Below are 144179 nucleotides of genomic sequence, written 5' to 3'. Positions count from 1 at the left end.
GAGGAGGTTCCCATTTATAACCAATTTCTAAGTATCCAATCCGGGGCAACCATCACTATGAGGAAAAGCCGTCTTAACACGATCAAGAAGTCCTTTTCTGGTATGTGCATCCACATGGACTCTAGCATAATCAAGAGGTCCATATTTCATCACATCTAACAAACCGTTGCTTTATCTAACATTAAAGGCTTATCGGTGGCACTAACAATTTGTCTGATATTACCACCGTTCCAAGCACACAATGGAAGATCCTTAATATTAACCCAAAAAGGAACCAAGCTCGCGTTCGTTTTAGATAGAAATGAATCCGGTTCCCATAATTGTAGAACTGAGGGAACATTATTAACCAACACAAGCTTAAAGGTATGCAATTGGAAACTTTTGTGGACAAACTAGACCGGCATAAATTGCCTCGAGACAAAGAGTTTAATTTTTGACATTCATGTACCATCTAATAAATAGATCTAAAAAGTTGAAAAAGAATCAATTCTAAGTTCTAACACAGCACAAGCTTAAAAGTGTGCAATTGAAAAGTTTTGTGGACAAATTATGCCGGCACAAATTGCCTCTTAGATAAAAAGTTAAAAGTTATACTTTGGTAATTTTGTAGGGCAGATTAATGCATGTGTTTGACACAACATTATATTAGGCTCGTACATCCTATATAATAAAATGGTACTCGTCTTACCATAAACCTTAATTAGATAATCTACTTCGTCCCACACAAAAACACCATTACCTGCCCGACCGTAGCTAAGAGGCAATTGAAGTGAGACAGCGATTGTCTTTTTTGTGGTCCTCGCCATCAATATGTCTCTCGATGCAAGGTTTGTCAGTGAGACAGTGGTACGTTGTCATTTTTTGTGGTCCTCGAAACACCAATAATCGAAAGCTCTTCTTGCATTCAACTTAAATATGATAGCATATTAAATGTTGTGGCTGAACCAAGTTCGTTTCACAATCTTGTTCTTGAATTAGCTGTCCTATTTTTAGAGGACATATGGTTTTTACGTGGTAATTATAATACAATTCACTTCTGAATAACTCATTATAATACAAACATGTTGGGATTGATTAATCTTTGTTACGGAAACAATTTTCACTGGGCATGCGCGGCCGAGAGCTATACATACCATTAACTGTATTTCTTAATAGTTCTAAATGTTGTCCGTTCATTTACATCATGTCTGAGTGTTAGATATGTTGAATCAATTTCAACATATGGTATCAATTATACACGTCCTAAATTAATCTACCACAAGTAATGAGTTGTAAAACTTACTTGATGGAGAAGATTCATTCCTTTGAGTGTTTGATGAAGATGAGGCCATGACGGTGATCTTGATTAAGAGTCTAATTGCCTTTTGATTATGATGGATTTGTTAGTGTAATCTTGCGTAAGTGCGGGGACCTAGTTGTCGTATTTACAAACCTAGGGGGGTTTTGAGTTAGTTTTTCTCCAATCTTGTCTAATAAGTAATTGTATGGTTATAAATATGGTTATTTGTAATCAAGTATTCACAATTTAATAATCAATACAATAAAGGTTTAGACTTGAATCTTATTGTCTTCAATTGGTATCGATCAGAGCCTAAATATCGATCAACAAGTTCCGGAGGCTCAAGGCATCTCCGATCGTAGGCGAGTCCGGCGAGGAAGGCAATCACATCGGGTTGCAAGACCTCTGTGACGGGTTCTAAGATCGATCGAAGATCAAGAGCGGCAACCAGAAAGAAATATTCGGTGTTCATCTATTTCCGTCGAGGTTGGCGTTACGTCTCCTGCGAACAGATAACACAGAGAGAAGGTGTGTTTCTACAAAACTGATAAGACTTCTTGAACGTGATCAAGGAGACAATTCAAGAAAAGGGATTCGGTTTCTTGAACGTTAACGGGTTGCGGCGAACTGGTTTGTTTTGCCGGCGCAAAGCAAAAGAAGTACCAGGAAACTTTTGTCTTCACTAATATTCACAAGTCGTAGGGTTCCTGTGGTGGGGACTTTTAATTGTTTAACTCCTTTTAAATGAGGGGAAAAAGAGGCTACGAAGAATAAGAATATTTTCTTATTAAACTTTTAGTTTGTTTCCTTTACAAACAGAAAAGTTTTTTTCCATAACAAAATTACAAGGTTTTGAACCGATCCAAGTTGGATTAAAGAAAATTGAATCAAGATTTTAATTTAAGTATCAACGAAGAAGGAAGATGGGAGACATGCCAAGTAATCAAGTCGAAGGGCCAAGTAATCAAGTTGGTTTTCCCAAAGAACCGAGTTCCATATCGATTCATTTTCTGATCCTTACGTCCACCAATTACATGATTTGGACGGTAAAAATCAAGGCCATCTTCAAGGTTCAAGGGTTGGAGGCTATCGAACCAAAATCGGAAATAGTGGTTGACTCGAAGATAGACGGGTTAGCGATTGTGTACCTTTATCAAGCCATGCCGGAGGCTTTGGTGATGCAAGTGGCTCACCTTTCCACCGTTAAAGAGATATGGGATACACTTAAGACTCGTTTCATTGGGGTTGATAGAATTCGAGAAGCACGCGTTGAGTCTCTTCAACATGAGTTCGATGTACTCATGATGAAAGAAACGGACACGATGGATGACTTCTTGACCAAGATAAGCCAAATAGCTTCCAAAGCAAGCAATCTTGGAGAACCGCTTGAAGAAAAGCCCCTTGTGAGAAAGCTTTTGAAGTCCGTTCTAAGAAAGAGGTATATAGCGATTGTCGTTACTATTGAACAATTTGCCAATATAAAGACCATGACGTTCCATGAAGCCGTTGGACACCTAAAAGCGTTTGAGGAACTATCTGGAGATAAAGACAAACCTGTGTCCGGTAAGCAAGAACAACTCCTATATACGTATGAAGAATGGAAAGCTAAAAACAATCAAGAAAGGCGTTACGGGAAAGGCAAGATAGAAACTGAATCAAGTCAAAAGAACAAGGGAAAGGGTAAGGTTGTGAATCGGGAAAAGAAAGAACCCCGAGTGAAGAAGGATCGGTCAAAGATTAAATGTTATCGGTGTGATGAACTAGGACACTTTGCCACGTCATGTCCTAACCGAAACAAGGAGAAGAACGATCAAAGTAGCCACGCTCAAGATGGCAGACCGGTTCTAAACATGATGTCGGTAGATCGGAGAAAGGAAGATGTTATTTTTCTAAAAAAAGACCGGGTTGATCCGAGGCAATATGCTTCAATCCCATGTGATAAAAACACATGGATATGGATTCTCGATAACGAGGCGAGTAACCACATGACGGGAAATCCAGATTGCTTTTCCAACATTGATCGCAACATGACTGGTAAAGTAAGTTTTGCTGTTGGTTCGTGTGTTGAAATCAAAGGTCGGGGCACAATAATAGTAGAAGGTCAATGGGAAGAACAACGAGCCTTGAGTGACACTTATTTTATTCCAACTCTCAAAAATAATACTATAAGTCTCGGACAATTAGAAGAAGGAGGATGCGATATCGGGATCCAAGACGATATCTTATGGGTATTTGAACAAGATGGAAGGCTTGTAATCAAGGTACCACGATCTTTTAAACGAGTTTATAAAATTAATTTAAAGGTTGTTTCTCCGGTTTGCTTACAAGTCAATTTGCATAGTGTTGCATGGATATGGCATGCTCTATTGGGGCATTTGAATTTCGATGCCCTTCGGGGTCTCTCGAAACTCGCGGATAGGGTGCCAAGAATCGAACACCCGATGCAAATTTGTGATGCATGTATGCTAGGCAAACAAACAACATCAGATATCCCGAAAGAATCCAATTATCGTGCAAAGGTACCGCTCGAGCTCATTTATGCCGACGTTTGTGGCGCGATTAATCCCGAGACACATGGTGGTAACCGATACTTTTTGCTTGTTGTTGATGATTACACCCGCTATGTGCTTGCGGGCTTACTCATTGATTTCGTGAAAAAAAGGTGGAAAATGAAATGGGCAAGAAACTCAAAACCATATAAACCGACAACAGGGGAGAGTTTACATCCCATGTGTTGGAAGATTACTTATCAAGTATAGGTGTGGCACATCAGTTTATGGCCCCGTACACCCAACATCAAAATGGGGTGGTTAAAAGAAGAAACCGAACCATACTTGGTATGACTCGAACTTTGTTAAAGGCGATGTCACTACCACAAGACTTATGGGGAGAAGCAGGTCATCAGTCGGTTTATTTACTAAACCGATCACCAACAAAATCCTTGGAGGATTCGACTCCGTACGAGCGTCTTAAAGGAAGAAAACCGAACCTTTCACACGTTAAAGTGTTTGGATGCACGGGGTATGTAAAAATCCTTGGTATCGGTCAAAAGAAATTAGACGACCGAAGCATTGTGAAGGTTCACTTAGGTACTCAATCTGGAACAAAAGCCTACCATATGTTTGATTCGATCAAAAGGCGAGTACACGATACACGGGATGTCAAGTTTGATGAGTGTAAAACGTACGCGTGGGCTGATCTTGATAAACAAGAGGGAAAAAAGGGTACTAAATGGACAGAGTTTATTGTTAGGTGCGATATTGAACCCGAATCGGAGCAAGTGACAACCAGGTTTGACACCGGGTCCGTAAACCGACATGATACCGGTGAGTTGGTTCGTATCAGAAACAGAAGTGAGTCGTCAAGTTCAGAAGGTGGCAGCCCACCCGTAAGCCCGACTAGGTCTAACACGGGCCTAAACGAAGAACCGTTACAAGTTATCCAGCCGCGTCGAACTACTCGAAAGACGACTTTACCCAAGAAATTTAGCGACTTCTAGTTGAAGGGATACCGACATCCGCCGAGCAAAACCTGACAACTGACGAGGTAAATTTCTATTATTATTCGATGATGAACTGGTAAATTTTTCGAGAAGCGAATAATGAAAAATATTGGAGAAAAGCAATGGAAGTGGAGATTGAGTTGATTGAAAGAAACAAGACATGGCGGTTAGTCGAAGCAGCACCCAAAGTAAACCGATAGGTTTAAAGTGGGTCTATAAAATCAAAATAGATGAAGCCGGAAAAATAGCCAAGTACAAGGCTCGACTCGTAGCTAAGGGATACGTTCAGAAATACGGGATTGATTTCGAAGAGGTGTTCGCACAAGTGGTGAAATCGAAACCATTCGAATTTTACTCGTGTTAGCAGCAAACCGAGGTCAGGAAGTTCATCACTTGGATGTAAAATCCGTGTTTCTTCATAGTGATTTGAAAGAAGAGGTGTGCATGTTTCAATCGGATGGGTTTGTTAAGAAAGGTCAAGAAAGAAAAGAGTACAAGTTGGCTAAAGCTTTATATGGTCTACGCCAAGCTCTAAGCTGCGTGGAATACTAAACTAGATGGGTCGTTAAAGGAACTCGGTTTCACTCGATAGAGTTTATGTGGATGATTTGATAGTTACGGGTACAAGTGTGCAAGAAATTTCAAATTTTAAAAGACAAATGGAGTCAAGGTCCGAGATGAGTGACCTCGGGTTGTTGCACTAATATCTCGGGATCGGAGTGAAGCAAAGCGATCGTGGGATAACGTTATTGCAAAGTGATTATGAAAGAAGACCCTAAAAGAAGCATATCTTTGGGAGTGCAACTCGACTCAATTTCCGATGAAACTGGGCTTAAAGTTGTGTAAAGAAGATGAGAATCCAAAGGTATATCCGACCGGTTATAGAAAGATAATCGGAAGTTTGCGGTATTTAACTCATACGAGACCCGATTTGAGATACTCGGTTGGTTATGCGAGTAGATTAATGCAATCACCAACTCAAGCTCATGCTCAAGCGGTTGAATATATTCTCCGATATCTAAGAGGTTCACTAGACTTTGGTATTACTTACTCGAGAGGCAGAAACAATATGTTGCATGTGTATAGTGATAGTAGTAATGCAGTGGATATGTATGATGGTCGGAGTACATCAGGTTTGATTTTCTACTATGGTACATCACCGATATCTTGGGTTTCTCAAAAACAAGGAACGATGACGTTATCATCATGTGAGGTTGAATTTATGCAGCTACATCGGCTGCATGTCAAGCATTATGGCTTCGGGGTTTATTGTCAAAGATGACCGGAGAAAAGGATGAGATCGTTACGTTGAAGGTGGATAATTCATTAGCTATTGCCTTGATGAAGAACCTCGTTTTTCACGGGAGAAGCAAGCACATTAACGCACGATACTATTTCATTCGGGAGTGCATCGAGAGAAAACAAATCAAGGTGGATCCTGTAAGTGGAGATTTACAAAGAGCAGACATCCTTACAAAAGCGTTGCCACAGTTGAAGTTTAACGAGATGCGAAGCTTCATCGGTGTCACAAGATTAGGGGGGTGATTGTTAGTGTAATCTTGCGTCAGTGCGGGGACCTAGTTGTCTTATTTACAAACTTAGGGGGTTTCTGAGTTAGGTTTTTTCTCCTATCTTGTCTAACAAGTAATTGTATGGTTATAAATAGAGTTATTTGCAATCATATTCACAACTTAACAATCAATACAATAAAGGTTTAAACTTGAATCTTATTGTCTTCATGATTGAGTTATGGTGTTAGAGAATTATATGATCGTGAGAATGAAGGAACGACCATTGTATTGTAACTGTTAATTAGGGAATGACTCAATAATATTTTAACCACCATATTTACAAGATAACCTCTTGCTTCCAAAGATAGATTTCAGATATTTATGCGCACATTTTATTTGTTTTGTGAGCTTGGCCCTTACCTGATTTGCCTACTAAGAGAACATAAGTTTGTTTTTTGGATGCATGAGTAGAGATTTCGAAGGAGGTGACCTATCATAAGACTGCTCACATACAAACACCAAGACCTTGTTGAACCAATAAAGAAAATAAAATTAAGCCAACTTGTTTTTATTTATTTTCTTCTTTTTAAGTAAAACTTGTCTTCATGAGCACCAAAAGGAATATCACCTCTTGACTTTTTACCAAAACAACTGATCATAGTAACTTGCTTGTTCTTCCGATAATTGCGCCTAACATAAAAGCACACCGTTGTCTTCCGATACCTAAATCTCAGCTCGCCAACCCTTGCCTCGATATTATCACACCCCGTTTGCACTTGGCTATAATTCCAATAATGACTTGACCGAATCCTCCTTGTCAATGTCAATTATAAGTTTGATTGATGTCTTGAGTACTCTTCAGTCTCCTCCTTATCGATCACGACTTTTGTCGATAAACTCCCAGAGTGTAACCACTTTGATACCAATTTAAGAAAGAATTGATATAACTCACCAAATCGTAAACGTACAAAAAATTAATACTTAATAACTCCCAATATATTATAGCTGAAATATAAATCAAAATATTACATAATTTTCTTGTTTTTTTAACGAACCGGTTGTATATCATGTGTTCTTATAATGTTTAACCATACCTCGGTTTATATAGAATAACACTAACTTGCTAGCCAAGACATTACCAGTTATAATTAGTATTACAAAACAATTAGGAAACACAACCAACTTTACCTACTTGTCAATATTTACCCCATCAAGTTCATAGATGTATGACTTGGGGTCCGAGATTACCAACAAAATACACTTAACTGTGAAGTTTCATCCCTTCCACAACTAATTTTTTCAAAAAGTGTACATTGATGATATTTGAGGTCTGCTAGTTCTTATGAGCCTAATATCTCTTTATTCCAACCCATAGGAGTTACAATGTTTGGACTCGTAATCCATATGAGTTTTGCCTTTCCATCATTAAAGATGTAATCCATATGAGTTTTGCCTTTCCATCATTAAAGATGTGGGATTGTCATAAGTTCGCACAAACACCTCTTGATATACTAATATCGGTCTATTTGCCAAACAAACAAACAAACAAATAAATAAATACCATGGATTGCCTTTTGTTTTCTAAATTGACACGTCCTAGGAATATAGGTTCCAAGAAGTAGTTAGATAATATGGGCTAGTATGATGTTACAAACAAATTAGTGTTTTCTATGTAACCTTCTACCTATCATGTTACTATTATAAAATAAATCATCCTGTTTCCCAAATTTCACTCCTAAATATTTAGATATGGAAATATAAAAACCGCAAAAACTCCATGCATATAGAACATATCTAATCTCTACACATTTTATAGTTAACTAGTTTTTATCCCTGTATTACGGGGGTTGTTTTATATTATTTGTTCTAATAATTATTTATTTTTTGAATTTATATCTTTTATATTGTATGAAAATTAATAATATACTTATGGTTTGATGATAAATTGTTTCACAAATAATGAGATGTTATAACCCGATTTAAAAACTATATGGTTTCGATGAGAGCCACGACCCGTTTATTCTTTTTACTATAAAATTTGTTTTTTAATTATAAATAATACTTATGAAAGTTAATAATATACTTATGGTTTGATGAGACCCAAGACCCGTTTATTTTTTTACTATCAAATTGGTTTTTTAATTTAAATAATATATATATCTTTTTTAAAATAAATACGATATTAATTTTTATTATATCCTATTTTATAGGATTTTTACATCAATAATTTAGTGAGAATCATTTTTAATTTAATGAGATGTTATAACCCGTTTAAGGAATATATGGGTTTGGTAAGACCCATACCCATAAATTCGGGTCAAATGAATGAAAAGTCTTCATTTAAAAATCAAGAAAATCTGGTGACTCTAAAAAAGGGGAGCGACCACATCGCGACACGTAGGATTTTTATGTCTTCGTTTATATATATTATAGATAAAGATTAGGTTGTTTTTAGAATATTTTATGTAAATATGAATATCGTATGTATTTTGTTTCGGTATATAAGTCGTCACACTCTTCAAAGAGTATAATCTTTTATTAAACAAGGTATTTGATCAGGTCTACTACTTTATTTTAACATAAAAAACTAGTTCACTATGTCAGTTGTCATCAATAAATCTTAAAGCATTTATTTTCTTTGATGAGATGGGAAGATGGTTAGTATACATAATAGGAGGTTAATCGTTTAATCCATTCATGTAGATTGAAAGTAGTAATCTATATTTCAAATAATTAAGTGCATAATCTTCAACATAAAACTTGTTTCATTTACTGACTGGGCATCACATAACACTTATCTCCGCAGTTTGTAGCCTCCCACTACACATAGCATTAAAACCCTATAAAACTTGACGATGAAAAGACAGTACACTCATGGAAAGTCGATACGACCTTTTTTCTAGCGACGCCACATATTCTTTCTTTAACACTTCCATCAACGACTTTGGCAAAATTGATTATTTGTACACATTTTCATTAATTAGTCTTTGTATACATGAATTGGGAATAACCTGGTAAAAAATTGTTTTATCAGGACATTATAATTGCTGGAACAGAAACATCATCAACATCAATAGAATGGGTGATGTCAAATATTATGCAAAATCGCAACATAATGAAAAAGGTTCAAGAAGAATTAGTGGAAATTGTAGGACTAAATAACATGGTCGAAGAATCTCATCTTCCAAAACTACAATACCTTGATGCAACTATTAAAGAAACATTACGTAGTATCCTATAGTGCCTTTCCTAATCCCACGATCACCAAGCAAGGTACGCATTGTAGGGGGGTATACCATTCCAGAAGGTTGTACTGTCTTTCTGAATGTTTGGTCAATCCATCGTGATTCTCGGTACTGGGATGATCCTTTGAAATTCAATCCCGAGAGGTTCTTGGCAAGCAAACGGGATTATAAGGGAAACAAATTGATGTTTTTCCCATTTGGATCAGGAAGAAGATTGTGTCCAGGTATTTCGTTGGCAGAAAAAATGTTAATGTTTATATTGGCTTCTCTCTTGCACTCATTTGATTGGAGCTTACCCGAGGGAGAAAATCATGACCAAGCTGAAATATTTAGCATTGCATTAAGGAAAAGAAAACCGCTTATTGCTATCCCGTCTCAAAGACTACCCGATGCAAGCCTCTATATGTAATCCTATCCTAAATTGGATGACTTATTGTGTTTTGAATAATCATTGTGTTGAACAATGAACCTGGTAGGAAAGAGACCCTCTTTCTTATTGGAAGATGTTAGTAACAATTATCTTTAGGACTATATGTATCATGTGTATTGTATTTGTTATGTAATCGTTTTGAGTTTAATGAGAAATATAAAGACATGTTTTAAACAATATATTATGTAGTATAATCATATATATATAATCAACAAAAAGTTGTAAGTTCTAGTATAAAAAACATGAAGTTGGTGCAAAAAGTGTAAACTGATACAATAATTCAATGGCGCGCTCAAAACGATATAACCCATCAAATAAGTGGTGGGTTTATGGAGACTTAATTGCCCCGGGTAAAAGACATTTTTGTGGTAGATTAATTAAATGAAAACTAGTGGTAGGCTTGGCCAATATTATTTAATTATGGCTCATTATTAGTTTTTTAGGGATTAAGTTGTAAACCATAATCTAGTATCTATATATATTTAGCCTTTAACTTGTAATTTCTCATCACGAGTGAGGCCGAAAACAATAATAAAAAGAATCATGGTTGCAGCCCGTGGACGTAGGTCAGCCGACCGAACCACGTAATCTCGCGTGTTCATCTTCATTTATTATTTCTCTTGCAGAGTATTTTGTGTTTGTGTGTGTTTTGCAATACCTGAATCCCTAACAATAAGTATATCTCCAAATAAGTACCCAACTGCACAATATCGTGAACTAGTGCTTTGCACACAACCTGCATGACATCGTGAAGCTTTACACAGAGCTTGCACAATATTTTGAACAGCTAGTGCTTTGTACAGAGCTGGCTCTAGCTAGCGTAAAATCAAGCTTGGGTTTTAGGACCTCACTTGAAAAATCAATATAATTATTTTTGTTAACCACTTGAGCTCAAGTGGCCAGCCAAATGATGGGTAAGAGCTTAATGCCGGTTGGCCTCTCAAGTTCGAATCTTGATGGCGATACGAGTTTTTTAATAGAGTGTCCCTTCCCAGAGAGCTTGCTCTTGTGGGCGGACAACTCCTGTCAAGTGGCAAGGAGCTCGAAATTTTCTCGTGGAACGCCTAGCCAAACTCGGATGCCAAGCGTGGGCCCGGTTAAGACAACATAGTCTTGGCCCGAGTGGGGCGGTTGGGGCTATTTCCGAGAGCTGTGACTGATTATTCAACCACTATGAAAGTCACCGTTCAAAAAAAAATATAATTATTTTTGTTATTTATTATTTTTATTAAAGTCTTTTATAATTGCTCGTAATAAATAAATGAATGGTTCATTTAAGTAAATAAGGATCTCATATTTTATAAATTAAAAAAATATATATATATATCATATCGACTACATGTTAAAAATAACTGGTAGAACTATTCTTTTAAATATGGTTTTGAATAATGAGAAACAATTACCATTATTTATATTTAAAATGAAATGATTCAAAAAACACTACCTTAAATTCAATACCTCTGATGTGGGACATTGCCTCACGATTTCTATAACTATTTAAACCAATTATTTTGCTACAATAATGTTGTTTTGTTTATAATGTGTTACTACAGTTATCGTTAAATTACTAATACACGTACACACATGTGTGTGTGTTTGAGTTAGTTTATATGTGGGGTCCAATTTTTTACTCGTTACAGGGTCTATAGTGACCTACGCATTCTCAGAAACGGCCCTGGAAACGGGCCAAACGATTACACAAATAGGACAAAATTGCCCCTTATGTGAATGGCACACTAATGAGTTTAAGGACTAGAGTTAACGGGGATAGTGGGGTCAGGTTTAATTACAAGTGAAAACTAGACAAAAACTGTAAACTTTAAAATATTGGACTAAAACCGCAGATTTGGTCAAGCCATAAAGGACGAAAACCGTCGTTCTCTCTTTTAACTATTTTGTAAGGGCATATATGATATTTTAAGTTTTGTGTTGGTATACATGAAATTACTAGTCAATTTTTTTTCAACTAATTAACTGCGTAATCTTCATCGTAGACAAGCTTACTTTTGTGTTTATAATGTTTGAAATAAGTTTGGCTATCCAGATTATTTGATAAACTTTAACAGTATGACATAACTAGTTCCTTATATTTATTTGATGGAAGTAAATATAAATATTAATAAGTTAAGTGGATACTAATGCAATTTCCTTTTAGATGTCTAACATTTTAGAGAAACAAGGAAGTATACAATCCTAATATATACAACCCTAATAGATCATAATAATCTCTCTAAAGAACACAAATAAAATCTCTCTCTAAAATCCTCCATCGATTGATTCGATTCAAGGCATCATGACTTCGAAAGTATCCATTTATACAAGCAAGTTTCACTAATTCTATCAACATGTTTATGTCCTATGATTTAACAAACATAATTACGGTTTTTAACCCATAATTTAAGATATAATCAACATTTAAAACCCCATAACGAAAAAGTTCAAGAAGAATAAATGGAAATTGTAGGACTCAAAAACATAGTCAAATATTCTATCTTCATAAACCACAATACCTTGATGCGACTACTAAAGAAACACTATCTATGTATCATGTACTCCCTATCCTACTCCCACAATCACCAAGAAAGACATGCATGGTATCTAGGTCAATACACCATTCCAAAAGGTTGTATAATCTTTTTGAATGTTGGGTTAATCCATCGTGATGGTGTTGGGTTAATAATTAAAGGAGGGTGTTTGTGTGTGTTTTTGAATGTGTATGTAGGTTAGAGGATAAGAATGATGGCTTTAGGGTTTTTCAAATGTATAAGGGGTTTGTATACCCTTATGTCCATGGACCTAAAGCCCGTCCCCATCCCTTATTCCATCTTTTAAATTCCCAAGTGTAACATCATGCTTTTGATAATATTAAATAAAAGAAATTCCTCTTACTTACGGGTGTGTTTATATTTAGTCAAGATTAAATAAAATATTAGAGTGTGAGCTTGGACCTTAACACCCTGTTCTTGAGTTTTTTAAAGTAGGAAAAGGAAAACTAATAATAGTTAAAAAATGAGTGTTCTTGAGTTCTTTTAGAATTGAAAGGAAAGGAGTAGGAGGAGTTAGGAAGGATTAAATTAATGTATTTTCCCAATAATCCTCCCAAAAATGGGATGATTACTAAGGATAACTATTTTTTAACATAGTTATCCTTTCATTTCCTTTAATTTCATTCAAACTCAAGAACACACCTAATTAAAAAAATTTTCCTTCCCTTCCCTTTCTTATCCTTCACTCTCCTTTCCTTGGTTAAAAAAATCAAGAACAAGGCGTAAAAGATGGAATAAGAGATGGTGATGGGCGTTGGTCCATGGGCTTAAGGGTATATAAACCCCTTAAACTTTCCTAAAACCCTAAACTTCCATTCTTATCATCTAGCCACCATAACACACTCAAAAATACACACAAACTCCCTCCTATATCTCGAACCAAGATCCGAAAGAAAAGACCCGAGCTGGTGGGCGTTAGAGCATCGTGGCGAGAAAAACCTACTTTAAGACTAGATCGCGTTTGTAAATCGATTCATTTAAAGGTACGTTTTATAACGAAACACTTGTACGGCTCGTTAAGTATTCGTAGATCTATACAAATGGTAAAAGAAAAACTAAAAGTGACGATTCTCGTTGAAATTCGTTAACGTTTGATTGGTTAATTGTTAGCTTATAGAACCATATGTGTATATCAATCAACCGCACCATTTAAACGTAATGTTTGGATGATTCATTGGCTTAGGGTTTGTAGGCACTTTAAATCCGAGTCAAACGATACCAAATTTGTGTTATTTCATCGCGATTTGAAGGTTTATTGCAGATCTAGTGTCTGTTGACTATTTTTTGTTCTTGATGATTTTGACTTTGACAACTAGAGTCAAAGATTGGATAAATATTGATATTCATTCGTTATGAATAGCGAATGACTGATCATTCGTTAAGCAGTCATAACTAATAAGATCCATTTGTGTGCTCTCATACAAATTTTCAAATCTGACTTGGCAGCTCGACCCCAACCAGGGGCGCTGCCCCGGACCCTCGTTCGTTGAGAGTTATGTTAAACTAGAAATACGATAAGGGTAGTGATAGTTAATTGATACATGTACTTTTTATACAGTTAGCCGCACCAAGTTAAAGAAAGGAGTTACCATTAACTCAGAAAGAAACCGAGCTCAGGTTAGTTTTCAGCCCCACTTCCTTGTTATGTTTTCGGGGCTGTGTGCATACTCGATATGATTAGTTAATATACTTACCTTAAGTGGTAAATGTATGCTATGTGAATGTTTATGAATGATGTATGTATGAAATATGAATGTCTATGAATGATGTATGTATGATATATGAATGATGTAGAAAAGATTAAGAGTATGTATGAAGGTATATAAATATAAAAGAAAAGAAAGGTATGTATGAATTGACGGTAAGAGGGTGGTAGACCCTAATAATATCTGTGAAGGAGGGTGGCAGACCCTAATAATATATGTGAAGGAGGGTGGCAGACCCTAATAATATCTGTGAAGGAGGGTTGCATACCCTAATAATATCTGTGAGGTTATAGGGCGAAAGACTCTTTAAGGGTGGCATAACCAAATAATATTTGTAATTTTATAACGCGAAAGGCTCTTTAAAACATATACGCATGTATACAAAGTAAGATAAATTATGAAAGTATGAATGAAAGAAAGAATGAAAGTAAGATTGAAGGTATATACTTATGTATGTACGAAAGAAAAGAATGAACAGGTTAAGTAAGTAATATGTATCTTTGGATACGTATAAGTAATACGTGAATGTATTATATGTTACCTGTTTTAGCTAGAATTCACTCAGCGTAGCTGACTTTTAGTATGCACGCGGATGAATAGATTGAAGCATTTGGCTTGAGAGGCAGACACATGGCATGACTTGAAGGGGCTGACATCCAGTGAAGATTTGTCATGATATTTTAATAAACTATTTTATGTTATTTGTTAAGGTCAAGTTTGAATGTTTTGTAACGAAGTTTTAATATTTCGCAAAATTTTTAATTAACTCTGATATTTAAAACTTTGTTTATGAGTAAATCTAACGGCAAAGTAAGGCACCGGGATCGGGGCCTTACACCAAGCCCACACTCTAATATTTTATTTTTCTAAACTAAATAATAACACATTATTAAATACACGAAATTTCTTTTATTATTATCAAAAATAGGACGTTACAAGTCTTCCCTCCTTAAAGAGGTTTCGTCCCCGAAACCTAACTATTACTTACAAAAATCTGGGTAAAACTTGCGCATCTCTTCTTCAACTTCTCAAGTGGCATCCGATCCCTTACGATGCTTCCATATCACCTTCACAAAAGGGATAACTTTATGATGAAGTTGCTTTTTTTTTTGCGGTCAACAATCCCTACTGGCTGTTCGATATAGTTTAATTGTTCATCAACCTCAATGTCTAGTAATGGCACATGTGACGTGTCATCAACTAGACATTTCTCAAATGAGAAACATGAATGGTATACTTAATTCCTTCTAACTCCTCGGGTAAATCCAACTTGTAAGCCACTTCACCCACGCTATCTACGATCTTAAATGGTCCAATGTACCTTGGACTCAACTTTCCTCTATTTCCGAAACGAATAATCCCCTTTCCAAGGCGAAACCTTGAGCATCACATTGTCACCAATGTTAAACTCAATCGATCGTTGTCGCTTATCAGCATAGGATTTCTAGCGATCATAAGCAGCTTTCATTCTTGCCTTGATCTGATCAAACCTTGAAGATGTTTCTTGCACAACTTCCAATCACTTCCCAACATGCAGGGGTTCCACGACGTCTACCATACAACATATCAAATGGTGGCGTACCAATACTCGAATGGTAGCTGTTGTTATAGGAAAACTCTGCCAGATGCAGATAATCATCCCAACTTCCTCAAAAATCTAAAACACAAGCACATAGCATATCCTCAAGGGTTTGGATCTTCCATTTGGACTGCCCATCTGTTTGAGGATTATACGCCGTACTGATGTACAGTCTTGTTCCCATAGCTTCGTGGAACTTCTTCCAGAATCTCGAAGTAAAGCGAGTATCACTATCAGACAAGATTGATAACAGCACTCCATGCTTAGCCACAACCTCTTTTATGAACATATTCGCTAACGTTTCTAACTCACGTATAGGCAGAAAGTGAACACTTTTCCTCAAACGGTCAACTATCACCCAAATGGTATCATGATGTTTAGCTATACGCGGTAGCTTAGTTATGAAATCCATGGTGATGTGTTTCCATTTCCATTTTAGTATGTCTAAAGTTTTCATTTTCCCATAAGGTTTCTGTGTTCTGCTCTGACTTGTAAGCAATTTAAGCACTTACTGACATACTATACCACATCATTCTTCATACTCGGCCACCATTAGTGTCTCTTCATATCCTGATACATCTTGGTGGATCCCGGATGAATCTATTATCTAGACTTATGAGCTTCATCTAGGATTCGACCTCTAAGATCCCCATGGTGTGGAATCCACATGCGGTCGAACCTAGTCCTAACACCATGAGTGTTATCCATCATCTCATCTTGTTGTTCGAAAATTCTTTCCTTCTTCATTAACCATTCATCTAAGAGCACCTCAAATTGTACCTTCATGACCTCTCCGAAGAGATCTGGGTTAACGATCAACTTATAATACTTCAATGTTGCAATGACATCTTCATTCTTACGGCTTAGTGCGTCGGCGACTACACTAGCCTTACCAGGATAGTATTTAATATCACAATCATAGTCCTTGATCAACTCCAGCCATCTCATCTATCTCATGTTCAACTCTTTCTGCTTGAATAAGTACTTTAAAATCTTATGATCTGTATAAATAGTACACTTAGTACCATACATATAATGTCTCCATATATTGAGAGCATGCACTACAGCTACAAGCTCCAAGTTATGTGTCGGGTAGGTACTCTCATGAACCTTCAACTGTCTAGACGCATAAGCTATCACATTTCATCATTGCATTAACACACAACCTAACCACGATGCGAAGCATCAGTACAAACAACCAAATCCTCGTCATCATCAGGTAGGGAAAGGATTGGAGCTTGTGTGAGTCTCTTTTTGAATTCATCAAAAGCTTCTTTCGGAAACTTACCTAAATTAAATACTACAGACTTTCGGGTCAATCCTGTTAACGGTGCGGCTATATTGGAGTAGCCTTCGATGAGTTTCCTATAATAGCCAACCAGCCCTAAGACTGTGTATATTAGTCGGGCTTTGCGAAGTCATTATCGCCTCAATCTTAGTTGGGTCCACGATAATTCCTTCAGGATTGATTACGTGACCTAGAAATTGTACCTCAAGTAACTAGAATGCGTATTTTGAAAACTTATCATTCAACTTCTCTTCCTTCAAAACCTGCAATAGTTATCTTATATGTTTAGCATGGTCAGACTCGTTCTTTGTATAAATCAATATATCGTCAATGAAAACGATAACGGATTTGTCTAACATCGGCCGACATACCCTATTCATCATGTCCATAAATGCTGCGGGATCATTCATTAGACCAACGATAACACGAGGAACTCGTAGTGTCAATACCGCGTCCGAAACGCTGTCTTAGGGATGTCTGCCTCTTTCACCTTCAGCTGATGATAACCCGATCTAAGGTCTATTCGTGAGAACCAATTCGAACCTTGTTGTTGATCAAACAAATCATCAATCTGTGGCAACGGATATCTGTTCTTCACTGTAAGCTTGTTCAACTCACGATAGTCTATACACATTCTCATACTTCCATCATTCTTCTTAACAAACAACATTGGTGCGTCCCACGGGGAAACACTCGGCCTTATAAAACCTTTGTCAAGGAGTTCTTGCAGTTGGGATATCAGGTATTTCATCTCTGACAGCGCCAGGCGGTAATGTGCTTTCGCGACGGGCTGTGCTCCTGGTATTAAGTCTTTCATGAATTCTACCTCTCTCTCCGGTGGCAACCCCGGAAGGTCCTCAGGGAACACTTATGGGTAGTCACACACAATAGGAACATCTTTCACTTCTTTCATCTCGGCTGTAGCTTTGACAACATACGCCAGGTAGGCACCGCACCCTCTTCATAACAAACCTTTGGCTTTTATCATTGAAGTGACATTAAGCCCTGAACTTTCCTTATCACCATTAAACCCTCACCGTACCACCATCCAAAGACTTTAAACTTATCAACCTAATCTTACACACTATCTGAAACTCTAACTCACATAGTCAATCCATTCCCAAAACCATATTAAACCCTCCTAAGGTCTTAACATACAGGGTAACAGGGAACTCACGTCCCTCTAACTCTATCTTACAATCCTTAAAAATTCTCATTATCCTAACCGAGGTTTCACTAGCGGTTTCTACGGTAAAGGTTTCAGGCACACGAAAACATTTCATCTTTGCTAACTTACTAAAGATCATAGCTACAAAACTTCTATTCGCACCTGAATCAAACAATACAGAAGCGGAAATACCGTTTACCAGAATCGTACATGTCACAAGATTGGGGATCGGCTTAGCCTGCTCTTGAGTCAACATGTAAGCTCCGGTCCTTGGCCTAGACTGATCGACATCTTTCCTTACACTTCCTCCAGCTTCACCATCAGTGCACTCCTTTTCCATATGACCCGTCTTCCCACATTTATATCACGCGGGCTTTTCATTGCATTCATTAGCATAGTGTCCCACTTTTCCACACTTGTAGCAAGCATTCGGACCAAGCTTGCACTCCCCAGCATGGATTCTCCTGCACTAGTGACACGTATCAGAACCAATACCCCACTTACACTCACAACTGTGCATCTTACCACATGTTTTACCGGGCTTTCTCACCCACACCTTATGCTTCTTATCTTTGGGATTCCGCATCTGAGTACCCAGTCGCTTAACGGGAGCAACCCATTTCTTCTATTTCTTCTATTCTACCACCACATCGTACACAGCTAGATCATCATAAACCATCTCTGCGAGTTCAACAGCAGAGTCAAAAGTGACATGTTTACTAGTCCGGACTAAGGTGCAGACATTCTGTGGTAGCCCTCTGATGTAACACTTGATTCGCTTTGCTTTAATGTTCTCCATGTCAGGAACCAACCTGGATATGTGGTTGAATTTCGTAGTATACTCTCGGTGTGTCAAATTACCAGGCCCAGATTTAGAAACTTCATCTAAGCCCTCTTAACCTTAGATTAGCGCAAAATACCTTCATCGCCAATTCATTCAGGTCATCCCACCTCATAGCCTTAATCTCTTCCCGGGTCTTTCTCTGTTCCACAGTTTCCCACCAAAACATAGCCTCATCACTAAACGACTAGGTAGCATAACCCACCGCTTGATCGAGACGACACTTGTTAATTCGGATAACCTTGTCCATTGTGGTTATCCACTGGAGAGTAGCGATTGCATCTTCTAAACCAGTCAGCTTCGGCGGGTCGCGACTTTCGAATGACTTGTAGTTACACCCACCTCGGCCCCTCTTCCTTTCATCAACTTTCAATGACCGAACTTTATTCGAGTCACCTCTCTCACCCTCATCACCATTTTTATCACTCTCCTCTAACTTATCAGCGGTCCTTGCATGGCTTTCAGCAGACTTATTAGTATGCGGAATTCTTCACTGCAGCTACAACTTGAGCAATGGCGGCTTGAATAGCAGGATCAAGTTGATACGCTTCATTGTTACTCTGGCCTGCCCAGTTGCACTTCCTTATTTTCTCGTGTTAGTAACGGTTCTTCAGAAGGTTCCCGAACAATAAGTGGCCTACCACGACGTCCAATACGACCTCCTTGACCAACAACCCTTCTTTCTCCAGCCATTCGTATTATATAAGGAAACACAAACGTCTTCACTAAAGGAACTATTTAGTACAAGGATAGTGAGGCTAACAGGTAATAACAGTGGCCAGCTGGGATTAGCTAATCACGTTACTCTCCGTTTCCTATACATTTCCCTTTGCGAGTCCACTTGTGCTATGTTCTACTTTTAAACAATTAATCAATCAATCGAACAATCTACAAACAATCAAATAATCCTATCTCTAGAAATTAAGCTAACTTTATTACATTACACATGAAAGTAATCATGTACCTTACCCTTTTTTAGCTTGCTTGAATGACACATGGCTTTCTTGAACTGGTATCTCCTTTCCTTTCTTACTTAAGTTCCATTATATGTTCGAGTCTAAGCATGTAAGATTCTTATTTCTCTCAAGATTATGCTCTGACACCAACTTATAAGGCCCCAGTCCTGTTGCCCTACTTTGGCGTTAGATTTACTCATAAACACAGTTCTAAATATAAGAGTTAATTAAAACGTTTCATGGAATATAAGTCAACCATATATTACATAACCTTTCAAATCTTGTCTTAACATCGTTCAAATTTGTCTTTCTAAATAGAAACATAAATAAATATGACAACGTAACATTCTTCTCCGGATGCCAGTATCTTCAGTTCAATGCCATGTGTCTTCGATCAAGCCAGCTGCCTTAGCCTATTCACCTGCGTGCATACTAAAAGTCAGCTTTATCAGGCAACATACAATACCTTCACATACTTAGTTATACGTATCCGAAAATACATATTAGTTACTTAACCTATTTATTTTTCTTTCGTACATACACAAGTGTATACCTTCATTCTTTGATATTTTAATCTTACTTTACATACATACTTATACGTTTTCAAGATAATTACGCCCTACTTTCTCGAGTATTATTAGGGCTCGGTTCCCTTTCTACCTCGAATATTATTAGGGCTTGGTTCCCTTTCTGCATTGGATATTATTAGGGTCCGGTTCCCTTCTTTCTCGAGTATTATTAGGGCCCGGTTCCCTTCTACCTCGGATATTATTAGGGTATGGTTCCCTTATTTCCATACAATCATACCATACATTTCTTTATATTTTATTCATAAACTTTCATACGTACTCCCAACCTTTACTATAGCATTCATATATCATAGATAAAACAATCACATGTCATACACTTATCACTTAAGGTAAGTGTATTAACCAATCACATCGAGTATGCATACAACCCCGAAAACATAACAAGAAAATGAGGCTAGAAACTCACCTGAATCCGATTACGTTCGGAACTAACAATAACTCATTTCCTTAATTGGGCACGGCTTACTGTTAAACACACACACACACATATATATATATATATATATATATATATATATACATGTCAAGTACCCGTATAATTAATTAAGTTTGTATTTTAGTTAACCAACGTACTTACTAAGTTAGGCTAATATCTTAAGAGGATATTAGTAAAACCAATCTTAACTAGATAAAAAACCCAAATTTTCATAAAATACTTAAATGATATTTTCATTTCTGGTTAACCATCATTCGCTATCTCATACGTTAGGATGAATGGTTCCATTCGTTATAGCGAATGGTTTGATCCGTGTCTTATCGAGACGAACGAATGAATAACGAATGAGTAAGTCATTCGTGACTTCTATGAGACGAATGAGGGGTTCATTCGTTACAAGAGCACACGTATGTATCTTATAACGAATGGTTTGATTCTTTGTCTCATCAAGACGAATGAGTAAGATCATTCGTGATTTCTGTGAGACGAATGAGAGGTTCATTCGTTATGAGAGCGCACAAATGTATCTTATTCGTTATGACGGATTCAACGAATGAACAGCCATTCCCTTATCATAACGAATAAGCATATGAAATTATCCAACTTTGAATCCAGTTGTCAAAGTCAAAATTGATAAGAACATAAATGGTCAACAGGCACCAGATTTGCGATTATACCATGAATCACGATGAAACAACACAAATTTGGCATCAATCGACTCGTATACTCAGAGCCTATGAATCCCAATCAACCAAACACTTAAACATTAAGTTTTAACGGTGTATTTGATCGATGTTATAACCGGTTCTTTGCTTGATTAACTAACCTATCAAGTGTTAACGAATTTCAACTAGAATCAGCACGTTTGATTTGTCTTTACCCAATGAATCTCAATCAATCAAAAGAAATTGATTTTAAGGGTTTCTTTTTGGTATAAATGAGGTGAACGAGCCCAACATAAACGAACTAGCATTTCATTATAAAACGTACCTTAGACGAATCGGTTTCACGAACACAATCTAGTCTTGGTGTATGTCTTGCTCGTCAAGATGCTCTAATGCCCACGAGCTCGGTTCTTTTCCTTCGGCTCTTGGTCCGAGATAAAGGAGGGTGTTTGTGTGTGTTTTTGAGAGTGTATGGAGGCTAGAAGATAAGAATGAGGGTTTTAGGGAGGTTTAAGGGTTTATATACCCTTAATCCCATGGACCTAAGGCCCATCACCATCCCTTATTCCATCTTTTAAATGTCCAAACCCACACTCTAATATTTTATTTTTCTAACATAAATAATAACACATTATTAAATAAACGAAATTTCTTTTATTACTATCAAAAGTAGGACGTTACATTTGAAGCATTGAATGCAACACTAAGGGTTAGAGCCATGATCAGTAAGTTGTTTGCGCACTCAGTCTTGATTAGACTAAGTGATTGTTGCCTTTGAACACGTTTAAACTGAACTATATATTCTGGCTAGCATCGACTTTAGTTTTTAATATATATTAATGATATCGGTTTATTCTTATATATGTTGTTTTAGTTTGAATCAATCGACACGAGGTTGTGTTGACTAAATATAATCTGAGTAAAAGTCAAGTCAACAGCGGGGATTCCCTGCAGTTTGGCATGGCATGATTGGAGGACGGCAAGTGCGAGATACATGTTGAGTACCTCTATTGCACCCACGAGTCTAATCCCCTTTCTTTGCTGATAAAACATATTTGAATCTCATTTTCTGAAAATCAGATTTTCTTTGTTCTGTAATGATTTTTCGGTATGAATTTATCATTTTACTTGACATATTCGTCTTTTATTTAGAGAACGGGGGACAAGCTTAGCCACGTGATACATTAGGTTGAATCGCCCCATTGTAATAAGAAATTTATTTTCACCCTTAAATTTTCAGTTTGCTAAACTATGCAATGGTATGAGCATACATGGTCCAAATTTTTTTAGCCTTCGGAGGCTTTTCATCCACTTGGGTTGGTGAAGAGGTAGGTCCCAGCAGAGCCCAGTTGGACCCGCAAGACTCACCTCAAAGAGGGACGTCTGCGCAGTTGAACCCGCAAGACTCACCTTCAATAGGGACGTCTGCGCAAAGGCTAAACTCTGCAAGACTCACCTTGAAGAGACGTCTGCGCAGAAAACAACTGGATCCGCAGGACCCACCATGCTCAGAGACGTGACGTCCTTACGCGCAGTACGCAAGCTGTCCCGCAGGAAAAGCCTCCCAATGGTCGACGTACTCCGCCTGTTCCCGCAGCAACGGATACTAGCCATCAGGGAAGGCTACCCGCGCAGCAAGGCTACACGCACAAGGCACTTAACTCTTAAATAATTCAGTAATGGCACCTGAAGAAGGAGTGAGCAAGCCGGGAACACTCCCGCACAAAGCCGGGAACACTCCCGCACAAAGCCGGGGACACTCCCGCACAAATGAGCCAGTCCGTACGATACTGGAGGATCTTTTGTACTGTACCTGACGAGGTATGGACAAAAGATCTGACCAAAGATACGACAGCTCACTGACAACAGTATGACGAGCAACACGCTCTTGTACTGTATGTCACTATCAGCCGCTGCCTACTCACCAACCTGTCGGAGGATGTGCGTAGCCTGCAGTTGGTGGAACAGGAATAGTACACAGCCGGCCTGGTCACTATCAGCCGCTGCCTACCCACCAACCACCAGCATGGCACGTGCGTAGCCCACAGTTGGCAGAACAGGAATACTATTCAGCCGGCTGTACCTTCTTGGAAACCTACCTTCGGCTATAAATACTCCAACACCTTGGAATGGTATGGACACATTACATTACATTATTTGATATCTCATTATCTTATCTTCTCTAGCAATCTCTTAATATACACTTACATTCAAGAGCAATCTAGTCTGATTCTCACGCCGGAGGGTGGTCACAAGGAGGTACCCCCCCTTCTCAGTGACGAGCTCACGGTGTCTGTTTTGCAGGTCATCAGAAGAACCATCTTTGCCGGACCTAACCCCTCGTGGGAAACATCTATTTAACCCCCAGATTATCCGTAATCTGCCCGGGGTCGATTAGTGTTTCTTCATTGGCGCCATTCGTGCATAAAAGCTAGAACTAATTCTCAGTTTTTTCAAAACCTCTGAAGATGGTTAACGTTACTCCGGTCCCCAGGCCAGGGAGTAACCAAGAAACCCCGGTAACCACAACCCCAGCTACTGGGGGGAACACCGGCGAATACACACATTTTACGAACACTACCCCGGTTACCCAAGCCGGGGCAAGTGCAGTAAATTATACGAACACTACCCCGGTTACCCGAGCCGGGGCAAGTGCAGTAAACAATCCTTCACTGGGATTCACCAATACCCAGTTGGAGAGACAACAGACGAGGCTCCCCCGCCAAACACTCGAACAAGTTAAAGCGTGGGCGGAAAAACGTCAAAGGGAATTCCAAGCTGAGTTGGATGAACGCTTACGTTCACTCCAACAGGCTGACGAATTCGGAAGCACTCGACAACAGCTCAACATGAGCAATGAGTGCGAGTACTTGGACGATGATTCGGAGGAATCCGACACCGACGTAAACCCTCGCCATAAGGCGAAAGGGAAGCGTAAGGAAACGAACTTCCAACCAAGAAGGAATTTTGGAGAAACCTTCAAACCAAAAAACGCGGGTAGAAACCCACGTGACTTCTCTAAAACCTTCAGACCAACCGCTGCAAATGCGGGAACCTCCAAGTTTGCAAGGGACATTGCGGAAGCAATCGCCCCAAGAAGTGCCAAACAGATGTCCAACATCGGCACCTATGATGGTATATCCGACCCAGACGATCATTTGAACAGATTCATAGCGGGGGCAACCGTCAGCAACTGGACGGAACCTACGTGGTGTTATAAGTTCCAGATGACGTTGGTTGGAGCAGCTAGAGCGTGGTTTGACCGTCTACCGGTCCACCACATCTATGATTGGGCAGACTTCCAACAGAAGTTTAGCCAACACTTCAGCCAACAAAGAAAGTATATCGAAGAGCAATGGACAATCCTCAATTGCATTCGAGAGGAAGATGAATCTTTGCTAGACTTCATCACTCGCTTCAACTCAAAGAAGCTAAGTCTGGGTAATATTAGCGAAGATCTTGTTCGCGCTGCTTTCATCCACGGCACAAAAGACCCAGAGCTCATCCGCACCTTAACGGGTAAAGATGGCATGCCATCCACATGGGATGCCATCATGACAGCAGCTAAACGCTTCGCGGAAACGGAAAAGCAACTGGGTAGAGATCTTCCCCAGAGCACAAACCTCTACACCCAGAAAACAAGAGAAAACAATGTCCTTACCGCCCGATTAAACAAAAAGAGGAAGCTAGGCATTTGGCAGTCAAGGGTAAACTTTGACACCTCATCCGGCTCGCACCCTCGGTTAGGCGGAAAGGATAACATGCAGTCGTCGAACCGGAACTCCAGATGGACGCCACTCACCAAAAGCGTCACCGAGATATTCGACACCGAGAGGCTCCCATGGCCAAAGGCTCCAATAATCCGAGAGCGTCACAACGCTGATCAGAGCAAATTCTGTGACTTCCACAGGACAAGAGGCCACAACACCGAGGAATGCGTAGACTTGAAGGACATCGTCGAAGCATTTGTCAGAGATGGGACGCTCACGCACCTCGTGGCGTAATGAACGCTGAGCAGGCTAATGCGTGTAGAACCCCAGTTGGGGAAAACACGAATAAAACTGCAGCTTCAATGTCGAAGACTACATACTGCGTAAACAACGAGATTCTGAACCAGGTGAATATCGGCTCGAAAGGCTCGATGACACTCCCAAGAACATGGAAGGGAGCTCAATTACACAGTCTGCATGTAGATCAATTCCAAACTTGTAAAAGAAAAGGCCCAGAGCCACTTCTAATGGAAATGATTCTCCTTATCACATTGACGCTGATGGTCTTACATTTATACTTAATGAACTTTCCACACTGATATGCCGGTCTTCACCGCATATATAAGTGGGAAAACAAGTCGTTGCGTGTGGAAGGCGGCAAAACCCGCATAAACACAAAAAACGGCAAACCTTCACGCAGGTCAGTCATAGGTAAAGTTGGGTCATCCCACTAAATGAAAGTGCCGGTCCTACCCGCACAAATCATGATAGAGGAAACCGAACTAACCTATTGACAACCGCGCGTCGAACGGTTAATTTATTCAAAACACTGATATGCCGGTATTCACCGCATAAATAAGTGTGAAAAGAAGTCTTTGCGTGTGGAAGGCGGCAAAACCCGCATAAACACAAAAAGCGGCAAGAATTTCTAAGGAAAAGATGAGGAAAACCTTCACGCAGGTCAGTCATAGGTAAAGTTTGGTCATCCTACTAAATGCAAGTGACGGTCTTACCCGCACAATCATGATAGAGGAAACTGAACATTAACCTATTGACAACCGCGCGTCGAAAGGTTAACTTATTCAGAACACTTAGAAAATCTCTTAAGGAAAAAATGAGGAAAACCTCCACGCAGGTCAGATATAGGTAAAGTTTAGCCATCCTGCTAAGTGAAAAAGACGAAAGAGGAAGCAAAACTTTAACCTATTATCTGCCACGTTGAAAGGTTAACTTATCCAAAGTACTTAACAAATTGCTAAGTTAAACTAAAATATGCACAAGCGAATCATATATTGTTTATGCGGCAAAACAAGTGCCAAATTAAACTATAATATGCATGAGCAAGTCGTATAACATTTATAAAGCAAGAGTGACGGTCCTACCCGCACAAAGGATTTACATTCCATAAAAATTCAAGTGTTACAAGAATGGCCGGGTATCTACCCACCAACAAGAGTGTAAATCTATACAAAAACATAAACCTATCCTAACAGTGGGAAGGGATCTAAAGGTTCAAGCTTCAGGAGCACTCCCTCCAAACCCACTTGTACCCGCACCATCAGTTGGCTGTGGCGGTTCAAGGAAGGTCTTGAGAATGGTTAACCCATCATCAGCAGCAGCAACTTCGTTCACCTTCTCCACCACTGGATGCGGGAAGGCAGCATACTGGTTCACTGCTTGGTCATAAGCAGCTTCAGTATCCACATCATATAAAGGGAAGTTGGAAGGAGGGATGCCCTTCTCAACGAACCCTAGACCAAGCAGGAAGCCAGCCTTTTCCCCATCCTCATGAGAAGCGTTGAGGGCCGCGCTCATGGCATCGTCATATGATGTGTCCGTGAAGACCCGATGCACAACCTACAAAACAAAGATACAAGTATCAAAACCTTTTCTAAGTATAAAGAAAAGCGTGAAGACATTATGAAGCTAAGCTTACCTGCGACAACGCTTCTCGTAGAAGCCATTCCTTGGTAACCAGAGCCTCCTGGAGGGCAGCTTGAGCTTGGTTACGGGCGCGTTCAGCTTCACTTTTGTTAAGGTTGGCAAGCAACACTTCTTTAGCCGCAGCCTCTTCGACGCCCTTTAGCTTACGCTCAGTATGGTCAAGCACGCCCCTCTGGTCCAAGATCTCTTGGAGCTTCTTGGCGTCTTCCATGGCCAAGGCATCATGAGCCTGTTGGAGCCTCTCTAGTTTGGCTTTAAGTTCCTCATTCTCGAAGCATAGAGGCTCAGCAACAGCTTCAGCCTTGGTGGCCCTCTCAGTTGCGTTCCGTGCAGTTTCCTTAGCCAGCCGAAGCTGTTCGTTAACAGCTTGGGCAGCCTTGGAATAGGCCTCGAGACGGGCCTGAACTTCAACCTCGAGGGCCTTGAAGGCCTTCTCCTTCTCCGCAGCAACAGCGGAGAGCCTCCTGTTCTCCTCTCGGACAGCCCGCGCCTGAGCTACTTCTTGGATACGAGCTGCCTTTAACTTGTCGTTTTCACGACAAAGCAGCTCGACGCGCGGCTGCATCCGAGCTAGGAGAATCCGGAGCTCATTTGTCAGGCTACCCTCCTGGTAGCCTGACATTGCTTCCCCCAGCGCCCCACTTGGGGCGGCGTGGCGCGCCCACTCGACGCAGTCCACAGCCGTCCGAAGGGTGTCAACCTCCGGAGCAGTGGTCTCAACACCACCAGGGTTCCCCGCCACCTCATCGCTTTCGGTCTCTGAGTCAGACCGATTCACCGGATCGGCAGTGAAGGCAACCTTCGCCTTCCCCTTCTCGCCAGCAGCCTTCTTCTTCCTTACGAAGAATGGACCATCTGCGGATTCCTCATCAGAAGATGACAAGATTAGAGGAATTCCAGCAGAGGTTTGAGCATTGACAGGTCGAGGGTTAAACAACTCCTTACCTGGCCGCGTAGCGCTTAGAATCGGGTGGCCCGGCGGGTAGACCTCCACGAACCGATCCGCCGTTTGCTCAAGGATGGGCAACTCGTTCTCATCTAGAGCACGAGTACCCATCCGAGCAGGACCATCACTCTCACGCGGCTGCAGGAGAGACTGCAAGTCGTTTCCCTCTGAAAAAAAAAGAAAAAACGGTTAGAACAAAAACCCTAAATTAACGGACAATATGAAGCATACCGTAAGGGACAGAGTTCAAACCGTATTCGAGGACGATGGGAATCTGTGAGGCCTCCTTCCACACCCGGCTCATCCCGAGCATCACCATCCCGGACTCCGCAAAGCGGTAAACCGGAGACTGGATCCGGGAAACTTGGAGAACCATTCCGCCTCCTGGTAGTTGGAGGCGTGAAGGTTCGGGAGAGCTCTCCCGTTCTTGAACGTCATCGCTATGGGGACGACGCGAGCGGAGATATAGAAGAACTCCCGCTTCCAAGATCGAAGACTGCGCTCGGTAGCGCAGATCTTCAAACCCTTGATCCGATTGACCAAGGTATACCACCCCTGGATGCACCTCCAGGAATAGAAGGTCATCAGGCGGTCAACATGGGGCTCCACACCCAGAATGAGACACACCCACTCGAAATGGCGGATCTTGGCGATCGCCATTGGGTGTACCTCAGTCAGATGCACACCGTGTCTCTCCAGAACACGGTATACAAACTTCGTCAATGGGAACCTGAGATTCCCATAGACGAAGAATGCAGCGTACACCCCTATCTTGCCCTTGGGGGCATCGTACACCGTCTGATGAGGTGCAGGAAATTCAGGCTCGAAAGGCTCGAGCATGAACTTCTTGACGACGTACTGATAGAGGTCGGCCGGAAGAGCACACTGGCACTCGCCAGCAGTACTCTTGTCATCCTTGTCCGACGTGGACGACGGATTCTCGGCATACACGTCAGACTCCTCGGCGGTAGCCTCAAGATCATGAACAGAAGACATGTTTTGGATGTAAAGAAGAACGATTTCAGGAGAATGCTTGACAGAAAAGTTAGAGTATTCGCCGGAAATCGTTTAGAAGAAGAGAGGTGAAACTGAGTTGAGATGCAACCTCTCCCCCTTTATATACTCATCGCAATGAATGCGATGAATTTAATGCGGAAGAGAGAGGAAAACACTGGTGCAATGAAACTATGACACGTGGAAAAAGCAAGCTGGAAACAGCTGTTGACAGGACGCGTGCCGTAAACTTCGCGGCCACGCGCCCGAAAACTCACGCCCACGCGCCTGAAAAAGCGTCTGGAATGACCATATACTGTCACGTCGCCATAACTTCCTGCACGTCCTGACACTGCCAGAAGAAACCGTCGGACGACGTTTCAACAGTTTGGACTGTTCTTATCCTTTTACCAACTCTTCGAATTTCAAAAAGATTCAAAAAGATTCAAAAGTAAGCGGGACTATACCCCTTACCTTGGCAACCAAGTAACTATAAGACAGGTGCGAGTACAGTGTTAAGGCAAAACCCTTCACATACTTAGCACCTGCAGGGAATTGAAGCCAAGAATACCTCGGAAACCAAGTAACTATAAGACGGGTGCGGGTACAGTGTCAAGGCAAAACCCTTCACATACTTAGCACCCGCAGGGAATTGAAGCCAGGAATACCTTGGAAGTAAAGTAACTATAAGACGAGTGCGGGTACAGTGTCAAGGCGAAACCCTTCACATACCTAGCAATCCGCAGGGAATTGAAACCAAGAAGGATCTTCTGGGCCATGCTTGCGGAAAAGGGAATAACATCCCCGCATAGCGGGAACGTCGAGAACTAGATTGTTTGAAGCTCCAAGATGGAATTGGTTGTTTTAACATAATTGATCACTATATTCAAAACTACCAAAACCTCAGGGAGAATCTATACAAGTGGAACTCAACGCTCCTGACTTGCGAGGAGGTTACAGACCTACCCGCATCATACCCAAAGATCAAGCAGAAAAGTCGGGAATTTCTGCGTGACATTAGGACTTCCGCGGGAAGAATCTCCATGGAAAACCTTAAAACTAAAACCTTTTTCAAAACCCTTTGCTTAAGTCCAAAAGTTCACCTCACTTATTAACAATTCATGAGAAGAACATTGGACTGGGGGGACTTGAAGAGGTAGGTCCCAGCAGAGCCCAGTTGGACCCGCAAGACTCACCTCAAAGAGGGACGTCTGCGCAGTTGAACCCGCAAGACTCACCTTCAACAGGGACGTCTGCGCAAAGGCTAAACTCGCAAGACTCACCTTGAAGAGACGTCTGCGCAGAAACCAACTGGATCCGCAGGACCCACCATGCTCAGAGACGTGACGTCCTTACGCGCAGTACGCAAGCTGTCCCGTAGGAAAAGCCTCCCAATGGTCGACGTACTCCGCCTGTTCCCGCAGCAACGGATACTAGCCATCAGAGAAGGCTACCCGCGCAGCAAGGCTACACGCACAAGGCACTTAACTCTTAAATAATTCAGTAATGTCACCTGAAGAAGGAGTGAGCAAGCCGGGAACACTCCCGCACAAAGCCGGGAACACTCCCGCACAAAGCCGGGGACACTCCCGCACAAATGAGCCAGTCCGTACGATACTGGAGGATCTTTTGTACTGTACCTGACGAGGTATGGACAAAAGATCTGACCAAAGATACGACAGCTCACTGACAACAGTATGACGAGCAACACGCTCTTGTACTGTATGTCACTATCAGCCGCTGCCTACTCACCAACGTCAGAGGACGTGCGTAGCCTGCAGTTGGTGGAACAGGAATAGTACACAGCCGGCCTGGTCACTATCAGCCGTTGCCTACCCACCAACCACCAGCATGGCACGTGCGTAGCCCACAGTTGGCAGAACAGGAATACTATTCAGCCGGCTGTACCTTCTTGGAAACCTACCTTCGGCTATAAATACTCCAACACCTTGGAATGGTATGGACACATTACATTACATTATCTGATATCTTATTATCTTATCTTCTCTAGCAATCTCTTAATATACACTTATATTCAAGAGCAATCTAGTCTGATTCTCACGCCGGAGGGTGGTCACAAGGAGGTACCCCCCCTTCTCAGTGACGAGCTCACGGTGTCTGTTTTGCAAGTCATCAGAAGAACCATTTTTGCCGGACCTAACCCCTCGTGGGAAACATCTATTTAACCCCCAGATTATCCGTAATCTGCCCGGGGTCGATTAGTGTTTCTTCAGTTGGGGGTGCTTAATCATGGGATGGGAGTAGGTGATGATGATAGTGGTAATTTTCTGATATGAGAAGGTACGTTGATAAAGGCTAATGGGTGCAACAAACCATTTGGAGCAATAAGGATTTGAATGATAATTTTCATAAATTACCAATCTAGGTCAGCAAGTGTCATGTTCGGTACTTGCATAATTATGCAGTTTCAGTTGACAACAAAAACAGGAAAGGATATTATAACAAAGAGTGTGATGTGGCTAACTAGCTTTACAGGTATACACTATACATTTAGTTATAAAAAAAATATTTATTTATTTTATATTTTTAACAGAATAGATAAATAGGAATGGATAACCATTTTTGTTGTTGTTTCAGTTAGCTTGACCCGTTTTCTCTATTTCGGAGGAGGATATGATATTGGAAATATGATGGTAGATAATGATATTGGGAACAAGTGGAGACTTTGTATTTGAGCTTATGTATTTTCAAGCTTTGAGGAAACTTATGTACATATATCAATGTTAATATTCAGGCCTTTATGTTAAAAATGTAATGTAACTATCTTGATGTTATCTGCTGCAATGCACGGTTGTGTGCTGGTAGAGGTCGGTCCGGATGATAGATGATAGTGTTTTGGAGTCTTTTTAAGCTGTTTTGTCATATACCTACTAGTTTCTTATATCAAATGAGAACCACATATACATTATCATGACCCAGCCAATATGTGCTATAAATACAACAATGAATTGGCAGCATTGGACTCACTACCCATGTTCCATTATTTGCAAAATGGCCGAACAAAACAACCATGTGTTAGGGTGGTGGGAAGTGACAAACAACAACCAGCAGCTAGTACTTGTCACAACTTCATTATTGTTCTTGGCTATTTTATGGTACGCGTTCAAACCTTCAAACTCCTCAAATTGTGCACCACCATTGCCACCAGGTCCCCGCTCCTTACCAATCGTTGGGTACATTCCATTTCTAATTAGTCCGAACTTGCATACACAGTTCACCAACATGACTCACACCTAAGGTCCCATTTTCAAGTTAAAGTTGGGAAGTAAACTTTATATTGTGATAAACACCCCGGAGTTAGCAAAGGAGGTGATTCGGGACCAAGACCAGACCTTTTTTAACCGTGACCTAACCGTTGCTATCTTAGCAATATCCAACGGTGGCCAAGATATCGCATTCTCCGACAGCAACTCCAGCTGGCATAAGCTTCGTAAGATATTTGCCCATGAGATGCTAAGCAACAAGAATCTTGAAGCAAGTGGTTCTTTAAGAAGGGACGAAGTTAGAAAAGCTATAAAAAATGTTTTCGGTAAAATTGGTAGCGAAGTTAACATTCGTGATATTGCTTTTTCTACGGAGACAAATGTCCTAACAAGAATGATATGGGAAAAAGCCTCAGATAAATGGGTGAAAAACAGCAATCTTGGAGCTGAGATAGATATGGTATCTTCAAACATCTTTCATATACTTGGACGGAAGAATATATCTGATTTCTTCCCTGTCTTGCACGGTTTGATCTACAAGGTTTCGTGCGGGACATGAAGAAGCAACATAACAAGTTAGATCAACTTTTCACTAGCATCATTGAAGATCGAATCAAATCCAACTTAAAGAAGTCGCCAGACGAAGTGAGGCATGAAGGAAAGAAAGATTTTCTACAAGTCTTGTTAAGCTACAGGGACGAAAAAGATGAAACACCGCTTAACATGACCCAAATAAAGGCACTTCTCCTAGTAAGATTTATATTAACAAGTCTTAATTATTACATTCGTGTACCATCTAATAAATAGATCTAAAAGTTGAAAAAGAATATATTTCAACACAGGCTTAAAAAAGTGGAATATAAACTCTTGCAATTGGAAACTTTTGTGGACAAATTATGCCGTTGAACCAAGTACCAACTTCATTTCACAATCTTGTTCTTGAATTACTTGTCCTATTTTTAGAGCACATACGAGTTTTTATGTGGTAATTATGTTGTGGTAGAAGTAACTATAATACATATGTAGATGTCGTGCTCTAATAAAAAATAAATATTTATATCACTTAAATACTTATTACTAGTATGGTTAAGTATGGTCGCTTTCACATGAATCAGTAAAAAGTGCGAGTTAAACTCATTACTTATTAATTTATTAGCTAGGCGGACAGACAATATCAAACAGTTTAAAAAGATCTGTTTTTATGCACACAAGGCTACTTTAACTAGCTGTAAACAATTCAAAAAGAGGATGACACACTTCAGGTTTTGAGTTACGCAATCCACTAAACACTATGAATCCTGTCAATTGGATAAACACCTAGACATGAATCGTCAGTTAATATTTTAAGATTGATAAGCAATTACTAGACACAATAGTTTGTTTATGTTGATACACAGAACCTAATCCGATTAACTGGCACAATTAAACGTGGTCTACCTAATTACTAGTTTGTTAATATAAGATTTTAGGTAAATTAATGATTAACGATAGCAGTTCAATGACTATAAAAACTTGATCCTAGCAGCTGACGAACACAACCTATAAATTGATGATAAACCCTATTCCATAAACAACTCTTTAAGCAAACAAAACTAACATAAAGAAAGATTAATAATAAAATCAATCAAACTCTAATCCTATAATAAACGGAAAACATAGATATGTTTAGTTACATGCAAAAACCCTACACCGAAAGTGGTCACAATAAATTTAGTCTTGCATTTGCATGATGATTAGCTCGCCTATGTGTTGAATGGGAGAAAACATGTACTGATTGATGAACCAGGAGCTCCGAGATGGTGCAAAATCGCCCTTTAGGTCGTCTATAGCTACCGCAATAAGATATATGTCGAATGGGGGCTGAAAACTGATTTTATAGTAATTAGGTTATTTTTTTCCGTGTTTGAACTCTTTCGCGTAGCGCAAAGAACAAATTAGTCGGGTCTTGTTCTTTTCTCCTTCGCGTAGCGCGAAAGATAACTCTTCAACCCGTCGTGAAGGGGCCTCTTGGTAGGGAAATTTGGCATTTTATATTTTATGCATCGGAACACGTGCCGATCACTTCCGTTCATCCCAAGCGTCAATCCAAGCTCGTATATCACCTCCATAAGCATATTAGCATTCAACGACTGAAATACATGAAATATACCTGACCATCACATCCCCACACTTCCCTAAACCATAAATTAATTAAAACTAAATATTTAATACGCTAGATTACATGAAATATACCTTACCATCACATCTCCACACTTACAATTTGCTTGCCCCCAAGCAAACTATCATGAAAAAAAAACACCTCGATCGATGGTTCGCCAATTATCATTAATACTAGTATGGTCTAAGGTCGTACTCAATTCCCAAGACTTATACTATTAAGACTGACAACCCAATAAACACATTTTGATGATGCATTCAAAACGACGGAACCACCCAAACAAGTTTACTTTGCTTCCGGCTAAGGCACACATGATCACGCCCCTCACAAATATATCTCTCCTCTCGGTTTAATATTTGGACCAACATAAAGTGTGCTAGTATCTCTATGCCCTTAAAACCAAGTATGAACTCAAATTAATAAGCTTGCAAGCCAGTCGTCTCTCCACATATTAAAAATATAGATTTTACTAGATCATTAACGAGGACGGGGTTAAAATTTACTGCTTACAAATTTTAAAAATGAGGTAAGTGATGCCCATAACAAGCTATACAAATACACTCTTAACAAATTAACTAGAAAATCAAAGTAAATTATGAAAACGAAATCACCTGAAATAGGTAACATGTGCGTACTCGTGATAACCTGCAAAAAAATCTGTCTTCTCCAAAGACTCAACTGTGTCTGCAAAGTCTCAAAAAGTGTAGAAGCCTTGCTTCTCACAACTATTAAATTAAGTCTTTTAAATGATTTGTAAAACAATTATTTTTAATTACCAAGTCGAGTTAAAAATTTCATAATTAAATTTGTTGAACAAGTAAAAATGTTAAAAGACCTAGCTCATTTTCGTAGGAATCACGGTTGCATTTAGCGTATACAACAAGCCTTTTAAACCCCGTGGTAGCCCGGGTAGACAAGTATGGTCTCGTGAGAGTTTATAGTGAACTACACCCATAATGTTCAAATACAACAAAATATACAAATTTTAAAACAATAGCCAAATAATATATATATATATATATATAGAGAGAGAGAGAGAGAGAGAGAGAGGATAGTTCAAGAGAAAAATGATATTATTGCAAGAAATGTGAGAAATTAATATGGACCACTAGTTTTATTTTAAGTTTTAAATGCTTAAAGCTAAATAAAGAAAATATTAATTATTCTCTTTCTTCAATTAATATAACTAATAAACCATAATACTTATCTATTTAATTAATATAACTAATTAAATTATTATAATTAGAAAATATTAAGAACTCATTTATTTTTATAACTTACTTTTTGTTTTTAAAAATTTTATCCTACACAAGTATAACTTATTCATATATTAAAATTTCTTTCTATCCAAAACTAATTTCTTCCAACTCAATATATTAATATCCATCTACACATACTTACATTATAATGAATAATACCAAAAACTATTTTACATGTATTTGCATTAGATATCAACAAAAAACATACAACCTACACAAAAACGTATAATCTACACTTTTTCTAAGAATAAGACAACATATAACCTACACACGAAAACATGTAACCTACACACAAAATTCATCATCAATAAAATACACATGCACACGAAAACATTTAACCTACACACGAAAAACATATAACCTACACATGAAAATTTTATTTTACACAAATACAATTTATTCATACATTAATTTCTTTTTATTCAAAACCAATTTCTTCAAACTCAACATATCAATATCCATCAACACGTAGTTACATTGTGATGAATAATACAAAAAACTATCATACACATGTTTGCATTAAATGCTAATGAAAATTATACAACCTACACAAAAACATATAACTTACACGTGTTCTAAGAAATAAAAAAAACATATAACCTACATACGAAAAACATATAACATACACATGTGTAGGATATGTGTATCTTTGTGTAGTTTATATAATTGTTGATGTCGAATTCCATATGTAAGTTGTATGCTTTTTGTATGTTATACGTTTTTATCGCTCAAAACAAGTGTAGGTTATATAACTTTGTGTAGATTGTATATTTATTGTTTACATTTAATGGACACATTTGTATGATATTTTGTATTATTACTAGTAAGTGTGCCCACGCTTTGCAGCGGGAACACAAGGGATATTTATTCGGTATGAGTTCATTGTGTGGTGGAGACGCGACGAAAGTTCGATGGCATTTATACAGTTTGTGACAAGTACCTTAATTCTCTGTAGGTTAATACAAGAGATGCTAATGGAGATCGAGTAAAAAGAATGGTAATGAGACAAAGTGGTTGAGTTGCCTTTAAGATCACAAGACAACTTAAAAGGCGTTACTCATTTGTGTTTACTTTTCATCATCTCAATATATTTTGTATAGAATTCATTTTAGTTTTGTTATGATTTACTATATTTGTTGTTCTACTTTTATTAAAGTTTTCTAGTTAGTAGCTGATGACGGGGGTAGCCCAAGGAAATAATAAAATGGCTGTAACACATTAACGCTAAAAGGGTTAAAAGGTTAAAAGCTTCGTTTACCGCCCAAACTTATGTAAATAAGCACCCACGTGCTACAGTACAATGTCACATCACTATTCACATCATTGTCCCTTCTGAGCAAAGGACATATTCAGAGAAAGTACTATTACTTTATCTATGGACCATCGGTCCAAAGCTTCCCGCCCAACAATGGTCAACTCTCTAGGCAAACTGGAGGGGAACTAGTTAGTTACATCTGAACTAAAAGGCTTACATCTCCTCACTTATATAAGAGATGCTTAGCCATAAACACAAGACAACAGATCTGGAGTTAATACATACTCCTTGATCTTCTCTTCTCTCTTAAGAAATACATACTTTGATTATTTCTTTCTCACTTCACAAATATCTTCATAGCTTCACCAAAAACATCATTCCAAAACAGATCCCAAACATCACGGTTCTTGATCATCGGTGAACTATAACAACAAACAACTAACTAGTGAACCTCCTTCTACGTTTTGCAAACGTAGAGGGACACCACGACCTGCGTTAGGCTAATCTGAACCCTTGAAGCCTTTTAGCCTAACCTGTCGATTAACTATCATTAGTCTTATCTTTGTTGTAACAACAAGTTGGCGCCATCCGTGGGACTATGCCGCTTACTTTATCATAAAGACCAGTAATGTAGCTCCATCACCATGTCAGAAGGTGGATCTCCTGGAGAAGTTAATCAAGTGTCAAAAACACCGACGCCGAGTTCCGGACAAGAAACCCCGGCGACCACCTCGATCTTTTCCACTCCGGGAGGAACTTCGACGGGGCCTTTGCTCCTCGATTTTTCACCTTTTCGAACACCAACCCCTTCACGATCTGGAGTTCCTTCTCCTCATGCAGGAGTCACGAACACCCCGGAACGTGTTGACTTGACTTTAGAAGGGGTATCACGGAATTTCTTGCAACTAAGACATCTTCTTAACCAACACGTGAGTCAAGAAAGAGATAAGGGGATAAGGATAAGGCTGGATTATGACGAATCGGAGCCCTCATTATCGCTCGGACGACCACCTTCCCCTCTGACTAGCTCACGCCAGGCTGCCTCTCTTTTTGAAGCTGGTCCAAGTATAACCTCTCAACCCTTTAACCCATCTCCCTACACCTATGGGAGATCAAGCCCAACGGCTTTCCCTTTGTTCACTTCACAACCCCTTGGACACGAGACCACTCTCGACCAAATATGGCAGTCACCAGATTCAAATGCTCCTCCTACAGCCACTACGTGAGAACATGCCATGTCGGTCTTGCCCTTGGCTCGAAGTGCAGCGATGAACACTTCCATGGGAACAAACCAAGCAGCAACAACACCTGAAAGCCTTCAAGGCTTCAACCTTATGCCTAAGATGATGGCTCAAATGATGGCACACCTCCCTTGGACCCAGCTCATCAACCAAGCATTGGGTACTCACCAAGGAACAACAAGTCATAATCCTGCTGTAAGGTTAGATGAAGATTTAGTAAGACCTTACAAGCCCAGTAACCTATCTTGTTTCTTTCAACAAATCGCCGATTATGATTTCCAAACAAAAATCAAAATGCCACCCCATATAAGAACGTACGATGGGACTGAAGACCCCGAAGATCATCTCCAGGTTTTCACTGGGGCGGCCAGAATCGAAAAATGGTCCCATGCTGAGTGTTGCTTGATGTTCATGCAAACGTTAGTCGGATCGGCAAGAATATGGTTCAACGACCTTCCTGCTCAAAGCGTTCGAAGCTTCGACGATCTGAGCAAAGGCTTCTTGGCCCACTTCTCACAACAAAGAAGGTACGTCAAGGACGCCACGGTCATTTTCAGATAAAACAAAAAGATGATGAAAACCTTCGAGACTTCATCGAAAGGTACAAGAAAGAAGGGTTACAATATGTGGGGGCTGACGAAAAAATGAGGGTGGCAGGCTTCGTGAACGCCATCACCTCCAAGCACCTCACAAGGGACTTTAACAAGTGCCTGCCTAAAACCCTTGAAGAAGCTCTTGAACGAGCCGAGGCACATATTCGAGGCGAGGAGGCTGTTGATTTCAAAGAGCAACGAAAAAGAGCTCCTAGTTGGCGAGGCAACAGCCCCAACCGAAAGAGAGGGAACTACAATCCATAGGATAAATATGCAAGGAGCTCGGATCAACGAAGGCCTAAAGGTCGGAACCCTCTAAGCAGGGAAAAGACTGTGAACTTCACAGCCTTAACCAAAACCCCTCAGGAGATCCTTGCCACTGAAGAAGTAAAACACAACTTCCGACCTCCTCGACCTTTTCCCAAGAGCAAGAAGAACGAAAACTCCACTCAATTCTGTGAGTTTCAAAGGTCACCACACGAACGATTGCTTTCAACTCAAGAGAAGAATTGAGGAAGCCGTTAAGTCTGGGGAATCGGCTCATTTGGTGAAAGGGGTCAAAGACAAGATGGCTGAAAGAAAAAGCAAAGAAGTAAATATGGTGCATATAGACCAAGGTGTTCCCCACAAACGACAACTCTTGGGAACTTCAATGCATCTGCTTCCCACCGCCTCAAGGTAACTTACTCTCAAACCCTCTAACGGTGGAAGCGAACGTGGGAACACTCCAAACAAACAAAGCCTACATCGACACAGGGGCGGCCACAGAGATCATGTATGAAAGATTCTTCAGCCGACTGAGCAAGGAAGAACGTTCAAGGCTTCAACCCTCCGAGTCATCTATAAAAGGTATCGCCGATGTACCCTTGAAGCCTTTAGGCCAACTAACCCTTGATGTCTGTTTTAGTGAAGGCAGGATGAAGAAAACCAAACCACTCACTTTTGTGGTCATCAATACACCTTCCAACTATGATATAATCATAGGAAGGCCTGGGCAATGTGCATTCAACATGGTTGTCTCGGTTGGTCAAGGTGTTGTGAAGTTCCCCACCGACATGGGAATTGCAACCCTTCAACCTATCCAAGAGGTTTACACAGTTGAAGGGGAAAGCTCAAAAAGCAAAGACGAAGAACAAGGCTTAATCATAAACCCCAAGTACCCTGAACAAAAGGTACGGGTAAACACAAGCCTCTCCAAAGAAAAACTTTCACACCTTGAAAAGCTGTTGATAAACCACAGCGATGTCTTTGCTTGGTTCCCAGAAGACATGACAGGCATCCCTCGAAGCATTGCAGAACATGAGCTAAAAATACCTCCTGACATTAAGCCTGTTGTCCAAAAGAAACGGATCCTGGCTCCAGAAAAAAGCTTGGCGGCATGCCAAGAAGTTGAAAAGCTTGTACAAGCCGGAATCCTACGTGAGGTCAAGTATCAATCTTGGGTGGCTAATCCTGTCATGGTTCAAAAGCCTGACAAGTCTTGGAGGATGTGCATCGACTTCAAAGACTTAAACAAAGCATGTCCGAAGGATTGCTACCCCTTACCCGAGATGGACCTCAAGGTTGACTCTTTAACCGGCCATCCCTTTAAGTGTTTTCTCGATGCTTACAAGGGTTCTCATCAAATTCTCATGAAAGTAGAAGATGAAGAAAAAACCACTTTCCACACGGACAAGGGTATTTTCTGTTAACAAAAGATGCCCTTTGGCCTACGAAATGCCGATGCAACCTATCAACGTCTGATCAACAAAGCATTTGCTAGCCAAATTAACAGAAACCTGGAAGCTTATGTTGATGATCTGGTAATCAAAAGCAAAACCGAGCATCAAATGCTTGAAGACATACAAAAAACCTTCCAAAACTTAAGAAAGATCAACATGAAGCTTAACCCTGGAAAATGCTCGTTCGGGTTCGAAGAAGGCAAGTTTTTGGGGCACATTGTGGGGAAAAAAAGCATAAAATCTAATCCCAACAAAGTCCGGGCTGTTCTCGAAACCAAATCTCCACAAAGCAAGAAAGAAGTTGAGAGTCTAAACGGAAGGCTTGCGGCCTTGAAGCGTTTTACCTCCAAGCTTGCTGAGAAATCCTTACCCTTTTTCAAAACACTAAAAGGTTGCACCAACAAGAAATATTTCAGGTGGACGGAAGAAGCAGAAGAAGCCTTCAACAAAATGAAGCAACACTTGGCTTCACTCCCAGCTATTGCAGCCCCTGAAACGGGAGAATTGATCTCTGTCTATCTCTCAGTTGCTGAAGAAGAATTAAGCGCGGTTCTAACCATCGAACGAGACAAAGTTTGGGTACCCGTTTATTTCTTTAGTAAAACACTAAAGCTGGCAGAGGTCAAATATCCTCCTTTGGAAAAACTTGCCCTGGCCTTAATTCAAACGGCCAGAAGGCTTCGAAAGTACTTTCAAGCACACCCTATACAAGTGGTCACTGACCAACCCATCAAAAGTGTGCTTGAGAAACCAGAAAATTCAGGCCGATTGGCCAAATGGGCTGTGGAACTAGGTGAACATAACATCACCTATGTCCCAAGAAAAGCTATCAAAGCCCAAGTCTTGGCGGACTTCATTGTAGAAATTCCAAAGCAAATCATTCCTGAAATACATACAACTGCCACTGAACCTTCTGACCCTGAAGCCTGGAAGCTTTTTACTGATGGAGCTTCCAGCATCGAAGGGTCAGGAGCTGGGCTCATTTTAATCAACCCCGAAGGGTTAGAATTTACATATGCTCTTCGACTTGAATTTCAGACCACCAACAACGAAGCTGAATACGAAGCATTGATCGATGGTCTGAAGATTGCCAAAGAGATGAAGATCCAAAAGCTACAAGTCTTCACAGACTCGTTGCTTGTTTCAAGTCAAGTCAATGATAGCTACGTAGCCAAAGAGCCCAACATGAAAAAGTACCGTGAAAAGGCAAAAGGGTTGCTGACCACGTTTCAAAAATGCACCATCAAACAAGTCCCAAGATCACAAAACAAGAGAGCCGATGCCCTAAGAAAACTAGCATCCCTCACATTTGCACACCTTACCAAGAAAGTGTTGGTGGAAGTGTTGAAAACTCCTTCAATTCAAGAATTGGAGGTTCAAGATGTAATTACTGAAGAGGGTCCCAATTGGATGACTCTCATAGAAAAGTTCCTCAAGAATGGTGAGTTACCTTCAGACCATACTGAGGCTGAAAGGGTTCGAATCAAATCCAGGCAGTATGTCTTGCAAGGAGAAATGCTTTATAAAAAGGCTTACCTTGCACCACTACTAAGATGTGTAGGCCCTGAACAAAGTCAATATCTGATCAAAGAGGTTCACGATGGTATATGTGGAGCTCATTTTGAGCCAAGAACGGTGGTTGCAAAACTGATGAACCTTGGATACTTCTGGCCCACCATGCACCGAGATGCAACGGAACAACTCAAAAAGTGTGAAGCTTGTCAAATTCATGCACCGGTTCCCAAAAGCCCTAAACATGATCTAGTCCCCATCTCCTCGGCTTGGCCATTTCACAAATGGGGAATGGATATTGTCGGTCCATTCCCACCGGCCAAGGGTGGGGTAAAGTTTTTGTTAGTAGTTGTTGACTACTTTACCAAGTGGCCTGAAGTCAAACCACTTGCAAAATAACGGGCAAACAAGTCATCGACTTCGTATGGGAAACCATCATTTGCCGCTATGGGTTGCCAGGGGTGTTGGTCATGGACAATGGGAAACAATTTGCTGAGAAGCCTTTTAGCACATGGTGCAAAGAATTCGGAATCACTCAAGTATTCAGCTCAGTCGCATACCCACAATCCAACGGCCAAGTCGAAAGAACAAACAGAACCATCGTTGAAGGAATCAAAACAAGGTTGGGAAGGCACGACAACAACTGGCTTGAAGAACTCCCAAACGTTCTATGGGCAATAAGAACAACTGAAAAAACAAGCCACAAACGAACACCTTACAGCCTTGTGTTCGGATCGGAAGCTGTAATCCCAGCCGAAGTCGGAGTTGTGACTCAAAGAACACTCAACATGGACCTCGAATCAAACAACAATGAGACCATGTTGAATTTGCAACTCCTTGAAGAAATTCGTGATCAAGCGGCAATTCAAGAGGCCAAGTACAAGCAAAAGATGGAAGCCTATTATAATGCCAGAGTGAAGCATGAACGCTTCAAGCCTGGAGACCTTGTACTCCGAAACAATGAAGCCAGCAAAAAAGAAAATCAAGGAAAGCTTGGCCCAAAGTAGGAAGGACCATACACAATCCTCGAAGCCCACAAGGGTGGATCCTACTGGTCGACGCAGAAGGCAAAAGGCTTCCAAGACACTGGAACGGAAAAACCCTTAAAAGGTTCCATGCCTAGTCAAAATGTAAAAATGTATTTCAAGAGATGTACAATTCTCCTTTTTGTGAAACAACAACCTCTTGAATGAATGATAAACTTTTTGTCATAACTTGTCTTTACTATCCTATAATCAGGTTGAGAACCTAGCAAAAAACTCCATGGCAAGGGCCATGTAAGGGGATGAGCTCCCAGGCCATATCGCTCAATAGGTTCAAGGGTTAAATGGACCTATATAAGGGGTGAGTACCTATATCAATTCAACTCCATGAGACTTAGAAAAATTTTCAACTAAAACTTGTCTCATAGACAGGTCTGAACAGCCTACACCAATTCGTTCCTTAAACTTCAAACAAGTTTACGAAAACTAAAAACATACACTAAGTAGTGATATAAAGGATAGCCAACATGTGCTTTTTACCTAATGAAGCCTTGAAGCTAATAGTGACTGCAGCACTAAAACTTCTTAAGGATAGTTAGTTAAAATCACATCAAACTAACAAGACAAGCAATCAACATACAAATGCATAGAACATCATAAGTTCATAAACAAGGCCATTCTAAGGCCATAGCCAAATAGCATCCATACATAATAAACCGATTAAGGCTAAAACAAGGAAATCACATGGATTCCCAAGAAAATGTTCAAAGGCCGTAAAGGCCAAACACAACCACAGGGCAGAAACTTTAAGAGTTCCACGCCAAACCTACATTGTTTAGAGTTACGTAACATTGTTTTAAAAGTGCTAAGATAGCTACGAATAAAATGTTCAAATATCGGAAGCAGGCTTTGAGGTACTAGCCTTGCCACCCTTGGCTTTCTTTGGCTTCTTAACCTGCGGAGCAACATCAGCAATGGCTGAGCCTTCAGGGTCTGCCACATGAGGTGCGTCACTTCCCCAGGATAAGGTCTCCTCACTATCACCGGAATGGGAACGTTTTCTCGATAAAGACTCGAGCACCTCTTTAGCAACCTTCTCATCAAGACCATCCGGCTTCAAACCCTGCAAAACTGAAAGTGGTTTAACATAGCATGATGAAACCGCACCCACATAGGGGTAAGTAAGCCTTTCCATCGCATGAACTGAACCAGTAAAAAGCTTGTAGGCTTCAGGGTTGAACAAAGGAGATTTCTCCATAGGCTGACCGGTTTCGTGATGATGAAAGCCTGCAATAAAACCCAAGTGCTTTCCATGGCCTAGTATCTTCGTATAAACGTCACCTAGCACTGAGTTAAACTCCTTAGAATGAAGCAAATAGGACACAACTTGCTGAAACCCATGCTCGATCAACTACTTGATATCTTCAGAAGTCCAGGTAACTGAAGCTTTCAACCCTTCCTTCTCCATCTCGAAGGCTTTCTTTTGCACCTTAAAAGCTTCACGATCAGCACTCAATTTGGCCCTATCAGCCTCCATGGCCTTCTTCAACCCCGCCACCTCAATCTCATGGCCCCGAGACAACTCTTCAATCTTTTTCACATACACCTTCTCTTTCTCAGAAAAACCTTCAACACTTTTCTTCATGACCGACATAGAAGCATTCATCTCATCCCTCATGTTCATAAACTCCTCATACTCCTCCATACTCTTCCTAAAACGGGTGACACCTTCTGCCAAAAGGGCAGAAACGTTGGTATAGTTCAAAATCAACTGGTTTAGCAAAGAATCACCTTCCATCTTGGAAATAGTATCACGAACCACCGGGGGAGCAAAATGAGCCAAAGCATTGGCACAAACCTCAGGATCCTTGAAAGAATCACCAACCCTGACACTCCATTCCGGCACATAAATGGCACCACCATCCAACCCTTGAACGACTGGCGTCGCAACCTTCTTGCCAGTCGACTTCTTCTTCTTCGAAATCACCAACTCCTTTTCCTTCTCAACCTCCATAGTCAGACCCTGGTCATCAAAGGCTTGAATGTCATCGCTAACCTCAACTGGCTCATGAGAAGACGAGGTAGCAACAGATTTCAGCAAGCGTCGTGTAGAACGACGAGTAGAAGACTTTGGAACGGTGGCCTTGGTGAACCCTTTAACATTTGCAACCCCAGCATACGCATCACCCTCAAAACGAGCCTCCTTCCCACGAACAACCGAATCTTCCCCAACAACAGCCGCAACATCAGTAAACCCAACATCCGAAGTGTCATCACTCTTTAAAAAGTCCAAGGCCGACATGACTGCAAAAAACAAAAAGAGTTCATTAACAAACTTGTCAACAAGATAAAGCAAAAACAGAAAACACAAATGCATGCCCTTATTATCCCTCATAAGCACGGGATTCCGATTAGGCTTATCCCAAAGTTTACTAATGCCTAATAATACAAGGAGATGTTCGGGGAAAGGGCGAAGGCGCGAAGGACATGTTCTAATGGATTTCAAAAAAGCCTCGTTCAACTCAGACTCGGCCGGTTCCGGTTCATTCAAAACGGCTTCGGGTTGTCTCCAAATAGGCTTAAACGGAAGGATAGAATCCGAAACAAAGAAAAATCGGTCCTTCCAATAACCAAGGGTTGTAACCGCCGAAGAAACCAAACACACATCAACCTTGGTATGCTCGAACGTATACGAATCACCATTTTCGCTAGGCGAAAGAAACGGCGAAAGTTCAACAGTGAGGGGTCATAACCTAGGGCTCTACACAAAACTTCAAAGTGCAGAACCCTAGCGAGCCCTAGCGGATGGATTTGACCGAACAATATACGGTAATACTCAAGAACATTCAAAACAAAAATCGAAAAAGGATGCCGAAGGTTGGAAATTTCAAAGTGCCGATAATATAAAGCAATGAAACCCGCCGGACAACGATCAATCGAAGAATCGACCGGCGGAGCAATCGGTTTATACTTTAACCCTATTCCCCACTCAATACAAAACGATTCAACCTCCTCTTGGGTTAATCGGGAAAAACTGATCGAAAGATCCTTTTTGGCAACCATAATTTTGAAACAAAGATGAAGGATCAAGACTAACATGTGGGAAGATTGAAGGAAACTTGAAAGTGTTTATGGTGGAAACTTTTAAAGAAAAAGATAGAAGAAAATGAATAGTTATCTAGTTAATAACTGTTAATAAAAAGCAATTATTGGAAACCGCATTCTGACAGTTACAATCACATCAACTGTCACATCAACAATTCAAAAAAATAACCAAAACTGAACAAAGGTTCGAAGCCTTCAAGCCTTGAAACCTTTAAGCAGTAAATAAAACATGTGCAAAAGTCTGAAGCCCTTGAGCATACTCCTCAAAAACCTCTGACTTGGGGGGCTGATGACGGGTAGCCCAAGGAAATAATAAAATGGATGTAACACATTAACGCTAAAAGGGTTAAAAGGTTAAAAGCTTCGTTTCCCGCTCAAACTTATGTAAATAAGCACCCACGTGCTACAGTACAATGTCACATCACTATTCACATCATTGTCCCTTCTGAGCAAAGGACATATTCAGAGAAAGTACTATTACTTTATCTATGGACCATCGGTCCAAAGATTCATGCTCAACAATTGTCAACTCTCTAGGCAAACTGAAGGGGAACTAGTTAGTTACATCTGAACTAAAAGGCTTACATCCCCTTACTTATATAAGAGATGCTTAGCCATAAACACAAGACAACAGATCTGGAGTTAATACATACTCCTTGATCTTCTCTTCTCTTTTAAGAAATACATACTTTGATTATTTCTTTCTCACTTCACAAATATCTTCATAGGTTCACCAAAAACATCATTCCAAAACCGATCCCAAACATCACGGTTCTTGATCATCGGTGAACTATAACAACAAACAGCTAACTAGTGAACCTCCTTCTACGTTTTGCAAACGTAGAGGGACACCACGACCTGCGTACCTGTCCATTAACTATCATTGGTCTTATCTTTGTTGTAACAACAGTAGCATTGTTGTCTATGTATGTCATAATCCTCACATATCATAATTAATTAGTAATAATGAAATATTATAATAAAATTATCGTATGTTCTTAATAATAAAATGACCATTAATAACATTTTTAACAACATAAACTTAACTATACACTTAACTACATTTTAATCACTAATAAATATAAATATTATAATAAGTTTTAATCACTAATAAAAATAAGTTTTAATCACTAATTATAATAAGTTTTACGCCCTGCTTGCGATGCACGCATATAATGTATATATGTGTGAACCCTTGGGTGGGCAAAAGTAAAATTGCACTAATTTTGACGTTATTTTACTAATCACGTGAAAATAACGTTAAAAGTGACGGAAGGTTAATCAGGCATCATGTGGTGGCGTTGATAGCCGAAAGACAAGGGCACATGCACCAATCAGCCGGTGTCCCGATGATTGATTGTTATGTGCCTTATGTCCAAGGCTTGATGCAAAACTACTATCGAGCCGGGGGTCTCACCGGAAGCAGCATCTCTATCCCTATGGGATAGAGGTAAGGCTGTCAACATCTTACCCTCCTCAGACCCTACCATAGCATTGCTATTGGTGGGATATACTGAGTACGATGATGATGATGAACTAATTATAATGAAAGGACCAATAGAAAATCTAAATATAGAGTTAAAAAAGAAAATAAGTTTTCAAATATATGTAAAGTGGTTTTATGCGGTTTTTGGACATTCACATCAAAGGAAAACTTAACTGTCAAAAGTGTCGTTTTCGGGTCACCTTTCGAAAGTTTCGGAAGATTCCTTTTAATACATCAACATAAACTGAACATAACAATAAGATAATTTATATAAGTTTATAACATCTTATTTATGTTCATATTTAGTGAAAACATTAACCATGAATCAAAATCTGAAAACTATTATACAAGGTTTTCCAAGCTCAATCTTCTCTTTCTTGTGGTCCCATTCAAAGTGATACCTGCATGCAACATATTATTGCAGAGCTAGAGTCAAATTACCTAAATACCCTTAGCTTTAAATAATCTCTACATTACCTAATTTGAGGATCTTCTAGCTCATATTCACATTTTCTAGCTCATAACCCAACTGACCTGTTCCACCTGAATAACACATAATTAAACGGCTGAGTCTTTAGGTTAGATTCCATTATGGTCCAGCTCAATGAGCTTGAACCGAACAACCACTTGCTCTCAATTGCTCAATTTCTTGAAGTCACATGCATAATTCAGAACAATCATAAAACAATTATCAATACTTAAATGAAAGAATCAAAAAAAAAGTAAATGCATCTAATAAGTTACGATTTTACCTTGAGTATCATCTATTCTTTTGTACACAAAATTTGAGAATAGAGCTTAGCAAACTCGGAAGTTAATTATATCATTATACCAAGTTAATAGCGGTGCTTTAACAACCGAAGACGATATTAGAGTATGAAAGACATGTGTATGCAAGATAGAAAAGAGTATTAATTGAACAGTTAGCAAGATTCAGTATAATATAATAAAAAACTGTAAAGTGACTTTCAACCCATTTGGTCCATTTTGGTGCTTAAGTTAAGTTATGAGCCAAAACTGGTTCGGGTTGTTTAAGTCAAAAAAAGTCAAACCCGGTTTTTTTCCCAACCACTTAGTGTTTAAACCAATTTTTGAAAGGCAACTGATCGGGTTTCAACAGGTTTAAATATGTTCGTTTCAGGTGTTAGCTGCCAGTTAGGTTGGATTTGACCAGGTTAAAACTGGTGCGGTGCGGTGCGGGTTTGACTGATGTCAAAGTATGTGGTGTTACGAACCGGTAAGAACCTATGGTTCGTTTCGGTTTCGGGTCTATGAAACAGACACGGTTCCCTTAATCCAGATAAGAAAAAAACATAAAGATGATTTAATGTTTCCAGTATGAAAAACCAATTTTTAATTTCTAACCAAACGCAAAAAGTGACTGAGAATAATGATCAGTGAATTGAATACTTGCGGAGCAAAAATAGTTTAGAGGTACTTACCAATTTCCGCATTGGCGATTGAAGCTACATTGGTACTCCAAAACCAAGCCCGCAAAGCAAGAAGGTGTTCGTACGTGTTACATTATATAAACATGTATCAGAAAATAAAAAAAATCATAACGGTGTTAACAAATTATAAATACCTCAGGCTAGCAGACGCTGATTAAAAAGCAATCGTATGAAACTCGGTCGATACACAACCCGCACATTGCAACAGGGACATAGCGTGAACTCTACATCGGTTCGATTCGATCGCAATTCTAAATGATATAATACAACAGAAAGTTCTAAGAATTTATAAATTACGTGATAACTATAAAAATTATAAAAACATGCATAAATATAGATAATATGAAAACTTTACATACTGATTTTTTGAAACATATACAGGTTGATAGTCACACCTTTTTTGGGAATTAACCATAATGCTTATTCTGAATTAAAAAAAAACGTTTTCTAAAAAAAAACTTTTCTGTTAGGTTTGAAGAAAATGACCAAAATGCCCTTTCTCTATTTAAAAAAAGAATAACGGGAGTAACCTGCAATTGGACAAATCAGTTCACATGGTTGGTTTCAAGTTTCAAATTGACCGAACAGTTAAAATTGACAAACCACAAAAAACCGAGCTGTTTGGATCTCAAATTGGTTGAGTTTATTCGTTTAGCGACTTACCGAAAGTAACTTGTTTACAGTGCTATCGATTCCAATTAAGTAGGCTTACAGCAACATCTCAAGTTGATTTATGTTTTCAATTTCAGTAGTGACAGATGAAACTTTGGGCCAAGCTTCTATGTTTGTGTGCACTCACATTACTAAACACCGTTTACGGTTTATACGCTGGATCCCACAAAAGATAGGGGAGCGAATTTTGATTGCGTCAATGCTGGGGGCGTACACCCAACCGAAGTTGGTAACCGAATTGTGCAACCTGCGTCAACGTTGGGGGCGTACACCCAACCGAATTGTGCGTCGTTTCTAGTGATACAAAACAAAACGGTTTAAAAAAACAGAAAACGTGTATCGTATACTTAACATAAATATGATATTTGAGAAATATAGACACTAATTTATACTTTTCTCATAATTTGGCTGCATTCTCCCATGTTTTCTAAATAATCTAACAACAGATAACATGAACTTTAATCGAGTGTTTTATAACAAAATAACATTATTATTATTATTCCTGAAATAAATGTTTAAGAGGTGTATCTAGGATTTCCTAAAGATTACTTCAATGACTCCAAAATTGAATGTTTGCAATCAATCAAGCAAAAAACTATTAGTTAAAGGAGTAATTTTAAAACCCAAAACATAACAAAATGCTGACTTCATATCACAAAATCAAAAACCCTAAAATCGTCTATGGTTCTAACCAAATCAGGAAATCAAATCAATGAAGATGCATAATAAACCGTAAAATGTGAGAGAGAGAGGACTATGAATTAGGGCTTTAATCAATTTACCTCGAGTAGATATTGTGAGCCACGAAGTGCCTCTGCGAATATGTGAGATATGAATTCGAGAAGAGAAGCTCTTGGGAACCGAAATCGATCGATTGATCATCATAAATTCATTGATTGTGTTGAAAGATGAAACGATTTTCAACTAAAGGAACGTTGCCTGGCTCTTAAATGTCACCGGAGGTCATAAAGTAATGTTTGTCTGTGGTGGAATTGTAGCTCGCCGTGCCACCAATATTAAATTTAACACCATTTTGTCCATTCAATATGTTTTAAATGTAATATAGATATTTATGACAATAATTTTTATTTACCAATTGAAAAAAAAATATATATTATGTTTTGATATTTAGTGTTAAAAAATATATTAATAAATTGTATTTATGTTGAATAAAATGAATAATGTGTAAATAAAAAATAAAACTAAAGTAGTGTTTTTATCTTTTTAATTATAGTTAAATTAGTTAGATATATTAATTAGAGAGAGATTCATTATGTTTATATTAGCGTATTAATTGGAGAAAGAGAGTGCATTTATTGTTGCATTTACATTTTTTATTTATTTTTAAATATTTAAAACCTAAAATAAAACTAGTGGCTTATATTCATTTCTCTCATTTCTTGCAATAATTTGATTTCTTTCTTGAACTTAAACCTATATATATATATATATATATATATATATATATATATATATATATATATATATATATATATTACTCAGCCGATTAACCCATACATTATTCCCCCGAATTAATATTATTTAAGTACAGATCGATGAGATGTCAAAACAAAAATAAAGAGAAAATAAAAGTAAACCTCAAAAATAATCGGCTAGCTGCTACTACCGCTACCACCTAATCCTCCTCATCCTCACCACTAGCAGTAGATCCTCCACCCTCATCGTCAGCTGCATCGGGAGACCTCAAAGTCGCGGGGAGCATACCTGCAAATGATTAAAAAAAGCATGGAAATACCCCCTCCTCATACATCTCCACCTGATGCTGATACAAAGTATCCAATACGGGGGTCCACAAGCAGCACCCCTGGTAGCGGGGTGCGAGGGGCGGCAGCCCCTGGCAGGGTCCAAGGGGCAGCGCCCCTGGAAAATAATTAATTAATAACGTTTAATAAAAAACATGAGCGTATTTGCAGTTATGATAACTGCAAAGCAGTTTATGATAACTGCATTATCCTAGGCCAGGTTAGCCTCATAAAGGACGATCATGTTGTAAAGACAAAACAAGTCGGCGTTGATGCACTTGTCATGGACCGACTAGCGACCAATGAGAGTGGAAGCAACAACCGGGTGCAAATACTTGTAAACATGGTCCTGAATCATCGACTCCACCACATTGCTAGAATGTGGTCTATCCGCAATAGTACCCTAAAACTCAGCTATCACACTGGTCGATATCAAAACCGTAGGGTCCTTGTCGTAAAACCCAAATACTCTATCGAAAAGCTGGAATCCGAACCTCTGCCTCTGTATATAACCCCGCAGCGATTGCAAATCGTGGAATTGACATCTCATAAACCATGCGAGTGAGCGAATATTAAACTGCTCGTGAAACGTCAAAATCTCCGGTCTTGTGCCGAAATGTAGTAAAGAATTCATGTGTCAGCTCCACATATTGCGGCCTGTCAAACACCAACGTAGTAGCCCATATAGGTCCCAACCAACCCATGACTCGATCAACCTTCCCCAGTGTCTGTGTCTTCAACAGGTACCAATCAATAGTCTTGTGCCTCAGCAACTGCATATCTACAATACGATCATAACTTTCTCTCTCTCTCCTCAGACCCCAACCTAAACCAAAGCAGGATACGGGGTGTTTCAGATTTTCATCATCTCCCATAATAGCATCTCGATCCAACCCTAGTATAATAGGTAACTCCTATACATCATATTGAATACGCTTCACAATAGGAGCACAGTAGTGGCGCGAGGCCTCTCTTGTATGTGACATATCTGCAAAATAAATCATGAAGTTAGATATGCCAACAATAAATCGTGGAAACGACCGTATAACATTAAAGTCGCGATTGTCCCCTCCCTAATAAAATAATATTAAACTACTAAAATAATAAAAATAAAAATAAAAATAAATTCGGAAATGATTGTTCCATGTTTTAATATAACTCGGTCATTACCCGAATAGAGATTTGAGTATGGGCGGGTAGACTTATGTTCGTTAAAGATCAATTGTTTAAATAATCCCCAAAGACTCTAGTTACAAACTAACTAAACTAATGACATAATGATGTGGGCTCATGTATAGAAGACCGGGTCATGATGTTTCTAAAGGCTAAAGATCGTGCTTCCAAAGGTGCTGCACGGAAATGGGCTTAACTTGGGCTACCGGCCTCCGTTTCAAGCGTGCTACCGGTCAAAACGACCGTTGGAACGTGGGCACGTTGTGGTAACCAGACATAGGCGGGTTATCCCATTTATTTTTCCGAAATAAGGCTTTTAGATACACTTTTGTGCCACTTTTGTGTTTTTCGTATACTTTTTGTGTTTTGTTTTGGGTTGTTGTTGAGCCTTTGGTTGTTTGTGTTGGCCCAAAACTAAATTGAATTCTCTATTAATATGTTATGAATGCTTTCAACTGATCATTGATCAGAATTGAATAAAATTTCTTTGTATTTTCAAATTCTTGAATTTTAGGTCGAATTTAGGGGTTTGGGGAAGGATCTTCACGGGTATTCCAAGAATGAACGTGATTAACCTTCGGATTCTCATCATACGTTGCATCACATAACGACTCAACTAATTCACCGCAAATGACCCGTTAAAGCTCAAAACCATATTGGTATCAAACGTTTACAAACCGTGATTATTTGCTTAAACTTTAATTATATGATTAGGCTGATAATTCGCTTAATTAACCATTTTTAGGACTTTTTAAAATAATAATATAATAATAGTGATCAACATTAAACCAGAGCCCGGGTAATAAAACCAACTCATTTACCCGACTCCAAACCTTTTTTTTCAAACTCATATCTCATGAACCCTCTAACCCGATTGAACTTAGGTTACCAAACCTGTCTAAATCCCTATTTTAGCACTTATTATAATATAATCATGATCAACCTCAAATCCGACCCCAAATTACGAATCATAACCAACTGTTACATCATAAGAATTCTGAAGTGAATCCCGATTGAACTTTATCAAAACTTAAAATCTATCCATCTGACTCTAAACTTTATCAAACTCAAATCTTACCCGCAACTGTTCAAACACATTAGAAAATATTCTGGCAAATTTCACCAAGTGAAATATGTTTTTATCCACAATCTAAAATAACACATAGCAACGCAAATTAACATGGAACAAATACCTTGAGTTGAATCGAACACAAAACTGGGATCACACGGCCTTCGCTTAGCGCAAAGGCCTGTTTTATAAAAGAATGCTTTTGTTCTTCGCGTAGCACGAAGGACATAAGACTCGTTTTTTTCTCGTAGCTCGAAGAAGCATTTTGACAAGGAGTATCGGAGATTTTCAGTGTTGGAAGTTTTCTAACTTACAAATTTTTTTGACAACCCTAGACTCCCTTGAACATGTTCCGGTACTTAAAATGGACAAAACATACATGGAACTCCGCTTACATGATATTTTACTTACCGAAAACCCTGAATTCCAACTCGCATTGTGGCTTCCCCACGCTCGCTCTCTGCTATTACTACACATTCGAGGAAAACAATTAGTGAAACTAGACTCAAGTTACAATAGTACACACTTACAAGGTCGGGTTGCCTCCCACTGAATTGAATGTCTACAACTCGACCTTGTTTGTTCCTTTCAGTTGACCGAATACGTCGGTTCACTTACTATGAAGGAAATATCCGACTTGTGTGCACTCTTATTCAAATATGCATCCTCTAAATATGACTTCAGTTGATGTCCATTGACAACCTACCTCAAATGGTCCTCAAAATCTTATCTCTACTTCGCAGAACTTCCCGACCCATTCAAATTTGCATCCTCTAAATATGACTTCAATCGATGTCCATTGACAACCTACCTCAAATGGTCCTCAGATATTCAATCTTTAATTCACCGAACTTCCTGACACATTCAATTTGAAACGGTCCCGCCCACTTAATTTTCAACTTACCTTGAAAGATCTTCACTCTCGAATTCTCGTTGACCGACTTCGAACGTCTTCCTATTTAACTTGGTTTCATGGACCAATTTCATCTTGTCCTTGTAAGCTGATGCACATTCATAAGCTTCATCCCAAAGCTTCTCCAACTCACATAGGTGCAACTTCCTCTTCTTACCAGCACACTCATAATCTTGAACTTTATTCTCAACATGTCATAATACATAATACATGATTGGCAAGTTCAACAGTTAAATGGCAACCTTTCCCATAACCAACTGATAGAGGGTGGTTCCAATACGTGTTTTAAAAGTCATACAATACGCCCTAAATCATCGTTTAATTTTGTAGACCAATCCTTACTACCGGGCCTTACAGTCTTTCGCAAAATCTCTTTATTTGCCTATTGGAAACCTCCACCTAGCCACTCGTTTGAGGATGATACGTATTGGCAATGCGGTGGTTAACCTGATACTGTTTAAGCAATTTGCCAATGTTAAAAATTTTAAAATGTGAACCCCATCACTAATTATAATGTGGGGAACACCAAAACGTGAAATTGTGTTTAATTGGACAAATTTGCAAACAACGGTATGGTCGTTTGTCTAGGTGGCGATTGCTTCCACCCAATTAGAAACATAATCAACCGCCACCAAGATGTAATAATTCCCAAAGGAATATGAGAACATGCCCATGGAATCAATCCCTCAAACATCGAAGATGCATGTCAACAACAAGCATAGGTTTGCATAGGATCTCGTCCCTCTTTGAAATGTTGCCCAATTGTCGGCACCTAACATAATTTTTACAAATTCAGCGACATCCTTAAAAATAGCGGGCCGTATTATGACCCGTCTTCTGACCGCTGAAATGTTCACCACACACATATGAATACACATGTGAAAACACACTCATAATTTCCTCATCTGGTATGCACCTACGCATCACCTGGCCTGCACCAACCTTAAACAGGTTCGGGTCTTCCCACACATACTATTTTACCTGTGACAAGAATTGATGCTTCTTCTTCTTCGGCCAAAATTCTGGAATGGTATCTACAACAAGAAAATTAATAATATTAGCATACCATGGTAAAGTTTAAATAGAAAATAATTGCTCACCCATAAAAGACTCAATTATGGCCCTACCATTCTCACTTCCCCTCTTGTCACGGATCTCCACATCGAACTCTTGGAGCAACAAAAACCATTTGATCAAGCGCGGGTTTGCATCCTTATTCTCCATCAAATAATTCACTGTATAATGATCTGAAAACACAACATTTCTCCCCCGAACGTAAGATCTAAACTTAACCAAAGCATGTACTACCGCAAGCAACTCCTTTTCCGTAGTGGTAAACTTTATTTGAGCATTGGAAATGGTTTTTCTCGCATAATATATGGCAATGGGTTTTTATCCACCCATTGTCGCAACACGGCCCTAACCGCGTAGTAACTAATGTCACACGTTATTTCAAAAGAAAGTAACCAATCGGGTGACATGAAGATCAAGGCTTTATCCAGTTTGTTTTTAAGCACATTAAAACCATTAAAACAATCTTCATTAAAAACAAATGGTACATATTTTAGTAATAAATCACACAACGGTTTTTTGATTACACTAAAATTCTTTATGAGCCGTTAGTAGATAATCTGGCATGTCCTCAAAAATGACCATATGCAATTAACATGAGGGAGGGGGTTTTGCTGTTTTGGTTTTAAATTAGAAATAGCATTCACTTATTCCCGGTCAACTTCAATACCCCCCTACTTGAGACGATGTGTCTCTAAACTGTTCTCTCTTGAACCATAAAATGACTCTGCTCCCAATTTAGAACCAAGTTTGTTTCAACACATCCTTTTAAACTTTTGTTAGTTCATTTAAGTAGGTTTCAAATGTTGAACCAAATATTGAAAAATCAACCATAAAAATATCTAGTGAATCCCCGACCATATCTTAAAATATACTCATCATACACCTTTGAAAGGTGGGCGGGGCATTACGCAACCCAAATGTCATTCGCCTAAATGCGAAAGTGCCATAAGGGCAAGTAAAAGTGCTCTTAATTTGGTCGTCATGGTGAATAACAATTTGATTATACCCTAAATAACCATTTAAAAAGAAATAAAATTTCTGATCTGATAATTTCTCGATGATTTGATCAATGAATAGGAGTAGGAAATGGTCCTTGGAAGTCGACACAAATTTGTCACCAGGTTATCGGGCGGTTGGCAATCTCTTCTCCAACTTATTATGGGTTATTTGAATACTTTCCTTCCTAATAAATGTTTGAGTGAAGCTTACCCAAGTACTATCCGAAATTGAAAAATGATTCCCACATCAAACCATTTCCATACCTCATTTTTCACATCGTCTCGCATATTTGAATTCTACCTCCTTTGAGCATCATGTGCGGGCTTCACCTTGGAATCCGTGATGATTTTATGCATCACAATGGATGGACTAATCCCACTCAAATCTGCTATCGTCCATGCAATTGCTGCCTTATATTCTTTCAAATATCCCATTAACAACTCTTCTTTATTATTCTCTAAGTTTGCGGCGATGATTGTCACAAATGTTACAATGATGACCGGCAATGTTTCATTTTCTCCCAAAAATACATATTTCAAGTGTTTCGGGAGCTCATTCAGCTCAAATACCAGTGGACTTTCAAGTGATGGTCTGAACTTGGAGTCAGTTATAACTAGTAGTATCTCCACATGTTGAGACTATGGTGGTTTCCCAGTACTTGCAACATAAACCTCAACCGTTTTCTCCTCCTCTGTAATTGCAATGTGTGCTCAAATGCTTTCCTATCACAAATAGCACACTCCTCTATGTCATCTTTCTCATTTTCATGAGGATTCAACACACCAATGACTTCAGCCATAAATAATGCATCACTAACCAGAAGGTTAGAAACGTTTGAAAAGACATTCAACCAAAAGATTTGTATTCCCGAATGTCATGTTAACCACCTCGGTTCTGTAGTTTATCAAAGCACTTATATTTGCCAAAATGGGCCTACCGAGAATAACGTTCGATTGTCGTTTTGTGTCAAATGTAACATAATCTAGAACCAGAAGGTCGACCGGGTAATAAAAGTCATCGATCATTACAATTATATTAGTAACAATTCCCCTAGGAAGCTTAAGGATAAAATCAGCTAACACCATAGCATTTTTAGCTTTTCGGAAGGGACTAAAATCATATTGGTCATATAAGCTTCATTGGAGAATACTTATCCTGGCATTGTCGTTTTAAAATCACCCACTTCAATGGGTATTATTGAAGTTCCCGGATCTTGGAGTTTAGGTGGGAGGATACTCGTCAAAACCGAACTCACATTAGCAGTTAAATCAACCTATTTAGGTAGTTTGTGATTTCGTTTGTGAGTGCAAAAGTCCTTCAAATACTTAGCAGATGTGGGGATTTGTTTGATGGCATCAACAAGAGTTAAATTGATTTTAACATGTTTAATTATTTCCCACATTTCTTCTTGTTATGGGCCCATTTTCTTAACTGATGAGGATGCTTTAAGACTCACCAATGCCCGAGCAGAACGATATTATTCGTTGCACCCGTTTCCTTAGCGGTTGGTGTTTCATTTTCATTAACCGAATTATTTGAAGTTTTCAAAGATGCTTTTTCGGCATTTTAATAGTTTCAAATTCTAACTCCTCATCGTATTCCAGTTTTCACCCAAGTCTTCCACCACACCTTCAACGAAGGATGATGGTAGATTCACCCCATTATCATAAACCTTACCACTTCTAAGGGTAATATGGGCACTCTTCCCGCTCGATGACTTGCTAGGATTAACTTCTTTTAATCATTGAACTGTTATCGTCGATCATTAATTTACTAAAATTTTATATTAACAAACTGGTAATTAGGTAGAAAACGTTCAATTGTGCCAATTAATCGGATTAGGTTATGTGTATGAGCACAGTCAAACTACTATGTCTAGTAATTGCTTATCAATCTTAACTGATGATTCATGTCTAGGTGTTTATCCAATTGATAGGATTCATAGTATTTAGTGGATTGTATAACCCGAAACTTGAAGTGTGTCACCCTTTTCTTGAATTATTTACAACAAGTAAAAGTAACTGTGTTGGTATAAAAACATATCTTTAAACTGCTTGACACCGTCTGTCCGCCTAGTTAATTAATTAATAACTCAAGAGTTTAACTTGCACTTTCCACTAATTCCTATGTAGACGACCTTATGTATTTAAGAGATATAAATAATTGTTTTTTATTAGAGCACGACATCTACATCAAAATGACGTCATTGCCGGGGAATTTTCGCATTTCACTTGTTTTATGCATCGGAACGCGTGCCGATCACTTCCGCTCATCCCAAACATCAATCCAATCTCTTATATCGCCTCGATAAGCATTATTAGCATTCAACAACCTGAAATACAAAAGCATGCTTGAGTACACTATAAGTTAATTAAAACTAAATACTTAATATGTTAAAATACACAAAATATACCCGACCATCAATACATTATACAAACATGTTGGTATTGATTAAACTTTGTGACGGAAACGGTTTTCACTAGGCATGTTCTCAAGATTGTTCATTCATTTACAACATGTCTTAGTGTTAGATTACCGCATGCTCGCATTAGTTATATTAGAGGCATTTTATTTGTTTTATATTAAAACCAGTTTTTGACTTTAAATAAAAGTAGTCTATATTTCAATAAATTAAGTGCGTAATCTTCATCATAAAAAACTTTTAGAAAATCTATTATTTGTAAGCATTTTCATTAATTAGTCTTAGTATACATGAATTGGGAATAACTACTAATGTTAGTGTTTGATTGTGAACCAACATGGTAAATATTTGTTGTATCAGGACATTATAATTGCTGGAACAGAAACATCAGCAACAACAATAGAATGGGTGATGTCAAATATCATGCAAAATCACAGCATAATGAAAAAGGTTCAAGAAGAATTAGTGGAAATTGTAGGACTAAATAACATGGTCGAAGAATCTCATCTTCCAAAACTGCAATACCTTGATGCAACTATTAAAGAAACATTACGTATGTATCCTATAGCCCCTTTCCTAATCCCACGATCACCGAGCATGGCATGCATTGTAGGGGGGTATACTATTCCAGAAGGTTGTACAATCTTTTTGAATGTTTGGTCAATCCAGCGTGATTCTCGGTACTGGGATGATCCTTTGGAATTCAATCCCAAGAGGTTCTTGACAAACAAATGGGATTATAAGGGAAACAAACTGATGTTTTTCCCATTTGGATCAGGAAGAAGATTGTGCCCAGGTATTCCGTTGGCAGAAAAAATGTTAATGTTTATATTGGCTTCTCTCTTGCACTCATTTGATTGGAGCTTGCCAGAGGATGAAAATCATGACCAATCTGAAATATTTAGCTCTGCATTAAAGAAAAGAAAACCACTTATTGCTATCCCGTCTAAAAGGTTGCCTAATCTAAGCCCCTATATGTAGTCTTATGTTACTTCTCCATAAGGTTAAGGTACAATCAAATGACCAGGGAATAATGGTACAAGTATGTTGCTATGCTCATTGATTGTGTACCCATTTATAGTATAATCCTTTTTAGAGTGTATGTGACGGTATCATATAATATTATCAATATCATAAATTCATGTGGAAGCTTGTACTTTTTTCATTAGCAAATGAAGTTTATAAAATGCTCATATATGGTTATAATTATAGCCAGATAAATCATGAAATAACTATTTAGATATTATAAAAATAATTTTGTGAATTATGAGAAATTTAATGTAGTTAGTTTAATATATTTTAATGTAGTTTACTACGAAAAGTTGTCAAAATAAAAGGCAAAATCGTTCAACAATAGAAGTTTAATTGTTGGAAGGTAATTTCTCTATAAAAGCTGATAGGTTAAAAAGGAAATATGTTAAAACTTCATCTTCCTTCCCGTACACCTCGTTTTTCTGGCAATGACTTATGGCCGCTGCACTTCATTCCGACGAGATCTTAAAACCATAAATCATTGAATTCAAGTTCACAAAATCGACCTCCTATGCATCGAGGTACATGAAATATACCAATATTCTATAAACTACCCATGGAATTTGGGAATTGGCCCATGAAGTCAGTTTCTGGACATCAAAGTTGACAATGTGGAACCAGTTCAGATGGAGCCCGCAAATGTTCAAGCAGCACTAAGTGTGGTCAAATTTGTTCCCACACCTCCCTCTTCAAATGACAACATACAAGTTGTTGTTGCTAAAAAACCTGTTGCTAAAGATTCTGACAACACTGCCTCTACTCTATTTCCTGTAATTGTTGTTCCATTTATTGAAAATCTCTGGGATGGAACCATTTCTCAAGAACAAGTGGTTGATCAACCTGACATTGTTCAGCCAGCCACAGATGTTCTGATTAATGCTCACGCATGTGAATATATTCCATCCCATTAAGAGTCTGACAGTTGGTTTTCAAGTAGAACATGTCACTCAAGTGGAAGAGATTCCCCAGCTGCCCATTCATCGGTCACATCCGACAGAAAACATCATTGGGTCTCCCTTAGCTGGCATCCAAACAAGGAGCAAATCTTGTTAAGTTTAAAGTGGACAAAATATATCTACTATTGACTTTGGGTTCTTGGCATAATAATATTGAAATAGAAGTGTGATCTAGGATGTTAACGGATAATATGATTTCATGTCATGATCTTTCTCACCAAAATTTTGTAAACTTTTAATATCTATAATTACTATATTAGATATAATATTAATTTCGATTTTACTTCAAATTGTTTTATTTTTTGTTATTGTTTGTTTATTTTGTTTCTAGCTTAAAAATTACTTTAAATATATTTTATTTTATTTTGTTTTGTTTTACAATTTTTAATTTTACTTTTATATCTACCTTTTAACTTAGGTTTGATGTTTATGGGTTTATGATAAGGTCTCGTGTGCAAACGTTTTTAATGAATGAACCGACAAAATATATCTTGTGAATATAGTTGAGAGTTTGGTTTCGGTGTATAAATATTTTTCGGGTTTCAATCTGTAAACATTTTCAGAGTTCGGGGGTTGAGAGAGTAAAATCATTTAAAACTCGAGATGCTTTTCCCCTATCGCGAGATATGTTGACCCTATAAATAGGGCCAACCACCAAAATATCTTCCATTTATTCACTCACTTTCCCCTAAACTCTCTCAACATTTTGTCTCTCTACCTTATCCATTTTCCACCTCCACCGCCTCTTCTTCAAACCCTAATCTATAAGAAATCTGCCTCTATCTCCGTTGTTTACCCTTGATTTGTCTCTTTACCTTATCCATTTTCCACCTCCACCGCCTCTTCTTCAAACCCTAATCTATAAATCTGCCTCTATCTCCGTTGTTTACCCTTGATAATCATCGTAGATGATTACCATCGGTAAATTATCTTTCTTGGTTAAAACTATGTTTGATTTTAACCTTATTCTTCATTAGTTCTTGACGGAACTGTTCATTAAAAAAAGGGTTTCATATGTTGTTTGCTAAAATCTTTGTTACAAGCATGTCGTCGACACGTTCAGATTGATTTAATTAAGTTTTTATTGAGTTTGTATAGTTTCTAGATTTTGGGTCATTTTCGGACCTGTTTAGGTCTAATTGACCACTGTTAAGTATATGTATGTGTAAAGGAACAGTCCGGAAGCCTATATCGGGGTCATATAGACCCAGAAAAGACGAAGTTAGAAGATTTGGAATGAGTTTAATATTTGATTCGATTTCAATTTGAATCGAATCGAATTTAAAAACCATTCAAATCGAATTCAAATTCGATTCGAATCAAATATGGTCACTTAAAGATTGCTCTAAGGCAAAAGAAAACGAATCGATATTATCTACAAACCATTCGAATCGAATTTGATTCCAATCAAATCGAATTCCAAACCATGCGAATTAAGTTCCAGACTCGATTTGATTGGTTTGACACTCGATTCGAATCGTTGATTGCTGGACAAAATCTTATTTTTACCAGATTAAAAGGATTCGAATTGATTACAACTCAAATATAATCGAACATCTAAAATATCAATCCAATCTAACTTAATTTAAATCAAATCGAATCTTCATATTCGATTAGATTCAAACTAAACTCGATTAGATCATTTTAGATTCGATTCCATTCGTTTTATAATCTATTCGATTGGTTTACACTTTATGTGTTTTCATCAAACATTATCCAACTCAAATCCTTTAAACTCGATTCAATTCTTTTGTACTTGCTGGTTTTCAAAACTAGTTATAAATCTTCATTTTCTTTTTAAATTTTGCTTTTATTCTTTTATTTTTATTCTACTTCAAATTTTAATCTAATCTTATAATTCTGTTTATTCTGTTGTTTTCTTTATGTTTATTTAATTTTTTTCTTTAACAGTTTATAACTCAATTATCAGTTTTAGTGATTTGAGTTATGTTTTCATATAGCAACACATGTATTGTCCTTTGAATATTCAAGGAAAAAGAAGCACAAGGTGTTCACCTCAATGATCAAGGGGCTACGAGAATGCTCTCTTATGCATACTATCTCCGCTAACCCGGAGATTCACAATTGTTGGGTAGAAGAGTTTTGGACGAATTCCAAGAGTGTGAAGAATAGGGATTCTATACAACTAAGGTGGCTAAACAGAAACTGACAGTTACAGAAGATGTTGTGCGTCAAGCTCTGAATATCAAAGATGCTCCACATCACTCTTATTAGCACATCGAGAAGAAAGATTTGGAAGGATATGGATATGATGTGGCTTGGAGCACCTGTGAAAAGAGACATCTACCATCATATTGGAAGTTTCTATTACATCTTGTGGCTCACTGTTTATCTGAGCATAAAGGTGGTTTTGACAAATTGAAGACGGAGTGGGTCGGGGTGATGGGCTTCTTAACAAACAGGGTACAATTCAACTTCTTTAGGTGGTTTTTCAAGTGCATGCAAACTAATGTACTCTCGAAGAACACCTGGATGACGTATCCTTGTTTTGTTCAACTAATTCTAGACGGCCTGTTGAAGAATATTCCAAGACCGGTTTATCCCGAAGAAGTTGATGATGAAGGAAATGTGTTGCCATCAACTGAGCCTCATGTGAAAATGGTGAAACAGACTGTGTTCAAGGCTATGTTGAAGCCTTTTGGACGAAGTGGGTACAAGTACCAAGAACAAGAACCCGGTACTAAGTTCGGTTTGTTCGCTTAAACCGAACGCGATAGTGATGAGACTGTTGTGGATGAAGGTGATGGAGATAGTGGAGATTATGGGATGACAATGGCCACAACGGTGACGATGTGCATGATAGTGAGGCCACGAATATTGATACTAACGTGGAGGGTGAACATAGAACAAAGAAACTTCATGAAAAGAAAAGGAAGGCTGTCAGCAAGCCTTCTGCTGGTGGTTCGTCTCAACAGACTAAAGAAGAGGAAGAGGGACTCGAACGTCCTCTTAAACATTTGAAAATGACCAAGGACTCAAAGATGCTAACTTCAGTAAATGTAATATTTCCTTCTGCTTCCACTGTGACACAACCACCACCGACCACCCAAACCGACCTTCACCAAGCCTCACCAACCACCCTATCCCACGCCTGCTAGCCAAACTGAAATCGAACCTACACATCAAACCAATTCATCTCCAAGGAATTCATCAACCTTTAGTTCACCAACCTACCAATTCACATCCCCAATCAAAGCTACATCTTTCTAAGCCTCCAACTTTACATCATCAACCCAAACATAAACCATTACACAAGCAACCCAACCTATTAGCCTACCCCTAACCATAACCACATCCTTACCTACTCAAACCATCACCATGCCAACCCAAACAACTATTCAACCCACATTTTTCCATTACACCTCCCACAGCCACCAAAAGCCCAATCATAACTGTCATTCCCTTATCCAATGGAAAGTCAAGAAGATCTCCGGTATTCTGGGATCCTATCCTTTATAGGATTCAGGCTCTGGAGGAGTCAAACGAAAAAAGGGTTAAACAGGAGCATTTGTTCATCAAGTTTGTAAAAGATCAACAAGCAACAAATGAAAGGGTTGTGAAGGAAAGGGATGCCCAGGCAACTCGAGTGGCATAGTTGGAACACGACCGAGAGGTTGATAGAGCCCTGATCAAGAGTTAAAGGCTTTGGATTGAAAATTTGCAGAACCAGGTAAAAAATCAGCAACATTTGGCGACTCAAAAGTCTTTACTCAGTGCTGAACATCATGATGAAGTTGGTAGACTTCAGCCAAGGGTTTCTCACCTTGAGACTGATCTTTTTTCCTCTTCAAACTTTGCTCAAAATTCAAGGTGGGAGCTAGAGTCAAGTATTGATAGAGCCTTGATCGAATGTGAAGGTCCTAATTCTCGTGTTCGTATGTTGGAAGGTGATCCACTTCTTCAAGAAATATGGGCACCTTGTTTGGTGAAAATGCCAAGCTCAGATCCATGATTCAACGATTGGAAAGGGAAATTGAAGAACAAAGAAGTCTTAACAATGATCAACATCTAATCAATGAGGGTCTTGTGAATCGCTGCCTTTCAGCCATGGAGGTCATGCGAATGACTGATGATGATGTTAATGATCTAACGGAAGTCGATCCAGTCACAAGAAAGAAGAATAAGAAGATGTGGCGATGCAAGACCCACAAATACGGGCGACCAATTTATCATGGTGAGCCTTTCTTGCCCAACTTGTTCGAGCACCTCATCTATTGGGAGTTCGAAAACAGCACTGGGAAGCAGTCATTCATTGTGAAGACATGCATCATCTCTGCTTATTTGACGAGCATGAGCTGGCGCGCTCAGCAAAGAAGATATTCTCAAGTTGTATAACTCCCCGCTGGGAACAGTAGAAGATGTACGAAAGGACAACATGGATGGAATATTTGAGAAGTTCAACAAGTTTGTGTAAGACCCCAAAACCCGGGAGTCCTACAGTTGATAATCATTCAAAGGAAAATTAAATTTTAAAAGATAAACCAGTTTCATGTAATTCAAAATTTAACAAGAGTATTCTTGCAGTCGAAAAGTTAATAAAAGCATCCAAACATTGTTCTTAAGACGAGAAAAGTAGTTTATGATTGTCTTAATTATTAAAATGGTAAAGAGCTTCGACTAGAGCTGCCTCGGGATCTTTGGTAGTCTTGAGCACCTCGAAGCAGCAGTCCATCCGCGTTCAACCTGAAATCAATCTAACATACACACAAAGTCAGCTTGAGCTGAGTGAATTCATGTTTTTATAATTGAAAGTTATCAAAGAATGGTCAAGACATTCAACATACGACTTCCATAAAAATACATAAATAAATAATTTTTCTCTCCTCAGTTAAGCACGTAACCTGGGTCACATTCTCTCAAGACCAAAACTCAAAGGACAGATAAACTGTTAGGGGATTTTTAAACATCCATTCGCCCCAAGGACATTCTTCCTATCCCAGAACTTATAACATCACTTTGACCCGGCCACGGCTTAACAAAACATCCTCGTGGTGGCCACACACAAAAATACAAACAAAACAATCATAAATCATACAACTTCCAAGCATAGATAATAAAAGTAACATAAACTGTATGCTAGCCCAAAACGCAAAACATTTAAAAATGGGCATCATGAAACTCACCTGAAACGAATCACACAAATATCATAACTGGATCCTCTAGCTAATCACTCACAATTCATAAGCCTGTCAATTTAAAGCACACAACAATCACTAACTAGACTGCAACGACTTGCTTACTCTACGAGACGTCCTAACGAGATTGGATTGACCCAGGACCTCACCCAACATTCATATTCATCCACATCAGCCCCGGAGTCCTTAAATTACCCAAAACTCCCTTCCAATATAATCACCACCAATGGTTCCCCAAACTATGCCCGTTTTACGTTAATTGTGTCAAATTCGTCCACTAACGAACCGATTAATCAACCACCAACCAAACCAGCCCTATTTTGATAACATTTGACATCATTACAGCCTACTCATCAATATTTAACCATCCAATTTGGGGTTTGAAATCTCATCGTTTTCCTCATTAATTAACAATTAATCGATTTTACGCGCTATTACAATTCGATTAAGAAACCACCAACCAAACCAGCCCCTATAACCAAAAAAATAATTTTCCTACTATTATTACACTAACATAAGACCCCTTAAACTTATCGGGTCAACCATTCCCTCAAACAATACCCGAATGACAACAATTAACGATTTCAACATTCAACAACCCTAGAGATCGGTTTTTATCAATTGACCTATCAAAACAACTCCAATGCCCATGAAACTTTAGTATGATATACTAGACATACCTGGGGATCTTTTGACACAAAAAAACTCCAAATTTTTACCTGGGGAAGGGTGCCAAATGATTTTAATTGACCATCGTAACGACCTAGATTATGTAATTAAAGAATATGGGAGCGTAGTACACACCTTGAACTACCTCTAGGAGCTTGGAATCGTTTTATCTTAATCAAAATCAAAGGGTTTGGAGGCTGGAATGCTTGTGGCCGCAAGCTAGGGTTTGGGGGAAGATTGTGCTATAATGTTTAAAATATTACCCTTTGGCCCTTGCACTTGTAATCTCATCCTCCTTGCTCCCAAACTGAATATAATACTTCTTGGACATGCCCATGGGTCCCTGAGCCCTCAAGCTAAACCCTATAAATTAATTTACAAACTCTACACTTCCATAATGAAAGTCTAGTATGGCATGCCCTCACCTATATAAGGTGAGGCATGCACATACTAGAACCAACCTTTTGCAAAAACAACAATCATATCCATTCACCAACTCCTCTATACTCTATCTTCTCTTACCATTTCGGGTAATAAACAACATCAAAAGATCCGAGATCTCAGTTGACTATAAGTGATTTCCTCTAGCTTATAGTTAAAGCTTGATTCAAGAACTTATAGTTGTTTGATCCGTTTATAGGACCTACAAATGCCCTCCAAATCAAATATTACTCTGAATAATCATAACTTGTTTTGGTAAATACTTTTCAAATAACCTATTTTGGTAAATTATTTTTTCACCCAGTCTATTTTTGATTAAAAACTCCTATATGTATAGTCTACGTCATTATAATTTTTTATAGTTTTTTATCAGTATTTTGAATTTTTTTAATAAATACCCGATCATAAATAGAATCAAAATTTACATCCTTAGTAAACAACTAAACATGCAACAAGTTTTAACACTAGCTCTTTTCAAAACAAATTTACAACACTTATGTTTAAAAAAAACTAGTTGCGTGCCCACGTGTGCAGCGGGGTTGCACGCAAACATGACATCGGTTGCGTAACCGGTGTTAGTGTTTCTGTTTGTGCGTGACTTAACAATAGTACGCGTGTAACCCGACGATAGTATGCTCATATTGCAGCATTGGAATCTTAACCGGTGTTAGTACACACAACGACTGTGCACGCTCAGTCAGGTGTTGGCGCGCACGTAACGCTACATTGAACTTGTCTTGACACGCAACCCGTTCGCAATGTTCTAACCGAAATTCGTTATGACTTGACCCCTTTCAACCCAAACCCATCCCGACCCAAACCAAATTAACCTCTTTGTATCGACTCATTCCAACCTTAACCTTTTAGACCCATGAGCTGAACGGCCGAAACCGTCCGATTCGTTTGTCGGTCTTTAATGGTAATCACTAACACGTTAAGTTTTTAAAATGAAAAAAGTATAGCAATACCATACTCAAATTAAAGAGAATAAAATACTCGTTTTTATGGTATAGTGTTTATAAAAAAATATTAGCGTGTAAAAAAGTTATAGACGTTTAAACGTCGTCAGGGTAGTTGATTTAAAATAAGGGGGTATATATGTAACTATTATATAAATTAACAAAATGTGATTAAAGTTAAAGGACCAAACTTGTAATTATTTTTTAATAAATTAAAAATAAACCGTAACATGATTTTGGTTATGCTAAATGACAAAATTATCAAAATACAAAATTGCCTTTAAAATGCATTAATCTTGTGCAATATAGTTTGTACTAAAAACAATAAGTTTGATACCTCTTAAAAATTAAAAGTTCCCTCACTCATGTTTTATATATATTATAGATAAGAAACAAATACAACAATACCCTCCAAATATTACTCCGAATAATCATAATCATTAATCATTCAATTTGTTGACCATCACCTTCTCACCAACAAACCAAATGCATACATCCATCATCATCAACATCAATTTCTGTAAATCTGATTGAATCTGATCAAATATTCCCAAATGGATCCAAACCCTAAAAACTACCCTATTCTCTCCTACGTCATGACCAGACTCCCAACCATGAAACGCCCTCAACCACCCGAATTCGACGTCGAACAACCACCATCCAAGCCGATATCCAAACCCGAACCTTATTTCGAGCTTACCGAACGAATGCCACATTTAACAGATCCTCACATTCTGGCATCCATGCATGCAGCCGTGTCTGACGTGTCCCAAACACGCACATTACTCAAAACATTAGGCGACCGTCCGGATCACGAAGCCGTGGACATCGCCAAGGCGCGGCTAGCGGAGCTGGAAGGCTTATTGTCGGACCAGTTGGATGAAATTTCGTTATCGGATAAGGTGGATCCGGAGGAAGAGAAGAAGAAGAAGGCGTACGAGCGAGAGAAGCAAATGCATAAGGCGTTGATATCGTTGGATCAAATGCATGAGTCGTATGATAAGTTGTTGTGTGATGCGGAGAGGAGGCTTGAGAAGATTTACGAGTCGGCTAAGTCGGGTCGGGTTGGGGATGAGTGGGGGTCTGGGAAAGGGGTGGAGGTTGTGGATGAGGTGAAGGAGGAAGTGGTTGCGATTCTGACCGACGCCATGGCGAACGGGACTGAGAAGATTGATTTATCGGAGAGGCGCTTGCCGTTTTTGCCTGAGGCGTTTGGGAAGATTCGGACGTTGGTTTATCTTAATCTGTCATCTAATCAACTTGAGGTTAGTTTATAATTTGTGGGTTTGATTTGTAAATGATTTGTTTTAGTTTTACCATTTGTTGTTAGGCTCACATGATGTTTTGAAAACCTTAAAACAAGAATAAACAATTATACCCTTAAAGGAAAACTGTTAGAATTAACATAAGCTGTTTGAGATTTCTTATTTTATCTCCTAACTTAAAATGTTATAGGTTATAAGAAGTTGTTTTAGAAAATTAGGTTTTGTGAGTGTATAAGTCATTAGTTACAACTTTGTAACGTATAACTTATGACTTATTTACATGAATAGCCTCCAATTCTTCATTTCGGGTTTAGCATTTAAAGTTCCCGACTCATCATCTCAGTCTTGACATTCCTCGCCTTCATCGTGTCATAGCACCATTCTATGCCTTCTAAGTGGAGTAAATAAACGGCTTTTATTTCAAATTCGTGTTCAAATCACATCAAATATCCATGACTATTGTATCCCATGCATTGTTGATCGTTACTTCAATTCGTTTAGTTGCGCCATCATATATATATGATCATAGAGATCTAGTTCTTTGCATTACTTAAATATGGTGGAATTGTACTTTTAAAATAGGATTGAAGATAGTTATTATGATATCATTCCATGAAAAACATATTTCTGAACTCATAGTAACTTGTAAACAAGGTTTATGAACTTGCAAGGTGTTACCATATGACTATCATCTTCCATTTCATCAATTTTATTCCAAGTCATGTGACAAACATCTCCATCAAATATCACTTTAGAACCTTGTTTTGTAAAGTGTTTCAAACTCAATATGTTTTTGTCCAAACTAGGAACATAGTGTACACTCTTAAGAACAACTTTGGTTCAAAAGACCAAAGTCAGTATTGAATAACAAAGTTAGTTCTAAACAGCAAAGTTACTACATATATTGTATTTAATTAGTACTTAAGATAACTCAAAGTTAACATTGATGATCATATTTAAACAACTTTGCAATTCTGAAGCAACTTCTTCTAATGCTTGGGGAGCTCCCCTTGGACCCCACCGCCGTTCTTTAACTATGAAGGCTCATTAGCATCAGAAAATATTATAATCATGATCAAGTGTGCATACCGCACCTCCTAACTTGTCAATGTCCTCATAACGCTAAAATCACCAATAATATATTACCTTTGAAGTGTGAGATAGAACCCACTTGTATACATATATATTACTACCAATAGAACCTTTTTTACGCTTTATAATTATATTATAGGAGTTATAATTCCTGGAGTTAGGTGTTGAATTTTTATTTTTTTGGGTAACAACCTAATGAACATCCTATGTACTTTTAGAACTATCAGTTGTTGGTAGATAGCTAAGTTGGTATATTTACTGTTGAAACAGGTGATTCCTGATTCTGTTGCTGGACTTGAGAATCTAGAGGAACTTAATGTTTCTTCCAATATTTTGGAGTCACTACCAGATTCTATTGGCTGTTTGTACAAGCTGAAGATTCTAGATGTTTCTAGCAATAAGCTTGAAGCCTTGCCTGACAGCATTGCTCATTGCAGGTATATATGTTTCATCATATTCATAACACTAACATTTAGTGTTGCAAAAGGGACAGGTCCTCGGGTTGGGTAATAGGTAAAAATAATAGACATGTGAAGCCCCTAAATGAACCGAACAAACAAGTACAAGGCTTGTTCATGTTCGTTTGTTTTAATTTTAAAACTAAAGAACGAACATAAACATTAAAACGAACGGTTTTTCTTGTTCATCTCTGTTTGTGAAGTAAATGAAAGTGTTTGTGTTTGTTCATGTTTGTTTGTTTATATTCTAAACGAAGAAAATGGCTAACATAAAAGAGCGTAAGTGAAAGAGCATAAACGGACTAAATGAGAGGACAATAAAAAGTAATTGGTCGTAAATGAACGAAGAAAATGAGCCTTATTGCTAGAATTTGATTTGGGTGATAGGTTGATAAATGATGGTCAATTAAGTATTGCAAATTTGCTAATGAATAATAAATAAATATCTAAATGAGCAAACAAACTTGAACGATTATAACATTCGTTAGCATGCTATTGTAGGTCATTGGTAGAACTTGATGCCAGTTTCAACAAGCTAACATATCTCCCCACGAAAATCGGTCACCAGCTAGTGAGGTTAAAGAAGCTTTCGATCCCATTAAACAAGGTGCGCAACTTGCCAACATCCATCGGCGAAATGATATCCCTTCAATACCTAGATGCACACTTCAACGAACTACGTGGACTACCAAACTCCATTGGAAAGCTATCAAATCTTGAAGTACTAAACTTAGCCAGTAACTTCAGTGATCTCCGAGAACTCCCCGACACGATTGGTGATATGACCAGCCTTAGAGAACTTGATGTTAGCAACAACCAACTCCAAGAACTACCATTAACTTTTGGTAGACTTGATAAGTTGACCAAGCTCAATGTTGACCAGAACCCGTTGGTGGTCCCGCCGAAAGATGTGGTGGAAGATGGGATTCAAGCCATAAAGGTGTACATGGCTCAGAGGTGGTTCGATATGTTGGTTGATGAACAGGAGAAATGTAGGCGCGAGCAAGAAGCGTTGGCTCAAGCTAGTTGGTTGAGCCGTAGCACGACTTGGTTGGCTGGTGCGGTTGTTGGTGCGGCTGGGACTGTTTCGTTGTTAATGGCAGGAGAAAATGATGACCCGTACCTTGAGGAGGAACGATGAGGATTGGATACGTTTGGTAACAGGTCAAAACGAGTCACTTTTGTCAATGGTTGGGATGGGTTGGGTTGATCATAAAAAATGAAATTTGTCATTTTAATATTCTTTTTTCATAAATAATGAGTTAAATGGTATTTTAAAAATTAATGTTGTTTTGACAACAATTATTTTTAATAAATAATTTAAGAGGTTTTAATAAGCCATTTGACTCGTATTTTAAGCTGACCTCTTTTTTTATTGACATGTTTTTAAGGTAATATTTTATTTGATAAAAGAAAAAAGAACCGTGTTGATGATGGACATTAAGTTGAAGTAATGGTCATCTAGTAGCCCTAATTTTGTCTTGTTTAATTATTGGTGAGTAGAATAATCATGGGATTGGCATGTAATTTGCTAAACTTGATTCCATTACAATAAGTTTTTGTAATTGTTAACATTATTTTGTAATTTTCTTTCGAGTAATAGAACAGCCATATTGGTGTATGTTGAAATGTTTATGTTTCAAATCAATCCGGGTTTGATGAGGGCTTTCAATATGCTTATGTCTCACTAGTTGTTTGAATGAAGTTTTATCGTTTAAAATAGGGTTCTAGCTAATCACAAAATTCAACATACCAAGTGAGCCTCATGTCAAGCTCAAGTTCGATTCCATTATGAACTCGAAGCACAAAATTCAACATAAGCTTGATTGGGCATTTATTTATAGCACGAGAGCTCGACTTGACTCGATTACTACTACTAAATATTAAACTGTTAAGAATAATACTTATCAAAGTTTTGATACTTTCAAGTTAACTTGGCTAGACTTAACTCACTTAATGCTCCCATGAGTGTGTTAATTATTTAGCATTAAACAGTTCGATACTTTCAAGTACGCTTTTGGCGTGGACGAGTGAGAAGGTAGGCTTGCACTTCGACTAAACAAATGTTTTTTTTATATTAAAATAGAAGGTAAACCGGCATTCTGACAACATACTTAGAAAATGTGGAACACATACTTAAAAGGTGTACCAGTATTTTGCATGTGTTGTGGGAAAGTGATCATCTTGATGTGAGTTTCTCAACGTCTAAAGTGAAGTTAAGATTAATCAAATATTACTTTTAATTAAACTATTTAAGTGGTTTTCATGCTCTTTATTTTAAATTGTTTTATATTAGTTTATGAACGGTACTACACGTGAATGGTTAACAACATATTTTAACAATAAGTTTTGGAACATAAGAACATAACATTAAAATATAATAACATAGTTTTTTCTATTTCTATTTTTACTGTTATTATTTTATTTATTTATCACGGATTTTAGATAAGGTAAAAAACGAGAAGAATACTGTTCCTACCATGTGATAAATGATTATATTAAGAGTTGATAGCCATTTTCGTCCCTGTGGTTTGCTACTTTCGCCACTTCAGTCCAAAGTTTGAAATTTTGTCAATTTAGTCCTTATAGTTTTAAACATTAGCCAATTACGTCCCCCCGTTTAACGACATCCAACTATGCCGTTAGTTTTAGGGGTATTTTTGTCTTTCTCCTGTTTATGTTTAGTTAATGGCCAGTTTCATCCCTGTGGTTTGATACTTTTGCTACTTCAGTCCAAAGTTTGAAAAATTTTCAATTTTATGTTTAATTTATTCAGTATTTTTTTTTGCTACATCAGTCCATAATGGAGTTCATTGGCAAAGTGGTCAGCGGTAATTTCCTAAAACCGAACTATACGAAAAAACTAAAATCGTTTCTCTGATTAATGCATAATAGTTAGGGTTTAGAGATTAACATATCGTAGCAAACATCAGGGTCGAAATCAACATCAAGAGGTCGAATATCCCGCATTTCCATGTTTACTCAAGAAATCGATGCACTAAATCGCATGTGTGTTCTTCAAATCTTGGTATTGTTCTTGAATTCGTCGAATTCAACCCTAGAATTGTAGTCGATATAAAGAATTCAAGAACAACACCACAATTTAAAGAACACACATACGATCTAGTGTATCGATTTCTAGAGCAAACATGGAAATGCTGGATATTCCACCTCCTGATGTGATTTCGACCAAGATTTTTGCTACAATATGTTAATCTCTAAATCGTAACTATTATGCATTAACCAAATAAACGATTTTAATTTATCGGTATAGTACGGTTTTAGGGAATTACCTTGACCACTTTACCAATGAATTCCACCATGGGAGAGAGTTTAGAAAATGTCTAGAAACTAAATACGAGGAGGGTATGATTATTGTTATCGACAGAGTAAACGTAAACCTGTTTGGTCGATGCTCGATGGTTTTGGGCTTGGATTATGCTCTTAAGGGCTATAGACAAAAAAAAGAAAAAAAACTGAATAAATTAAAAATAAAATTGAAAAAATTTCAAACTTTGGACTGAAGTAGCAAAAGTATCAAACCACAGGGACGAAACTGGCCATTAACTAAACATAAACAGGAGAAAGACAAAAATACCCCTTAAACTAACGGCATAGTTGGATGCCGTTAGACAAGAGGACGTAATTGGCAAATGTTTAAAACCATAAGGACTAAATTGACAAAATTTCAAACTTTGGACTGAAGTGGCGAAAGCAGCAAACCACAGGGACGAAAATGGACATTAACTCTTATATTAAAGAAATTTTCAGAAAAAAAAATGTCATAAAATTCAAATATCTTATTGAAATTTGAAAGCAAATAAAATAAAACAAATTTAGACAGGGCTTTTTTCTTCATTAAAAGAAAGTATTTTGGGCATAAACAAAAATATAACAAGTGTCAAATGATATCAACTCCAAACCAAACCTTTATAGATTGACATTAAGATTTTCAAAACTTTTGGACTAAATAGCATATTAAGCAATTATTTAAGAGTTAAGTTTGTTATTTATTCAATTTTATAACATAAGTTGACCACGGTCAACTATGGCTCCCATAATTAGACAAAAAATGTTGTACTTAGAATATTCAAATTATATCTACATGTGACTATATTTTAAGACATTGTTATTATCAAACTATTGTTCTTATATATCCCACCAATGCATATCATTCAAAGACCATCAACAACCACCATCATTCTCATCCATCTCCACCACCAAAAAAACTAATGGTAGCCGCCATCGGAACCACCGTCGTCTCATGCATGTTCTTTTTTATATCCTCCTTGTACATCTTGTACACGTGTAACGACCTTAGCGGATCATGGTGGATGTGGTTCTACATTCCTGTTGCTGGTCTTTTGATGGTGGGTGGATTAGTGGTGGTCATGGCTAGAGCCACCATGGTGACGTTAATAACGGTGTTTGTGATGCTGGCATGCGCGGGGAAGCGTCGTAGAGTGTTGGTAATGGAAGGTAGGAAGATTAGTAGTGAAGTTGTGATTCATTTGTTTAAGGTTGTGATTAGAGAAAGAAGCCTAGTGGTTGTTGCTTGTGGTGTGTTTTTAACATCAATGGCCATAAGTTGGGCTACTTAGATTAAAATGAATCATTCGAAGTCATTTTATTTTTGTATGATTTAGTATTTTTCATTTAATTGTGTATAATGTATTCTTTTATTATTTCAAAAGGTTGGTGTAGATTTTATAAATTTGAAGAACTTCAATGATACTTTAATTACCTTGAAAATCACATTATTATGTAAACCAAAACAAGAATCAATTATATTATAATAAATGTTAATGTTTGTTTAATTTCATGTACAAAAATAAGATAAAAAAAAATGTTTATTAAACAAAGAACTAATAACCAACGACCTCATCAATACACTGCTAACCAGTGACAGTTGCTAACCAGTGACAGTTTGCTAAAAAAACCGACCACATGAATATCATTTAACAATTTTCAGCCAATCGAATCGGTAGCCACCAAAACATCTCTACTCAATAACAACCATGAAGTGTTGCAAATATAACAAACATATATAGATCATATTGACCACAAATAAACTCGACTTTGCAAACGAAATAAAAATATATATCATATCCGTTTTGTGCTGATACATAGAGTATATCCGTCTGTATGTACAAACATACACTTAAAGAAAAAACATCGTAAAACCTTTACCGAGTACAAATCTACAAGTACACGTATGAAATGTTGGCCGCTATAAAGTCTATATACTTCAAAAAAAACATTATATATCTTTGTATATTCCTAGAGATGTCCTTAAATCAAACCCTAATATTATCAAACTCTATGAATTTATAAAACCTTAAAATGGAAAAACTTACACCTCATGGTCAGACGCCTCGATGATGTTGACTTTACATAAGTTCACAACTTCTCGACGGGTTTCTGGAGTTAGTTTTTTCAAGATACCCGAAACAGCCAACCCGTGCTTCCTTTTCAATTCTTCCAATTCTTTTTGCTGCTCATTTAACAAAGTCTCAAGCTTTTCCACGATATTTTCAACTTTGTCGTCATCATCATCATCATCATCATCATTATTATTATTATTATTATTATTATTATTATTATTATTATTATTATTATTATTATTATCAACATCATCTATTTTTTGTGTGTTTTCTTCATAGAAATTTGAAGGAACTGGTCTAAACGGAGGAGTAAAACATCCTTTAGGTGAATCACTCCAATACCTTCGACCCGAAGGTAATCTTTCAAGGGCTAAAAGGGTAGGTGAGCTACAAGGTTTGATGGTCATAGGGGATGCAGACTCGGTTTCGGGGTGGTCAAAGGTCGAATCAACGGAGGGTGTAGGTTCATTATCTTGATCATCAAAGTAATCACGTGGGGCCCAGTTTGGGATACATGAACGGATTTCTGTATCGATCATTTCTGCAAGTGTGGAGACGTCTTGATCTGTCAAGTCCAGTTCTTCAACCATTTCACTAGCAACCGCTATTGATGTATCGTTGTCGGTATCGAATGGAAAATGAATGTTCCGAATTTGACCTGGTACACAAATGCAAAACTTCAAGATTTAAAGATGGATAAAATTATAAAAATACATATTATTTTCTAACAGGTCAAACGGATTAAAATAGATTAAAGGAAATTGGTTCAACCCATAACAAAAACTATAAGTTTTGACGAAGATAAACAGATAACCTGTAGTATCTTCTATTCGTAGTTTTAGAAATACGGTATTCAAGTCTCTCACTTGACCTTCGACTGTGAAATCTCTACCAACATCCGCAAAAGGTTGGCTTTCACCATTGTCAAGCTTATCGACATCATCATCTATAAAAAAATCATCAGAAACTTTTAACAAAAAAAAAAATACACGAGAAAATATTTTGCAAAATTCCTTGCACATATTACCTGGATTTGAATTTGATCGACTTGGTTTATTTACAACGTCCCTATGCTCATCTTGCAGAAACTGATCCATTAGTAACTCCTTAGCGGATAATCTATCAGAAACCTTAGCAATACATTTCTCTACAAATGATTTGACTTCGGGATCCTTAACCTTCGTTAATGAAGCCGGTTTTACACCCTAAGATTGAAATATTTGAGAAATTTTGATTATTTAAGATTTTAAGATACTAATAGATAAAACGATTAACTAAACTTACCGTTGTTACTTTCTTGTAAATCTGAGCAGCATTGGCACATTCAGAATAAGGATACTCAAACGTCACTAATTCCAGTAAGCACATTCCAAAGGCGTATATATCTACAAGTTCATTATATTCCTCTTCATAAAGCTCGGGTGCCATGAACTCAGGAGTACCTAAAAACAAATTTTATCATATTCGCAAAGAAAATAAATATGTCACCAAATGAATAAAAGAAAAGCATGTGCTTACCAATGACACTGTGAGCAGAACGCGCCTGACGAAGAATGGCTGCTAATCCAAGATCTCCAATTTTAACTTCTCCTTGATTCCCGTTGACGAAAATGTTGTCACATTTTAGATCCCGGTGTATAACGGGTGGGTCATGACTATGAAGATACAAAAGTCCCTCCAGTATTTGTTTAGACCACTTCTTTAATGCTCTAAGATCTACATGTTTATGTTTTTTGCGGTACCTGTAAATGTTAAACATTCACGGAAGTCATATCTACATGCTTATTTATTATATCTCATGTAATAAATCACACAGCTCTCTAATTCTCTCTTATTAAAGCTAAAGAAGATCTGTGTTTCGTGTGATTATTCTGGGATGCATAAAGCGATGGAACAAGTATCCCTATTTATATTATGGGGGACGGCTAAATTGTAAATAGCAAGAAACAATATTGGTCAAAGATTTGTAGGCTATGTAAGGCACCACTCATTAACTTTGATAATCACCGAGCGTTTAGCATGAAACAATAACGGTGGCCTACTATCATTGGAAGTACTTTTTGTATGGTTGTTGCTTTAATTCCCTTAGGCACATTATGTTATTTGGATTACTTTAACAAAGAAAGGTTCTAGAGTCGCGGGGGTGGGGTCTCAGTGGGAGCAGCCTCTCTATCCTCTAGAGTAGAGGAAAAATTTACCCTACCAATAGCTTTGCTCTTCATGGGATTCTATTGGGTAAGTTTGCTTGTTTGTTATAATTATCCGAAGGCCACGGCCCATGACCACCATCCAAAGCCATTTTATGTTGCTTGCGTAAGGCCACATAAGAATCGGCTATTCGGCTCTAGATTTCATGCAAGATACAAGGCGCTATGTTTCTCACAACATAAAGTAGTTTCCTCTTGTTTGTGTCTTAGTTCCTCTAACAACTTAACACGTTGATATTTCCAGGCTCTGTAAGACTTCGAAAGAATCCTCATATAGAATTTTTTCTCCACTTTTAAGGTGTTATCATCTCCTTTCTCATGATCTTTGTCCACCAATGTTTATGCTCGCGGTAGGATCCAACAAGTGAAGCCCCTTCACTCCACCACCGTATCCATGAATATGCATCTCACGGATTTTGGATCCAACTAAGTAGTTTCTTGGGGATTGAACATCTATGTGTTCAACTCAATAGTAGTTGGCGACCGAGTACTCAATAGTAGTTGGAGACCGAGTGCTCACATGTCACTATTCAAACTTCCGGTCATATTCTTTTTGTTCGGCGAGTCACTTGTCACCATTAGGGATGAGATCGGGACCACACTGGTACCGACCAGTACGGGTTCCGAAAATCGCAAATTCTTGGTACCGGTACCAAATATATTTGGTTCGGTACCGGTACGGTACTGGTATTGAAGGTAAAAAATCGGGAAATACCGGTACCGAAACTCAAAACTTTGGTAACGGTACCGGTTTGGTACCAACCGGTACCAATATCGAATTTGCTCATCCCTAGTCACCATCTATTTCTCCGTCTTAGTCATACACTAGGTAGTCGATAGGAATCATGTCTTCTCTCTAGTTACAAGGACAAACAATAATTTTATCTCCCTTGTAATACGAGAAATCACATAACTCTATAATTCTCTCTTAGTAAGCTAAAGAAGGTTTGTGTTTCTCGGGGTTATTTTGAGATGCATATTCCTAAATTATAGTAATCGGGAATAGCTAAATTGTAAATATCAAGAATAGTGGTCAAATATTTGCAGGCTATCTAAGGCACAGTCCATTAACTTTGATAGTAACCAAACCTTTATATTTGGCAATCACACAATCATTTAAGCCACCGTTTTTAACATGTCTAGGCAATAAAAAAACACAAAAACAAGGTAAACTTACTGTCTTAATGTTCCAGATGTGAAAATCTCAGTAATAAAGTTGATGTGCTCGTTCGCTGTATCAACCCAAGAACCATAAAACTTGATAATGTTTTTGTGCTTAAGTGTTTTGAGCAAATGGACTTCTGAGTATAGGCGCTCCAACTCTTCGGGATTCCTTAAGAAATCAGAAACCTTTACTTGATTCCAAGCTACTTCAATACCTTCCAATTCATCAAATGCTTTATATCTAAATTCCCAGTATAATTAAGAAATCAAAAAGTAAATCTGATAACTCCAATTTCTAATTGCAAATTTCATATGAATTTATCAACAGTATCTAGTGTTGTAAAAACCGCGATTAGTCACCGACTAATCAGTATGCTACCGATTCGATTTCACCTAATTGGACCAACAAATCAGAGGCTAGTCAAAGCCGGTCCAAATCGTTCAAAATCACTCAAATTTCAATCAAAATCTATCAAATTGATCAAATTTCAGTCAGGATCTGTTAAGTTCGGTCAAAATTTTTAAAGTACTTGAATAATTATACTTAATAATCCAATCCGATTAATAAGTTTGAAAAACTACATAAACAATTTTGAAAATAATTGTACGTATACATAATTTTACAAAATTATATATAAAATTCCAATCCGATTAATAGGTTTGAAAAACTATATAAAAAATTTTGAAAATTTTTGTATGAATATATAACTTCAAAAATTACATATCAAATTCCAATCCGATCCATCCCGCTTAACCCCTATTAATCGCTAGCCCGTACCCCACAGCCCGAGTTCTACAACACTAACATTATCAAATTGAATCCATCATTATAAACTTCAATATAAATGTAAATTCAGTCAAAGCCTGTCCAAATTGTTCACAAGCAGTCAAATTTCTGTCAAGATTCGTTAAAAATGGTCAAAATTGGTCAAATTTTTTATGTATTGGAAAAATTATACTTATTCATCCAATCCGATTAATAAGTTTGAAAAAGTAAAAAAAAAATTTGAAAAATAATACAAACAATTTTGAAAAGTTTTGTATGTATATATAATCATGAAAACGTACATATAAAATTCCCTACGAATCGTTAGCCCATACCCCACCGCCCGAGTTCTTCAACACCGACATTATCAAATTGAATTCATAAACCATTCGATAACCTAAAATATAAAATGCAAATCAAGGATACACTTTTTTGAAAGCCCCTTTTCCCAGCACTTCTTTATACTGCAAATAACCCGAATAACACTATCATATCATAAACTAACAAATATTAATCAAATTCAAATTAATTAAAAATTAATCACACTAACTCGCCCATAACGTCCAGTTGGATCCACCTCAACGAACTCAGTATCCAAATCATCCGGTTCGTGATCCGACATCGCCAATTCCAATGGCAACTCTGTATATTATTATTATTATTATTATTATTTGTTCGTGAAACCCAAATTGTTTAGGAACAAAATTGAGCTGAAATTGAAGTGAATTCAGTGAACTTACACGCAATGATTTGTGGGTTTTGGTCGGAATAGCGTTTTAAGCATGAAATTGGAATTAGGGTTTTGGGTGTTTGATGAGATTGAATGTGATTTGAAGAACAAGTTAAGTAGTTGAATATGTAGAAGGAGTTTGAGGTAGTGAAATTGTTCTGTTTTATGTTATGTTCAGATCAATCTAATTCTAATTATTTAAAATAATAATAATAAAGGTTGAATTTGGAAGTATTAATGGAAGTCAATTTGGGGTATGTGTGTGAAAAGATTAGGAGTGTGTGGTTGTTTAACGGAAACTGAAGTTTGATTTTCACTTGTATTATTTTATATAGTGGATTTGAGATGAATCTTGCGAGAGGTTGTCTCGTCGTGTGTTACGTCAGAGAGTTCTGTTCTTGTGACGGCACAACGACCAGTCAAGTGGTAACTGATGATATGGTTTTCCGGGAAAAGTTCAAGTCAAACTCTGAAGCCAGCGTGGTTAAGACAATATACTATAGCCAAAGTGGAGCAATAGGGTTCTCTAAATTGAGAGTGTGATAACCTAAACACAAAAAAGAAAGTTGTCGTTCTAAAAAACTATGTTCATTTTAAACTTTTATACATACAGATTAACTGTAAAATTAAATAATAAGTTGAACCGTTGAAGCATAGAACCAATATTGGCTTGATTATGCTCGATTTACATTTGACTGAGATTATCGTAGCCCCAAAGCTCTGTATGTCTTGATTTTTGTTTTCGTTGGAATTGCTATTTATCTTTTTTATTTGTTTTTCATTTTCACAAGTTTGATGTGAATAGGTCATTTTCTCAATATTTTAAAGTTGTTTCTTGGCTAAATGTGATTTGAGTTCAAATATCCACCAAACCATCTACTCCTTTATTCTTAAAAGAGTCCAAAACAAGTGTTATATTAACATAAAGGTGCTTTTTAACACAAGCATCGTCACAGAAGTCGTCGTATAATGTCAAGTCAGTTAATTGGAAATTTGCAAGTACACAGCCTAGTCAGGAATACTCGGAATTACTCGTCAAGTACTCAGTCTAGATGGGAAGTGTTGGGATCACTCATCGAGTAGTTGACCGCGAAGACCGACATTTACAACATTAGATACAAATGCTTTAACCTAAAGTAACTTTCAATTTCAAAATATTTTACTGTTCATTTATCACTTTCCATAACTCATTTTAAAGGGTATTTCAGAGATTTTACTTTAATCATATTTTAAAATAGAGAATTATTATTTCAATATACAACATAACAAGTGGTGCTCAAACAAATAATATTTTTTTTTTCATTCGTGTCCATAACTATAATTATTCCCATGACCATGGCCTCCATTGATAAAAACATCAAACAGTATCAATTTTAATAAAAAAAATTGACAAAAAAATAAAATAAAATAAACCATTGTACTCCTTTTCTCTTCATCAAACCACAATCTAATTAGGGAGGTGGGGGTACAACTAGAGGGGGCAATCCTGACCCAAATTCATTCATTTGGGTCAGTTTGGGTTATTTTAAAAACCAAATGGGTTGGGTAGTATAATTAAAAGGGTCAGAATGGGTTATATGTAAAAATAAAGAATATTAAGACAGGCCAAATGTTTTTTAAAAAATGGGTTATCAGGGTTAATTATTCATCTGCTCAATAACCCAATGGGTCGAACTAGTTCTTCCAGCCACCACCGCCTCTTTAGTCTCTATTGCCGGCAGTAACGAACAGCCAATCCGTCACCACCACCAACCTTTGCCGCCATGAGCTACAATTCGTCACCACCACCGACGTTCGCTGCCGTGAACTACAGTTCATCTTCATCTCTGGGTAATCAACTTTGATTGATTTGTGTATATGTTTTAAAATTAAGTGTATAATTGTATATGTTTCAAAATTATGTTTCGATTTGGATGAATTTTATTGTTAATATTATTGTTTCTGATGCAAGATTATTCATATTTGGTATGATGTTGAGTCGTTGACTTCTCTATAAGATTAGATTATTAATTAAAGACTTCTCTATAAGTCTTATTGCTTTACTTGATAGTGGAGCATATTTAAATTGTATTCAAGAATGAATAATTCCTTCCAGGATTTTAATTTATTCATAAACCTATAATAAGGTATATTAATAATGTAAAAGAATCTTTGTTACAGGCTAAAGAAATCCATATAAAAAAAAGTTATATGGCTTGTTACAGGATTTTCGATTTATTCATAAAGCCATGTAAAAAAAGTTTGATAAATATTGGGAAAGTTATAGTATGGTGTTATCTTTTGCGGTTATTTTAGATCCACGGTACAAGGTTAAGCTTGTTGAGTATTGTTTCTCAAAACTTGACATGAAAGTTGAAGAGCGAAAAATGAAATTGAAGAATATCGTTGATGGCATTCATAAGCTATTTATGGAGTATGATATTCAATCGGAGACAATGCCCGATTCTTCAAGACGCGAGAGTTCAAATGTTGGTGACAACACGTTGGACGAGTTGGAGGGATTTGACTCATTTGAAAGCCAATATAGAAATGATGTTAACGAAAAGTCTCAGTTAACATTGTACTTATATGAACCTCAACTAGACAGAAAACAACCACTTGATGTTTTACGGTATTGGAAGGATAATCAAGGAAGGTATCCAAAAGTGGCTCTAATGGATCGTGATCTATTGAGCATCCCAATTACTACCGTTGCTTCTGAATCATCTTTTAGTATTGGAGGTCGGGTTTTGAGCAAGTATCGAACTTCACTTCTACCATCCAATGTCGAGGCGTTGCTATGCGCTCAAGATTGGTTGGATGTTTTACAAGGTATTAAAAGTTCATTCTTTTGCAACTAAATTTTATGTAATATATTTATTAATATAGCACCTTTCATTTTTCACATATTTAGATGAAAACGAGATCGAGATGGAGGAACAACTTGTTGAAGACACTGAAGCATTGATTCCGAGTCATAATAGTAGCAATTTTATATTGACCGAGAGGTATTAAAAACTCAATTCCCTTTGCAATTTAATTTTATATTTGTATATGTTCGTTAATATAACAACTTTCATTTTTACATATTTAGATGAAACGAGATCGAGACGGAGGAACAACTTGTGTTGATCAAGAATGCAACTTGTAGTAGGGTTTCTAGTTGTTTTGAATTGTTTAATGTCATCATTGTTATTTTGGATAAAGACATTGTGCAAATATGTGATCTTAAAGTACTTAAATAATGTTTTGGTTAGGAAATGTCATCATTGTTTACCTTGTTTTAAGTATTGGTTATGTAACTTGATGAAACGGGCAAAAACTAGCAGAATTACTGATTTTTATTATTGAATTGCTGCAAAATTGGTCACAACGTGCTGAAACAAGTTGAAAAATCGCTTAAACGAGCTGTTACGTGCTGAAACGAACAGAAAAATCGCTTAAACGAGCTGTTACTTGCTGAAACGAATTGAAAAATCGCTTAAAGGAGCTGTTTCGTGCTGAAACGAACTGAAAAATCGCTTAAACGAGCTGTTTCGTGCTGAAACGAACTAAAAAATCGCTTAAACAAGCTGTTTCGTGCTGAAACGAACTGAAATATCGCTTAAACGAGCTGTTTCGTGCTGAAACGAACTGAAAAATCGCTTAAAAAAACTGTTTCGTGTTGAAACGAACTGAAAAATTGCTTAAACGAGCTGTTTCGTGCTGAAACGAACTGAAAAATCGCTTAAACGAGCTGTTACGTGCTGAAACGAACTGAAAAATCGCTTAAACAAGCGGTTACGTGCTGGAACGAACAGAAAAATCGCTTAAACGAGCGGTTACGTGCTGGAACGAACTGAAAAATCGCTTAAACGAGCGGTTACGTGCTGAAACGAACTGAAAAATCGCTTAAACGAGCGGCTACATGCTAAAACGAACTGAAAAATAGCTTAAACGAGCTGTTACGTGCTGAAACGAACTGAAAAATCGCTTAAACGAGCTGTTAAGTGCTGAAACGAACTAAAAAATCGCTTAAACGAGCTATTACGTGCTGAAACGAACTGAAAAATCGCTTAAACGAGTTGTTACATGCTGAAACGAACTGAAAAATCGCTTAAACGAGCTGCTACACGCTGAAACGAACTGAAAAATCGCTTAAACGAGCTGTTTGTTACGTGCTGAAAAGAACTGAAAAATCACTTAAACGAGCTTTTGCTGTTAAAACGAGCTGTAACGTGTTGGAAACGCGCTGATTCGTTGGTTAAAAAACTGACTCAAAACCCGTTTTGACATGTTTCTACCTTGACCTGTTCTAACCCGAACCTGTTGACCCTAACCCGTTCCGACCCGAACCAAAACAACCCTTTTTTTGTGTTTCAACCCTAACCCGTTCCGACTCATGACCCGTTTCAACCCAACCCAACCCAATTGACACCTCTAGGTACAACCTAAAATAAATAAATTACCTAAATCTTCTAACCAGTCATATGGATATAACTCAAAACCATCTAAATCTACCCAAACGAACCTAGATTGGTGACGGTAGGGCTCCATCTATACCCAAATCTTCAAACCATTCACATAATGGTTCATCACGCACACAATTACTTTTCAGTTTCGGGTTGTATAACCCTTTGCACCCACCCGAATTCAAAACAATAAAGGGTGGTGGCGGTGTTCTCGAATTAGACAAGGTACCAGTATGGGTTTACCGAGAGTCTGAAGAAACACTAACCGGACCCCGGGCAGATTACGGGTAACCTGGGGGTTAGATAGATGTTTCCCACGAGGGGTTAGACCCGGCAAAGATGGTTCTTCTGATAACCTGCAAAACAGACACCGTGAGCTCGTCACTGAGAAGGGGGGGGTTCCTCCTTGTGACCACCCTCCGGCGTGAGAATCAGACTAGATTGCTCTTTAAATATAAATGTATATTAAGAGATTGCTAGAGCAGATATCAGGTATAATATGTAATACGAGATAGTATATGATGATAATATGATGAGATAAGATGATCATACCATTTGGGGTATTTATAGCCGAAGGTAGGTTTCCAAGGAGGTGTGGCCGGCTGAATAGTATTCCTGTTCTACCAACTGTGGCCTACGCACGTGCCCTGCTGGTAGTTGGTGGGTAGGCAGCGGCTGACAGTGACCAGGCCTGCTGTGTACTATTCCTTTTCCACCAACTGCCGGCTATACACGTGGTATGACAGGAGTTGGTGAGTAGGCAGCGGCTAATAGTGACATACAGTACGAGAGCATGCTGCTCGCCATACTGTTGTCAATAAGCTGTCGTATCTTTAGTCAGATCTTTTGCCCATACCTCGTCAGGTACAGTACAAAAGATCTTCCCGTATCGCACGGACTGGCTTTTGGGCGGGAGTATTCCCCCTCCCGCCTTTGTGTGGGATTGTTCCCGGCTTTGCTCATTCCTTCAGGTGACACTGAATGATTGAGAGCTAAGTGCCTTGTGCGTGTAGCCTTGCTGCGCGGGTTGCCTTCCCTGATGGCTTGTATCCGCAGCTGCGGGAAGAGGCAGAGTACTTCACCATTGGGAGGCATTTCCTGCGGGAACAGCTTGCGTACTGCGCGTAAGGACGTCACGTCTCTGAGCATGGTGGGTCCTGCGTATCCAGTTGGTTTCTGCGCAGACGTCTCTTTTGAAGGTGAGTCTTGCGGGTCCAACTGGGCTCTGCTGGGACCTACCTCTTCAAGTTTCCCCAGTCCAATGTTCTTCTCATGAATGTTTAATAAAGTGAGGTGAACTTTTGGACTTAAGCAAAGGGTTTTGAAAAGGGTTTTTTAAGGTTTTCCATGGGGATTCTTCCCGCGGAAGTCCTTGTCACTTGCAGAAATTCCCGACTTTCCTGCTTGATATTTGGGTATGATGCGGGTAGGTCCGTAACCTTCTCGCAAGTCAGGAGCGTTGAGTCCCACTTGTGTGGATTCTCCATGAGGTTTTGGTAGTTTTGATCATAGTGATCAATTATGTTAAAACCACCAATTCCATCCTGGAGCTACAAACAATGTAGTTCTCGACGTTCCCGCTATGCGGGGATGTTATTTCCGTTTCCGCAAGCATTGCCCAGAAGATCCTTCTTGGTTTCAATTCCCTGCGGAGCGCTAGGTATGTGAAGGGTTTTGCCTTGACACTGTACCCGCGCTCGTCTTACGGTTACTTTACTTCCAAGGTATTCCTGGCGTCAATTCCCTGCGGGTGCTAGGTATGTGAAGGGTTTTGCCTTAACACTGTACCCGCACCCGTCTTATGGTTACTTGGTTGCCAAGGTATTCCTGGCGTCAATTCCCTGCGGGTGCTAGGTATGTGAAGGGTTTTGCCTTAACACTGTACCCGCACCCGTCTTATAGTTACTTGGTTGCCGAGGTATTCTTGGCTTCAATTCCCTGCAGTGCTAAGTATGTGAAGGGTTTTGCCTTAACACTGTACCCGCACCCGTCTTATGGTTACTTGGTTTCCAAGGTAAGGAGTATTTTCCCGCTTACTTTTGAATCTTTTTGAATTTTTGAGATTCGAAGAGTTGGTGAAAGGATAAGAACAGTCCAAACCTCTGAAACGTCGTGCGACAGTTTCTTCTGACTGTGTCAGGACGTGCAGGAAGTTATGGTGACGTGACAGTACATGGTCATTCCAGACGCTTTTTCAGGCGCGTGGGCGCGATTTTTCGGGCGCGTGGCCGCGAAATTAATGGTACGCGTCCTTTCAACAGCTGTTGCCAGCTTGCTTTTTGCCACGTGTCATAGTTTCATTGCACCTTCGATTTCTCTCTCTTCCGCATTAAATTCATCGCATTAATTGCGATTAGTATATAAAGGGGGAGAGGGTTCTTTGTAATCCACACTTTCACTATTCTCTTCATCTTCAAAACGATTTCCGGCGAATACTCACCTTTCAGTCGAGCATTCTCTTGAAATCGTTTTCTTCTTTCATCTGCAAGATGTCTTCTCGTGATCTCGAATCTACAGCCCAGGAGGCTGGGGTGTTTGCCGATGACAAGAGTACTGCTGGCGAGTGCCAGTGTGCTCTGCCTGTCGATCTGTATCAGTACATCGTCAGGAAGTTCATGCTCGAGTCTCTCGAGCCTGAGTTTCCTGAACCCCATCAGACGGTGTATGATGCCCCCAGAGGTAAGATCGGGGTATATGCTGCATTCTTTGTCTATGGGAATCTTAGGTTCCCGTTGACAAAGTTTGTGTACCGTGTCCTGGAGAGGCACGGTGTGCACCTGACCGAGGTGCATCCGATGGCGATCGCCAAGATTCGCCACTTCGAGTGGGTGTGCCGGATACTGGGCATTGAGCCCTTCGTCGACCGCCTGATGACCTTCTACTCTTGGAGGTGCATCCAGGGGTGGTATACGCTGATAACCCGAATCAAGGGTTTGAAGATTTGCGCAACCGAGCGCAGTCTTCGCTCGTGGAAGCGGGAGTTCTTCTACATCTCCGCTCGCGCCATCCCCCTTGCCATGAAATTCAAGAATGGGCAAGCACTTCCCAGCCTTCACGCCTCCAACTACCAGGAGGCGGAATGGTTTTCGAAGATATCCCGAGTCCAATCTCCGGTTTACCGGTTTGCGGAGTCCGGGATGGTGATGCTCGGGATGAGCCGGGTGTGGAAGGATGCGGATGCGCAAAAGATCCCAATCGTCCTTGAATACGGTTCGAATTCTGTTTCTTACGGTATGCTTTGTTTCTTTTTGTTGATTTAGAATTTCTTCTAACTTCTTTCCTGTTTATTTCAGAGGGGAACGACTTGCAGTCGCTCATGTACCCGCGGGAGGCTGACAGTCCCGCTCGGATGGGTACTCGCGCTCTAGACGAGAACGAGTTGCCCATCCTAGAACAAACGGCGGATCGGTTCGTGGAGGTCTACCCACTAGGCCACGAGATCCTTAGCGCCAGGCGGCCAGGTAAGGCGCTATTCAACCCTCGACCCCTCAATGTTGAAACCTCTGCTGGAATTCCTCTAATCTTATGTTCTGATGAGGAATCCGCAGATGGTCCTCCGTTGGTGCGGAAGAAGAAGGCTGCCGGCGGGAAGGGGAAGGAGAAGGTGGCCTCCACTGCCGATCCGGTGCCTCGGTCTGACTCAGAGGCCGAGAGCGAGGAGGTGGCGGGGAACCCGGGTGGTGATAGGACCACTGCTCCGGAGGCTGCGACTGTCACCTCCGGAGAGCCCCGGATGACGACGGTGAGCGGCGCAAAAAGGCCGGCTCCATCGGGTTCGTCCCCGCCTGTCCGCACTTTCAGGCTCAAGAAAACCCGTAAGTACAAACTTCCTTTATCTTTAACTTCATAGCTTTCCATCATTAATATTTATCTTCTTTGTGCAGGCGTGGATGTTGACGCATTCCAGGGTGGAGCGCAGAGGAGTATCCCTCCGCCCATGACGGTAGGCTTGGTCAGCCTACCTGAGGCGACGACCCAGGCGGCCGCGCCTGCGCCTGCTTCCGCTGGTTCAGTTGCTCACTCCGTTGAGCCGACTGTTCCAGCTGTGATGACATCACCGCCGGCTTTCAGTGCCATTTTTACCGCATCTTTCACTGAGCCGGCGGTTACTTTTGCTGCGAATTCCGCAGCGGCGACCGCAGCGGCTGTTACCATGCCTCCTCCGTCATCGGCAACGACGGCCGATCCTTCAGGTATGCATGGGGCTTATCGCCAACCTCTGCCTCCTTCCCATCTGCCTGACCTCTTGGATGGATTTCCCTTGGGTTCAGGTGATGGGTTTGGCGGCTATCGGCCTGTTGTTGACCCTACAGGTGCGTAGGGTTCTTTTGGCCCTTTTCATATTTTTATCATCTTTTCCTAACTGCTTTATGTTTTTTGCAGTGTCGGATTCCAATGAAGTGTATGTTCCACGATGGAACATCCGCCGAGGAACAACCCTTCGCACACCTGAGGAGTGCGTGGAGTGGGCTCGTCACGCAGCTCCCAGTGGTGCGTTGGGGGAAGCCATGGCTAGCTACCAGGAGGGTAGGCTAACCAATGAGCTTCGGGTTCTCCTGGCCCGGATGCAGCCGCGCGTCGAGCTGCTTTGTCGTGAAAACGACAAGTTAAAAGCAGCTCGCCTTCAGGAAGTAGCTCGGGCGCGGGCTGTCCGGGAGGAGAACGTAAAGCTTACCGCAGTGGCTGCGGAAAAGGAGAAGGCCTTCAAGGCCCTCGAGGTTGAAGTTCAGGCCCGGCTCGAGGCCCGTTCCAAGGCTGCCCAAGCTGTTAACGAACAGCTTCGGCTGGCTAAGGAAACTGCAAGGAACGCAACCGAGAGGGCCACCAAGGCTGAAGCTGTTGCTGAGCCTCTACGCGTGGAGAATGAGGAGCTTAAAGCCAAATTAGAGTCTCTCCAGCAGGCTCATGATGCCTTGGCGATGGAAGACGCCAAAAAGCTCCAGGAGATCTTGGACCAGAGGGGGGTGCTTGACCATACTGAGCGGAAGCTAAAGGGCGTCGAAGAGGCTGCGGCTAAAGAAGTGTTGCTTGCCAACCTTAATAAGAGTGAAGCCGAACGCGCCCGTAACGAAGCTCAAGCTGCCCTCCAGGAGGCTCTGGTTGCCAAGGAATGGCTTCTTCGAGAAGCGTTGTCTCAGGTATGTTTTCACGTCTTTACGCTTTTCTTTTTAAATAGAAAAGGTTCTGATACTTGTATATTTTCTTTTTTGTAGGTTGTGCATCGGGTCTTCGCAGATACGTCTTATGACGATGCTATGAGCGCAGCCCTCAACGCTTCTCATGAGGATGGGGAAAAGGCCGGCTTCCTGCTTGGTCTAGGGTTCGTTGAGAAAGGCATCCCGCCTTCCAACTTCCCTTTGTATAATGTTGATACTGAAGCTGTTTACGACCAAGCAGTGAATCGGTATGCCGCCTTCCCGCATCCGGTGGTGGAGAAGGTGAACCAAGTTGCTGCTGCTGATGATGGGCTAGCTATCCTTAAAGCTTTCCTTGAACTGCCACGCTCTACTGTTGGTGCTGGTCCAAGTGGAAGTGGCCCTGAAGCTTGATCCTGAAGATCCCTTCCCACTGCTAGGATAGATTTAGCTTGTATAGATTTATATTCTTGTAGGCGGGTAGTTACCCGGCCATTCTTGTAATGAATGTTATGAAATATAAATCTTTGTGCGGGTAAGACCGCTACTTTCACTGGATTCCTTGCTTTATAAACGTTATATGACTTGCATACTTTAGTTTAAATTAGCAATTTTCCAAGTGTTTAGAATAAGTTAACCTTTGAACGTGGTAGATAATAGGTTGAAGTTTTGCTTCCTCTTTCGTGATTGTGCGGGTAGGACCGTCACTTGCACTTAGTAGGATGGCTAAACTTTACCTACATCTGACCTGCGTGGAGGTTTTCCTCATCTTTTTTGAAATTTCTAAGTGTTTAGGATAAGTTAACCTTTGAACGTGGTAGATAATAGGTTGAAGTTTTGCTTCCTCTTTCGTGATTGTGCGGGTAGGACCGTCACTTGCACTTAGTAGGATGGCTAAACTTTACCTATATCTGACCTGCGTGTAGGTTTTCCTCATCCTTTTGTTAGAAATACTCTGTTTTGAATAAGTTAACCGTTCGACGCGCGGTTGTCAATAGGTTCGGTTTCCTCTCATGATTTGTGCGGTTAGGACCGGCACTTTCATTTAGTTGACCAAAGTTTACCTATGACTGACCTGCGTGAAGGTTTGTCGTTTTTTGGGTTTATGCGGGTTTTGCCGCCTTCCCCACGCAACGACTTTCCACGTAATTATGCGGTGAAAACCGGCATATCCGTGTTGAATAAGTTAACCGTTCGACGCGCGGTTGTTAATAGGTTAGTGTTCAGTTTCCTCTTATCATGATTCATGCGGATAGACCGGCACTTTCATTTAGTGGGATGACTGAACTTTACCTTTAACTGACCTGCGTGAAGGTTTGCCGTTTTTTGGGTTTATGCGGGTTTTGCCGCCTTCCCCACAACGACTTCTTTCACACCTATGTATGCGGTGAAGACCGGCATCAGTGTTGAAAGTTAAAGTATAAATGTAAAATTATCAGCGTCGATGTTCTAAGGAGAATCATTTCCATTAGAAGTGGCTCTGGGCATTTTCTTTACAAATTTGGAATTGATCTACATGCAAACTGTGTAATTGAGCTCCCTTCCATGTTGTTGGGATGGGAGTGCCATCGAGCCGATATGCACCTGGTTCGGGATCTCGTTCTTTACGCAGCATGTAGTCTCCAACATTGAAGCTGCAATTTTATTCGTGTTTTCCCCAACTGGGGTTCTACACGCATCAGCCTGCTCAGCGTTCATTGCGCCACGAGGTGCGCGAGCGTCCCATCTCTGACAAATGCTTCGACCACGGATGGCGCCAATGAAGAAACACTAACCGGACCCCGGGCAGATTACGGGTAACCTGGGGGTTAGATAGATGTTTCCCACGAGGGGTTAGACCCGGCAAAGATGGTTCTTCTGATAACCTGCAAAACAGACACCGTGAGCTCGTCACTGAGAAGGGGGGGTTCCTCCTTGTGACCACCCTCCGGCGTGAGAATCAGACTAGATTGCTCTTTAAATATAAATGTATATTAAGAGATTGCTAGAGCAGATATCAGGTATAATATGTAATACGAGATAGTATATGATGATAATATGATGAGATAAGATGATCATACCATTTGGGGTATTTATAGCCGAAGGTAGGTTTCCAAGGAGGTGTGGCCGGCTGAATAGTATTCCTGTTCTACCAACTGTGGCCTACGCACGTGCCCTGCTGGTAGTTGGTGGGTAGGCAGCGGCTGACAGTGACCAGGCCTGCTGTGTACTATTCCTTTTCCACCAACTGCCGGCTATGCACGTGGTATGACAGGAGTTGGTGAGTAGGCAGCGGCTAATAGTGACATACAGTACGAGAGCATGCTGCTCGCCATACTGTTGTCAATAAGCTGTCGTATCTTTAGTCAGATCTTTTGCCCATACCTCGTCAGGTACAGTACAAAAGATCTTCCCGTATCGTACAGACTGGCTTTTGGGCGGGAGTATTCCCCCTCCCGCCTTTGTGCGGGATTGTTCCCGGCTTTGCTCATTCCTTCAGGTGACACTGAATGATTGAGAGCTAAGTGCCTTGTGCGTGTAGCCTTGCTGCGCGGGTGGCCTTCCCTGATGGTTTGTATCCGCAGCTGCGGGAACAGGCAGAGTACTTCACCATTGGGAGGCATTTCCTGCGGGAACAGCTTGCGTACTGCGCGTAAGGACGTCACGTCTCTGAGCATGGTGGGTCCTGCGTATCCAGTTGGTTTCTGCGCAGACGTCTCTTTTGAATGTGAGTCTTGCGGGTCCAACTGGGCTCTGCTGGGACCTACCTCTTCAGAGTCCAAGACAACCCTCACCTCCCTTAAAAACCAAGCGAGTTATCTTATGATTAATTAATCAAATTTATCCAATTATGAAAACATGAATTGTGGTTAAAATTGTCACCCCTTTACAACAAACTTGACAAGTCCATTGTACCAGTTCAACAATAACATGCTCGTACCTAGACATAAACATCCTTTTTATACCCAACATTTATACCGTATGTTGGCATGTTTTCGAGGGTATAAAGACATGTTGCTTGTCTAATGTCTACAACATGTTATTCTTCTTGTGGGCGGAGAATAAACCTAAGATTGCCCCCAAAACTCATGGCCTCCCATAACTTGGAAACATGCACATGTTATGAACTTTTTTCACCTAAACCGCATATGTTTTGTTCCACATGTGCTTATTGTTTCTCCTCACTTTTTTTTTTCTAATCCATTGCTTTTATCTCCTTCAAATTAGGTGAATATCATCAATCATTAAACCACTAGTCTAGTCCATATTCCTAAGGATTATTGTTACTAGCTGGGTTTAATATACAAGAAGTAGTCAACAAAATGCACAAGGCCTCAGGCCCATGAAAATAAAAAATTAACAAGACTAAAATGAAAACACCAAAAAGAAAAAGCCCAAGGGTATATGATCCAAATATCCAATAACATTTGTTATGTACTTTTCGATAGTTCTAATGTTGTTGCCTGTTGGTGCGTTTGTGTGGGTTGACTTGATAACCCATTTTTGTTTGTTTTCTTAATCCTATATACATTTATGGTATTATACTTATACTTAAGATTAAATATCAATGTCGGTGGCATAGCAATGTGGCCATCGTAGCATATCGCAATCCTGATAGTGCCACAACATCGGATAATATTTCTTTAAATATACTATCTTTTTTGTATCACAAGTTATACGAACGGCGATACTGTTTTGAACGGTTACTAATTTATTTATTTTTTTGCTTATTGTCGGTAGCATACTATTTTTGGGGCATTTAGTGTATTAATTTTGCATCACAAGCTATATAAGTGTTGATACTATTTTTAGCGTGTACTAATTTATTATTATTTTTGCTTTAGTGCCTTTTACTATTTTTTTAGTGTCACTATCGTATCTCTTTTTTTTAACATAATTTTTTTAATCACAAGTTATACGAGTGTCAATACTGTTAACGGTTACATATTTATTTTCGAGATTTAATTCAAGTATTGTAATGAACCTTACCGGTACTAAACGAATGAATGTCATTGCGTCACTACGACACAGGGGATTTTGTTAACTAGTTTAAGTATAATTATATACAGTAGACTACCAAACTAATAGTGTGAAAATTTTAAAATAAAGCAAATGTAGCTATAAATATGAAATATACTTTATATGGCTATAATGTAACACCCTTGGCAAACACAACATCGTTCTACGCTTAGACTATTTCACATCGGCCGTGGACAAGAGAGATCCTTGGTTCATAAGTAATGTCCTGCCTCTTAACATCACCAACACGTTTTGGGCTTAGTTGGCTGTGGAGCACATGAAAACTCCACGGTTAAGCTTGCTTAGGTGGAAGTAGTACTAGGATGGGTGACCACCTGGGAAGTCTCTACCTGGGCAACCAAAAACAAAGCCGTGAGTTCCCGGATGGGCAACCAATCGGGGGCAAAGCGAACAATATTAATGGTACGAGAGGCCGGGGTGTTACAGATGGTATTAGAGCCACTCTTGTGTCGTTCGGGGTGATGAGACATGCCTCATCGAGGACGATGAGTCCAAAGGGGGGTTGTTTGTAACACCCTTGGCAAACACAACATCGTCCCACTCTTAGATTATCCCACATCGGTCGTGGACAAGAGAGATCATTGGTTCATAAGTAATGTCTTGCCTCTTAACATCACCAACACGTTTTTGGCTTAGTTGGCTGTGGAGCACATGAAAACTTCACGGTTAAACGTGCTTATGTGGAAGTAGTACTAGGATGGGTGGCCACATGGGAAGTCTCTACCTGGGCAACCAAAACAAAGCCGTGAGTTCCCGGATGGGCAACCCATCGGGGGCAAAGCGGACAATATTAGTGGTACGAGAGCCCGGGGTGTTACATATAAGCTTGTAAATGAGCTGAGCCAAGCTAATTTAAATTGGATTTGAGTTTAACTTGTTTATTTTAACAAGCTGAAATGTACCAAGACGGGGCACAAGGCGCTCTTGTATTTGCTTTGTAACCATTGAAAAGATATCAAGTTGGATATATATATAAAAGTAAAACACTAGCTCCGCGAATGTGGGGTTTAAATCGAAACAAGATTTTGTGGCCTTTTCACGACAATTGTTAAGAAAAAAAAATACTTACTACAAGTTTTGAACTCATGATTTATTCTTTAGTAACAACCAACACTATCACCACACCAATACATTACTTCGAGTTTACCTTACTCATTACAATATATCTATATATAATGTTTTTTTTCGAGCTTAGAGGCCTTAATTAAGTGTGAGCCTAAAGCTTTAACTTGTTTTCGCTGTCTCACAAGCCACCCCTGGTTATCGTCATTCTTAACTATGGTTCAAAAGAAATATAATGTATAAAAAGGTACCTAAAAATCTTTACATAAAAAAAATCCCTTAAAAACCCCAAAAGTTTGGATCGGTTTCAGATTTTAAGGAGATACGTGTGATAGATCCAATGATTTTTGAACCCAAGTACCGAAGATGACTCGACTTGGACCAACATACCCCGGCATCAGTCTATACTCAAATAGGTGGAGGTCACTTTCAAATAATATTTATATACCATCATTTTTGGTGCTAAAGGGGGTGCGTCGGTTTCGAAGAAATAAAAAATATGGATTAGTTTTGGCAAGAAGAATATGTATTGAGGAGCTTGGTTATTTAAGTAAAAAGTGATGTCACGTTACCGTTATTTAGGCAGTGTGGCATCAGGTATGGCCGGGTAGTCGACGGTCACAGGCCCGACATCTTGTTAGGCCTGAATTTTTTTAAAAAAAAATTATATGTATTTTTATGAAAAAAATTATGTATAACCAATGTTTCAACATAATTACATAACCACTAACTTGGTCTAGTGGCAGAGGTATTACCTCTAACCAAGAGGTTGTGTGTTCTAATCTTATTTGAGACATTTTTATGTTTATTTTTAGACACAAGTTTTTTACACAACTCAAATAATAACTAAGTAAGCTCACTTCAAATTAAATTGTTTAAACTAAAAAAAAATGTTCCTTTTACTTAAGGCCCAAAAAAATTCGTCTTTGGCTAAAAAAAAATCATATTTTCGGAGCCGTCCTGTGTGGCATTAGCTAGCTAACCTATAAATCGTATGTAGTGTAGGGATTTTAAGTTTTAACTAACCAAGTTCATAATCATTTTGGTTTTTATAAATAGATTCGCTGGATTGAAAATGTTTATTCTTATTGATTGGATTTGAGCATGGTCACACCACCTTGAGCCCGTTTTCTAATAAAGTTAGATTCTAATAATCTAAACTATAACTTATTGACGATATTAAATGACACTGATAATATGATGTTCAATAAACCCCACTTTCGGTTACGTTACCTAGAGCAATCTCACTCGTAAAATCATCATAAAGTTACACTTAAGTCTAAGTCGATTATGCTTACATGAATAATTATAAGGCTAACCGGTATACACCAGTGGGCAACCCCCACTAGTCTGACGTGGCAGCCACATAACGCCCCTCGCGAGAGGGGTCTCCCTGTAACACCCCCCCCCACCCCCACCCAAATGATCATGCGTGACCTGAGGGCAATGTTGTAAAAGTTGTTAGGCGGTCCTAGGCGGTCAACTGAGGAATTGCGAGTACTCGGGAGTAGTCGGGGATTACTCGAAAATACCTAAGGAGTACTCGGCCGAGGCGGGGAGTAATCGGGGAGTACTCGGCTGCCTACTCGGGAGTTTTACAACATAGCCTGAGGGTACTGACGGTGGTCAGTATGGTTATTCCCTCCTCATTCTCCTTTAAGCCAATCATATATTATTATTATTATTATTATTATTATTATTGTTGTTGTTTTCTTTCTTTTTCAATTGTTTTTATTATTAAATTATGGAATTGTGGAGAATCATAGAGAATGATGTATTTCTTGGTTGAAGGGTGATGTTGAATGTTAGGAGGAAGCTTACGTGATAAAGACGTGGTAAGTGAGGAGAATGGTGTTAAGAAGTATATACCCCGATGCCTGAGCGATATTAGGGAAATGTAAATTCATTGTAAGTAATATCATGAAAAAATAATCAAGTGTAAATCCTTATAATTGTCGAGTGATATTGCACTTGACAACGAAACAGAAAGTATATGATTTATTTGTTGGATAGGGTTAATGTAAAAAACAATAATTTTGTGAGAAACATAAGAAGAGATCCAGACTCTTGGATCTAGGATCTGACGGTTGAGAATAGTAGTTTCAAAAAACCGTATAGTTTCCTATTTATATGGTATAGTTTCTTATTTAGATGGTGTGCTTTATTTTAAAGCATTCTCACACTTCTCACAAAACAATTGTTTTATATTTGAACCCTCTTCTTATTTGTTTTATTAAAAAAAGTATATGATTTATTTGTAGTTCTCTCTCTTTGAAAAGATACGTGAAACAAACAATAAATATCTTGTGGTATTTTTATGCAAAGTTAATTATGAACAATTGATTTACAAATTAACAATACACCTAAAAACAAATATTAAAAAAAATTCTAAATTATTTTTGTATTTACGCCTAATGCCTCCATGAATTGAATGGATGTATACATGGAGTAACTAGATGCATGTACGCATGTCATGTCGCATTATCAAGTTTAAACATTATTATTAACAATTTATTGTATTTTATGTAATTTGATTATAAATTGTTAAAAAACACAAGGGCACATGCACCAATCATGTGGTGGCGTTGATAGCCGAAAGACAAGGGCACATGCACCAATCAGCCGGTGTCCCGATGATTGAGTGTTATGTGTCTTATGTCCAAGGCTTGATTCAAAACTACTATCGAGCTGGGGGTCTCACCGGAAGCAGCCTCTCTATCCCTATGGGATAGAGGTAAGACTGTCTACATCTTACCCTCCTCAGACCCTACCATAGCATTGCTATTGGTGGGATATACTGAGTACGATGATGATGATGATTATAAATTGTTAAAAAACACATTTTTATGAAATGAATTAAAATATATTATGATGAGATTATGAGAGTCCCTATGTAACTAATAACATTCAGAAATATATTTTTATAACGGCAAAGAACTTTTAGAAATATTAATCGGTGATTAATGATAATTATATTTTGTTAATTGTTGACTGGTGGGCCGTGACTGGCTTTTTATTCAACCTTCAACTCATGTTATCTTGTCATGCTTCCAAGGGTCTCTTGCCTTGAACCTACAAAACATATTTTAACTTCTTCTACTTAACTTTTAATAATTAAGATTTTCAGATCGAATTAAAATTTGTTACATATATTAACAAGTTTTAGTTCGGTCTAGTATACCATGGAATTAGACCATGAAACTGAAAATTATTTTGTACCTTAAACTGGATATGACATTTAACTATCTATATAATTACCTACCATGAAATTCTATATGTCGCTCTCACATTGTTTCCCTCATTCTCTAGAATCACCAGATTACTTGATTTCTAAATGGAGGCTTCTCATGCATTTGACCCGAATTCGCGGGTATGGGTCTTACCAAACCCGGATAGTCTTTAAATGAGTTACAACATCTCATTTTTTTGTGACACTCTTTCATAATCAATCAATTATTTTCGTGGGTCATGGGTTTCACCAAACCCGGATAACCCTTAAACGGGTTATAATATTTCATTTATTTGTGAATAACCCCTAATCATCAAAGAATAATTTTCACAGGTTATGGGTTTTACCAAACCCTAATAGCCCTCAAATGTGTTATAAGATTTCAATTATTGGTAAACACTTTCATCATCAAACATTAATTTAATTTATCTCATTTACATGTTCTCTGTTGCTGGTCTATCATCTTCATCGCGTGTTAACTTCCGATACTACCCTCTATCGTCAACTACATCAATGTCCCCTTTTTCATTAGACAAATATTTGTGTTCATGTTTGTTCATTTAAAAAATCAACATGTCTGTGTTCGTTTATGTTTGTTCGTTAAAAATCTAAAAACATACACATCTCAACTGAAAAAACCCAAACGCTAAAAAATATAATAACAAACTAATATATATGTATTAAATTAAAACAAAACAACGTTAAAAAATAAAATAAATAATCATAAAATAACAAAACGATTAAGAGCAAAAAAACTTAAATAAATTCTCGTAATACAGGAGGATCAAACTACTTATTCTATATTTACATATCTTAAAACCAAAACACATCTATATATAGAGCACGTCACATCTACATATCTTAATACATGACGAAACATGTCCGATCTGTCGTAAGGCTTGCCTGGATAAATTCGGAGAGCATGCGGTTCATTGCAAGGAGATGCCTGGGTTCAAATACCGACATGATTGGGTGCGGGACTTTCTTTGGGACATCTTAAGGCGAGCTGGGATATCAGCTAAAAAGAAAGCCCCCGTAAACTTCCTTACCACGGAAGGGAGATCCACTCTACGACCGCCAGATTTGCTCATCTTTGGTTGGCCAGGGGAAAACACGCTTGTGTTGACCTCACAGGGGTATCTCCTTTAGCTGGTTTGAGGGATAATGGGTTTGTAGCTGGGAAAACAATGAAAATGGCTGAAACGAAGAAGGTGGAGGAACATGCTAAAGCCTGCGAAGAGAACCAACATGTTTTTGTCCCTCTGGCTTTTGATTCCTTTGGCTCCTTGGCACCGGAAGCTATCCGTTTCCTAACCAGGATCCAACGGGTTGTGCATAGCAATGTGTCGACTCCAAAGGGGCAGGGGTATGTCTTTAGCAGGTTAGCGTTTGCAATTCAGAAAGAAATGGCGGCGCAGCTTGTTACCCGCCTACCTGCTATGTTGATGTAATATCTATGTTTCTACTTTAATCTATATATTAAACAGAGGCGGTGCACTTACAAAATAAATAGATAGATAAATAAATAAACAAATTCAAATTTGGGACCGGGGCCCTCAATTTTTATAGGGTTTGACCATGTTTATCACAAATTCGATTCTTTCACTCCGATCACTTCCCAAGCTGTCAACCTTTCAAATTTTATGTTGGAATTATATAAAATTTGTGCCTTTTAGAAATCGTATAGAAAAAATATGATTCATCGTATTCCCATGTAAACAAAATATATAGACTTTTTTAAATTAACCTTATTTTAGAATCTTTTTAATGCCAAGAAAGATTTTGCCAAACTCACATCAAGATAGAGAAAATTGAATTTCAAGAAATATCATATTTATACCATACACTATAAATATTATGAATTTGGATATGATTTTGTGTCATTTTATATAAAAATAATTTTGTTGGCTCAATTTCAATGATCTGCCCATCTACCTGCCAGATATGTAACATTTTTAATTCCTTAGATATCCCATTAGTGCTGCCAAGAAACCCCTCTGGCATACCTTCCTCCCATATCTTTATGTATTAACACTTATTATTTCATTGCCAATCTTCATCTGATTATTATTCATTTGATCATGCAAGACCTTACTACCAAACCCGCCTGCGATAAGCCCGATGAGCTAACCGCGGTCACACGATCAGGCCAGAGCATTTTCATGTCAGTTTACAAGACCAAAGTAGGTGATCAGTGTTGGCTGATCACCATCACTTGGTGCAAGAACATGTTACTTCATGGTCTATCCGTGTCGATAGACGGTCCACATGTGAACACCAAGTGCAAACTCGAGCTAAAGCCGTGGTACTTTTGGAGGAAACAAGGTTCCAAAAGCTTTGTTTTGGATGGGAAGAGTATAGATGTGTTTTGGGACCTAAAATCCGCAAAGTTTCATGGTGAAACCGAGCCGAGTTCTGAGTATTATGTTGCGGTTGTGTGTGATGAAGAAGTTGTTCTTTTGTTAGGGGATATGAAGAAAGACGCGTATAGGAAAACCGGATGTAGGCCTTCGTTGTTTGATCCGGTTTTAGTATCGAGAAAGGAGCATGTTTTTGGGAAGAAAAGGTTTTCGACACGAGTTAAGTTTCACGAAAAGGGGGGGGGGGGGTTCATGAGATATCAATTGAGTCGAAAAACACGAGTACCGATCATGGGGTGGATTCGGAAATGGAGATAAGAATTGATGGGCATTTGATGATTGATGTGAAACATTTGCAATGGAAGTTTAGGGGTAATGAGTCTATTAATTTCAAGAAAGTGAATATTGAGGTTTACTGGGATGTTCATGATTGGCTTTTTAGTCCTGGTATAAGGCATGCACTTTTTATAATTAATTTGACATCTCCGGTTGGAGCGGTTCCGACGGCTTCTCCAGCGGTATCTTGGTCGTCGCAGTCCACGAGCCCGGGTTCTTCAGAAGGGTTTGATTCAAGTGGGTTGTATGAGTTTTGCTTGTTTCTTTATGCTTGGTCTTCTGGTCACCAAATATCAGCCCTTCGTCGACCCTTGTCTCGATCGCCGATGACGACTTGACCGAACTCTCCTTATCAATCACGACTTTGATCGATGTCTTGAGTCTTCGGTCTCCTTATCGATTTCTTGAACTTGGCTTTGATACCAATTCAAGAACGAATTGATAACGGAAATACAAATGAGCACACAATATTTATGGTAAACTCACGTATAATTATAATCAAGAAACTAACACAAAACTTGAATACAATAATCCATCTCTCTTATACAATAACCCTAACATGACTATGTATATATAGGGATACCCTAACTTGGTTAACAAGTAGTTACCAAATATAAAAGCCCAGTTGTAACCCCATAAACCCATTACTTCACTAATGAATTCTATAAACCCAATAGGTTAAACCCGGTCACCAACACGTGACGGGCCGTTATTGATGGAAATGACCAACATATATGACTTGTATATGTATAAGTATTTAAATTGTGTGGACCAAAAACCTTAGCTTAGCTTTACGAGCATTATCCTTGATCCATCCATGTCATGAACAGACATGAACTCGACTCAATAATTCCTTCATTTGGGTGTCCTTTGTCTGGGTATGATCTTTGACAACTAAGTTTGTTAAATCTACGTGCTTTTGTATTGTAGTGTCGCACATTGTGCATTTGTACCAAACCTTGAAGAAGGTCGATAATTATGTTAGCCAACAAATCACCATTTTATAAACACGACCATGAAAATGATCCGCCTATATAGTCATACCAAGGCTTTAGAAGTTAGAAGCATGATGGTCAATAAGGCCAAAAAAATCGCAAAATTAAATAAATGTCATATAATTATATAAATGAGGTGTAGAAGAAAGTCATAAGAATGCTAGAACACAAAACAATGTAGTTTTCTTTTTGTTACACTGACAAATATATTTTTTTTTGTATAAAAAATAATAATAGAATAGAAAAAATGAAATCGAGTGTCACTTTGCAAAACCAAACCATTTTGCTAAGAAAAACGGGTTCTTTCCTTTCTCTCGAGCCGGGCCGTTTGATTTTGCTGGTGATGGAGTTTGTTTCGTTGGTGGTTTTGGTTTAGCTGGCACAAGATAGTGATATCAGAGTGTTAGAATCAATGAATACCTTTATAGTTAGAAGTTACAATAGTTCAATAATTTTGAAAAATGTGTTTGTTTCGAAGGAAAAAAAAAGGGTAAGAAAATTAGTACCGGATGGTGCGTCTGGTTTTGGTGGATTTTGTTCCTTTATCGAGTTCTTTTCAAATGTATTAGGGGACTGATGCTTTTTCTCATGAGCTTTGTCTTTTGATGGTGATGTATTCTCGAGGTTGCCTGTATATTACAACACGACGTATCAAGAACATGTAAAAAAGTAGATATGCCGATTTTGACTCATTCACTTATAAACAACTGGTTTCTTAAAACTACTTTTGTATAAAAAGTTAAAAACGAACAAGAAGTGTCTTGGGTTAACCTAACCAGTACTAAAAGTTACCTTTCTTAATCAATTACCCACCCGCCTTACATGCCCAAACTCGTTCAAAACACAAGAATTTCACTAAAATTTGTCTTAGGAAGCATGAAAACTTACTCTCACTAGGAGGCTTCCCATAGTTGTGCTTAAGAACTTCAAAGAAAGCCCCATCTCTTTGTTCTTGTGTCACTAAAGCCAAAAAAAATAAAAAAAAATTATCGGTTGTGAGCTAGTAAGGGTAAAATAGTCATTTACACGAAAAAGCTTATCAAGAATCGTACGCTGATCATACAAACTGTTTCCATAGTTGGGCGCAGAACCAACCGCAAGCAAACGTGCAGCCTCGGTATCTTTAGTTGTAGCTATGCTCAAATTTTGCGTATCTAATAAAATTCCGGCAAGCTGATTTACATAAAATTATGCGCTAAGCATTAGAAGAGTATTTTACCATTAAAAACACATAAGAAAAACTAGTGATCAACCTTTTGAACTATCATAGATAATGGTGTTCTTACAAATACTATGAATATGAATGAAACATCCCCAAAGAACTGTATAACACTATGTTACATACCATGAGTTTCTTCAAAATGGGACTTTGAACTAGATCATATGCGTCTTCGCAGTAATTATCCGTAACAATCGTGCACTTGGATCCAACCTATTCACATATGGAAACGATTACTAAAAATATGAACCTAGTGATTTTGCTTGAGCCGATTATAAAGTGACCTGTAACATATATATTAGTGTTCTTACAATATGACCAGACCAGTGTGGACTAGCCAGACTAGAAACCAACCACACGACCGATGCATTGAGCGATTTTGGACCGTCTTCGTTAACGGTGGTTAGACTGGATTTCCAAAACATGTTTATTTTTTTATCTAATCTTATTTATTGACATCATAAATATTTGTAAAATTTGTGTTCTCCATATCATGTTTTACATTAGTAATATTTATATTTTCAAATTTTTTTACCTATATGAGGTTGGGTCGCCAGACTAGGGGTCTAGTAAAGCAACCTCATTGTCTGGTCCGGTAATGAAAACATTGGTTCCATGTGACAAAGGAAAATGGAGTTTTTGTACGAACCTCGCCATTAGTCTTCAATATTTCTTGGCCGACGACAACAATGCTTAACTGTTTCTTCATCATTAACACCTCCAATTCTATCTGATGTCCATACATAGGATTAATGTAACATAAAACTTTACATTTTATTTATGTACTCAACTACTAAAGTTTAAAACAAACAAACCTCATTAGAAAACAAGATAGAGGTGGCATCAACACCGGCATGGTGAAAGAGCCAGGCGGCCTGCCGCTGCTTCCACATCTTTCCCCTACTTACATTCAACACTGGCACAACCATTTCCACGGTGGCACCACCGTCACCAACTAAACCATTTCTCTTTGTTCTCATCTTAGTATCCAACAACCATGCATAAGAAATAGCCGCCACCATCGAGCTTGTACCTACATTGTTTCAGCATTGTCAGTCATGTTAGGTTGACAATTTGATAGGTTCTGGGTTCGCGGATTGACTTCTTCAACCCCAACCTGACCCATATAGTTAATTGTGATGTGGTCGTGTTTTGGGTCAACACGTTTATTGTCTGTTTTTGAATTTAAGTAAGAACATCATCATCATCATCGTACTCAGTATACCCCACCAATAGCAAAGCTAGGATCTGAGGAGGGTTAGATGTAGGTAGTCTTACCTCTACCTCATAGGGATAGAGAGGCTGCTTCCAGTGAGACCCCTGGCTCGATAGTAGTTTTGCATCAAGCCTTGGACACATGGCACATAACACTCAATCATCGGGACACCGGCTGATTGGTGCATGTACCATTGTCTTTCGGCTATCAACGCCACCACATGATGCCTGATTAACCTTCCGCCACTTTTAACGTTATTTTCATGAGATTAGTAAAATAACATCAAAATTAGTGCAATTTCACTATTGCTCACCCAAGGGTTCACACATATATACATTATTTGCGCCCACCGCAAGCCGGGTGTAATATTGCCTATAGTTTTCCATAAAAGTCCCTTAATAATTATTAACACATTCAAGTCCATGTACATTTTAACTTTGAACACAATCGTGAATTTTCTTTAATGTGCAAAAAACGTTGACGAGTAAAAAACAAAAAGTATGTTGTTTTTTTTTATCGTCTTTTCCTAAAATCAAACATTAAATGTTATCACCTTTTAAATAACCTTTTGTAAAATCTAAATATGAACATTTTTTAAAATCCCTTAAACGGATTAACATGTCAACCTATTTATTAGACCACCGTGTCATGTTAACTCATTTATAAAACATATTGTGTTTGCATTGACCAATATATTATTCCTTCAAACAAAAGAGAATTAATAAAATAATGAGAATCAAACTTACTGTTTGAATGTCCAGAGAGTATAATCTTTGCTTTCCCATTAATTTCACCATTCAAAAGCTTAAGGATATTGATTCTTTGTTTCTTCAAGAACCCATTAAGATCCAATGGATCCACATCCGAGTCCTTAACCTCCCCATTCATAGGACTGGAACGTTTTATTATTTTGTCTGTGAAGCATGTTGACGATGAAATCGATCTCCGTTGAGCGGATTCCACTAGATTCCTAGGTGGTGAAAGGATTTGCTTATCCGGAAAAGAACACGTAGAAGACGATATTGATCTCCTTTGAGCTGATTCATGCAAGTGTTTTGGTGGAGATAGGACATGAGTGGCTGCATGGGTTGTGGTGTGAATACTAGTTCTTTTGGATGATAATATTGTTTGGGGTTGGGCTAAATTCGGGTCATTTTGGAATCGCGATCGTCGGTGAGTGGATAACCGAGGTGGGACCAGGGCGGTGGTGGGGTCGGCTGCCGCCATTGTGGTCAAGGTGGCTGATGGTGGTGTTGGTGGTAGTGGTGGTGGGGGAGACTGGGGTTCGAATCTTGAGCGGCGGTGGGTTGATGCTCGAGGTGGGATAATGTCGGGAGGTGGTGATGTGGCGCCGAGAGTAGGATCGCTAGCGTTGGGTGGTTTGAGGATGTTGTTGAACCATTTCTGGACGGCGAAAGCGGGGGATTGATCGGTGGTGGATGGTGGCGAATTTGGAAATGAGTCCAGAGCGGTTTGAGAATTATTACGACTGTGAGTCTTGTTTGCGGATTTTGTTAGGATTTCTCCAGTGAATCCGTCCACTGATCTGTGTCTGTTGTTATTCAGTTTATTTCAACATTCAACCAGTCAGACCCAGTTATATTCTAGTTATTATTATTTGATTTATCATTTATCCGTGTTTGTCATATGTTGTAATATCTATGTTTCTATATAATGAGAAAAAAAAAGATTACAATATTTTTATATAAAAAGTAATTAATAGGTAAAAACATGAAATTACCTTCTAGCTGATCTTGATAGTGGATCTCTATCTGAAGTGGATAACCTAGGTTCGGACACACCAAACCTAGGTGATCCACTGAGCCGAGAGGGCGAATGCCCCTCGGCTCGTGACAAGCCACGATTAGGCGAAGAGGCTACCAGCTTCTTCGCTTCCTCTAGCCACTCTTGAGTCAACCTACTACTAGTACTCCTGGTGCTCGAGTCAAAATCATCATCTTCATCCACAACATCCGCACCATCACCCGTAAGATTATACACTTTTTTCTCATTATTTACCGCCCCAAAGAACATATCGTTCATAAAATCCGCAATGTCAGGCACTTGCTCTTGGCCTCGACTCCCTTTTCGTCTATTTTCGACGAGTTTCCTTTGAAGGTTCTCATTTCCTACACTTTTATTAAATCTTCGTGGTTGTGGTTCCATTAACGAATGCGAACGAGCATGCGAAATGCACCGTGATCGGGTTTGAAGATGAATTATGTCTAATACAAGGCTGAGAACACTAAGATTTTGTTTTAGAATTTTAAAGGGGTTGATAGCCGGCAAATGGAGCAACGGTGTCGTTTTGTTTGTGTAATATTGTATAAAATCCGGCATTATATAAAAAGGAGATAATATCTATGTGCCATTAGTGATGTTATAAAATGCCCACATTTGAAAGTGATGTTTTTGAATATTTCTTATGTGAAAAAAATAATATGTACATTTTTGTCTTAAAATATGTTTTTTCAGGACAGTATTGTATTAAAAAATGTTGTGATGTGTTCAGAAACGGACTTTTTGGTAATGTTAGGCTAAATCAACACTACTATACAACTAGACAATATTGCGATATAATTTTAAGCCGAAGAACGGTCACAGATTTAACATCCTACCTGCGAAGGAAATTCAGTAGTTGGTAATTTGCGATCACAACATACCGGCTGCAAAGCAGAAAATTTGCTACTGTTTAATTCAGTCGCTAACCAGTAAAAAAGTGAGACTGAAATATATCATACACTCCATATTTTAACAAATATTAAGTTTTTTTCTATTGCTTTGTTCTTTTTTCAAGAAAATAATATATATAATTACATATCACTAAATATTTTCATAGAAGTAACTGTACTAATTAACTTTCAATTTAATACAAAAATAAATTTTATGTATCATTTAAATATTTTCTAAGTTTATTATGGTGTGATTTGTTCTTGTGTTCAGTTGGACCAGTATACCGATACAACCATTGATTGTATGACTGGTTCGAATATGGAAATAGCTAATATTGACGTAGGCGTAAAGAATTGAGAAATAAAAGGCTTTGTTATAAACCTTACTCATTTTTAATGGATTATATGTGAACAGTGGCTCAATGGTTGCTCAATTTTTCAATAAGTTATGAAGTGCATAATAAGTACAACGCGTTCTTGTAAAATAATGCATGATGAAATTCGTAAATCTAGAGACATATATAGTCAACATTTTATGCTTGATATATGAATCATGGAACGTACATATTTACTTTAATGTAGGTTTGGAAACTATAGCTCTTGGAATGTTTAAAAACACCTTATTGGCTTATTGGTATTTTAAAAAGCTAATAAGTTGAATGGTATTTGCCAATCACAAAAATCCCTTTTATTTTAGTTTTTTGAAAGGGTTAAAAAAAGTTTTTAAAAAACCCTAAATTCTGGCTTTTTAAAATGGCTTTTTGAAAAAGTCAATAAGCCAATAAGGTGTTTTCAAACTCAATCTCAAACATGTTAATGTGTTTTAAAGTGATTTTGGTAAAGATTGAAAATTTATGCGAGAACGTCAGTTGTGAATTGTAATTTTTCTTTGGAATCATTAACTCTTGAAAAGACACAAATTTGTTATTCTTATCTTGTGAGACTGATAGTAATGAAATACACTTTTAATGTTCGATCAGCGAACCACACCTTACTATAGCACTAGTTACGAATATAAAACAAGTGAGCGTAGATGTAGAGCAACAAGATGTGATAGGTCTAGGAAGTGTAGACTGTACAAGTACTTTGTTAAAAAACGATAACCACGGTGAAATTTGGTCAAACAAGTCAAACCAAACTCATAATGAGAATTTCATCTATGTGATGAATCATAATTACTAACATTCGGGTGACTCTCAAGACTATGCAAGGCAAGAGGAGTTGGAATTGGAATGCAAGTTTAGACGAGGCTTCAACAGGATTCAGATGCGGATCGATGAGAAGTGAAACAAAGCAACAACTTTGGGCCCTCACTTCCCTAGAGCCCCGAATTCCAGGCTGAAAAGGATATTTATATGTATGTAATTTGAGCTCTGGGATTATTGACGACGAGTGGTTTATAAATATGCACACGCATATAGAATCATATGATTAGAAGCAAAAAAAGATTATACATTTTGACAAAAGAGATCCAATTTTGATATCCGTTTTCGGTCCCAAAACGTTTGAGACGGCTATGAAAGATCATGACATGGTCAAACTTGAGTTTCTCAATATGAATACACTTTCTCAAATGGAAAGGCTAAAGCAATGGATTAATAACCATCGAACACTAAAATTTTTTTGGGTTCAAGTTCAATAACTCGAAGTTCACTCTAAAAAGTTCGGAAATAACTTGTTCGAAATAGATTTAGTTGTAAATGAGTCGACTCACAGGCTCCGCTTGAAGATAACCCGGTTCAAGCTTGACTCTTGTGCAACTCGAGCTCACTTTAGGAGTTTAGGTCATTTAGTTAAGCCAAACTTTAATATGTTATATCATAGTTTCTTTTTCATTATTCCATTGATTTGATAACATGGTATTCAAATTCTCAACTAGTTTGTTTAGCCTTGATGAGGTATATAATCTGCATTAATTGAGTTTTGTTTTAGTCATAGTTAATTATGTTACATATTTGATAGTTTATACTGAGCGAATCATACAGATTTATTGTCGATCTTACACGATCCTAATATCCAGTCATTTCACGGATACCAAATTCTCAACCGTGAGTCTGTTCCATCCATACCCCGATTCCATTATTAGTATGTGCGCTCTCAACTTACGTATTTTGCATACGTCAACGTCTCCTTTTCTTTCCATATACGAATATATTACGCATTCTTGTACTTATCACATGTCTGTTATCTCGTTTTTCCTATATATGAAAAAGATAACGTACAACTTTTCATGTGTGTACGATCATAAGTCGGCAATCAAGAAACTTATTCCCGATTTTTGTTTCGCCCTTTGTCCGTTCCCAAAGCATTTTGGGACTATTCTATACTTACTGAACACAATTTTGGCAAACAAAACTAACTTCCAAACATATCCAGCTTAAAATGACACAAATTTGACCCCTTGAGCATGCTTAAGAGCCATCAAACCTATAAAATATTAAGAATTATGAGTTTTCCTATTTCAGTATTTTGACTTCTTCAAGGCATCCCCAAATATTATCCTAAGATATATACTCTTGTTAACAATGTAGACACAGTAAGTCAGTAAAATCCTGGCTTTCCATTATGGGCAAAACCGGTATATAGGGTGAGGGTTAACCACACTCGCAGTTTCTTTCTTTTTTATTATCTTTATAAAAAGAATTAACGAATTTGATTAAATACTTTTGTGATTCTTTTTAAATGGTTACTGGATAGATTTTTGTGGTTTGATCGCCTAAAAAACTTCATTATACGTGGCATCTAGTTTCACCGGTTGCAATGCCAAGTTATCAATATTTGTGTGACCCGAACAGGAAATTCAGGCATCGATATCCAAGCATCGAAAAAATTACCTGGTGAAAAAAAAGTCTTGGTTCCGTCACTGTTTACGTCTATTTCTAAAATAATAATCTTTGTCTGCTTTGTAAGTTAAAAAGCAACTTAACTTGACAGTTAAAGTCAAATTTTAGTTGTTTTCTTTGTCACTTTGGATATTAGTATATACTCAACTCACATGAAGATTGTGTATATATATAGGACCTCCAAAAGTGTAGGCCTTGAAATATGTTCTTAACCTATAATCATCACTATATTTATAAGTGAACATCTTCAACTTCAAGCTTCAAATTTCAAAACATCAACTCAACTCATCAATGGAGCTTCCTTTTGTATATCTTATTAGTCATCTAATAATATTGTCATGTTTTGCAACAAGTTGCCATGGTGTCACCTTCTCTTCCCTTCAAAAGACACTTATTGTCTCAGCTTCATCTCCACTAGGCCATGGTACATGAAATAAATTTTAACGTTTTCTGCTTTATTTCGCGTGTTGGTTTTTGATATTTTGACACCGCTTAATTTGTAGAGTAGTTGAAACGAATGTTTAATGAAGTTTTATTAATTTCTCTAACTAATTCTGAATCTTGAAGATTTAAAAGCTGGGAAAGATGAACTCACAATAAAATGGGAATTCAACCAGACTTTCCCATCCGGTACCGATTCGAGTTACAAGACTATAAAACTCAAATTATGTTATGCACCCGAGAGCCAAAAGGATCGACCATGGAGAAAGACAGTGGACAACCTAAAGAAGGACAAAACATGCCAACACTTGATTGTTGCAAGGCCATACAGCCCTTCAAACAACTCATTTACTTGGACAGTTGAAAGAGACGTCCCTTCGGCTAAGTTTTTTGTGCGGGTGTATGCGTATGATGGTCAAGAAGTTGCGGTTGGGTATGGCCAGAACACGGATCACAACAAGACTGTTGACTTGTTTTCTGTCCATGCGATCACGGGGCGTCATGCCTCGATTGATGTAGCGTCGGCTTGTTTTTCATTGTTTTCGGTTGGTTCGTTGGCTGGGTTTTTTTATCTGGAGAGGAGAAAGGGGAAAGTTTCGGAATACAAGTGAGGTGAGGATATTGTAATGGTTGTTTTTCTTAAGTTTAATTAGTGATTAATGTATGATTAAATTCTAAAAGAGTGTGATGTGCTTGTGCATATAAGTGTATATGGATTAGACATAGCAAGCTTCTTTTATGAAAAGACATGTATGTGTTTAGAATAAATTATATGGAGTTGGTTACATTGATTTGTATTGAATCATAAATAGAAATACAAACATTTTCACAATACATTTCTGCCTTGATGTGAAGAAAAACCGATTAACCAAAACAAAATAGCTGACACAAACTAATATCCAGCGGCTCTGACCGCTCTGTGTTTTTTAAACCGAAAGTAACGTTTGGATATTTGTTATACTTCGTTCCAAAATCGAGCACACTGAACATGGGAACTGAACTTGTTTGGATGTTTGCTACTAGATTTATGTCATAAGTTCATTAATTTGACACAAAAATTATAGGTCCAAATTCATTACAATTTTTTTAGTCTCAAAGATTTAAAGCCCAAAAGTAAAACTGAAAACCGACCCTTAGCCGAACCAAGCCCATACATACAAGTATAAACAGAAAAACCGAAATTGCGGTTTTGGTTTTGTTTGAGTCTAAATCGACCAAACTGATATAAGAACACCATTATTTTACCCTCTAGATTAGTTTTCAATTTCTTTAGCATGCAAGGTTCGATCGAACTTGTTTTATTTATAAAATGTTGGTCAAACTTAAGTTATTACAAACTTACGGAAAATTACACTATTAAGTCTGGTAATCGTATTAGCCGATGTGTTAGATCAAGTGTTAATGTTGAGTTTGTTGTCGATCAAGATGCTCTAACATTATTAGTTTTCCAAATTTAACTTAAAAGATGGTAGTTTATACGTTGCTTGAAACACTTGTTCACAGCTAGACGTTCTTGGGTGTTAATCGTGTCAGGTTGTATTAATGAATCTAAATGCGATCCATATACTTATTTGTGTTCAACTCATTTATGATTTATCTAAAAGAAAAACTCACAACAGGCTGATTCGTTCTAATCTAATTGATGCTAACTCAATTTGATGTATTTTGTAAAAATCGTGTAACATAGGGTGCGGATGCGACTTGATAACTCAAAACCAGACTACTTTCATGTCGTGTTTTACAAAATCACAATCGTCACATATAATAAAGGAGATCGCTTTTTTACCTCATATCCAAAAGGCATCATGTGCAAACTCAAAGAATCAAATCAAAACCGTCTTGGTTTTTCCTCTGCTACATTTACTCGGATCGCTCTCCCGCCAAAGCTCTATAACATATGCAAATAATCATACAACTACTTTAGTCGATAAACCATTAACAAGACCAAAAAAACCATCTAACTCGGTTTTAAATGGCCTTAAATCCAAAATAATCATATTTTTCCATAAGTGTAAATAATACCTGTCCATCAAGGTTTTCAATAGCGTCATTGAGTTCGCTTTCAGACGACATGGTCACAAAACCAAAGCCTCGTGACCGACCACTGTCCCGATCATAAACAACTCGTGCATTCACAACTTTCCCATATTCACTAAAAATTTGCTCGAGCCGAACGTCATCAGCATCCCATGGCAAATTGCCAACAAGCTCGGTATAAGGGCCCACTTATTTGAGCCGTTTGTTCGGGCCTTGATCCCTTCAGTGCAGCCTTGTTTACAGTTAAATACCTTCCTCCTAGTTCCTGTTTCAACTACAACACATCATCATTGATTTGTGTGTGTGTGCATGTTGTGTGTATATATACATATAATTTTGAAAAATTACATATAAAAATCGAATCCAATTAATCCATGATAAGTGCTAGTCAATACCCCGCCGTCCGACTAGCGAGTTCTACAGCACATTATTGATAAAAAGTGTAATAATAATTTTCAAGATATACATACACATATTATTAATAAAAAAATAAATTTGTCGGTTTGATTCGGTTAATGCAGTTACTTATACATAATAGGGGTGGCAATCTTGACCCATGGGTTGAATGGGTTGTATCAAAATATATAAGATGGGTCAGAATGGGTCAAACTAAAAAAGAAAATGATTGAAAGGGTCAAAACGGGTTGACATTTCTTGGGGTTTTTTTATGGAACGAGAAAAACTGAGGAAACTTTTTGGTATTTTTACTTTTAAGTTTTTGATTTATATTTTGAGTTATAATTTTTTTAAATATTTTTTTTTGAATTTTTTGGTGAGGGGTTTTGAAATGGGTCAAAATGAGTTGAGATTTCAAAACCCATTTCAAAACCTCTCACCAAAATTCAAAAAAAATAATTAAAAAATTATAACTCGAAATATAAATCGAAAACTTAAAAAGTAAAAATACCAAAAAGTTAAATCCGTTTTTCTCGTTTCATAAAAAAAACCCGAGAAATGTCAACCCGTTTTGACCCGTTTCAATCATTTTCTTTTTTTAGTTTGACCCATTCTGACCCATCTTATACATTTTGATACAACCTATGGGTCAAGATTGTCACCCCTACTTACACATATATATGATACAACTATCTTAAAAAATAAAAAATTCATAACCAACTAATCGGTTTCTCTACTAATTCGGTTATGGCTGATGACTTACGTAACGGTGGAGCATTTCAACAGCCTTGTCTGCTTCTTCAACTGTACTCATAGTCACAAACCCAAACCCCCTGCTTTGATCAGTCTCTCTGTTGTAGATAACCTAATTCAACACACAAAACTGTACTTTCAATTGTATCAAAGTTCACCAAAATCAACTAGGTGTGTAAACGAGCCGATCAACTCACGCGCTACTTAGAATTGGATCGATAAAAAGCACAAAATGATCTGAGACTTATTGAGCTCAACCCAAGCCTCATATAAAGCTCATTAAGTTATTGAGCTCGAGCCTTGTATGTAAAGATCGTTTAGGCTTGTCGAGCTCGTGTATTTTTAAATTTTAACTTATATGGACTACTATTCTATGTATTAATTTCACAATGCTTTGGCTCGTTAAACGTACCACACAAGATCTCAAGCCTAGCTTAGGATCGTCGTTGTTTAAGGGTTTTCTCAAAATTAAAAAAAAGTAATTGAAAATATTTATTATTTATAAATTAATAAATAATAAAATCGTCTAGCCTAACCTGAGGTCGAGCTTTAAAAAAAAGAGCTCGAAACAAGACTTGCTCTACTAAATTAAAATGAGCAGGGTTCGAAGCTTGTCTAGCTTGGGCTTGTTTACACCACTAATTAATCATTACACACAATGCTAAAAAGCCAAAATAAATAAATATATGAATAAAACAATAAAAAAATATATAAACAATTGCAGGGCGGTCGCTATTTGGCTATGAAATAAAACCCATTTAGTTATCACAATGTCTTAGATCATTTAGTCTCGTCAACCTTAACAAACCTCATATATTGGAAAGTTTTTTAACTTTTAACTCATTTGAACTTCTATGCATTAATTTCACAGTTTCACACTGCAAAACCGAGCTCGAGTGGCTCATTTACATCCCTAATTAATCAACACACACAATGCATTGATGCAATTTATAACATACCTCAGAAACCTCAACAACACCAGCTTGTTGAAACAACTGAGCTAACTGCTCACTATCCACATCATACGGCAAGTTACCCACAAATATCTTCGCGTCTTCCGGCGGCTCATAATACTCTTCCGTTTCTCCGGCAACCGGAATCCCATCCCATTCAGAAACACCATTATCAACACCCGAAGTTTCATTTTCCCACGTTAACTTTTGTTCATCTGCTTCAAGAACCAGTGTGTTGGTGTTATCTTTGGACGTAACAAAGGTTATGAGGTTTGGTAAGTTATGGGCTTTTTTTATGAACTGAAATGGGTTTGAAGGAAGTGGTGACGTGGAGGTTGATGTGTTGGTGGTGGTGGGTTTTGGAGGTGAAGGTTGCCGGAGAAGATGATGATGAGAGTAAGCAGGTGTTGGAGATGATGGAAGCCATTGTTATGGGTTTAAGTTTTTAAGGGAAGATAAGGTTTATGGTTTTGAATTTGATGATGGGTGAAGATGGGCTTTCTTTGTTATTGGCATTTTTTATTCGTGCCCATATGAAATGGTTTCAGATAGAGGTATGAAAATCGGTTTTTTGAATACACGGTTTCGGGTATGAAACCGGATATTGGAAAATAAGGTATTGGCAATACTTATATTGTCTTTAAAAACAATACTCTATGCATCGGGTTCAGGTCGAGTATAGAACGGGTATTTGAATACCCTATTTTCGGGTATCAAAAAAACCATGTTTTCGGATTTTTATTTTAATACCATATTTCTGGGTATTGGAAAAACCCTATTTTCAGGTATAGATTGAGTTTTTTAAATAGTTGCACCTTTTGTTGAGTATTTTTCGAGTATTTTTCTGGTAATTTTGGGTATTTGAAAAACCAAGTTTCGAGTAATAGAAAACTCGGTTCCAATTTTCGGGTATACTGGGTACAAATCGAGTCCGGTTCCGGGTATGGGTTCTGGACTGAAATGCATATCCTATCCGTACCCTACGGGTAGGCTCGGATATTAAAACCCAAGGTATAAAAAAACTCAATTCCTGGTTTTTTTTGGGTCCTGTTCCAGGTTTGGGTTTTTGTGCACCTCTAGTTTGAGATAGATGTGGAAAAAACCGGTTTTCGAAACCGACCCAAAACCGAAAAGGAAACGAAGTTGATACAAACCGGTTTGTCGGGTTAGACGGAATCAAGACGCTCTAAGAAGAAATATTTGAATATCAATCTCATCGATCTCATAAGTATCATACCAAATCCCCACCAGTTAGGAAATGATCCGAATAGGTGGTTAGGGATATGTTTGTTTAGTTCTCGTCAGAAATATTATGAACCGGTTTGAAATCAGCTTTTGTTGGGAATAAAGTTTTGAGCGCTTTTAGTGTTTCGTCATCTTTCTACCCTTTATTTGTTAGTATATATAGATACCGGGCATGTTGGTTTAATTACAACGCTAAAAATGTTCTCTAATCTCTTGAAATGCAAAAAAATGTCACTAATCTCGCAAAATGGCTCTCAAATGGCACACGATTATGGTCAATCACAATCTTCCATTTCCATTGGTGGTGGATCTTCGTCAAGCAACTTAACGATTGTGCAACTTGTACCTACAATCAGGAACCAAGAGCTTTGGAATCAGTTTTATTTATATCAAATGTGGAGAAATGTGGTGCAAATTTAGCCCACAATTAAAGTCGACTTTGAGAAACGATATAACTCAATATTGCGGGGTGGTGGAGGAAGGTTTGGTTTTGGGTCAAACAACGCCGAATGATGTCAACATGATGTAATTGTAAGTCGGATGATCCTTTGATGTGATTGTACAACACAATGGGAAAAAAAGCTAACAATGAAAGATTTTAGAATTTGACAAGGCTGTAACTTGAACAAAAAAGAAATGGTTTACTTGAGGTTCCAACTCGACCCTAATTGGTTAGGGTAGGTTTAGATTATCGACTTACAAACCGGTTCCTGACCTAAACCTTATTGACTTTTGATGACTTAAACGAACTTGTTCAACCCGAACTCATTTGTGTAAAAAAAGCCGAATGTGCACCTCTATACATAGGGGGTGTTTGGGATTCCTTACTTTTACCTCCTTATAACTTATCAACTTTTATAAGTTAAAAAGGTGTTTGGGTAATGTGACTTTTTTAAGTTTTTAAATAAGGAAAAAGAAGTTTTGATAAGTTAGAAAAGTGTAACTTATCAAAAACTCCTTATTTAAGTCAAAAGGAGGTGTAAATAAGGAATCCCAAACCTGGCCATAGTCTGAATTCTGAACTCATAAACTACCCCTCTAAACGGGCCAAAGCCCAACATTTCAGCCCACCGTAAGCGAACCTAATTTTTTAAGCGCATTCAAAGGTCGACCCATTAAAGTTAAAGCCCAAGGATAAGTATAACCTCTATAAATATGTACTCTTCTCCAACAACAAAGGCAAGTTTTCTACCCTCAAAACTCTCTTTATTATTATCTACATACATGTACTTGATCTTGCAATAATACACATATATATACACATATACGATCTTAAATGTGGACTAGACTGACTTGGGCATCGGGGGTGCCCACGAGGCTTAAAGCTCGTGGGCCCTCTAACGAGTACCTTTTGTGGTTACAACCCGTTTCATGAGTTCTCTCTTCTAACTCATTTACCCGATACCATAATCTCTACAATGTGATTTAGGTTTTAAGGTGTTCCACAAACGTGGACCGCACAAATGATTGGGCCAAGAATGATGATGGTATGGTGTCCTGAACATGACCGCTTTATCCTTGAAAAAAATAATACACATAATATTTTTTCAGATTTAAAATTAGAATTAGCAACCTAAATTATCATTGCGTAACATATACATATGGGTGGTGTTTTGTTTCACGACATGAAACAGTAAAGTGCCCCCTATTAAGCAGCATAGGTGTCAACTAAAGAGAATAACCTTTTCACATGAGTCATCAAATAGTTTTGCTCATTCCATACATAGCCATGATTCGGTTATAATTTTCTTTGGTCTTGTGCTCACCGATTATTTAGTGGGTTATTGGATTTTAACAACTTAAAATCATTTTTTGTTTAAGGCTAAATAAGTTTATTAATGGTGAACTTAAAACTCTAAATTTATCAAAATAAATTTGAAGTTACTTAAAATTTGGTGATGAAAAACAAAACAATAATAAACCCGTAAAACATTTAACTAACTAGTCGTGTTCAAGTTAGTTTGTAAATAAATGGGTTGAGTCATCAATCCGTCTACACAACTTGGCAGCCCAAAACGCAAATTATAACCCGCGAACCCATTTTGACCAGTCGGGTTACATGATCGTAAACGTGCTTAAGAGTTAGGATTGTTTAACACAAATCAATATACGTATCATCAACGAGAAGCAACTAACACAGGTTAAAACTTTTTGTTTAACTAAAAGTAAAATTACAGTTTGCCTCTGGCTTTATTCACTCCCTTTGGCTTTATAAAAAGTAAAAGAATACAAAATGCTTTGATTGTTTCACACAAAGTTTACTGACAGGCTGTTGTCTATACTTCTTATTAACTTATAATAACAAAAGTGATCATATCATGATTATTATGTGTTTTAAATTCTAAACGAACAATTCACGAGCATAGCTGAACAAATATAAACAAACAAAAGTAAACATGCATGAAAAAATGTAAATACACAAAAACAAACAAAAACAAAGATAAATGAACACACTTAAATGAACACAAATGAACAAATATAAAACCATTAATTACTCAAGATAATATTTATTATTTTCTATTAATATGTAAATGGACATAAATTAACATAAATAAACGAACGTTCACGAACATAATGAATGAACGAAAGAAACATGTGTACATATTCGTTCGTTTAATTAAACAAACACAAATTTTTAGTTCATGTTCGTTCGTTTATTAAATAAACGAGCTTCCCACCGAACGGTTCACGAACAGTTCACCGAATGCTCCGTTCGTTTACAGACCTAACCATAACCAGTTTGGAAAGAACCAGTTAGGAACTGAACCGAACCACCGGGTTGTAATCCTTAATCAGGTTAAGAACCTCTTTGTTGAAAGCGGATAAAACCGAACTGAAATGGTCAAACTCGGGAACCGCTTTGGAACCAAACCAATTATCTTTCCACTTGGAAACCGGTTTTGACTTTAGTTGACCCAAACCGGAACAGATTTCAGGGAAAAAGTACATGGTTTGTACACCTCTATTCGGGGTATAACGCGGTCACTTGGTAACGTTTTGACAGGCTAGATTAGTTAAAGATTACAAGACTAACAAGACTAACTGTGTTGGGTATATGGCAACTAGACATGATATTTAGTGCGGGTTATGTTTGATCTCTAAGTTAAGCGGGTTAGGCTAAAAGATTTAACTAAAAATGAAACACCAAAAGTATTCAAAAATGCATAAAACCCTCAAATTATTTTGTGAGATACAAGTTTCTATTGTTGTACATATATACTTTTTTACAATCAAATTTAGCACATTTTCTTAAACTATGTCTTAAGATATTAAGACATATGCAGTGGTCCACCATGATCTAAATGCTTATCCAAAGATAAAAACAGCTTTAGTTTTAAGAGTTAACACATACCTTCAAGCAAGGTACTTGATCCATTATCAGCTTTAACATATTCTCCATCTTTTCATTACTATATATTGTCTGCATATAGCGTAATCAGAAAACCACACCAAACTTACCTTCTCTCTTTACTCTTTCGGTTTTGAGCCCGAAAATGCAGCAACAACTGGTTAAGAAGGAACGACGAATGTTCAGTTCGTCTGATGACAATGCAATAATGAAGCAGGTTGTTGGGACCCACGCACCCGACGGTCGTGAGGTTCTCTTGGAACCCATTCTTAATGTCATTGAAGAAATGCTGCAGCGGGCCGTTCCTGCAAGTATTGATGGTGTCATTAATGTATGTGCATTTCTATACTTATGTTTTCATAAAAGGTGGCAGTTTTTACCCATTTGATTATGAATGGGTAGGTTTGGGCTGTGGTTTATCATAACGGGTCGAACTAATTACGCAGGTCAAAAGTTGTCCAAATTGTTATATTTAACTGATCAGACGGGTTGAAAGTTGCCCAAAGTGTATTTATCGTTAATAATTTAAATTTGTGATCATATTTAACACAAAGCTCAAATGGGTCGGTTTGGGTAATGTTTTTATTTCTGACGGGTTGAACTGCTTAAATGTGTCGAAAGTCGTCTATAGTGTGTTTCGTTCATCTAAAAAGTTATATTGTTATTGTCATAATAAATATATACATATTGTAATCATATTTAACACAATACGCATTAATCAACTTAATAAAATTATCGGTTTTGACGCTTAACTTGTCATTTTAGGGCACACATAGCGCGCCTATTGATGCATTGACCGGAGAGGCGAAGCCCGTTTTTGCTAGCTTTGAAGATGTTGATGGGATACCAGACAGATTGGCTAGCGTGATCCATAAAATCGCGTGTGAGGTTAGCATGTACATTTTGACCTGTTTACTCAAAATGAAACTTTGGACATAATTTGTTTAAAATTTTTTATGTACAACCTGATATGGTACAAGGCGGTAAAGCATGAACGCATAAAGTACAACCTGCAAAGCATTATTAATATTTTAACCGCATGCAGTTTTCTTGCAAGTGCTCGGGTGGATCAGATGCTCATGCATCAGCACTAGCAATTCTCAACATGCTTTCAAACTACACATGGGAAGCTAAAGTCGTAATCTCATTGGGCGCGTTCGCAGTCAATTTCGGAGAATTTTGGCTTGTGGCTCAACTATTTGCCACCAATCCGCTTGCTAAATCGGTTGCATTGCTCAAACAACTGCCAAACATCATAGAACATTACAAATCACTCAAACCGAGATTTGATGCGATTAATATTCTCATTAAGGCTATGTTGGATGTCACCAAATGCATCATTGCATTCAAGAATCTACCTTATCAGTATCTCCAAGATGACACACCACCAAAGTCAACCGCGTTGACTCATATTCCTACTGTGGTTTATTGGTCCATCAAGAGTATGGTGGCTTGTGCATCTCAACTAACAAGCCTTTTAGGCATGAATTATGAGTAAGTGTTTATTTTTATTTTATTTTATTATGTCGAAAGCATAAGATATAATGTCTAATATCCTACACGGTGCAGGTATATCACGGCTACCTCAGAGGCATGGGAACTTTCGAGTTTGGCTCATAAGGTTCATAATATTCATGAACACCTTAAAGGACTACTCCTTCTTTGCATGCAAAATATAGGTAGGTATTTAACTACTTTTAGTAGATTTAATGTTTATCGTTTGATGATATCCTTAGATTACTCGAAAGAAAGAAAAAATAATATTCATACTAATGTTACTGCAGAGGAGAAACAACATGACGATTATTATCTCATGCTTGTATGAATCTTTGATGTGTCTCACTTAGACAACTTGAAGATTCTCAAGGCTTTGTTTTGTGCCAAAGACGACATTCATCCGCTTCTTGACGGATCAACAAAAACACGGGTTAGATTTTGCCATTTTGGATCCTTTTTATATTTTTAATTCTGTAACACACTTTCATTACTTAATCAAATGATTAAAACAGGTTAATGTGGACGTGTTAAGGAGAAAGACGGTGTTGTTGCTAATATCAGACCTCGACATCTCCCACGAAGAGATACTAGTCCTCACTCAAATCTACAAACACTCAAGAACCCAACCGGATCTTAACTATGAAGTCGTGTGGGTCCCGGTTGTGGACAATTTGTCAGCATGGAATGATTTAAGTCAACACAAGCTTGAGCAGCTGCAATCGATGATGACGTGGCACATGCTGCATCACCCCTCATTGCTAGAACCAGCAGTTATCAAGTACATCAAGAATGTGTGGCATTTTGAAAAGAAGTCGATATTAGTACCATTGGATCCGCAAGGCAAAGTGATATCAGCAAACGCACTTCATATGGTTTGGATTTGGGGAAATGTTGCTTACCCTTTCACTAGCATGAAAGAGGATGCATTATGGAAGGAAGAATCTTGGACACTAGAGTTTTTGGTTGACGGCATTGATCGATATATATCACCTTGGGTAATTAACTTCTTTTACTTTAGCATTCTGATAAGTTTAGTTATGAACTTATAACTTAATGGCTATACTAGACATGTAAACGAACCGAACGTCCAATGAACAGTTTGTAAAACGTTTGACTGGAAGTTCGCCTATGTTAACAAATGGACGAACATGAACACTTGTCTAGTTTGTTCATTTATGTTCGTGAATGTTCGTTTACTTAAATACGTTTATTTACGTTAATATATAATTTAAATATTTTGTGGCCCAATACAACTTTAGTTTAGTTTAATAACTTTTAAGGGCCCAACACATTGTTTTTCACATTCTTTTTTAACTGATTTTTGCTTAGTATGTTCATTCATCTATGTTCAGTTATGTTCGTTCGTGAATCGCTCATCTTCACTATTAACAAACATAAGCGAAGACGAACATGTTCATTAACTTAACGAACGAACACGAGCAAGAGATCCCCGTTTGTTTAATTCTTCGTGTTTGATCATTTGTTCGTTAATATTAATTAGATATTCTCAATATAACATTGCTAGATTGCTGAAGGCAAATACATATGCTTGTATGAAGGAGATGATCTAGAATGGATCCGAAAATTCACAAAGATTGCAACGGATCTCGCTAGAGCCACAGGCATCCCATTAGAGATGGTTTATGTGGGAAAAAGTGGAACCAAAGAAAGAATAAGAAAAATAAGCACAACAATCAGTGAAGAGAAACTAAGCCACACATGGCCCGACCCGACATCCGTGTGGTACTTTTGGACCCGACTCGAAAGCATGTTGCACTCAAAGATTCATCAAGGTAAAAGTGTCGAAAACGACCCGATTATGAAAGAAGTTATGACCATGATGAGCTTTGATGGGGGTGATAAAGGGTGGGCATTGATTTGTAAGGGATCAAGTGACAGTATTCGAGTTTAGCTGAGTATGGTAATTGGGAAGGAGATGCGCAGGTGAACGGGTTTGTCCCGGCTTTGAACGCTTACTTGGCGCAAAATCAAACACCTCATCATTGTACTCGGCTTATTCTTCCCGGGGTTAGTGGTGAAATTCCTGATGTGGTGGTGTGTTCGGAATGTGGTCAGACTATGGAGAAGTTCTTTATGTTTCGTTGTTGTACCGATTAACGAGAATGATCGCTTGATCGTTGTGTTTCGGTTGAGTTTGAATTTATGTTTTGTTACTTGTTTTGGTATTAGGACTGGTGTGTGATACTGGTTCTTTGTTTTTAAATAACTAACAGTGTGTTGTTATTATTATTATTATTATTATTATTATTATTATTTACTTGCATTGTACAAGAATGAAAACTTGTATTCTTCTTTTCAGTTTAAAGAAACATACATTCTAATATTTACAAATAAAAGATGCAACGGCAGGTTATCCGAAAATGGTAATCAAAATCTTTCATTTACAAATTGCAGGAGAAATCAATATTGCAGTTATGACAATGGTACCTTAGGAATCTAAAATAGCTTCGATCTTGTATCCGCCTTCGGCTTCTGCAATAGCAGCAGCAGCAGCAGCAGCTAATTTAACTACTTCTGCATTGACAAAATAATACCTGTATAAATATACTTTTATGTAACTATCAAAGAGATTTGCTCAACTAAATTTCACAGGAAATAAGCATTCAAGGTCACACCTTCTTGTATACTGATAAGTGACTACAATACAATATACATGGGTCTTCAAAATTATATATTACATACAAATTTTTTCAAAATTTTATATATAGTTTTTCAAACTTATAAATCCAATTGGATTAATAACTATTCAAATACTTCAAAGATTTTGACAGACTTTGACCAAAATTTGACCGGTTTTGAACAATTTGGATCATTGTTGACCCATAGGTATTCAAGTTTTGGAATTATACATTTTGAGTCTTGACTAATTTAGAAATTTTGGTACTAATTAGATAATATTAAATGATATATAATAACTATTGTTTATTCTATTTTAAGATTAGTATTGTTTTTTATATACATAATAATTTTCTTATTTAAGTGCGTTTTTTTTTCCTAACGCATTTGATAACTATGCTTTGAACAACTACTGATTTGTTGGTACAATTAGGTGAAATCAAATCGGTAACATACCAACTAGTGATTAATCGACTAATAGCGATTCGTACAACACTGCGTTTGACTAGTAGCAATTGAATTTGCTACACTAACGGTACATTATAATAGCAAATTATAGATTTGAAAACAACCTTAAAATAGATAAGGTACACATTTCATTTCATACACAAATAATTGTAATCACAAATGTTCTGGGTAACTGAAATTAAGATCGTTAAATAATTATATCACCGAGTGATCAAAATATAGAGTGATCCTGAGGTCGAGAGTTCAAGCCTCTCTCACCCCACGAACCTTTTTCTTTTTATCCAAAAAAAGAAATTAAGAAAATAATATATATCATGTGTGTTTTATTGGTCCTCGCAAGTATCGGTTATTTTTGTTTAATGTTATTTCTTGACCTTTGGTAAAAAAGGTATTAATTTTTAACTTATTTATTAATAGAAATACATTTACAGCCATATATAGTGTTTAAATGCTTGTATTAGACCTTGACAATAAAATTAAACAGAAAAACTAAAACGTAAAAGGACAAATTTGATTTAGTTATTATTGTCTACATAAGTTACTATAAGTTAGATTATTTTAATTAAGGTGTTGATTTCATTCGGACAATATTGAACTTAACTAAAAAAAATATAAAAATCTAATTGATTTTTTCCAATAAAAGAGCAATCTGCTTCTAAACTCTAATTATCACCAAATATTAAAAAAGAATAAAAAATGGATTTGTTTTGACAAAAAAAGAGAATAATTTTTTATTTAACATAAATTCATTTGAATATAAACATGTCTCATCCTGATTTGGACAAGACATTTAGAACTCTCTTCCCACAATTCTTTCAAAACAAGAAGGCAAAGATATTGAGTTCCCTTAGTCTAAAACCCGAGGAAGTTAGCCTCGTGGGTGGATTCGCTTGTTTTTTTTTAACCACCAACAAATTTTTATTAAAATTAGCAATTTGTAATTCACAAGAACAAGAGGTTTGTGATCGATGCAACTATGGCGACTTTATGGTGGATGCTTTGAAGGATTCAAAATGAGATTAAATCAATACATGATAATTATTTTGTCATCCAATTTAAAAACATACGAAGATAAAGGAAAAATATAGATATAATCTAAAAAGAGAATTCATATGTTATTTTCAACTAAAGTTTTCATAGAGTGGCAAGACAAGGTTTTACCTTGGAAGTACATAGTCTAAATGAAAAGGCAGTAAAAGGTAAAAATAAATAAAAAAAGAACAATAAAAATAAAACTAGCTCGCATTAAGGAGCAAAACTAAAATTAGATAACTAAAACAAAACATATAAAAGATATGGCTAATAACTTTAACATAATTTTGAGCCAAAGTTAAGCATTTGGATCAGCAACGGGAGCCTTTTCTACAAGCTAGTGCGCCTGCACTAGCCGTGATGCTGGGAACGTCCGATGAGGGCCTAGCTTCAACGCTTGAAGCCTTCACATAACTAGATCTAGCCCCAACACCCGACTCTACAAAAAATGCACCATTCAACATCAAGTCGCCTTCGGAACTCCAATCCCAGTTTCTCCATTCACTCTCCGGCGCACCCTCATGTTTGGTCACCTACATAGTAACACATTTTTAAATAATTTATTTTTTTAAATATAGTACTAAAAATATGTTTAAATTTTTATGCAATGTTTTCACTACTAGTACAATGCAAATTATGCTGCACGTTAGCAGGGCCGTCTCCGAGAATTTAAATACCTCGGCCGAGCCAAAATAAAAAGGTCTATAGGCCTTAAAGAAAATTTTTTATTCTCTAATGTACATGAATAAAACTTTTATTGACCGATTTATTATAAGCAGATAGATATCATTCTGAGCATGTAATTATCTCATAAACCATTGCAAATAACGTTATTTTTAACAACAAAAAACATATATATGTAATGTAATATGTATAAAAAGTTTGTGCCCCGGCCGATGGTTCGACTCGCACACCCTCCGAGCCTCCCCTGCACGTTAGCACGAAATAGTTTGTTTAACAAAGTCTAATTACCTTTTTGGTAAATCTGTTATCAGATGCAAGGAATCGATTCCCTTGGCTTTTGATGGTCGGGTTAGCACTTCCTCCAATCGCGTACATCCCCCATTCGGTGTAGTCATTGTTCACCACATGAAAGTAACCGTGCCGGCATCTACAATAACATATAGTTACATCAAATGTTACTTAAAACTAAACAAATGTTTTTCTAACAGAAACATATCTCATTATCCTGTTTAAAAATAAAAATAAGAAAATAAAAGTTATTTAAAAGTTTTAAAATATTCATATGAAAAACAATATATTCGATAATTCGAATGCACAAAAAAAAAGGAAAAAAATCTTTAAAAGTTTTAAAATATTCATATGAAAGTAAACATATAATAGCCAAAAATAACGACAATAACATATATTTTAATAAATAATTAATTAGTTAATATAAATATATAATACTACCTTGGCATTCTTTGGACTAGCCCTTCACCAAAGTGATTAAAAGCAATAGTGACTTGCATATTCTTGCCTTCCTCATGCGAATCATTATGGCCTAAAAGTATTGCTTTGTCATGTTTGGTCATATAATTGTTAGATAACGTAATCGCGGTGGACCCCATGATGACGTCGATCAAGCCGTCAGCACAATTCGACAACGTGCAATGATCGACCCACACATGACTTCCACCAAAAACCGACACACCATCACCATCACACATTGTCCTATACCCGTAGTGCTCGGGGCTGCTCCTAACCATAGCATTACCCCCGGGCTTACAATCATGAATATTAATTCCATGAATAATAATATTTGTGACATATTGTATCGTAATGCACGGTCCACCAGCTATGTGCACACTCGCGCCACGACCATCAATTGTTTTAAAACTATTCATGAGTAGCTCTTCTTTAAGCTTAATCACCATGTCGCGCTCAAAAATAATCCAGAGCGGTTCATCTTGAATGACACCATACCGTAAGGTCCCTTCTTTAGGGTTTACAGCATCGTCGTCACTAGAATCAGTGACCACGTAAATATCCCCGTGTTTGCCACCAACGGCATCTTTTCCAAAGCCAATGGCACAGTCTGCCAGACGTTGGCGGTTTTTATCGCAGTCGGGGTCACACCGCCAACAATCATCAATTGGGTTTCCTGTCTCGCAAGACACGGAACCCAAGTTGCGTCTGGATTCATTTAATCTCCTGCACAAAAAAAAAGTTGAAATTAGTTATAATATAAAAATATAATATATTAATATGTGTATAAACTATATAATATAAATAGTTGGTAGTGGTGAATATACCTTTGTACTTCTAGTACTATGTTGTGAGGATCTTGTCTGACGGCGGATACGAGGATGGGGGAGATGAGAGAGAGTACGAGGAGAGAACAAAACAGTGGGGATATGTTTGTGTTTGTGTTTTATGTTTTGAGTGTTTTGATTAACATTAACAGAGGTATATATATATATATAGAAGAAAAAGTGCAAAGTAATGCCGTGATTAACTAAAATAGTTTTGGTTTAATTTGGCGGTTATTTTCTGTCATATTCTAACACACAATGTTTGAATATATATACAGCATGTATGTGTATGTTTACATAAATATATAACGTACGTGTACATAATTTGTAGAGGGAAATAATGAAGTTAAAATGGAAAAGAATTCTATAAGGGTAGGAAGATATATTAAATATTTGTTATTATTTTAAGCTTTATCTACTTATATAGAAATAGGTTTTGTCAAGTTTTAATCCTTAAAGCTTAGAGGTGTGCTTAAACCGGTTTCAAACCCTACAATGACTTAGGTTAAAATCGAATTGATTTAGTTAACCCACTTTGTCCCGTCTGTACCGGCTACTACCTTACTTTTTCTTATAAAACCATATGTAATCGTTTTATTGATTAATAAAGAAATCAAATGAATCTTTTTATGATATTATATTAATCAATGATTTTTAGAGTTAAGAATATACATAACTTTTTAGCTAAATTAATGACAGTTACGATTAATAATATATTTATATAAAGGGAATATACGAAACTGTTATTTTTCTCAATTTAGTGCATCAATTTTTCAAGTTTCAATAACTTTATTCACATTGCACTTTTCAAGCTATATCATAGAGTTGAAAATTAAGTTTAATTTTTAAACATTACTAGAGAGAGAGAGACGGTGCAAAGAAAAAAGGAACCGTGTAATTAACTAAAGGCAGTGCATCCTAGTGTGGCACTGAAAGCTGGAAAAGAATGTTACATGGATGAATAATGATTTTAGTTAGCGTAAGAAATTGTGGCTTTTGATATTTATATAATGTTGTTGTATCAAAAAATATTGTTTCATCTATGATAGAACGGTGGGTTCAAACCTTAATTTAATAAGTTTCTCTAAACGAAACATGTACCCAATACACTATGCATCTAACTCGAACAAGAGTGCGTTTAATGTAGATTTGTATCTTTGCTACCAGAATCTGAAGTGTTTTAAGAATATAACGCCCTCAAGATTTATTTTGTACGTTTTTGGTAGTTTAATATTTTTGAAATAATCGACAATTTGTATATTCATAGTGTATATTCATATCAAAATTGGATTAGTTAGGTATGTTTTAGCGGTTTAAATTAGAATAGTAGATTAAAATTAAGGCTTTCAAGAGTGGGGGGTTTCAAAATAATATTAACATCCAATTCCATATCTTCAAAATTAAATACTTTTTTAAATGCACTACATCTTTATTAACCAATTATCTATACTATGAGTATGTTTGGCAAGGAGCTTTTATGAACTTTTAGGAGCTTGAAGCTTTAAGCTTTTATAAAAAAGCTCATATTTAATAAAAAGCTTTGTTTGGTTGAAGTAGCTTCAAGCTTTTAGATGGGTAGAAAAAACTCATTTTTCAAACGCTAGTATTGGTAGCGTTTGAGAAAAAAGCTACCTACAAGCTTTTACATTTGAATTTACAAGTTTAGTACTTGAACTTATATCAACTTTTGTTAATTTATATTATAGTTACACATTCAACCCTTATTCAAAACTAACCACCCCCATGACATATTTAGAAGCCATAACCTTTTCACACGTTAATAATTTTTGAAACAAATTACATCACAAAACGAGCATTTTATTCTCTTTAATTTGAGTATGATATTGTCATACTTCTTTAACTTTAAAAAATTAACATACTACGAGATTATCGGGTAGGATCGGTAAAAAGTCGAGTCAGGTGAGCTCGAGTCATGTGTAAGACCAAATTATGAGTCGAGTCAGATGAACTTGAGTCATGTGTAAGACCAAATTAGAGTCAGAACGAGTCGATACAAAAAGGGTTAAATTAGTTCGATTCGTGTCGATACGCTTTTGAGTCGAGAGAGATCAGGTCAGAACATGTTTCAGATTAGAACAGTGCATGTTCAGAAAGGGATTCGTATCAAAATATGTTGGTTTAAAAAATTATCTATTTGAAATTACTGTATATTTCAGCTTTGTTTCTTGATTTTCGACATCATTTACAAGCTTACTGTTTTTCCATGAATTACACGTCTACATTCAGTTTATGTATGCACTGTCATCAGGTGAATCATGTACCGACACTAATTATGCGGTTGATGTTAGGTTGTGCGCCCATTCTGCCACACCACGTGGGAACCCAGCTAGTTTTATTAAAAGCTTTTGCTACTCTGTCAAACACCTAAATATTTAAAAAGCTACAGCTACCAGTTACCAGCCTTCAGCCTTCAGCTTCCAGCTAACAGCTAGTTTTGCCAAACATACCCTATATATAATGAGGCAAATATTGGCAACTTAAGACGGTTGATTTTAAGGGATTTACAAATTTTCAAGCACATGTTACTACCTAAAATGAGGGCAGAGTAGTCATTCTATGTTTCATTTTTCTTCAAAATAGTTACAAGATTGCCCCCTTTAACTTTAATAATATCTTGCAAATATAAGAAATAGTTATAACTTTGGTCCTTTATCTTTTAACTATATACTCTTCGTAATTTCATTTTCAACCCAAATACCCTCACGATTTTTAAACGGTTATAACTTTTTCATACGTTAATATTATATTTTAAAAATTGCACCATAAAAATGAGCATTTAATTCTCTTTAATTTGAGTATGATATTGTCATAGTTTCTTTTCAGTTAAAAAAAATAAAATTTTACATATAGCCATTTTCCGTCCGGTTTTAATGGTCTTAAATTAAACCATGAGCCAAGCTATTATTAACGATTTTTGGTCACCGAAAATTGAAACTAAACCATTGAAAATTACCCAACAAAATCAAACCATTAACAATGGTTAGCTTCCATTTCGTTTATACTTTAATATTAAAATGAGTTTAAAATAATAACTATGAATCTACATATACCAATAAATGGTTTCAAAATTACAAACGAAACGACGAACACCCATAAATCTATAATGTAATTACCAAGGTCCATATTCCTCGCTGCATAGTGCGGGCACCCGTCTATATACACTAACTAGTTTGATCTCCCGTGTTACGGGAGTTTATTTAAAGTTTTGTTTTTAATCTTTTTGCTATTGTATGATGATTATTTTATTTTTTAACGTAGTTTTGTTTTAATTTAATACATATATATTAGTTTGTTATATATTTTTTAACGTTTGGGTTTTATCAGTTGAGATGTTTAGGTTTCTTAGATGTTTAACGAACAAACATAAACGAACACGAGCATGTTGATTTTTTTAAATGTACAAACATGAACATAAATATTTGTCTAATGAAAAAAGAGGCGTTGATTTAGTTGACAATGGTGGGTAGTATTGAAAGTTAACCGACGATGGAGATGATAGACCAGCAACGAAGAACATGTAAAACAAATAAAGTAAATTAGGGTTTGATAATGAAAGTGTTTATCAATAAATGAGATTTTATAACCCATTAGAGGGCTATTAGAGTTTGGTAAGACACATAACCTATGAAAATTATTCTTTGAGTTAAGGGGTTATTTCACAAATAAATGAGATGTTATAACCCGTTTAAGGGTTATCTGGGTTTGTTGAGACCCATGACCCGTGAAAATTATTGTTTGTTTATGAAATAGTTTTACAATTAAATGAGATGTTATAACCCATTTAATGACTATCCGGGTTTGGTGAGACTCATACCCGCGAATTCGGGTCAAATGCATGAGAAGTCTCCATTTATAAATCAAGCATCTGGTGACTCTAGAGAATGGGAGAAACAACCTGAGAGCGACACCTAGGATTTTAGGGTAGGAAATTATATAGATAGTTAGATTCTAACTTACCAAAAACTTCTACATTATTAACTTTTATGTATCACTATCCATCATTTGTCAATTTATGTGAGTGCATACGAGAAAAATAATAAAATAAGTAATTGTGATCATAGAATAATGATAAAAATAAAATAAGTATTTGTGAGTAGGATAATGATAAAAAAGAGAATGAGATTTGGTGAGATTTAAAAAAATAAAATTTTATTTAAATTATAGAATAATTAATTTTTTTTGGTATAACTTATATTCCAGCTTTCAAAAATAAATTATTAGATATTTACGTATTGTTTCTTGAGCTACCAATTTATTAGTCATAGACAGGGCCGTCTCCGAGAAACTAAATACCTCTGCCGAAACGAAATAAAAAGGTCCATGGGCCTTAACGAGTAACGAAATGTATAAGCTAATTTTTTCAAATGACGTTTAACATTATTTTTTTATTTAGTTTTTAAACTTAGTTTGGGCTCAATAAATTTAATGGATTATGAAAAAAAAGGATTTGGATCCCGTATATTTAAGATGATTAAGATCCATACCTATTTTATATATAAAAAAGATTTAAAACTATATATATATATATCAAAATTTTTGGCCCCCAAAATTTACGTGCATCGGCCGGCCGCCGGACTTTCCCTACCTAAGGGCCGGCCTTGGTCATAGAACCAGCAAGATGCTAAACTCTAGGAACACCAACAACCAACATTCCAAACACCAAGCTACGTGTTGATATCACACAAGAAGCATTCACTACAACGGAATCATCTATTAACAACGGTAAAAAATAAAGCTTACAACGATGTAAATGCCAACCGTTGAAAAACATGTTAAACACCGTTATAAAATTAAGAATTTTCTGAACACGTTATAACTTAGAAGGATACTAGCATTGTTTATTGAACAAAAGTTTATACACCGGCTTTTAACGAGTATTTACAACGAAGAGAAGTTTGTTGGAATAAAATGTGAAGAATCGTTTTAAATGAAGAATTTTCCAAACTCGTTGTAACTTACAAAGCAATAAGCGTTGTAAAATGAACAAAAAGTTTATACGCAGATTTTTAACAAGTATTTTAAAGTGGTTCAGTTTCAGCATAATGAAACGATCATATATACAACTAAACTGTTTCAAATATTCATAAAATGTAGCAAAAATTATAAAACTAAACGGTTATATAACTAAACATCTTTCATTTCATAGTTAATAAAATATACAACGGAACATAACTAATACAAGAAAAAACAATAAAATCCCCAAAAATTCCTAAAAACCAAACAAGTTTATCCATGAAATCGACCCTCATAGTTCTGGCCTTTTAGACAGTCTTGTTAACTTCTTTCATAGCGTTGTTAATCTTCCCATCTTGTTGTATTTTGGATTTGTAGTAAACCATACTTTAGGGGGGGGGGGGGGTTTCGACAATGGTGTCAAGTTGAGTAACGTCCTACTTTTGATAATAATAAATAAAAGAAATTTCGTTTACTTAATAATGTGTTATTATTTAGCTTAGATAAATAAAGTATTAGAGTATAAGCTTGAACATTAAAGATGGAATAAGGGATAATGGCCTTGGGTCCATGGGCTTAAGTGTATATAAACCCCTTAAACCTCTCTAAAACCCTCATTCTTTCCTCTAGCCTCCATACACTCTCAAAAACACACACAAACACCCTCATTTATCTTGAACCAAGATCCGAAGGAAAAGACTAGAGCTAGTGGGTGTTAAAGCATCCGGACGAGCAATACATACATCAAGACTAGATTGTGTTCGTGAAACCGATTCATCTAAGGTACGTTTTATAACGAAAAACTAGTTCGTTTATGCTCGGATCGTTTAGCATTTCTAGATCTACATAAACGGTAAAGACGAATCATACACAATGATTCTCGTTAAATTTCGTTAACATATGATAGGTTGATTAATCAAATAACCAACCGTATACGTATATATCGATCAAATGCACCATTAAAACGAGATGTTTTAGGTGTTTGGTTGATGGGGTTAACAGGCGATGTGTATGCGAGTCTATTGATGCAAGTTTCGTGTTGTTTCATCATGATTCAGGGGTTAATTGTAAACCTGGTGCATGTTGACCGTCTACGTTCTTATCAATTTTGACTTTGACCAATTGAGTCAAAGTGGGATGAATACTGATGCTTATTCCTCATGATAAGCGAATGGCTGGCCATTCGTTAAACCGTCATAACGAATAAGATACATTCGTGTGCGCTTGTAAAGAATGAACCTCTCATTCATCTCATAGAAGTCACGAATGATCATACTCATTAGTTACTCATTCATTCGCCTTGATGAGGCAGCAAATCAGACCATTCATTACAAGATACACTTGTATGCTCTTGTAATGAATGAACCTTTCATTTGTCTCATAGAAGTCACGAATGATCTTACTCATTCGTCCTGATGAGACAGCGAATCAAAACATTCGTTATAACGAATGGAATCATTCGTCATAACGAATGAGATATCAAATAATGCTTAAACCAGAATAAAATTAAGTTTATGATGAAATTTTAGTAATCGACCCCAGCCAGGGGCTCTGCCCCTTGGACCCTGCTAGGAGCTGCTGCCCCTAGACCCCCACTGCTCCTGGACCCCCGTTCGTTGAGGGTTATATTAAACTAGAAAAGCTAATTGATACATGTAATTGTTATACGGTTAGCCGCACCCAGTTAAGTAAATGAGTTACCATTAACTTTGAAAGGAACCGAGCTCATGTGAGTTTCTAATCTCATTTTCTTATTATGTTTTCGGGGTTGTGTGCATACTCGATGTGATTAGTTAATACACTTACCTTAAGTGGTAAGTGTATGATATGTGATTGTTTTATATATGATGTATGAATGATGTATGAATTCAATAGGTTATACACATAAATATAAAGATAGGTAAGGTATAATTGTATGGAAAGAAGAGAACCAAACCCTAATAATATCCAAGGAAGAAGGGAACCGGGCCTTACTAATACTCGAGGAAGAAGGAAACCGGACCCTAATAATATCCGAGGCAGAAATGGAACCGGGCACTAATAATACTCGAGGAATTAGGGCGTAATGCTCTTTAAAACGTATAAGTATGTATGTAAAGTAATATAAAATATGAAAGTATGAAAGCACGAAAGTATGACAGTAACAATGAAGGTATATACTTATGTATATACGAACGAAAGTAGAGAAGGTTAAGTATGTAGTATACGAACGTATTGTATGATGTCTGATTAACTAAAACTAACTCAGCGTAGCTGGCATTTAGTATGCACGCAAGTGAATAGGCTAAGACAGCTAGCTTGATCGAAGACACATGTCATTGGACTGGAGATACTGACATCTTGAGAGGAATGTTATGTTGTCATATGTAACTATGTTTCTATTTTGAAAGACAAATTTGAATGATGTTAGGACAAGATTTGAAAAGTCATGTAATATATGGTTGACTTATTATATTCCGCGAAACGTTTTAATTAACTATGATATTTAAAAATGTGTTTATGAGTAAATCCAACACCAAAATAGGGCACCGGGATCAGGGCCTTACAAGTTGCACTATTGACCTATCAAGTTGTTCCTTGTATGCATCAAAGCTTGAGCGGGCGCTCTCATCTGCGAACTTAGTAAGAGTTTGCATTGCTATTGTGTTCTTCGCATCATAGTTTTTTTAAAGTATAAAAATACATCGGCTTTTTTAAAACGTTGTATTTTGTTTTAAAAATACTCAGTAAATATAATGGTTACTTGTACCATTTTTAAAAGTTTAACATTTTTACACCGATTTTTATATTACCCGTTGTAATTATGAATTAGACGATTCATATTCTTCTTTGAAAATGTTGTATTTTCAAGTTATTTATTTAAAAGCAGTTGAGACAATGCATTTATGATATTGCTAGCTTTAAAGGCCGTGTAACACACGAAATTATACAAACTATTACATCTATGTTTGTATTTATACTATGCGTACATAAATTGATTTTGTTTTTATCACAAATGATATTTTAAATGAACATAATAAAAAAATGCACGTGTAAAAACATACACAAGAAAGTTCATTCTATTGAAACTTTCATTGTCAGTATCATATATGTATAATTGAAAGAATTCAGGAAGACAATTTCTCATACATTAGTAGTTCTAATGACTCAGCCTAAATATCGAAGTAGTGTTACCTTTATTGATATATCTATCAATTTAAACCCCATAGAAGGAAGGGAGAACATTAAGTTATAGCGGCTGATGTTCTTTAAGAACTATGTATTTCTGGGCTACACCTTGAAAAAGATTTGATAAGTTTTAGGGAGACTTTGCCATAATGACAACATAAGAAATAACATGTTAACTCATTTAATTTGTGAACATTTTGCTTCATTTGAGCATAGTTTTGAATGACATGCTTCCCATACAACGTTCTTCTTATCACCATTGAAGGAAAAGTTAATTTTGACACAAATGTTTCAAACTTGATAAAAGTTAGAAACATTTATAGGCACGGGGTGGCATATAGGAAATTTTAATAGTCAAGAGAAAAATAGTCAATTTGCTAAATCCCGATCCTTTTGATTATGTCCAAAAATGTCGTTGAAAAGAAAATTGAAACCCAAATAATCTTTAAAATTTTAACTTTCAGCCGTTTAACATTTTCAAGTCACACTACAAAAAAGGCCATTTAGGGGCATACATTTTCAATAACATTTAGCTTTTGTGCCACTAAATTAGGTTTTTAATGGCACTTTGCATATGCCATCATTGCTTATAACCAATGTTTTCATAACCAGCCTGGACATTGACCCGGACGTCTTATCGGGTCAAAGGTTGGACCGGCCTAGAAGGGCGCACCAATGTTTGACCCGGATAATGTCATAAATTATATTTAGAATGTGTAGCATGATTATAGTAAAGAATGTAATAAATTTGAAATTAAATAAGCTATATCAACAGATTTATTATAAGTTAGAAAATGAAAAATTAGATATCATTATAATGATTATAATAGATAAATAAAGAAAAGAAAAGAAGAAAATAAATAAGAAAAGTTTTAAAGTCAAATTATGATAAAAACTAAATACTAAGGATCAAATTCTAAATTAGGTAAATGCAAAAATTATAAAACAATAATATGAATATAAAAGGGATGTGTTTCAATCATTTAGTGAAGTGATGACCCTAACATTACAACAGCCGCCGCCTTCTCTTATTTGCTTCTTCAATTTAACTCATTTCTTCTCAATCTCCATTTCTTTACAAATATGTCAATTTCAAGAGTTCAACTTCTCAATCAAACAAGAAGCACGCCAAGCGTATGTGGAATCCAAATTTGCTGCAATACTTACTAGATTTGTTTTCCGATTCATATTTTATTTTAAAAATTAGGGTTTTACCAAATCAACCGGTGGTTCACCGGTTCCGGCCGAACCGCTAACCACCAAACCCAACCGGGTTTTTTAGAAAACGGTTATATGGTGTGAACTGACCCGGAAAGCTTAGCGGGTCCCGGTCAAACAGGTCCGACTGACGTCCGGGTTTCAAAACATTGCTTATAACACACTTTTAGTGGCACTTAGTTTTAGTGTCACCAATTTATGATTTTAGTGGCACACTGTGTATGCCACTAAAGATCTAGTGTCACACATTTTTAATGGCAATTAGATTTTGTGCCACTAATTTAGGTTTTAATGGCACTTTGCATATGACATTATTGCTTATAACACACTTTTAGTGGTACTTAGTTTTAGTGCCACTAATTTATGATTTTAGTGGCCAGTTGTGCTTGCCACTAAAAGTCTAGTGGCAGCGTTCATGGAATTTTTTTTAGAAGAGGGGCTAGTTTCAAACATTTGATCACAAGGGGTGTTGGGTATTATTTCTAATCACAGGAGGGGTTTTTGGGGTTAGTATTGGCGAATAAGAGAGTAATAAAAGAATAAAAGCTTTATGTCAGAGTAAAAGTTAATTGACATTGATAGTGGTGAATAAACGTTAATTGTCATAGCTAGTGGCGAATAAGAGTTAATTTCCATTGGTAGTGACGAATAAGAGTTAAATTGACATTGTTAATGGCGAATAAGACTTAAATTGCAATTGCTAGTGGCGAATAAGTGATTTGCAATTCTGATCTCTCATACATCCCTATTGTTTCCTTATTCGCCAATACTAACCCCGAAAATCCTTTTTGTGATTAAAAACCATACCCAATACCCCTTGTGATTAATTTTTGGAAACAAGCACCATTTTTTAAAAAAAAAATTCAGAGTTCATGCTTAATGAAACTTTATCCAAACATGTATTTCATTGTCAGTTCTTTTTAACTTTATTAATTTTCATTTAAAATATTTATAATTTATAACAAACTTATATGTATCAAGCATTAGATTACTACAGCAGCAAAGGATGGACCCTATATCTCGAACTTAATGCTTATAGACTTGTTTGATCAAGTAAAAAGAGCAGCAAAGGATGGGCTCTGTATCACGACCGTCTTGTTTGACCATGTAAAAGAATATTAGAAATACTAGTTTTAAAGTTGTTTTTATGTTTTGTTGTGTCTTGTGGCCTTATAACTAGATTGTGTAGGAATGCAATATGAGGCACTCGTGTTTTGGGATAATGAAAAATTGGCGAGATGGAAAAAGCTATAACACGAATTTAGCTTTCCCGCCTCCAGAGTATATGAGAACATGTATATAATAAATGTTCATAAAAAGAGTAAATAATTCAATGAAGTTTTTTTGTTAAAATTCACTTATTTTATTATGTAATTTGTTGTTTGGCAGGTAGAGCGACGGCTAAAAGTCTAATTTACAGCTCCAGTACTTACTCAATCTTTTGAGAGGGAAACATATTTCCCCAAACCACGTAAGTTCATTTAAGCTCATAAACCGTTTAACGGAAAGATCGTTTATTTAATAAACGATGAACATGAATAAAAAAATTTTGTATTCCCTCGAGACAAGTAAGTTCATTTAAGTTCATGAATAGCTCGACGGGAAATTCATTTAATAAACGAACAAGCACAAACAAATTTTTGTTCCTTAGCTAAACGAACGAATATGAGCACATGTCTCATTTGTGAACGTTCGTTCAGCCAACAACACATTCCAATGCAAAATTGTCTATGTATTAACACTTTTTTAATTTATATCTTTTACATGTACGATATTGGTAATAAAGAAAAACACCTCAATCCTAATGGTGTCCATATTGTTTGCATATTGAAAAGTCTTAATTTTTTTATTTGGTATCTCGCATGAAGATTGAAAATTGTGAAAGAGGTTCATGAACGCAATGAAGTTTTTCAATTTTTATTTATTTAGATATTTGTTAGTTTTCCTTTTTATATGTTTGATATTTAGACTTAACTTGAGACTTACTTGACATTTGGTATATATTTGGAATATGATCAAACTTTTAAAAGTGATGTGATTTCTATTTATGATAAACATCTATAGTGGCATTAAAAAGTGCCACTAAAACTCCAAAGGTTTAGTGGTGTCACACCCCCATTTTAGGGCCTAGGCTTGTGACCAACAGTTGGTATCTGTTTTGAAAATATATCAGAGTTTTAACGGAAGTCTTTAGTTTATAATAAAATATTAATTTATATTTTGAAACATTAGTTTATTTGTAAAATATAATAAAATATTTGATTTAATAGAAAGCTTCTCGAATTACAAATATTCGAGAGTTTGATTTTTAAACCTTTGTTTTATTTATTAAACTTGTTTGAATATTGTTTGCAATATTTTAATAATTTAAAATATTGAGCCATCTCTACCTTGCGAGTATCTATCTCCACGAGTTGGCTATAATTCTATGCTACCTGTGTTAACTTTATTTCTTGTAATATTTGGGAGGGGGGGGGGGGGAATACGTCAGCGATATGCTGGTGAATCGTTGACTCTAAAAACATTTTATAAATCTTTCTTTGACTGACAAGATAGTTTTCATGAAACACCCTCAGCAGAAACGTCTCTTATTTCTGGGATTTGTACCACTTGCCATACACACACAATTACGGTTCTCCGGGAACTGATGCCCATTAGAGGTCTTTTATTATGATCTCTAGTCTGCGGCCACGTAGCCTTTACTGATAGACTAGATTGATTATGTTTGGATCCAGACACATGTGTACTTGGTCTGAGTTGCTTTTATTTTCTATCTTGTATTTTAATAGGGATCACGTAATCCCATAAATCTTTATTTACCTGTCTTTGTTTAAGATAAACAACCTGTTTATCTTGACTGAAAAAGGTTTAACGTCTTCACCTGTGACTGTCTGTTCTGAATGATGTGGTGATCTCGTTTGAAAACCTTTTGTGAATGAATGAATGATTGAATGATTGACCTATAATAAAATAGGTTTATATAAATACCCGGATCGTCTCTTAATCCGGCTACAGACCTTTAGTCTGGTTTTGATAACTTAAACCTTGATTGATTGTTTGTTTGTTTGAATAAAATATTTTGATATGAATTTCTTTCTCTTTATTTACTAATCATGTGCTATGTTTCTTCTTCAAGAAGAAATGTCTATGATATGTTTCTTCTTCAAGAAGAAACTTCATTTGTCTATAACTTTAGTATATAAAATCTCATGTTTCTTAATCATAAAGAAACACTATTTTTAACTATATCTCTTGTAGGATCTTTCTTAACCATAAAGAAATTATATTTAGTTGTAATCTTTGTTTATATAATTTTGTATTTCTTAATTATAAAGAAATTTTATTTAATTGTTATAATTTAATCAAGGTCTAGGCTACACCCCTGACTATGGTCTAAGCCTTTTGGAATAATAATATTTTATTTGGACAGAACCCCTACCCTGTTCGGCTTATTGTTTTCTAGATTCTCGGACAGCACTTCGACGCTTGCAAGTATATTGAGAATCTTGATCAACAACTCCTCGACACGCAATTCTAGGCAATGTTCGTGGTTCGCCGGGTCGTGCAGGTACTTCGAGGCGAGACGTCGTGTAGTCTTGGGTCAGCACGGTTTATGGGGTCGTCACGCGTTACGAGGTCGACACGCAAAACGAGGTATTGATATACATCTATTTATACATCTCGAATCCCGTGTAAAGTTATGTTTATTTAATATTTTGAGTTCGGTTTAGTTCGTGTTTTGTTAATATTTTATGTTTTAAGGTTTTGAGTCAAGTATTTGATATGTGTCTTGTTTTATATCGTTTGATATTTTGCATGTTAAGTTCGAATTCTTTCTATCAGTTCATAAGAAGTTTATGTTCGTTTTAATCGTCATTGGCTACATGATTAGTACACTTAGAGTTTTGATTTGTTTTCATGTAGATGGTTTGGTGGTCAAGGGAAATAAGGTCTAGAAGGTTCTTATCGTAGCTTGGAGTTCAAGAAAGAATTACACACGATTTAGCGACGATTAAGCAACAAATAACAACAAAATCCGGAAGCCACCCCAAAGAGGGCGCCGCGCCGCGCTAAGGAAAATGCCCAGGATGCCTTCGCGGGGCGCTAAGGCCTTCTGGTCAGCCAATTTTGCAAGCCCAAGCCCGGTTATCGCTTATATAAACATCTCTTGCATTCTCAGCCGATTCGAAGCTTATTGGCAGCCGATTTCAAGAGCTTTTCCAAGGTTTTAAAGGTGATTTGAAGCTAGGAACTAAGGAGGATCGAGAGAGCTTTCATCCGGGTGTTCGAGGATCAATCGCAAAGGGTTTTATCGCTCTAACTTTCGTTCCTTGTTCATTATTCGTGATGTCTTTCCTCTTTGTTTTTAAGACTCGTTTAGGATTTTTTTTAATAATGATTCTAGGCTAGACTTCATGTCTACCTAGGTTTGATGAACATGTTTAAGACTTGATTCTTGCTTTGGACTTATGCTTTGATTATGGTTTCGTTGATTTAATAGTAAAAGACTTGATTTTGCTTTCATGATGTGTATAAGTGTTTATTATCTTGATTGATTGTTAACTATTGCTTCACATGGATCTTTTATCTATTGATTGTGTTCTTTAGATCTTTGGTTTCATGTTTAATCTTTACTTGGTGTTTTGATTATTATGGTTAAATAGGCCTATTAGATCATAGAAGCTTGTTGATAGTTGGTTAGGGTTTTAAATGTTTTGCTAAATTCCAATAGCTGTAAGGTGAGGGGTTGTTCATGTGTATTGGTCAATTGTATGCTAGGATAGTAGTGACAATATTCTTGCTTATTGTGTTGATCCTTGTTCATGATGTCATGTTAGTTTATTAAGTTATCTAGAGTTTTGTGTTTCGTAAGATTGCTTGCTCTAGATACTATTAATTAATCCTATTTGATAACTTTGCGGAAATCAATTCAACTGATTGCTTAATAATCTAATAATTGTTCTTTGGGATTTCATTTGATTCAGTCAATGGTCCTTTAGGGTTTGTTAGATGAATACGTTTGGAAATCAGTTTCCATAATCATGTTATTTGTCCATTGCTTGATGATTGTTGATACATGGGATTCTTACCTATATAGATTCCTTCTCTATTTGATTCCGATCTTGTGTTTGGTTGCTTGTTTCTCGTTTACTTGCTTATTTGTTTTCTTATTTTAATATTAGTTTAATATTAGTTTTAAAATCCCCCTTAAAACATTAATAATAAATAGTCGTGTCGTAAGTCGAGTCTAATTAGTTAATTAACGTAATTTATAGAGTCACGTGGGTTCGATATTCCGGACTTACTTAGCTTAGTACAATTGACCGGTTCACTTGCCGGTGTTTGGTTTAGTTGAGTCTTAGGTCTAGTTTTTATTACTTGTTTAATTTAGTTAATATTTATTGACTGTTTTTAGCACATCAGGTATGCCGGTCGTTGGGATTGTCGGTACGAACTTCGAGGTATCGTTGGTATATGGTACGGGTTACGAAGTTATAATTTGTCGGGTCGGTGGCACGGAAATCGAGATAATGAGAGAAAGTTTCTAGAGAGAGAGTGGGTTTTTGGTGTGAAGAAAATGAGCTATAATCACTCCTATTTATAGATGAAATCCAATCCCATTGCGATACGCGGTGGAACCTTTCTCTTGGTCATCGCGTATCGCAATGACACATGTTATTCAGAGAGTGCCACGTGTCGCCACGTGGCGGACACGTGTCACTTTCTTAGATACCTTATGCCACGTGTTGACACGTGGCGGACATGTGTCATTTTTTAAGCCACGTGTCGCAATGTGTGCCACGTGTCGCCTCCGGGTGACACGTGTTGATGTGTCATCATATGCGATGGTCTCTTTGGCTATGCCCATCGCGGGATGGGTCAATAAATCAGGATTTTTATTTTTAAACCCCTTTAATTTTACTAACATGTCATTTTTGGATTGAAATTTTTAGGGATGTTACAAGTGGCAAATAAAAATATCTCACTAAAAGTTCAAAAGGTTTTAGTGGCTAACAATAAGTGCCATTAAAAGCTCATAAATTTCTAGGGGTAGAAGAAAAAACGTAACACTCTGAGCCCAGAAGGTTTTTAGTGGCAAATTAAAATGGTGCCACTAATATCCCATAGGTTTCTAGTGGCATACGAAAAATGTGCGTAACATCCCGAAATTTCTATGAATAATATTTAATATATTATTTAAGTTGGAAGAATTAATTGAGTTAGCAGAAAAATAATAATTATATAATAATAAGGATAATAGGATGGTAGGCTAAATTAATTATGGACTTAAGATGAAGATGGACCTAAGGTCCATGGGCTTAAGGAGTACAAATATCCTTTAAACCCTAAATCATTTCCATCTCCATCGTTCTACACCTTAGCCTACACCATCAAAAACACACACTTAAGCCGAACACTCTCTTCACTATTTCATTTAACGATCCAAGACCAACCGAAGGTAAGATATCATTTATGTCAGTTGACCCAACTATTTGAAACCCGACACCGCAGCCCCGTTATGTCGAATGAACCGTTTGAATCTAGATCTAG

The 144179-nt window shown here is 37.5% G+C and overlaps 9 protein-coding genes and 4 pseudogenes across 16 annotated transcripts in view; 8 read left to right on the top strand and 5 right to left on the bottom strand.

Annotated features, from left to right (window-relative positions):
• The window catches only part of LOC143556921 (labd-13Z-ene-9,15,16-triol synthase, chloroplastic-like), a 12585-nt pseudogene extending 2041 nt beyond the window's left edge, over positions 1–10544 (top strand). The window contains exon 2 of the transcript XR_013139466.1: positions 9327–10544. The product of XR_013139466.1 is annotated as a labd-13Z-ene-9,15,16-triol synthase, chloroplastic-like (transcript). The remainder of the gene's footprint in view (positions 1–9326) is intronic.
• A 21389-nt stretch (positions 10545–31933) lies between these two features.
• LOC143558223 (labd-13Z-ene-9,15,16-triol synthase, chloroplastic-like) lies at positions 31934–60733 on the top strand (annotated as a pseudogene). Its single transcript, XR_013139701.1, has 2 exons — positions 31934–33309; positions 59769–60733. The product of XR_013139701.1 is annotated as a labd-13Z-ene-9,15,16-triol synthase, chloroplastic-like (transcript).
• Positions 60734–69027: 8294 nt separating this feature from the next.
• On the top strand, positions 69028–72693 carry LOC143556913 (plant intracellular Ras-group-related LRR protein 9-like). The gene is made up of 3 exons (XM_077046127.1): positions 69028–69886; positions 71249–71415; positions 71938–72693. The coding sequence occupies exons 1-3, from the start codon at positions 69176–69178 to the stop codon at positions 72575–72577; spliced, it is 1518 nt and encodes a 505-aa protein (XP_076902242.1). The 5' UTR covers positions 69028–69175; the 3' UTR covers positions 72578–72693.
• Positions 72694–75668: 2975 nt separating this feature from the next.
• Positions 75669–76037, top strand: LOC143557585 (uncharacterized). Its single transcript, XM_077046627.1, has one exon. The coding sequence runs from the start codon at positions 75669–75671 to the stop codon at positions 76035–76037; it is 369 nt and encodes a 122-aa protein (XP_076902742.1).
• A 315-nt stretch (positions 76038–76352) lies between these two features.
• LOC143558202 (putative serine/threonine-protein kinase WNK3) lies at positions 76353–81886 on the bottom strand. Of its 4 annotated transcripts, none has more exons than XM_077047091.1 (8): positions 81698–81886; positions 81508–81599; positions 81384–81421; positions 80205–80432; positions 78339–78562; positions 78105–78262; positions 77635–78025; positions 76353–77478 (listed from the first exon to the last, which is right to left on the bottom strand). In XM_077047091.1, exons 2-8 carry the CDS (start codon positions 81577–81579, stop codon positions 76790–76792), a joined length of 1800 nt encoding a protein of 599 aa, XP_076903206.1. In that variant the 5' UTR covers positions 81580–81599; positions 81698–81886; the 3' UTR covers positions 76353–76789. The 4 variants fall into 4 exon arrangements, with proteins under 4 accessions (XP_076903206.1, XP_076903211.1, XP_076903203.1 ...); XM_077047096.1 differs by having other exon boundaries at positions 77635–77766; positions 77848–78025; positions 81508–81885; XM_077047088.1 differs by having other exon boundaries at positions 81508–81886.
• Positions 81887–83954: 2068 nt separating this feature from the next.
• Positions 83955–84764, top strand: LOC143557574 (zinc finger BED domain-containing protein DAYSLEEPER-like). Its single transcript, XM_077046616.1, has 3 exons — positions 83955–84498; positions 84581–84674; positions 84761–84764. Exons 1-3 carry the CDS (start codon positions 83955–83957, stop codon positions 84762–84764), a joined length of 642 nt encoding a protein of 213 aa, XP_076902731.1.
• Positions 84765–101644: 16880 nt separating this feature from the next.
• Positions 101645–102597, top strand: LOC143557563 (uncharacterized). Its single transcript, XM_077046608.1, has 2 exons — positions 101645–102129; positions 102294–102597. Exons 1-2 carry the CDS (start codon positions 101645–101647, stop codon positions 102595–102597), a joined length of 789 nt encoding a protein of 262 aa, XP_076902723.1.
• A 1373-nt stretch (positions 102598–103970) lies between these two features.
• On the bottom strand, positions 103971–105558 carry LOC143556902 (uncharacterized). Its single transcript, XM_077046118.1, has 5 exons — positions 105289–105558; positions 105123–105203; positions 104600–104686; positions 104307–104427; positions 103971–104214 (listed from the first exon to the last, which is right to left on the bottom strand). The coding sequence occupies exons 1-5, from the start codon at positions 105493–105495 to the stop codon at positions 104060–104062; spliced, it is 651 nt and encodes a 216-aa protein (XP_076902233.1). The 5' UTR covers positions 105496–105558; the 3' UTR covers positions 103971–104059.
• Positions 105559–106349: 791 nt separating this feature from the next.
• Positions 106350–107855, bottom strand: LOC143557554 (uncharacterized). The gene is made up of 2 exons (XM_077046599.1): positions 107431–107855; positions 106350–107241 (listed from the first exon to the last, which is right to left on the bottom strand). The coding sequence occupies exons 1-2, from the start codon at positions 107853–107855 to the stop codon at positions 106350–106352; spliced, it is 1317 nt and encodes a 438-aa protein (XP_076902714.1).
• Positions 107856–111445: 3590 nt separating this feature from the next.
• Positions 111446–112288, top strand: LOC143556894 (high-affinity nitrate transporter 3.1-like). The gene is made up of 2 exons (XM_077046108.1): positions 111446–111628; positions 111772–112288. The coding sequence occupies exons 1-2, from the start codon at positions 111496–111498 to the stop codon at positions 112254–112256; spliced, it is 618 nt and encodes a 205-aa protein (XP_076902223.1). The 5' UTR covers positions 111446–111495; the 3' UTR covers positions 112257–112288.
• A 1100-nt stretch (positions 112289–113388) lies between these two features.
• On the bottom strand, positions 113389–116351 carry LOC143556886 (28 kDa ribonucleoprotein, chloroplastic-like; annotated as a pseudogene). Its single transcript, XR_013139462.1, has 4 exons — positions 115791–116351; positions 114842–114943; positions 113668–113947; positions 113389–113533 (listed from the first exon to the last, which is right to left on the bottom strand). The product of XR_013139462.1 is annotated as a 28 kDa ribonucleoprotein, chloroplastic-like (transcript).
• A 3280-nt stretch (positions 116352–119631) lies between these two features.
• Positions 119632–124214, top strand: LOC143558192 (protein SIEVE ELEMENT OCCLUSION B-like; annotated as a pseudogene). Its single transcript, XR_013139692.1, has 8 exons — positions 119632–120073; positions 120154–120709; positions 121144–121266; positions 121424–121872; positions 121948–122057; positions 122163–122305; positions 122388–122870; positions 123401–124214. The product of XR_013139692.1 is annotated as a protein SIEVE ELEMENT OCCLUSION B-like (transcript).
• A 110-nt stretch (positions 124215–124324) lies between these two features.
• LOC143557544 (putative pectate lyase 5) lies at positions 124325–128548 on the bottom strand. The gene is made up of 6 exons (XM_077046593.1): positions 128544–128548; positions 127426–128166; positions 126985–127123; positions 126347–126545; positions 124512–124533; positions 124325–124430 (listed from the first exon to the last, which is right to left on the bottom strand). Exons 1-6 carry the CDS (start codon positions 128546–128548, stop codon positions 124325–124327), a joined length of 1212 nt encoding a protein of 403 aa, XP_076902708.1.
• Between the last annotated feature and the right edge of the window lie 15631 nt (positions 128549–144179).

This window comes from Bidens hawaiensis, unplaced genomic scaffold, assembly GCF_021521415.1.
Source record: "Bidens hawaiensis isolate Kalapana, Puna unplaced genomic scaffold, B.hawaiensis_p1.1 tig00001087_1, whole genome shotgun sequence".
Classification (NCBI taxonomy): Eukaryota; Viridiplantae; Streptophyta; class Magnoliopsida; order Asterales; family Asteraceae; genus Bidens; species Bidens hawaiensis.
The sequence above is the reverse complement of the archived record's forward strand: the minus strand, read 5'-3'. Positions and strand labels throughout refer to the sequence as shown.

Excerpts from the sequence above, each read along its gene's own strand:
- LOC143557574 (XM_077046616.1), top strand. The coding sequence starts at position 83,955 with ATGGTGTTATCTTTTGCGGTTATTTTAGATCCACGGTACAAGGTTAAG. Across the intron at positions 84,499-84,580 it reads TTGGTTGGATGTTTTACAAG|ATGAAAACGAGATCGAGATG; the intron begins GTATTAAAAGTT and ends TCACATATTTAG.
- LOC143556894 (XM_077046108.1), top strand. The coding sequence starts at position 111,496 with ATGGAGCTTCCTTTTGTATATCTTATTAGTCATCTAATAATATTGTCA. Across the intron at positions 111,629-111,771 it reads TTCATCTCCACTAGGCCATG|ATTTAAAAGCTGGGAAAGAT; the intron begins GTACATGAAATA and ends TGAATCTTGAAG.
- LOC143557563 (XM_077046608.1), top strand. The coding sequence starts at position 101,645 with ATGCAAGACCTTACTACCAAACCCGCCTGCGATAAGCCCGATGAGCTA. Across the intron at positions 102,130-102,293 it reads CATGTTTTTGGGAAGAAAAG|GGGTAATGAGTCTATTAATT; the intron begins GTTTTCGACACG and ends ATGGAAGTTTAG.
- LOC143556913 (XM_077046127.1), top strand. The coding sequence starts at position 69,176 with ATGGATCCAAACCCTAAAAACTACCCTATTCTCTCCTACGTCATGACC. Across the intron at positions 69,887-71,248 it reads TGTCATCTAATCAACTTGAG|GTGATTCCTGATTCTGTTGC; the intron begins GTTAGTTTATAA and ends CTGTTGAAACAG. Across the intron at positions 71,416-71,937 it reads GACAGCATTGCTCATTGCAG|GTCATTGGTAGAACTTGATG; the intron begins GTATATATGTTT and ends ATGCTATTGTAG.
- LOC143557544 (XM_077046593.1), bottom strand. Across the intron at positions 127,124-127,425 it reads CTAGTCCAAAGAATGCCAAG|ATGCCGGCACGGTTACTTTC; the intron begins GTAGTATTATAT and ends ATGTTATTGTAG. Across the intron at positions 124,534-126,346 it reads TAGTGCAGGCGCACTAGCTT|TCACTTATCAGTATACAAGA; the intron begins GTAGAAAAGGCT and ends ATTGTATTGTAG.
- LOC143558202 (XM_077047088.1), bottom strand. The coding sequence starts at position 81,579 with ATGTCGGATCACGAACCGGATGATTTGGATACTGAGTTCGTTGAGGTG. Across the intron at positions 78,263-78,338 it reads TTCTGCTCACAGTGTCATTG|GTACTCCTGAGTTCATGGCA; the intron begins GTAAGCACATGC and ends ATTTGTTTTTAG. Across the intron at positions 77,479-77,634 it reads ACGAATAGAAGATACTACAG|GTCAAATTCGGAACATTCAT; the intron begins GTTATCTGTTTA and ends TTTGTGTACCAG.
- LOC143556902 (XM_077046118.1), bottom strand. The coding sequence starts at position 105,495 with ATGGTGGCGGCTATTTCTTATGCATGGTTGTTGGATACTAAGATGAGA. Across the intron at positions 105,204-105,288 it reads CTATCTTGTTTTCTAATGAG|ATAGAATTGGAGGTGTTAAT; the intron begins GTTTGTTTGTTT and ends TATGGACATCAG. Across the intron at positions 104,687-105,122 it reads TATTGAAGACTAATGGCGAG|GTTGGATCCAAGTGCACGAT; the intron begins GTTCGTACAAAA and ends ATATGTGAATAG.
- LOC143557585 (XM_077046627.1), top strand. The coding sequence starts at position 75,669 with ATGGTAGCCGCCATCGGAACCACCGTCGTCTCATGCATGTTCTTTTTT.
- LOC143557554 (XM_077046599.1), bottom strand. The coding sequence starts at position 107,855 with ATGGAACCACAACCACGAAGATTTAATAAAAGTGTAGGAAATGAGAAC. Across the intron at positions 107,242-107,430 it reads CTATCAAGATCAGCTAGAAG|ACACAGATCAGTGGACGGAT; the intron begins GTAATTTCATGT and ends GAATAACAACAG.